This window comes from Elephas maximus, chromosome 26 (genome assembly GCF_024166365.1).
Source record: "Elephas maximus indicus isolate mEleMax1 chromosome 26, mEleMax1 primary haplotype, whole genome shotgun sequence".
In the NCBI taxonomy this organism is placed as follows: domain Eukaryota; kingdom Metazoa; phylum Chordata; class Mammalia; order Proboscidea; family Elephantidae; genus Elephas; species Elephas maximus.
This window is the reverse complement of record NC_064844.1, coordinates 26798161-26942339: the sequence shown is the minus strand read 5'-3', so window position 1 is coordinate 26942339 and position 144179 is coordinate 26798161. Positions and strand designations below refer to the sequence as shown.

The following is a 144179-nucleotide window of genomic DNA, read 5'->3' as shown; positions in this document are numbered from 1 at the left end:
TCTTTGTGGTTGAAAAATCAGGTTCTCCAGGAAAGAGGAGGTAACACATGAATGTTGTCTTAATCATCTAGTGCTGCTATAACAGAAATACCACAAGTGGATGGCTTTAACAAAGGGAAATTTATTTTCTGACAGTCCAGTAGACTAGAAGTCCAAATTCAGGTGTCAGCTCTAGGGAAAGGCTTTCTCTATTGGCTATGGAGGAAGGCCCTTGTCATCAATCTTCCCCTGGACTAGGAGCTTCTGCAGACAGGAACCCCAGGTCCAGAGGATGCACTCTGCTCCTGGCACTGCTTTCTTGGTGGTGTGGTCCCCAATTCTCTGCTTGCTTCCCTTTCCTTTCATATCCAGTAAGATAAGAGGTGGTACAGGCCACACCCCAGGGAAACTCCCTGTACATTGGATCAGGGATGTGACCAGAACAAGGCTGTTACATCTCACCTTAATCCTCTTTAACCACAGGCAGACATTATGATTTGTAACACATAGGAAAATCACAAAATGGAGGACAACCACACAAAACTGGAAATAATGGCCTAACCAAGTTGACACATATTTTTGGGAGACACAATTCAATCCTTAACATTCCACGCTTTGGCCCCCCAAAATTCATGTCCTTACTACATGTAAGACATATTCATCCCATTATATCATAGCAAAAGCCTTAGATCAACTCCAAGTCCAAAATCCAAAAATTCCTCTTCATCTGTGAAATCTAGAATACAAATTATCTGCTTCCAAAGGTACAGTGGCAGAACATGCACAAGCTAGACATTTCCATTACAAACGGGAGAAACTGCAGGGAAAGAAGGGTTAACAGGCACCAAGTAAGTCAGCAGAACACATTACATTAGCCCTCAAGGCTTGAAAATAATCCTCTGTTCTCTGAGACAATTTACACAGTAGCCCTGCCCTCCAGACTGTAGGTATTGACCACACTCTCCAGGTTCTGAATGGCGGCCCCTCAGCCCTGGGCTTCAGCTCTACCTTCCAGGCCCACTGGGATTGCAACTCTGCTACCTCAGCTTTAGGTATACCGTTATCCTAGTCCATCTGAGTAGCGACTCTACCCTTAGAAACACCAGAGGCCACGGCTCCACCCTTTGAAACCCCAGAGGTTGAGGCTATACCTTGTGAGACTTTCGCAGCTCGGCTTCCTCTGTTCCTTGTCTCTTTAGCTTCTGCTTTGTGGTTCTTTGGTTTCTCAGCCCCTCATGCTTCACACCCACATCTGCCCTGCTGGGCCAAGTGTTCCAAGCTCTGTAGCTCCACCGATAGGTGCCTGGAGGCACCCTACTCCACCAGTAAACTTCGGCTGAAAGGCACTTAGCTCTCTTGTTCAGTGGGTCAGGAAGCCTAGCTCCACCAGTAAGTGCTCAGAGGCACCCCACTCTACTAGGAAGCCTCCTGCTCACAGGCACTCATCTCTCTCACTCTGAGGGTCAGCTCCAGCGCTATCTGGCGTTGGTCTCCTGGTTCTGCTGCTACCGGTCCCCTGCAGCTGTTTCTCACCATCTGTGCCTTCTCTGGTGTTAACAATTCTCCTCGCTGCCTTCTGAGTCTTCTATCCATTCACAGTTTCAAAACTGCTTCCACACTTCAGGTAACTGTTAGAGCAGCACCCCACTCTTTCAGTACCAAATTCTGTCTTAGTCATCTAGTGCTGGTATAACAGAAATACCACAACTGGATGGCTTTAACAAAGAGAAATTTATTTTTTCACAGCCTAGTAGGCTAGAAGTCCAAATTCAGGGGGTCAGCTCCAAGGAAAGGCTTTCTACATTGGCTGTGGAGGAAGGTCCTTGTCCTCAATCATTCCCTTGACTAGGAGCTTCTCTACACAAGAACCCTGAGTCCAAAGGACACGCTCTGCTCTCAGCACTGCTTTCTGGGTGGTATGAGGTCACCAACTCTCTGCTTGCTTCCTTTTTTTTTTTAATCTCTTGTGAGATAAAAGGTGGTGCAGGCGACACCGCAGAGAAAATCCCTTTACATCGGATCAGGGACGTGACCTGAGCAAGGGTGTTACATCCCACCCTAATCCTCTTTAATCACAGGCAGAGATTATGATTTATAACAAGTAGGAAAATGACAAAATGGAGGACAACCACACAATACTGGCAGTCATGGCCTAACCAAGTTGACACATATTTTTGGGGGACACAATTCGATCCATAACAAATGTGCTCTTAGATTTTAAATGGAATTAACATTAAACTCTCTTGGGTTATGGAGTACTTCTTTTATTCTGGATTTCACTGTTACTGAATATTAATTAAAAACCTCTCTTTTGAAATATCGTAAACTGGTTAGAATATATTTAAAATGCCAATTGAGAACAACAAAGGTGCTACAGACCTGGGTTGAGAGGCACTATTAAAAATAATCATCAACCAGCACCTTCTGGGAGCAGAGGAAATGGCTCCAGCCCTGAGGAGCAACTGGAAGGAAAGGTTACAGATGGGACTTGGGAGTCTGAAGTCAGGGTCCAGTGCAGTTTCTGCCATTTAGTAGCTGAATGATACTTAAACTCACTAAGAATCCATTTCCTTACTAGTAAAACGAGGGAAAACAATAACCTCATGGGGTCGCTGTAAGAATTACTGGAAAATAAACGTGTGCAAACTGTTTTGCATAGCACCTGGGGCACAGGAAACACTACAGACGTAAAGGCATTGAAATTAGTCTGCCTTGCTATGCATCAAGATTCCGCCACTTAGCCAGCTGTGAGATGTGGGCAAATATCTTAGTTATGTAGTGCTGCTATAACAGAAATACCCAAGTAGATGGCTTTATCAAACAGAAACTTATTCTCTCAAGGTCTAGGAAAGTCCCAGTTCAGGCACCAGCTGTCAGCGATGGCTTTCTCTGTCAATTCTGGAGGAAGGTCCTTGTCATCGACCTTCCCCTGGTCTAGGAGCTTCTCAACACAGGGAACCAAGGTCCAAAGGACAGGCTCTGCTCCCAGCACTTCTTGGTGGTAGGAGGTCCCTCTCCTCTCTGATCAATTCTCTCTTTTATATCTCTAAAGAGAATGACTCAAGATACAAACTAATCCTATAGATTGAGTCCTGCCTCATTAACATAACTGCCTCTAATCCTACCTCATTAACATCATAGAGGTTAGGGTTTATAGCACATAGGATAATCACATCAGATCACAGAATGGTGGACAACCACACAATACCGGGAATCATGGCCTAGCCAAGTTGACACACATTTTGGGGGGACACAATTCAATCCATAACAGCAGGTTAACCTTTATGTACTTTCTTCCATTCATTTCTACATTTTTCTCCAGCTCTTCCCGGGCCCTCTATTGTGATCCCTGTCAAAGCAGTCAGTGGTGGTAACTGGGTACCACCTAGTTGTGCCAGACTCAGTATGGTGGAGGCTGTGGTAGTTGTGGTCCATTAGTCCTTTGGACTAATCTTCCCCTTGTGTCTTTGGTTTTCTTCATTCTCACTTGCTCCAGATGGGATGAGACCAGTGGAGTATCTTAGATGACTGCTCACAAGCTTTGAAGACCTGAGATGCTACTTACAAAAGTAGAATGTACATTTTCTTTATAAACTATGATATGCCAGTTGAACTTGATGTTCCCTGAGATCATGATCCCCACAGCTGAATCATATGGTATTTCTGTTTCTAGCTTTCTAAGGAAGCAGCATATCATTTTCCAAAATGGTTGGATCATTTCGCATTCCCACCAGCAGTGCATGAGAATTCTAATCTCCCCGCAGCCTCTCCATCATTCGTTATTTTCTGTATTTTTTTTTTTTTCATTCGTGCCATTACTGTCAGGGTGAGATGGTATCTCATTGTGGTTTTGATTTGCATTTCTCCAGTGGCTAGTAATGGCAAGCATTTCCTCATGTATCTGTTAGTTGTTTGAATGTCTTCTTTGACGAAGCGTCTGTTTATATCCTTTGCCCATTTTTTTAGTTGGCTTATTTGTCTTTTTGTTGTAGAGGTGTTGGATTTTCCTGTACATTTTAGAGATTAGAACTTTGTCAGATTTGTCATAGCCAAAGTTTTTATTCCCACCCCGTAGGTTCTCTTTTTATTCTTTCGGTGAAGTCTTTTGATGAGCATAAGTGTTTAATTTTTAGGAGATCCCAGTTATCTGCTTTATCTTCTGACGTTTCTGTATTGTTAGTTATGGTTTATATCCCGTTAATGGTGTGTATTAGGGCCTCTAGTGTTGACCCTGTTTTTTCTGCTATGATCTTTATTGTTTTTGGTTTTATATTTAGGTCTTTGATCCATTTCAAATTGGTATTTGTGTATGATGTGAGATATGGGTCCTGTTTCTTTTTTTTTGCAGATGGACATCCAGTTTTTCTAGCACCATTTGTTAAAAAGACTGTCTTTTCCCCATCTGATGGATTTTGGGTCTTTGTCGTAGATCAACTGACCATAGGTGGATGGATTTACATGCGGGTTCTCAATTCTGTTCCATTGGTCAATGTGTCTGTCATTGTACAGAGTACCAGGCTGTTTTGACTACGGTCAGGTAGTAAGGATCCTCCTACTTTATTCTTCTTGAATCCACCCACTTCAATAGTGCTTTTCATATCTGGGGCCTCTTCCCTTTCTATATAAAGATTAGTTTTCCATTTTGCTTAAGAACACTGTTGGTGTTTGGATCAGGATTGCACTGTATTTGTAGATTGCTTTGGGTAGAACTGACATTTTCACAATGTTAAGTCTACCCATCCATGAGCATAGTATGTTTTTCCATTTATGTACGTTTCTTTCAGTAGTGTTTTGTAGTTTTCTTTGTATAGGAATTTTACACCCCTGGCTAGATTTATTCCTAAGTATTTGTATTGTTTCCCTGGTTCCCTTTCCGTAGTTCTCTTTATTGTTGTATAGGAATCCAGTTGTTTTTTGTATGTTTATCTTGTATCTTGTGATTCTGCTGAGTCTTTCTATTAGTTACAGTTGTTTTCTTATGGACTCTTGTGGGTCTTCTACGTGTAGTATCACATCATCCACAAATAGGGACAGTTTAATTCTTCCTTACCAATTTGGTTGGCCTTTATTTCTTTTTCTTATTTCTCTAGCTAGGACTTCCACACAATGTTAAATTGGAGTGGTGATAAAGGGCATCCTCGTCTTGTTCCTGTTCTCGAGGGGAATGATTTCGGCCTCTCTTCATTAAGAATGATGTAGGCTTTGATAAAGAACAGAGGAATCTGTGAAACATTTCATAACATGGAGGAACCTGGAAGGCATCATGCTGAGTGAAATTAGTCAGTTGCAAAAGGACAAACATTGTATAAGACCACTATTATAAGAACTTGAGAAATAGTTTAAACTGAGAAGAAAACATTCTTTCGTGGTTACGAGAGGGGAGAGGGAGGAAGGGTGGGAGACAGGCATTCAGTAATTAGATAGTAGATAAGAACTACTTTAGGTGAAGGGAAAGACAGCACACTATACAGGGGAGGTCAGCACAATTGGACTAAACCAAAAGCAAAGAAGTTTCCTGCATAAACTGAATGCTTCAAAGGCCAGTGTAGCAGGGGCAGCGGTCTAGGGACCATGGTTTCAGGGGACATCTATGTCAATTAGCATAATAAAATCTATTAAGAAAACATTCTGCATCCCAGTTGGAAGAGTGGCGTCTGGGGTCTTAAATGCTAGCAAGCAGCCATCTAAGGTGCATCAGTTGGTCTCAACCCACCTGGATCAAAGGAGAATGAAGAACACCAAGGACACAAGGCGATTACGAGCCCAAGAGACAGAAAGGGCCACATGAACCAGAGACTACATCATCCTGAGTCCAGAAGAACTAGATGGTGCCCGGCCACAACCGATGACTGCCCTGACAGGGAACACAACAGAGAACCCCTGAGGGAGCAGGAGAGCAGTGGGATGCATCCCAAATTCTCATAAGACCAGACTTAATGGTCTGACTGAGACTGGTAGGACCCCAGTGGTCATGGCCCCCAGGCCTTCTGTTGGCCTAGGACAGGAACCATTCCCGAAGCCAACTCTTCAGTCATGGATTGGACTGGACAATGTGTTGGAGAGGAATGCTGGTGAGGAGTGAGCTTCTTGGATCAGGTGGACACTTGAGACTATGTTGGCATCTCCTGCCTGGAGGAGAGATGAGAGGGTGGAGTGGGTTAGAAGCTGGTGAAATGGACATGAAAAGAGAGAGTGGAGGGAGGGAGCGGGCTGTCTCATTAGGGAGAGAGTAATTGGGAGTGTGTATATGGATTTTTGTGTGAGAGACTGACTTGATTTGTAAACTTTCACTTAAAGCACAATAAAAATTATATATAAAAAAAGAATGATGTTGGCTGTTGGTTATGTATTAACTAAAAAAAAACACACACACAAAAAAACCCATTGCCGTCAAGTTGATTCCGACTATAGCAGCCGTATAGGACAGAGTAGAAATGCCCCATAAGGTTTCCAAGAAGCACGTGGTGGATTTGAACTGCTGATTTTTTGGTTAGCAGCTGTAGCTTTTAACCACTACACCGCCAGGGTTTCCTTGTTGGTTTCGTATAGACGTCCCATATTTTGTTGAAGAATTTCACTTCTATACCTATTTTATTGAGACTTTTTATCAGTAATGGGTGTTGGGCTTTGTCAAATGCCTTTTCTGTGTTGATTGAGATGATTATGTGATTCGCTTATTTATGTGGTGGATTATGTTGATTGATTTTCTAATGTTGAACCACCCTTGCATACCTGGCATGAATCCCACTTGGTCATGGTGTATTATTTTTTTGATGTTGAATTCTATTGGCTAGAATTTTGTTGAAAATTTTTGCATCTATATTCACGAGAGATATTTGTCTGTAATTTTCTTTTTTTGTGTGCTGACTTTTTCTGGTTTTGGCATGAAAGTAAGGAAGTATCCCTCCCATTTCTATGTTCTGAAATAGTTTGAGCAGTACTGATGTAAGCTCTTCTCTGAATGTTTGGTAGAATTCTCCAGTGAAGCCATCTGGCCAGGGCTTTTTTTTTTTTTTTTTTTAATTCCTTTTCAATTTCTTCTCATGTTATGGGTCTGTTCAGATTTTCAACTTCATTTTTTGTTAGTTTGGGTAGGTACTGTCTTTCTAGAAATTTGTTCATTTTCTCTATGTTTTCAAATTTGTTGGAGTATAGTTTTTCATAGTACTGTTAAGATCCTTTTTATTTGTTGGGTCTGTTGTAATGGCCCTCATTTCATTTCTTATTTGGGCTATTTGCTTCTTCTTCTGTTTTTCTTTTGTCTGTTTGTCCAATGGTTTGTCGATTTTGTTAATCCTTTCAAAGAACCAATTTTTGGTTTTGTTGATTCTGTTGTTTTTCTATTCTTTATTTTTTTAAAATTTCTGTTCTGATCTTTATTACTTCCTTTCTTCTAGTGGCTGCGGACTTCTTTTGCTGTTCTCTTTCTATTTGTTTGAGTTGTGTAGCTAATGTTATGATTTTGTCCCTTTTGTCTTTGTTAATGTATACATCTATTGCTGTAAAGTGACTTCTGAGCACTGCCTTTGCTGTGATCCAAAGGCTTTGGTACGATATGTTTTCATTCCCGTTTGATTCTAGGAATTTTTTGATTCCATCTTTGACAGCTTCTATTACCCAGTGGTTTTTAAGCAAGACATTACTAAGTTTCCATGTATTTTATTTTTTTCCTTGCTCTTCCTGTTAATAATTTCTACTTTTACGGTATTGTGATCAGAAAAGATGCTTCGTATTGTCTCAGTGTTCTGGAGTTTGTTGAGGGTTGCTTTGCAGCCAAAGATGTGGTACACTCTGGAAAACATTCCATGTAATTTGGAAAAGAATGTATACTTTGCTGCTGTTGTGTGTTCTGTGTATGTCTGGGAGCTCACATTGGTTGTTTGTGGCCTTTAGATTTTCTGTATCTCTGTTGAGTTTTTTTTCCTAGATGTTATAACCTTTATGGAGAGTGGCTGAAGTCTCCTACTGCTATTGTGGAACTATCAATTTCTCTTTTCAGAACTGTTAGAGTTTCTTTTATGTATTTTGGAACCCTGTCATTGGGTGTGTAGATATTTATTATGGTTATGTGTTCATAACGAATTGTCCCTTTAATCGTTGTATAATGCCCTTCTTTGTCTTTTACGGTGGATTTTGTTTTAAAGTCTATTTTATCTGAGATTAGTTTTGTCACTCCTGCTCTTTTTTGGTAGCTGTTTGCGTGATATATTTTTTTCCATTCTTTGATTTTTAATAAATTTATGTCTTTGTTTCTAAGGTGTGCTTCTTGTAGACAGCATATTGATGGGTCCTGTTTTTTTTTTAATACATTCTGTCACTGTCTCTTTATCAGTGCATTTAAGACATTTCCATTCAGTGTATTTATTGATAGGTGTGAGTTTTTTGCTGTCATTTTGTAGTGCTTTTTTTGTGGTGCTGTTGTTTTCTTTGTTCCTCTCACTTTCCTGTGCTGAATTCTTTTTGTTCCTGGATTTTTTTTTTTCTCTTCATTGGTTTTTGTAGATTTTTTGTTTCCTGAGACTTTATGTTTTTCTTCTTTATTTTGATGAGTAGGTTTGTTAACTTTCTTTGTGGTTACCTTGAAATTTATCCTATCTTCTTAAGTTTAAACCGGCCTTTTTCTACTTGATAGCTCCTTGACTTCCTCTCCATTTGGAAGTTCTATACCTATACCATTTATTCCCTCTTTTATTGTTCTGATGTTGTTGTCATTTACAGATTGATCCTTCTGGTTCCCTGTTGTAAATTTTTTAGTTTTGTTTTATCCTTGAGAGTTCATTATCTAGATTGGTCTCTGGCTGACGCTGCCTTATTTGCTAGGTTCAGGTTGCTGTCTGATGTTGTTGGTTCTCTAACTGAAGGACTCCTTTTAGCAATTCTTGCAAGTTTGGTTTTGTTTCACATATTCACTTAATTTCTGTTTGTCTGGAAATGTTCTAATTTCGCCATCATATTTGAGCAAGAGTTTTGCAGGATTTGTTATTCTTCATTGGCAGTTTTTTTCTTTCAAGATTTTATATATGTCATCCCATTGTCTTCTTTTTTTTTTTTAATAACTTTTATTAAGCTTCAAGTGAACGTTTACAAATCCAATCAGTCTGTCACATATAAGTTTACATACATCTCACTCCCTACTCCCACTTGCTCTCCCCCTCTTGACCCATTGCCTTCTTGCCTGCCTGGTTTATGTCGAGTAATCAGAGCTTAGTCTTATTGTTTCCCCTTTGCATGTAACTTTTTGTTTTTCTTGAGCTGGTCTCAGCATTCTTTCTTTGTCTTTGGTTTTAGCAAGTGTGATTATGATATGTGATTATGATATTTTTATTGTTCCATTTCATTTTTGACAACTTCTAATTTTTCTGGATTCATACTTCATACATTCCACATTCTTTTCATTAATGGATATTTGCAGCTGTTTCTTCTCATTTTGGTTGTGCCACTTCAGCAAATGAAGACTCCAAAAGCTTGACTTCATCCACATCATTAAGGTTGACTCTACTTTGAGGACACAGCTCTTCTCCAGTCATGTTTTGAGTGCCTTCCAACCAGAGGGGCTCATCTTCTGACACTAAATCAATGTTCCACTGCTATTCATAAGGTTTTCACTGGCCAATTTTTTTCAGAAGTAGACCGCCAAGTCCTTCTAGTCTGTCTTAGTCTGGAAGCTCCACTGAAACCTGTCCACCATGGTTGACCCTGCTGGTATGTGGAATACCAGTGACATAGCTTCCAACATCACAGCAACACACAAGCTGCCACAGCACGACAAACTGATAGACATTGGTGGTGAAGAAAGGGTAGGACGAGAAATATGGAGAAGATAAATGGGAAGAAAAAAGAACATTCTAGGTGGAAGCAACAATGCGAGCAAAGGCACACAGGTGTTAAAACATGGGGCATATATGGAGACAAAATAGTTCAGTCGATCTGAATAGACACTGTGTATTTTTTTCTCATAATTTCTTTTACTGAGATATAATTCACATACTATAAAATTCACTCTTTTAAAGTATGCAAGTTAGTGGTTTTTAGCACATTTACAAAGTTGTACAACACCACTGTATACTTTCAGAACATTTTCATCACCTCAGAAAGAAACCCTGTACTCATTAGCCATCTCTCCTCATAACTCCTTATCCCCAACCTTTGGCAACCACTAATCTACTTTCTGTCTATATGGATTTGCCTATTCTGGACATTTAATATTAATGGTATCATATAATATGTGGCCTTTTGTGCCTGGCTTCTTTTACTTAGCATAAAATCTCCTAGGTCATCCATATTGTAGCACATATCAGCGCTTCATTCTATTTTTATGAATGAATATTATTACATTGTGTGGATATACTACCTTTTTTTTATCCATTTGCCAACCGATGGACATTTGGGTTGTTCCCACTATTTGGCTATTATGAATACTGGCCCATAAGATACATGAAACATAACAATCTATATTGATAGTTGTGCTATTTTCAAACAATATATTTCAGTCAAATACTTGTGAAATGGTTTCTATTGCCAAGTGGTATTTTACATTCTCCTCTTGATTCTTAAAAAAGTTTATTTCTCCAAGACCAAGAAATGCCACTATGCTTTCCTTTATGTTTCATTTACTCACCACATATTAACTGCACACATATCGTGAGCCACGCATATGGGTGTATTGTGCTTATGACCATTCAGTATTCATCTCCATCCCCTCTCTGCAGCATTAGACCACCTTCTCTCCCTCATAGCTTCTTCCTCCCCTGCTTTTTCTTACTGCCCTTTCCTAGTTCTATGTCATTTTAATCTCCTTCATGGGATTCCCTTCTTATCTTCTCACAAATTTGGTTTACCCTATGGTTCCTTGGGGACCACAACAAGAATACCACATCCCTTCCTCTGGTGCCCATCCTGGGCCATCTCACCTACTGCCATAGTCTCCTAGATTGGGTGCCCCAGAGTGCAACCAGAGGTAAGGATGTAAATGCAAGTAGCTTATTTGGGAGATGACCCCAGAAGGCACCAGTAGGGAGTGAGGAAGTGAGACAGGGAAGCCAACAATAGGTGTATTAATAAGCAGGCTGCTAGTGTGAGCACCTGGACCTCAAACTCACTAGAGCGCACCTCAGAGTTGTCCCACCTGAGGGCAAGAGGAACCAAGGTAGTTTTATCCACTGGATTCTGCTAGTCATGAGGAAGGGCTGCTCCTGGGGGTGTTAACTCCCTGGCACTTCTACCCTGCCCCCCAGGCTGTCTGGCCTGCCCACCCAGTGGGCTCTGTTGGGAGTCTTCAAGCAAAGGTACTTGGAGTTGGAAGCCCTTGGGAAAGCATGCACATGAATGCTGAGTATGGAGGGGATTCTAGCAGGGCACCTGCTACCTTTCTGCCTATAGCTTCAACTGCATCTTACAAATCTGTATCTTGATCTGTTTATGTAACCACCTGAATGTCCCACAGAAAGATCACAAACTCAAGTGTCCCTAACTGAATTCACCTTTTCCTTGGAATCTGTTCTTCTTCAATTATTTCTAACCTTAGCGTTGTTGTTGTGTGCCACTGAGTCAATTCTGACTCACAGCAACCCTATGGAACAGAGTAGGGCTGCTTCATAGGGTTTCCTAGGCTGTAATCTTTATGGAAGCAGATTGCCAGGTCTTTTCTACCCATGGAGAAGCTGGTGGGTTAGAATTGTCGACCTTTCAATTAGCAGCCTAGTGCTTAATCACTGTGCAACCAGGGCTCCTTTATAGGGTATAGTTTAAAAAAAAAAAAAGAAAGAAAACCCATTGCTGTCGAGTCAATTCTGACTCATAGCAGCCCTATAGGACAGAGTAGAACTGCCCCATAAGGTTTCCAAGGAGCACCTGGTGGATTCAAACTGCCAACCTTTTGGTTAGTAGTCATCCAAGACAGACACTTCTTGGTTAGACTAACTCCTTTTCCCTTGTTCCCCAAATCTAGTTGGTGACCAAGTCCTACAGTTTCATCTCTATCATGTTTCCTGTTATATTCCCTTTCTTCTTTTCCACTACTGTCTTAGTTAAGCATTTTGTCAGCTCTTACCCAACCTACTGAGATAATGATCTAAGCAGTTTTCTTGCCTCAGATCTTCTCTAACATGCTCTCCAGTGTGCCGTAATAGAGATAGTTCTAAAATGCAGAATTGATCGTCTGATCCCCTGACCCTAAGATCTTGCAATGGCTAATCAATGCCTCCACTGTGAAAACATTTTAGTATGATGTGTAAGGTGCCCTCCTTATTGTGCCCTTCCTGCTACCCTCCACTTCCCGTACACCTAGCACTTCTGGAAGTTCCCATGTGTTTTTCTCATGTGATACCTGTCTCCCCCTTTTCCACTTGGTAAACACTTCCAAGACTCATTCAATTCAACCGTTTCCTCTGTGAGGCCTTTCCTGTCCACTTCAGGTCACAGGGGAATAATTATTCCTTTCTTTGTGCTCCAGATACGTTCCTTCCATAGCTCCAGTGGCACTTTCTTATGCAGCTATCTCTTACTAGACTGTAAACCTCTTGAGAGCAGGGACCACACCTAATTCAACCCTATATCCCTTGCAGAGTGCCTAGCACATTGTTAGTGTTCCACTGACATGGTTGGGTGTTAGAGATTTGGAAGTCATGGCATACGGTGGAAAATGAAACTTTGGGAAGGGATGAAATTGCTCTGTGGGAAGACCATTGGGAGGAACTACACTGAGTGAGGCCCTATCGTGCTAAAACCCATTAAAAACCCATTGCCGCCAAGTCAATTCCAACTCAAAGCGACCTTATATGACAGAGTAGAACTGCCCCATAGTGTTTTCTAGGCTGCAGTCTTTATGGAAGCAGACTGCTGTATCTTCCTTCAGAAGAGCAGCTGGTGGGGTTGAACCGCCAACCTTTTAATTAGCAGCCAAGTGCTTAACAACTGCATGACCAGGGCTCCTTCTACTGTGCTGAATGAGGCAGGATTCTAATCGAGTTTGACCCTAGAGCCTCTGCACTTCCCACTTCATCATGTGAGGACAGGAGAGGACCTATTCTACTGGCAATTAGAATTTAGTCATTTGTTGACTCTGGTGAGAGAGCTGTCAGGAGAATACAACTAATTGCCAGACTGCAATTAGTTGAGGAGGTAAATGGGAGGTGAGAAAAGGACATAGAGAGTACACTGAAGGTTCTCAGACCTTTAGATGGCAAGGACGAATATTTTACAAAAAATTGGAGACTGAGAATGGGCAACTTCTTGTCTTACAAACTTAAAAGAAGAAGGCAAGCTCCCCACCCCCCCGCCCTACACCTACAATCTACTATTTACATTAAGTTTAAGAAGAGAATAGAGGTATTGGTGGTTCAGTGGTGGAATTCTCATCTTCCATGCAGGAGACCCCTTTTGATTCCTGGCCAATGCATCTTTGCAGAGCCAACACATGCCTGTCAGTGGAGGCTTGTGGGTTGCTATGGTGCTGAACAGGCTTCAGCGGAGCTTTCTGACTAAGACGGACAAGGGAGAAGAGACTAATCTAATCCTGAAAATCAGCCAGTGAAAACCCTATGGATCACAATGTTCTGATCCACAATCATGGGAATGGCCCAGAACTGGGCAACTTTTCATCCTGTTGTGCATGGGGACCCCATGAGTCAGGGACAACTCAGTGGCAGCTAACAACAACAAAAATGAAGGTAGACTATAGGAATAAAGACCAAACTTTCTATTAACGAATATGTATTTTTCTTAATATTCTCATTTGCTGCAGATTGGATAAGAATTGTCATGGATGGACATTAATACTTAAACTTGTATTTGGGAGCTAATGGTATAGATTACATTAAAAAACAGAAGCTAAGAGAAAGAGACTAAGGACAGGGACAAGGAAGGGTCATTGCCTGCTTGTCCTTGTTATGTGCTGTTGTTGTTAGGTGTCATCCAGTTGGTTCCGACTTATGGTGACCCTATGTACAATAGAATGAAACATTACCCAGTCCTGCACCATCCTCACAGTCATGGCTATGTTTGAGCCCATTTTTGCAGCCACTATGTCATTCCGTCTCATTGAGGGTCTTCCTCTTATTCGCTGACCCTCTACCTTACCAAGCATGATGTCCTTCTCCAGGGACTGGTCCCTCCTGATAACGTGTCCAAAGTATGTGAGAAGAGATCCCTCAATCCTCGCTTCCAAGGAGCACTATGGCTCTACTTATTTCAAGACAAACTTATTCTTTCTTCTGGCAGTCCATGGTATATTATATAATCTTTGCCAACATCATAATTCAGCCAAACCAAATGTACTGCCATTGAGTCGATTCCAACTCATAATGACCCTATAGCGACCGCATAGGACAGAGTAGAACTGCCCCATAGAGTTTCCAAGGAACACCTGGTGGATTTGAACTGTCAATCCTTTGGTTAGCAGCCGTAGCACTTAGCCACTACACCACCAGGGTTTCCTCATAATTCAAAGACATCAATTATTTGGTCTTCCTTATTCATCGTCAGCTTTCCCATGCATATGAGGCAATTGAGAATACCATGGCTTGGGTCAGGCACACCTTAGTCCTCAAAATGACATCTTTGCTTTTTAACACTTTAAAGAGGTCTTTTGCAGCAGATTTGCCGAATGCAATATGCTGTTTGATTTCTTGACTGCCGCTACCATGGGCGTTGATTGTGGATCCAAGTAAAATGGAATCCTTGGCCACTTCATTATTTTCTCTGTTTATTACAATGTTGTTTATTGGTCCAGTTGTATTTTTGTTTTCTTTATGTTGAGGTGCAATCCATACTGAAGGTTGTAGTCTTTGATCTTTTTCAGTAAGTGCTTCAAATTCTCTTTGCTTTCAGTAAACAAGGCTGTGTCATCTCCATAATGTAGGTTGTTAATGAGCCTTCTACCAATCCAGATACTGCATTCTTCGTCATATAGTCCTGCTCCTCAGATTATTTGCTCAACATACAAATTGAATAAGTATGGTGAAAGAATACGACCCTGACACACACCTTTTCTGATTTTAAACCATGCAGTGTCCCTTGTTCTGTTCGAATGACTGCCTCTTGGTCTATGCACAGGTTCTGCGTGAGCACAGTTAAGTGTTCTGGAATTACCACTCTACGCAATCTTATCCATAATTTGTTATGATCCACACAGTCAAATGCCTTTGCATAGTCAATAAAACACAGGTAAACATCTTTCTGGTATTCTCTGCTTTCAGCCAGGATCCATCTGACATCAGCAATGATATCCCTTATTCTACATCCTCTTCTGAATTTGGCTTGAATTTCTGGCAGTTCCCTGTTTATGAACTGCTGCAATTATTTTTGAATTGTCTTCAGCAAAATTTTACTTGCATGTGATATTAATGATATTTTTCAATAATTTCTGCATTCTGTTGGATCACCTTTCTTTGGAATGGGCACTAATATGGATCTTTTCCAGTCGGTTGGCCAGGTAGCTGTCTTCCAAATTTCTGGGCATACATGAGTGAGCACCTCCAGCACTGCATCCATTTGTGAAAACATCTCAATTGGTAGTCCCTCAATTCCAGGTAGTCCATCAATTTGCCAATGCCTTCAGTGCAGCTTGGACTTCTTCCTTCAATACCATTGGTTCTTGACCATAGTTAGACCAGGGACAGGGACAAGGGAGGATCATTGCCTGCCTGTCCTTATTGGTTAGGATGTAATATTGTGTACTAGGAGGAGTCAAGTATCTCTTCACATTTCTGGCACACAATACTTATAATAAAATGTTTGTTTTTAGAATTCAATATTTTATTTAGAACTTACTGTGGAGACAGGTTCCTACACTTGTAAGGATTGTTATCAAAGCCTTTTATATCTGTAAACTTTGCACACATACACACATAATAAAATGATAGTATTACACAACTAGATGCATAATTTAATGAAGATAAGCATATGTAATATTAATACACAGAGATGTGTGTAATTAGACTACGTCTATCCACTACACCATGTTTCTTTCATGTTTTTCATCTCTGAAAAGCCTGAATAATAATTTTTACTGTATCCTAAATATCTAGCACAGTTCTGAAGGTCATAAGTTCCTGTTTGTGCTATTAGCTTGTTTTCTGATTGGTGCTAATTTTCTCTAAGAGAATGGAGAGCCGGTGACCGTTTCACCCTAGAGTGAAATGAAGATGCTCAGTTTTACGGAAACTCCCTTTTGCTTATGAAATTTCCTCGCTAAAATTACTACTTTGCTTCTTCCTAAAAATGTAGCTAAGGTTTGTAATACAGATTCTAACTCCAGTCAATTAGAAAGGTTTTCTTGGAGGACTAAATAAATGTATTTTGAAAGGGGATTAATCACCCTCCTTTGCTGTCAAAGAGATTTCTAAATTCAAACTTTAGGTTTTCCCCTAATAGGTATGTGAAATACTGAGTGAGAACCAAAAACGATAAAGCTTTGGCCTATAATGGAAGAGGATTAGCCTGACTAAAATCGTATGCTGAGTAGTTTAAGCTTCTGTTTCAGAGAAATTTACGTATATTCATAGCCTGGTGCTGATGATGAGTTCTGTTGAAATGCTTTTTCAAACATTAAAATTAAAGATGGTTTGGTTCCTCTAAATTATTATAGTCTCAAAAATGGAGAATATTAAAACCGTGGTGTTGAAAGGATTTTTTTTTTTTTAATTGCCACATCTGTACTGTCTTAGCATTACTATGACACTCAAAATACTTTGGTAATGTTTTGAGATATGTAAATAAAACAATATAAAGAGCCTAAATTTAAGCAAAAATAGAGATCTATATAGGGACACATGCGGTTTACAGGCAGGATTTGGGTTATGGCATTACATTGTACTTTCTATTATTAATAGCTATGTGTGGCAGCCAACTTTTTTTTTTTTTAATGACTGTTGTTATTTTCTGTGGATTTGTGTCCTTTTCACTTGTTTCTTGATGCTCTATTTTGGGATCCTGTGGATAGACATCTCAGAGCCTCTTTCAGTTGTGACTACTGGGCTTAACCTGAATCTTACAAACAAACCATTTGTTGTATGACTTGAAAATTACTCCTGGAATGATTGTTCTTTCATGAAAATCAGGAATGGTTTAATCAGCAATCACTTAATACTGCTCCAATATTACAAAATTGAGAGAGAGATCATTTTTACAGTTAAGTCTGATTATAGTCTGTGTAGTCTAATGAGTACAAAAAACTCACAATTTCATATCCTTAAAACTTGGATAGAAAATAAATACCTTGGAAAAATCCAAAAGTGAGACCAAACCAAAAGACAACTAAGCACTTCAGTTGTGACTTTAGATTATACTGAATTGACACAATGTTTTGAAATGAAAAAATTCATTTTCTTTTCCTTCTAATAGATATAGTATTAGACATCTGATGAAGAGAGAACAATCAACATGAAATGAATATTCTGCTTAAAACTTGGAAATAAAATAATTTCAAAGGTGCCTGGTTTTACTTTCCGTAAAGACTTACCTGGCTGGAGTCCCTGGGTGGTGCAAACAGTTAATGTGCTCTGCTGCTAATTGGAAGGTTGGAGGTTCAAGTCCACCCAAAGTCACCATGGAAGAAAGGCCTGGAGATCTACCTCCAAAAAATCAAAATAAAAGTAAAACTAAAAGAGGCATGCAGTTGAATCTGCTTGTATGGCCCTGGGCAAGTTACTTAATCTCTCTATGCCTCAGTTTTCTTATATTTAATGTTGGGGGATAATAATACAGTATCTCTCTCATAGAGCTATGAGCATTAAATAAACAAGTGTATGTAAAGTACTTAGAACTAGATAAGTGTTTGCTTAGATAATATCGGTTCTTACTATGCTACTGGAAAGTGAAAGATTTGACTTTTATAACTGGTGTTGCCATGAATTAGATTTGACCTGAATCACTCTGAACATCAGTTTCCTTAACTATAAAATGAAGGGTAGTGGACTAAATTAGGCGGAATCACTTTTTTTTTTTTAGGTAAAACTTAGTCACATGCACAGATCATAGGTGTATAATTCTATTAGTTCTGACAAATGTAATCACCTGGGTGACCGACACCCCAATCATATATAGATCATTTTCATCACCCTCAAAAATTCTTTCATGATTCCTATTATTCAAGAAACTGGTGCTTGGTCACCTAATTTGACCCTTCCAGTAGCTGCTGAAGTCAATTCTGACTCATGGCAGCCTCATCTGTCGCAGAGCAGAACTGCTGTCCATAGGGTTTCCACGGCTGTCATGTTTTGGAAGCAGATCACCAGGCCTTTTTCCAAGCCATCTTTGGGTGGATTTGAACCTCCAACCTTTCAGTTAGTAGCCTAGCACTTAACTGTTTGCTCCACCCAGGGACTTCTGATTTGATCCTGCAAGATGCAAAGAAAAAAAAAATTATTGTAGACAGAATTTTTAAAACAAAAATTCAAAACGTATGTACATAAAAATATACATATATACACTATAGGTATTCTTATCTCTTTGAGTGGATTGAAATTCCTTGTTAGAGAGTCATTCCTTTGGATCATGAGTCTTTTAAGGTTTTCAAAGCCCTTAGAGAAAGACTGATAAAAATCATGACAAAATTAGTAAAGAAGTGAAAGGAATTTTCTTTGGGACAAGGTTAGTGTTGGAGAAATGAGTCAGGGTATATGGGAATGCCCTCTTCCCCTGCTTTGAGAGGAGAATGGATGTAATTCTAAGGAATTGGGAAGTGAAAGTATCAGAAAACCCAAGGAGAGAAGCAGCCTTTTCTTCTGTTGCCACCTTGACCTGAGGAAAGTAGTCTGACCACTGATCTGGTGAAAGAAGTTGGGCAGATTTACAGGAAATCTGGATTCCTGAGACTATTTTTAGGGAAGAGCAAAAGTCTGACTCTGGACTGCTGAAACAAACAATTTAATTTTCACTTCACTATTGAAAGGAATGGTGGAGAGACTTGGAAAGGATGTAGTGTGGGCCTCTTTATGTTCTGTGCAGCTATTAAAGGAACAAAACCCAACAAAACCAAACCCATTGCCGATGAGTTGATTCCAACTCATAGTAACCGTATAGGACAGAGTAAAACTGCCCCACGTCGTTTCCGAAGAGCGCCTGGTAGATTTGAACTGCTGACCTTTTGGTTAACAGCCATAGCTCTTAACCAGCATGCCACCAGGGTTTCCAAAGGAACAAAGGGCAAGGTATTTTAGTTTCAGGCTTGTGGAGGGGCAAAAAGTAGGGGGAAAGCAGGGATTTAAAATCTAAATTGCTTAATTCATAATTTGTCCGAGGTTGGTCTGCTTTACCAATCTTTTTTACTGTTACCTTCGGGACCTTACAAAATAACCATTATATGATTACTGATGTTGCCGTTGAATCTGGTTATACGGTTTTTGCTAATGTACGTGTCAGTGTCTATTACAGTAGTTTCAGCCCTAACTGCATATTAGAATCACTTGGAGAGATTTAAAGAACGCCGGTGCCAAGGTCAGATCCCAGATTAATCATATCAGAATCTCTGGAGGTGGGATTCAGGTACCACCATTGTTTAGAAAATCTTTCTAGATGATTCTGATGTGTAGTTAAAGGTAGAACCACTGACTTAATGTATCATCTCTCTCAGGGAAAGAGTCTTTATTTTAGCATATTGTTGTTTTTAGATGCTGTTGAGTCAGTTCTGACTCATAGTAACCCTATGTACAACAGAATGAAACACTGCTCGGTCCTGCGCCGTCCTTACAATCATTATGTTTGAGCCCATTGTTGTAGCCACTGTGTCAATCCATCTTGTTGAGGGTCTTCCTCTTTTTTGCTGACCCTCTACTTTACCAAGCCTGATGTCCTTCTCCTGGGACTGGTCACTCTTGATAATATGTCCAAAGTACATGAGATGAAGTCTTGCCATCCTGGCTTCTAAGAAGCATTCTGGCTGTACTTCTTCCAGGACAGGTTTGTTCGTTTGTTCTTCTGGCAGTCCATGGTATATTCAATATTCTTTGCCAACACCATAATTCAAATGCATCAATTCTTCAGTTTTCCTTATTCATTGTCCAACTTTTGCATGCATATGAGGCTACTGAAAACAGCATCACTTGGGTCAGGCACACCTTAATCCTTTAAGTGGTATCTCTGCTTTTTAACACTTTAAAGAGGTCTTTTACAGCAGATTTGCCCAATGTCATGTGTTGTTTGGTTTCTTGACTGCTGCTTCCACAGGCGTCCACTGTGGATCCAAATAAAATGAAATCCTTGACAACTTCAGTCTATTATGATGTTGCTTATTGGTTCAGTTGTGTGGATTTTTGTTTTCTTTATGTTGAGGTGCAACCCATACTGAAGGCTATAGTCTTTGATCTCCATCAGTAAGTGCTTCAAGTCCTCTTTGCTTCCAACAAGCAAGGTTGTGTCGTCTGCATGTTGTAGGCTGTTAATGAGTCTTCCTCCAATCCTGGTGCCTCGTTCTTCTTCATATAGTCCAGCTTCCTGGATTATTTGCTCAGCATACAGATTGAATAGGTATGGTGAAAGGATACAATCCTGATACTCACCCTTCCTGACTTTAAACCATTTTAAACTGTTTCAGCATAGCAGTTCTGAAACGTTTGGTCTCAAGGCCCACTTATATTTATAACATTTATTCAGGACCATAAAGAGCTTTTTTTTTTTTTAATTTGGGTATGACTATTAGTATTTATTGTATTGAAAATTAAAATGGAGGACTTTAAAAATATTTAATTTTACATTTGTTTTAAAAAATAACAAAAACATTACATGTTAACTTAAATACACATTTTTTATGAAAAAGTTTTAACTATCTTTTTTGAACCAAAAAGAATTTAGTGTGAAGAGTGGCATTTTGTACATTAAAAAAATCTTTTTACGTCTTAATAGAAGACAACTGAATTCTCATATCTGCTTATGCATTTAATCTGTTGTGATATGTTATCTTGGTTGAAATATATGAAGAAAATTCAGCCACATACAGACATGTAGTTGAAAAAGGAAGAAATATTTTAATGACATTTTTAGATAATTATGAACATTCTTTTTTATTAAACCAAAACACAATGAATGATACTGTCTTAAAGGCTGCTTACAATGTGTAATCTGAAATCATATAAGTAAACTTTTTGACTCTATTACATTAAAATCCATTGGTGTCTCACATTTTGAATGGAGTTTTTCTCCATGAATGATTTTGTAATATTTTTCATTGTTATTTTGGAAATTATTGGCTCACTAATTTATACAGATATTCCAACTGTTGACATATTTCATTATATACTAGAAAAAGTCACATTTGTTAAAATCACCACTGATCTCATCAGAAAAGTTATTACATACTGGGGAACTGTCAAACTTATAGTAGCAGATACAAGCTTTCCAAACTTCCAATTTTTGTGAAAGCTCCAATTTTATCATTGGCAACAAATAATGTTGAAGAGATTAAAAACAAAACAAAACAAAACTCGTTGCTGTCAAGCTGATTCCTATTCATGGAGACCTGGCACAAATGGTTTGTGATCAGATGCTAACTGAAAGGTTGGTGGTTCAAACCACCCAGTGGCACTACAGAAGAAAGACCCGGCAAATCACTTCCATTAAGACCACAGCCAAGAAAACCCTGTGGAGCAGTTCTACTCTGTAACACATGGGATCACCAGGAGTTGAAGAGATAGGCCCATGTTACTCATTTTCAAACAAATGTTTTCCAGACACCCAAGTCTGAATAACCAGTTTATCAGTCAGGTGTTCTTTCCAATAAAAATGGAATTATATGAAAAGAGCAGAGAGTTCTCTGTACATCCCAAACACTTTCACAAATGCTTAATTCAAGGCAACAACTGTCCTAACAGTCTGCAGCAGAAGGGCTTTCTGGGTACTTCCCATTTTGTCATGCAGCATATTCAAAAGATACATCTCGATTTCTGCTTCAGTCAAAATGGAGTAACAAAGGCTGGATTTACGTACTCATCTTGAAACAAATATGGAACAATGTTTTTCAGATAGTGGAAAACAGGCATCACAGGAGAGTGACTTTTGAGTGAAGGGAAACAAATGAAATGAACCTGACGATTGCTCTAGCTTACTGCTTTGAGAGAGGTTCTAGGATGCAGTGCAGGTAGGGGGAATCCTGGCCGTCTTCCTGAGTTGAAAAGACAAAATTGAAAACATGAGGAGGCCATGGTGGCTAGAATTTATAGATCAGAGTATGGGAGAAAAGAGAGAGAGAGCGTAATGGACAGAGAGTTTGAAAGGTCAGCAAAAGTTTTTCCACAAGTCTACAGCTGAGTACTGATCAACACACAGATATGAGGAAACAACCTGAGGCTGAGGAGAGAACTACCAGAAAAGAGCAGGCATAACAAACCTTGGAGCAAATAGGGCCAGGAACATTTCATGTTTCCATCAGATACAATGGAAAAACCTCAAAAATATAAGGGGCAAAAGGTAGGATGCTCAGGAGATCATTGCCCTCATAGCGGGTCCAATAAACCCTAGATTATGGGATACCCTGCTCCAGCCCACCACAATGTAAAAGCAAGCTTCCAGATGATTAGACTGTTTTCAGTTCAACTGTGTCCGAGAACCAAGCTCAAAAACATTTAAAGGAATGCAAATATACAGCATCCAAAGAAGGTAAAATTCACAAATTATGGTATCTGATAAAAAATCACCAGTCATGCAAAGAAGCAGCAATATACAACCCACGATGATGAGAAAAATCAATCCACAGAAGTAGAAACGACACAGATAAAAAATATGCACGTGAGGACACTAATACAATTCTTAAAAAATATATTCTATAACTTCGAGAAGGAAGAAGAAAGGATGGATGTGTAAAGGAGGGATGTGGTATAAAGAAGACCAAAATCAAGCATCTGGGGATGGGAAAACAAACAAACAAAAACAAACAAACAACAATGTCCGAGTTAGAAAAAAATACACTGGAAGTAATTAACAGTAGTCACTGCAGAAGAAAGGAGTGAAATAGAGAGAAATAGAAAATACACAAAAAAATGGAAAAAGAAAGACAAAAAAAAAAAAAAAACAGAGCTCAGGCGAGCTGTGGGACAACTTCAAGCAGCCTAATACATGTGCAATTGGAGTCGCCAAAGGAGAAGCAGGGGGGATACAATGAATATTTACAGAAACAATGACTAAAAGTTTTCCAAACTGGATGAGGACTATAAACCCATTTGTCATGGATTGAATTGTGTTCCCCAAAAATATCGGTCAACTTGGTTAGGTCATGATTTCTAGTACAGTATGATTGTCTACCATTTTGTCATCTGATGTGATTTTCCTATTATGTTGCAATCCTATCACTATGATGTAATAATAAAATGGATTAGCGGCAGTTATATTGATCTAATCTACAAGAAAGCAGTGCCAGGAGCAAAGCATGTCCTTTGGACCTGAGGTTCCTGCTCTGAGATGCTCCTAGACCAAGGGAAGACTGATGCATCACAAAGACCTCCCTCCAGAGCCAACAGAAACAGAAATCCTTCCCCTGGAGCTGGCACCCTGAATTTGGACTTCTAGCCTACTGGACTGTGAGAGAATAAACTTCTCTTTGTTAAAGCAACCCACTTTTGATATTTCTGTTATAGCAGCACTAGATGACTAAGACACCACTGATGCAAGAAACTCAATGAACTCCAATCCCAAGAAACATAAAGAAGACATCAAGGCACATCATAATCAACTTGCTTAAAACCATTGAAAAAGAGAAAATCTTAAAAGCAGACTGAGGTTAAAAAATATAAAGACATATTACATGCAGAGAAACAAAGTTACAGACGGCAGCAAGTTTCTCCAAGGCAAGAAAGAAGACGCTGGAACAATATCTTTAAAGTCTTGGAAGAAATAAATCCAGTAACTTAGAATTCTATACTCAGTGAAACTACCTTTTAAAAAATGAAAGCAAAATAAAGACTTTTTCAGCGTACAAAACTGAAATTCATCACCACCGTACCTGCATTATAAGAAATGTTAAAGGGCATCCTTTGAGGAGAAGGAAAATGATACCAGAAAAACATACGGATGTACACAAAGAAAGAGTACCAGAAATGGTAAATATGTGGGTAAAAGGAAAAAAAAAAAGTTTTACTTAATGTAACAATCTCCTTGAAAGAAAATTGTTTAATACAAAGATAATCACAATGTTTTCTGGAATTTATAACATATGTATAAGTAAAATATGAAAAAGGAAATCAACATTCAATGTCCATGGAAGTAGCAGTCAAGAAATCAAATGAATTGCAATGGGCTAATCTGCTGCAAAATACCTCTTTAAAGTGTTAAAAGGCCAAGATGTCACTTTGAGAACTAAGGCACACCTGACCCAAGCCACAGTATTTTCAGTCGCCTCATATGCATTCGAAAGCTGGGCAATGAATAAGAAAGGTTGAAGAATAATTGATGGATTTGAATTTTGGTGTTGGCAAAGGATATTGAATATACCATGGACTGCCAGAAGAACAAACAAATCTGATTTAGAAGAAGTACAGCCAGAAAGCTTCTTAGAAGCGAAGACAGCGAGACTTTGTCTCACTTACTTTGGACATGATACCAGAAGGAACCAATCCCTGGAGAAGGACATCATGCTTGGTGAAGTAGAGAGTCAGCAAAAAAGAGGAGGACCCTCCCCAAGGTATATTGACACTGTGGCTGCAACAATAGGCTCAAACATAGCAATGATGGTGAGGATGGTGCAGGACTGGGCAATGTTTTGTTCTTTTGGTGTTGCTATGAGTCTGAACTAACTCGATAGCACCTAACAACATCAGGAAAATATATGACAATAATGGCACAAAAGCTAAGAGAGAGGAAATAAAAGTATACTATCGTAAGGTTCTTATACTATATGTTAAGTGATACAATACTTTTGAAGGTAGACAGTGGTAAGTGTTAAAGATTTATAATCAAATCCTAAAGCAACCACTCAAAAGCAAAACAAAACAGAGGTGTAGCTAGTATTACAGATTGAATTGTGTTCCCCAAAATATGTGTTGTAGATCTTAACCTCTATACCTGTGGTTATAATCCCATTTGGGAATGGGTTTTCTTTCTTATATTAATCAGACAGTATTAGTATAGAGTGTGTCTTGAGTCCATCTCTTTTAAGATACAAAACGAGCAGATTAAGCAAGGAAGCAAAGAAGCAGAGATGGAGGAAGATGAATGCCATGACACATAAAAATCACCAAGGAGTTGGTGAGTAGAAGAAGACACAAGGACTTTCTTCCAGAGCCAACAGAGAAAGAAAGCCTTCCTCTGGAGCCAGTGCCCTAAATTTGGACTTCTAGCCTCCTAAACTATGAGAAAATAAATTTCTGTTTGTTAAAGCCACCCACTTGTGGTATTTCTGTTATGGCAGCACTAAATTACTAAAATAACTAATAAGCCAACAGAGGAGATAAAATGGAATAAAAGATAATCACTTAACTCAAGATAAGACAGAAAAAGTTAAAAGTGAACAACAAACAGATGGAATAAATAGAAAATAAATAGAATGATATGCTTAAACTTGACCATATCAATAATCACATTAATACAAATAATTTAAACACTCCATTTAAAAGCTAGAGATTATCTGATTGGATAAAGAAAAAGCTACCTATAAAAAACTCATTTTATTTGTAAATATGTTACCAATTGCCAGTCTGACACAAAGGGTCCTTGTCTTTTCTTGAGTAAGAATACATGAGAAAGACAAACTTTATCTTCAGCAAGCTTTATTTTGCTTGAGTCAAGCAAAAGGAGTCAGTGGGGGACTAATCCTCTCCAAAAGACTGACTCAAAAAGGGAAGAAAGGCTAGGGCTTATACGGGTTTGGTGGAGACAATAGAGTAATGAATATTTAGTGCGCTTCTTTCAAGGGGTGGGTACTGCTCAGATTGGTGGTGCATGCTAATTAGGTTGGGCACGATCTGGAATCCAAGATGGAACCCACTGATATTCAAGATAGAGTTCTCTCGGCAGCTCTTGGCATCACTTATTATGGGATATAGCGCAAGTCCACTGATCTTCAGCACTATGTCGCCATCTTCAGAAGGCTAAGGAAGGTTCAACAGCAGTCACACTTTGTTCTTCTGCACATGCGGAGCCTGTAAAGGAGGAAGGGACTAGAAAAAGATTAAGAGGGAAATGGTAATCATGGGTTGTTTCAACCTTATCTTGTGTTGACAGGGTGTGGTTCCTGTTTACTTTTAGATGGTAATCTTTTAACAGCTCTTCTGTTCCACCAGCACAGTTAACTCTATCTGTCTCAAATAAGCAAATAGTTAAAAGTAAAAGGATGAAAAAAAGATATTTCATCTACCATTAATCAAAAGAAAGCTGGAGCAGTTACAGTAATATCAGAAAAAAGATTTCACAGCAAAAAATATTACCAAAAATAAAGAGGGTCATTTCATAAGGATAAAAAGATCAATTTATTGCGAGAATATTACAATCATAATCATCTGTGCACTTAATAAGAGAGCTTAGAAATACATGATATAAAAACTGATAGAATTGAAAGGACACATAGGCAAATCCACTATTATAGTCAGAGATTTCAGTATCACTCTCTCAGCAAGTAATAGAACAAGTAGAAAACCAGTAAGTATGTGAAGACTCGGGTAACCCTGTTAACGTATTTAACCTAATTGACATATATAGAACACGTTCTCTTATGGAGTAGTTCTACTCTGTCTTACAGGGTCACTGTGAGTCAGAATTGACTTGACAGCAATGTTTTTTTTTTTTTTTTTTAAATGTGTATTAAGAAATTGAATTTGTAGTTAAAGACTTCCTAGAGAAAACAAAATAACAAAGAAACAAAAAACCCAGCGCAGGCCCAGATGTCTTTACTGGTGAATTGTACCAAATATTTAAGGGAGAACTACTGCCAGCTACACAAATTCTTTCAGCAAATTGAAGAGGAGGGAACATCGCCCAACTCATTCTAAAAGGTCAGCATTTCCTTAATACCCAAACCAGAAAAAGACATTACAAAAAAGATAACTAAACAAACTAATATGTGCAAGTACATAAAACAAAAATTCTTAAAAGTTTTAGCAAATTGAAACCAACAATATATAAAAAGTGGAGTTGGTTTTCAATTCCAGAAATGCAAGATTGGTTTAACATTTGAAAAGAAAGCAATGTAATTCACTATATATTAACCAATTAAAAAAGAAAAACCACACAATTGTCTCAACAGATACTGAAAAACATGTGAGAAGATCTAACAGCCATTCCTGATGAAAACTCTGAGCAAACTAGGAGTAGAAGGGAATTTGTTCAACTTGAGCCCTGCTGGCGTAGCTGTTAAATCACTTGGCTACTAACCAAAAAGTTTGTAGTTCAAACACACCAGTTGCTGCATGGAAAAAAGATGTGGCAATCTGCTTAAAAAAAAAAAAAAAAAAAAATTAGAAACCCTATGGGGCCAGTTCTACTCTATCATACAGGGTCGCTATGAGTTGGAATTGACTCCCTGGCGGTGGCTTTAGTTTTGACTTGTTCCATTTGATAAAGGACATATACAAAAAACCTACACTTAACATCCATCATACTTAATGATGAAAAACAAGGCAAGGATGTTTCTGCTCGCCACTTTTATTGAACATTGTACTGTAAATACTATCCAGTGAAATAGCAAGAAAAAGAACTAAAAAGCATACATATTGGAAAAGAAGAAATAACCTACATTTATGTGCAGACAACCTTATCACCTATATAGAAAATCCTAAACACTCTACAAAAAAGCTACTAGATCCTGAATAAACTGAATACTTCGAAGCTCAGCGAAGCTTCAGGGGACACCTAAGTCAATTGGCAAAATAAAATCTATTAAGAAACATTCTGCATCCCACTTTGAAGTGTGGCGTCTGGGGTCTTAAACGCTAACAAGCAGCCATCTAAGATGCTTCTATGAGTCTCAACCCACCTGGATCAGAGGAGAATGAAGAACACTAAGGACACAAGGTAATTATGAGCCCAAGAGACAGAAAGGGCTACATGAACCAGACTACATCATCCTGAGAACAGAAGAACTAGATGGTGCCCGGCCACAACCGATGACTGCCCTGACAGGGAACACAACAGAGAACCCCTGAGGGAGCAGGAGAGCAGTGGGATGCAGACCGCAAATTCTCATAAAAAGACCAGACTTAATGGTCTGACTGAGACTAGAAGGACCCCAGCAGTCATGGTCCCCAAACCTTCCGTTGGCCAGGACAAGAACCATTCCCGAAGCCGACTTGTCAGACATGGATTGGACTGGACAATGGGTTGGAGAGGGATGCTGATGAGGAGTGAGCTACTTGTATCAGGTGGACACTTGAGACTATGTTGGCATCTCCTGTCTGGAGGGGAGATGGGAGGATAGAGGGGGTTAGAAGCTGGCAAAACGGTCACAGGGAGAGAGACTGGAGGGAGGGAGTGGGCTGTCTCATTGTGGGGAGAGTAATTGGGAGTATGTAGTAAGATATATATAAGTTTATATGTGAGAGACTGACTTGATTTGTAAACTTTCACTTAAAGCACAATAAAAACTATTAAAAAAAAAAAAAGAGGATTGGGGTGGGATTCTAACACCCTTACCAGGTCACGCCCCTGATCCAAGGTAAAGGGAGTTTCCCTGGGATGTGGCCTATACCACCTTTTTATCTCGCAAGAAATAAAAGGAAAGGGAAGCAGGCAGAGAGTTGGGAACCTCATACCACCAAGAAAACAGCACTGGGAGCAGAGCGTGTCCTTTGGACCCGAGGTTCCTGCACTGAGATGGTCCCAAACTAAGAAAAGACTGATGCATCACAAGGACCTTCCTCTAGAGCCAACACAGAGAGAAAGCATTCCCCTGCAGCTGACACCCTGGATTTGGACTTGAAGCCTACTAGACTATGAGAGAATAAAGTTCTTTTTGTTAAAAAAAAAATTATGAAAAAATAAACGCAAAATAAAATTTAAGATATAATGACAGTAACTCAAAACTTCCTGTTTTGAGTTATGATTAGAGAAAAAAAGCTACTAGAACTAGTAGGTGAATTTAGCAAGGTTACAAGATGAAAATTTATTACATAAAAATCAACTGTATTTTTATATACTAATAATTTACAATAAAAATTAAAATTTACAGTGGTATCAAAATTATGAAATATTTTGAGAAAATATGTACAATACCTCTACACCTGAAAAGCACAAAACATTCTGGGGAGAAATAAAAGGAAACTCAAAAAAATGGAGAGACATACCAAATATCATGTTCATGGAGTACTCAGTACTGTCACAGTGTCAGTTCTGTCCACTTGATCTATAGATTTAATGCAATCCCATTCAAAATTGCATTTTGCTTTTTTTCTTTTTGTGGGAATTGACAAGCTAATTCTAAACTGCATTAACAAATGCAAAGGAGCTAGACTAAATAAAACAACTTTTAAAAGGAGGAACAAATTTGGAGGATTCATGAATTTCAAAACTTATTATGAAGGTACATTAATCAAGACAGGTGGTACTGGCATCAAGATAGTCACATAGATCAATGCGACAGAACAAAGAATCCAGAAATAGATGCAGACATTTATATGATAAATTTATTTTTGACAATGGTTCCAAGGCAATTCAATGGAGAAAGAATAATCTTTTAAACAAATGGTGCTGAAATAATTGTATAGCCATAGCACCAAACATATGACCTTCAACTTTTGTCTCACACCATTATTTAAAAGTTAACTTGAAATAGATCATAGGTATACATGTAAGAGTAAAACTATAAATGTTCTGGATGAAAATAGGAAAAATATCTTTGTGATCTTTTGTTTTGCAAAGATTTCTTAAATATGACACAACTAGCAAGAACTATAAAAGAATTATAAAACTATAAAAGAAAAGAATAACAAAGTGGACTTCATAAAAATAGACCCTTTTACTCTTCAAAGACAGTTGCAAAAATAAAGTCAGGCCACAGATGAGGAGGAAGTATTTGAAAAACACATAAAATACATAAAGAATTCTTACAACTTAATAATGAGACTAACAACCCCACTGGAAAAAAATAGACCAAAAGATTTGAGTAGATACTTTGTCAAAAAAGACATACAGGTGCCAAATAAGCACACAAAAGATGCTCAACATCATTAACCATTAGAGAAAGGCAAATTAAAAGCACACTGAGATACCACTCACATCTATTCTAATGGTTAAAATTAAAGACTGACCATACAAAAAATCGGAAAAGATGTTTAGAAACTGAAACATTCACACGCTGCTTGTGGTAGTGTGAAATGGTTTAAGAATTTTGGAAGACAGTGTGGCAATTTCTTAAAAACTTGAACATAGAGATGGGACCAACATGGCACTATAGACAGAAGTGCCATACCATCCCTCCACAGCAAAAGACCTGAAAAACTAAGTATAACAGAGACAAATGTCAACCCTGGAACCCTAAGTGTCAAATGAAGAGATAAAACACCGAATGGAATAAGAAACTGACAGAGAAGTGACAGCGAGGAGAGATATGAGTGGAGGTCCCCTATCAGCTAATGTAGCACAGATTCTTGGACTCCTGTCAGAGATCGGCAGACAGGGAGTATGGGAAAGCAGCTTCACAGAGCTCCTGGCAGGAGACAGAGCATCTGGTAATGGGTGATACATGTTTGCCCACCCTCTACCTCTGCCAATTCCCAGCAGGCTGATCTGCTGATTCCCAGTGGGTTGAATGACCACGTCCCAGGAGGCACCAGCTCTGTGCTGCTTGGACTCTCCATGCCCACTCCAGCCGGTTCCTTCAGGGCCATTTCTTTGTTCCTGATGTTGCTTTTTTGGGCTTCTTTTGGTTTCTTCCCTGACTCTCACCTCCTCTGCCTCCTTTCTGTTGAACAGCTGGCTCCGTGTGCCATCTTTGCTTCTTGACAGGTTTGAAGTGCCGCTTGGCTGAGGAACTGCTTTCCTGGTCTGTAAAGCTGCACTGGTGGGATTCCTGGGGCCATTTATTTTATTTTTCTTCATTTCTTGGTTTCTCATCTCTCCACTGCAACAGCAGTCTCCCTCAGCACTATTTTTTTTTTTTTTTTTTGCTCCTGTTTCTCTCTTCTCTCTCTCTTCTTTCCCATACCCAACCTAGGACCACACATCACAACCTTCCCTCTCCTACTCCCTCCTGCCTATCTGCACCATGTTCTGTACATCTTACTCCCAAGCAGCCCAGGCATGGCCTACTGGGACCTGCCCAGCACTGATCCCTGGCCTACCTTGTCGGCCCCAGTACATGCCACAAAAACCATCCCAGCTCCTCCCCTCCTGCTGCACCTACCCTCCTGCACCATAGCTGAGAGTCTGGCCCTGCCCATTGGATTAGGAGGTGAAAAATATTGTGCCAACAGATGAGCAAACAACAAAGCAGTCACAGCCCACCTGTTCAGACATAATCAAATAAAACAAAAAACCAGAATGAAACAAACAAATCTATAATCAATAAATGAAGAAAATAACTACTGAATGTTCCAAAGGCAGTAGACAATTCCAAAAATAAAAAAACAGGACGGGATGGTTTCAGTAGTAGTCCAAAACAAAACACCAGATGGCTTTCCAGGAGAAGAAAAGGCATTGGAACTACCTGATAGGAAATTCAAATTTCTTATATTCAGAGTTATCCAAGAGTTGAAGCAAAAAGCAGACAAAAATGAGGAAAAAATAGACAAATTCGTGGAAAAGGCAGACAAATTGATGGAAAATACAGACAAAAAAATGGAATAATTCAGGAAAATAATACAGGAACAAAATGCCAAAAGAAACTCACAACTAGAAACCGTATAAAAACAACAATTAGAAACCCAAAAGATAAACAAGATTTCAGAATTGGACAGTGTCATAGAAGGGCTGAGGAGCAGGTTTGAAACAATGGAAGACAGGATCAGCAAAATTGAAAACAAACACTTAGATACAACTTCGTTTGAGGAAAAAGCAGAAAAAAGAATGAAGAAAAATGAAGAAACCCTCAGAATAACGTGGGATACAATCAAAAGCAAAAATTTATGAGTGATCGGAATTCCAAAACGGGGAGAAAATGGAAAATAAGATGGGATCACTGAAGAATTACTGACAGAAAGCTTTCCTGATACAAAGAAAGATGAAAAGCTGACCATCCAAGAAGCTCAATGAACCCCATATAGGCTAGACTCCAAAAGAAAATCACCAAAGAACTCCAAAAGAAAATCACCAAGACATATCATAATTGCACCTGCTAAAATAAAAAACAAAGAAAGAATCCTGAGAAGAGCTCAAGAAAAACAAAAAGTCACATACAGAAGGGAAACAATAAGACTAAACTCTGATTATTTGGCAGAAACCATGCAGGCAAAAAGGCAATGAGATGACAAATATAAAACCTTGAAAGAAAAAAAATTGGCAACCAAGAATAATATATCTTGCAAAACGCTTGTTCAAATATGACAGCGGAATTAGGGCTTTTCCAGATAAACCAAAATTAAGGGAGCATGTAAAAACCAAACCAAACTTCCAAGAATTATTAAAGGGAGTCCTTTGGTTTGAGAACAAACATCAGACCACAGCCTGAGTCTAGGACACAAGATTGTACCAGCCAGATACCAACGTAGGAAATGAACTCTCAAGGACTATCCAAAACCCAAAGAATTACAAGAGGAAACCAGAGACGTTAATGTGTAAATGAGAACAACGTCAGAACAATAAAAGAGGAAATAAATGGTGTAGGTATAGAACTCTCTAATGGAGAGTAAGGCAAGGTGATACCAAGTAATAATAGACTGATTCAAACCTAGGAAGATAAGGGTAAATTTCAAGGTTAGCACAAAGAAAGTCAGCAAGCCTACTCATCAAAATAAAGAAGAAAAAATAAAGTCTCAATAAAAACAAAAGAAATGAAAAGGAAATCCACAAACAAAAGGAACTCAGCACAGGACAGTAAGAGGAACAAAGAAAATGTTAGCACGACAAAAAAAAGCACTACAAAACAACAGCAATAAACTCACATCTATCAATAATTACACTGAATGTAAATGGCTTAAATGCACCAATAAACAGACGCAGAGTGACAGAATGGATTAAAAAAAAAAAGATCCATCAATATGCTGTCTACAAGAGACACATCTTAGAAACAAAGACGTAAGTTAATTAAAAATCAAAGGATGGAAAAAAATGTATCAAGCAAATAACTACCAAAAAAGAGGAGGAGTGGCAATACTAATCTCAGATAAGATAGACTTTAAAACAAAATCCACCATAAAAGACAAAGAAGGGCACTATGTAATGATTAAAGGGACAATACACCGTGAAGATAACCATAACAAACATCTACACACCCAATGAAAAGGCTCCAAAACACACGAAACAAACTTTAACAGCAATGAAAAGAGAAATGGATAGTTCCACAATAATAGTAGGAGACTTCTACACACTACTCTCTGTAAAGGACAGAGCATCTAGAACGAAACTAAACAAAACTCCAGAAGATCTAAAGGCCCCAATCAGCCAACTTGACCTAATAGGCATATATAGAACACTTCACTGAACAGCTGCAAATTACACATTCTTTTCCAATGCACATAGAACATTCTCCAGAATAGACCACATTTTAGGCAACAGAGCAACCCTCAACAAAATCCAAAACATTGAGATAATTCAAAGTATCTTGTCTGACCACAAGGCCATCAAAGTAGAAACCAACAACAGGAAAAGCAGAGGAAAAAAATCAGTTACATGGAAACTGAATAACACCCTGCTTAAAAACCACTGGGTAATAGAAGAAATCAGAGATGGAATTAAAAAATTCTTAGAATCAAATGAGAATGAAAAAACATCATACCAAAACCTTTGGGACACAGCAAAGGCAGTCCTCAGAGGTGAATTTATAGCAATAGACGTACACATCAAAAAAGAAGAAAAGGACAAAAGCAAAACATTAGCTACAGAACTTGAACAAAGAGAAAGAGAACAGTAAAAGAAGCCCACAGCCACCAGAAGAAAGGAAATAATAAAGATCAGAGCAGAAATAAATGAACTAGAGAATAGAAAAATGATAAAATCAAAAGTCAGGTCTTTGAAAGGATCAACAAAATTGACAAACTGCTGGCCAAACTGACAAAAGGAAAAACACAAGAGAATGCAAATAACCAAATAAGAAATGAAATGGGGGGCATTACAACAGACCCAACAGAAAAAAAAAAGGATCATAACAGTATAATGAAAAATTATATTCCAAAAAATCTGAAAACCTAGAGGAAATGGACAAATTTCTAGAACCTCACTACTTACCCAAACTAACACAAAATGAAGTTGAAAATCTGAACAGACCCATGACAAAAGAAGAGTTTGAAAAGGTAAAAAAAAACTCCCAACAAAAAAAAGCCCTGGCCCAGATGGCTTCACTGAGCAGTTCTACCAAACATTCAGAGAATAGCTTACTCCAGTACTACCCAAACTATTTCAGAACATAGAAAAGGAGGTGATACTTCTGAATTTGTTCTATGAAGCCAGCATAACCCTGATGCCAAAACCAGGCAAAGACAACCCACAAAAAAGAAAATTACAGGCCGATATCTCTCATGAATATAAATGCAAAAATTCTCAACAAAATTCTAGCCAAGAGAATTCAGCATTATATCAAAAAAATAATACATCTTGACCAAGTAGGATTCATACCAGGTATGTAAGGATGGTTCAACATTAGGAAATAAATCAATGTTGTCCACCACATAAATAAAAGGAAAGAAGAGAATCTCACGATCATCTCAGTCAATGCAAAAAAGGCATTTGACAAAGTCCAACACCAATGCCTGATAAAACCTTTCCATAAAATAGGTATAGAACAGAAACTTCTCAACATAATAAAGGGAATCTACGCAAAACCAACAGCCAACATCATTCTTAATGGAGAGAGGCTGAAATCATTCCCACTGAGAACAGGAACAAGGATGCCCTTTATCACCACTACTATTTAACATTGTGCTGGAAGTCCTGGCTAGGGCAGTAGGCAAGAAAAAGAAATAAAGGGCATCCAAACTGGTAATGAAGAAGTTAAACTGTCACTATTTGTGGATACTATACATAGAAAACCCAAAGACTCTAGGAGAAAACTACTGGAACTAATAGAAACATTCAGCAGAGAAGCAGAATACAAGATAAAATACAAAAATCAGTTGGATTCCTGTATGCCAATAAGGAGAACAATGAAAAGGAAATCACAAAAACAATACCATTTATAATAAATAGCCCCTAAAAAAATAAAATACTTAAGAATAAATCTAACCAGGATGTAAAAGGCCTATGCAAAGAAAACTACCAAACACTACTGCAAGAAACGAAAAGAGAGCTACATAAATGGAAAAACATATGCTCATGGATAGGTAGACTCAACATTGTGAAAATGACAATTCTACCCAAAGGGATTTACAAACACAATGCAATCCCGATCCAAATACCAACAATATCCTTTAAAGAAAAGGAAAAACTTATTAACTTTATATGGAAAGGGAAGAGGCCCTGGATAAATAAAGCACTACTGAAGAAGAAGAATAGAGTGGGAAGACTCGCATTACATGACCTCAGAACCTACTATAAAAAGCTATGCTATTCAAAACAGCCTGGTACTGGTACAATGACAGATACGTTGGCCAATGGAATAGAACTGAGAATCCAGACGCCAATCCATCCACCTATGGTCACCTGATCTTTGACAAGTGCCCAAAGTCCATCAAATGAGGAAAAGGCAGTCTTTTTAACAAATGGTGCTGGCAAAACTGGATGTCCATCTGCAAAAAAAATGAAACTGGACCCATACCTCACACCATATACAAAAACTAATTCAAAATGGATCAAAGACTTAAATATAAAGCCAAAACTATGGAGTTCGTGGAAGAAAAAAATAGGATCAGTGCTAGAGGTCCTAATACATGGCATTAATAGGATACAAACCACAGCCAACAACACACAAACTCCAGTAGATAAGCTAGATAACTGGGAGCTTCTAAAAATTAAATACTTATGCTCATTAAAGGACTTCACCAAAAGAGTAAAAAGAACCTACAGACCAGGAAAAAAATTTCGGCTATTACAAATCAGACAGAGGTCTAATCTCTAAAATCTACAAGAAAATCCAACACCTCTACAACAAAAAAATAAATAATCCAATTAAAAAATGGGCAAAGAAAATGAACAGACCCTTCACCAAAGAGGACATTCAAGCAGCCAATAGACACATGAGGAAATGCTTGAGACCACTAATCATTACCAAAAACCAAACCAAACCCACAGCCGTTGAGTCGATTCTGACTCATAGCAACCCTATAGAACAGAGTAGAACTGCCCCGTAGAGTTTCCAAGGAGCACCTGGTGGACTCGAACTGTTGACCTCTCGGTTAACAGCCGTAGCACTTAACCACTACGCCACTACACCAGGGTTTCCCACTCATCATTAGAAAAATGCAAATCAAAACCACAATGAGATATCACGTCACTCCGGCATTGCTGGCACGAATCAAAAAAAAAAGGAAATAACAAATGTTGGCGAGGCTGCAGGGAGATGGGAACTCTTATGCACTGCTGGTGGGAATGCAAAATGATACAACCATTTTGGAAAATGATATGTTGCTTCCTTAAAAAGCTAGAAATAGACCATATGATCCAGCAATCCCATTCCTAGGAATGTATCCTAGAGAAATAAGAGTCATCACACAAATAGACATATGCACAACCATGTTCATTACAGTATTGTTCACAATAGCAAAAAGATGGAAATAGCCTAGATGCCCATCAACAGATGAATAGATAAACAAACTGTGGAACATACCACAATGGAGTATTATGCAGTGATAAAGAACAATAGCGGATCTGTGAAGCAGCTCATAACAGGGATGAATCTGGAGGGCATTATGCTGAGTGAAATAAGTCAATCACAAAAGGACAAATATTTTATGAGACCACTACTGTAAAAATTCATGAAAAGGTTTACACACAAAAAGAAACAATCTTTGATGGTTACAAGGGAAGGGAGGGGTGGGGAGGGGAAAACACTAAATAGATAATATATATATATATTTTTTAAGTGGTAACTTTGGTGAAGGGTAAGACAGTACACAATACTGGTGAAGCCAGGCCAGCTTGTACAAGGCAAGGTCATGGAAACTCCACAGACACATCCAAAGTCCTTGAGGGACTGAACTGCTGGCCTGAGGGCTGTGGGGACCACGGTTTTGGGAACATCGGCATAACATAGTTTATAAAGAAAATGTTCTACATCCGACTTTGGTGAGTAGCATCTGGCATCTTAAAAGCCTGTGAGCAGCCATCTGGGTTACTCCACTGGTCTCACTCCTTCAGGAGCAAGGAAGAATGAAGAAAACTAAAGATACAAGAGAGAGATTAGTCCAAAGGACTAAGGGACCACATCTACCATTGCCCCCGCCAGACCGAGTGCAGTACAAGTAGATGGTGCCTGGCTACCACCACTGACTGCTCTGACAGGGATCACAACAGAGGGGCCCAGAGAGAGCTGGAGAAAAATGTAGAACAAAAGTCTAACTCAAAAAGAAAGAGCAGACTTGCCGGCCTGAAGACTGGAGAAACCCTGCGAGTATGGCCCCCAGACACCCTTTCAGCTCAGTAATGAAGTCACTCCTGAGGTTCACCCTTCAGCCAAAGAATAGACAGGCCCATAAAACAAAACGAGACTAAAGGGGCACACCAGCCCAGGGGTAAGGACAAAAAAGCAGGAGGGGACAGGAAAGCTGGTAATAGGGAATCCAAGGTTGAGAACAGAGATTGTTGGACATGCTGTGGGGTTGTTAACCAATGTCACAGAACAATATGTGTAGTGTTTAATGAGAAGCTAGTTTTCTATAAACCTTCATTTAGAGTACAATAAAAAAAAAAAACAACTGATTTGACCTTGTGGATATTCAGAACAATCTTGGGGATCCCCAGGGCTCCATGGACCACACTTTGAGAATTGCTGTTTTAACAGAACCTTCTGGTTATCTGCTGCATTAGTACAATTGTGTCATTTTAAAGGCAACACTGGATGCAAGAAAATCCTGCTGTGGCAGCTTGGTAGGGAAGATTCTTTTTGGCAATTAAAATCTACAATATAGATGAACATGGTAACCACTTCACTTGTGAGCAAAGCGTTATTACTACTCATACAGCTCATTTTTTTTTCATGATTTAAAAGAGGAATTGGACTGTTTAATTAAAACAAGTAAGTCACTGGCTGTCTTCTGTAGAAAGAATTTGAAGAAAGTAAAAGTGCGGTTAGGAGAAAAATTGCAGATTTAAGGAATTTCTGAATGTTTCCAGAGTGAAGAACCGGAGGAAAGAAGAAATGAGAGAAAGAAATGGGAAGAAGGATGTTTAGCACAGGAGGCACTAGAAAAGGTGTGAAGAAAGAAGTTGTTGTTAGTTGCCATGAGTTGGCTCTGACTCATGGCAATTTTGTGTATAACAGAATAAAATATTGTCTGGTCCTAAGTCATTTTCAAAGTACAGTCGATCTTAATGACGTGGATGGAGTCAAGCTTTTGGGACCTTCATTTGCTGATGTGGCACGACTCAAAGTGAGAAGAAACAGCAGCAAACATCCATTAACAATTGGAACGTGGAATGCATGAAGGAAATCTAGGAAAATTGGAAATTGTCAAAATGAAATGGAACATATAAAGATCAATGTCCTAGGCATTAGAGAGCTGAAATGGACTGGTATAGGCTATTTTGAATCAGACAGTCATATGGGGTACTATGCTGGCAATGACAACTTGAAGAGGAATGGCATTGCATTCATTGTTGAAAAGAACATTTCAAGATCTATCCTGAAGTAGAGCACTGTCAGTAATAGGATGATATCCATATACCAGTGTCTTAGTCATCTAGTGCTGCTATAACAGAAACATCACAAGTGGATGGCTTCAACAAAGAGAAGTTCATTCTCTCTTAGTGGAAGCAGAAGTTGAAGAGCCAAGGCACACAAGAAGCCGAGCTTCCTCAGTTTCAAAAGGTATGGCCATGACCTCTGCGGCTTCAAAGAGTGGAGCTGCAGCCTCTGGTGTCTCTAAGAGTGGAGTTGCCACTCAGATGGACTAGGAGAATGGTGCGCCGAAAGGCAGGGAGCAGAATTGCCGTCCCAGTGGGCCTGGAAGGCACAGATGAAGCCCAGAGCCAAGGGGCCTCCACTCAGGATCCGGAAAGTGTGGTTAATACCTACAGTCTGGAGGGCAGGGTTATTGTGTAAATTGTCTCAGAGAATAGGGATTATTTTCAAGCCTTGAGGGCTAATGTAATGTGTTCTGCTAACTAGGTGCCTATTATGCCTTCTTTCTCTCCAATTTCTTCCATTTGCCGTGGAAATATCTAACTTGTGCTTGTTCTGCCATTGTACTTTGGAAGCAGATAACTTGTATTCTGGATTTCACAGATGAAGAGGAATTTTTGGATTTTAGACTTGGACTTGATTTAAGACTTTTGTTGTGATATAATGGGTTGAATGTGTTTCACATGTGGCAAGGGCATGAATTTTGGGGGGCGAAAGGGTGGAATGTCATGGATTGAATTGTGTCTCCGAAAATATCTGTCAACTTGGCCAGGTCATGATTCCCTTGTATGATTGTCTACCATTTTATCTTCCGATGGGATTTCCCTATGTGTTGTAAATCCTATCACTATGATGTAATAAGACGGATTAGTGGCTGTTATACTGATGAGGTGTACAAGATTGGGTAGTATCTTAAGTCAATCTTTTTTGAGATATAAAAGAGAGAAGCAAGCAGAGACATGGGAGCCTCATACTATCAAGAAAGCAGTGCTGGAAGCAGAGCACATCCTTCGGACCTGAGGATCCTGTGCTGAGATGCTCCCAGACCAAGGGAAGACTGATGACAAGGACCTTACTCTAGAGCCGACAGGGAGAGAAAACCTTCCCTTGGTGCTGGTGCCTGAATTCAGACTTCTAGCCTACTGGACTGTGAGAGAGTAAACTTCTCTTTGTTAGAGCCATCCACTTGTGGTGTTTCTGTTACAGCAGCACCAGATGACTAAAACAACCAAAACGAAGACTAGTTAATATGACTGTTATTCAAATTCACATACCAACCACTAAGGCCAGAGATGAAGAAATTGAAGATTTTTTTTTTTTAAACCAACTTCTGCAGTCTGAAATGGATCAAACGTGAAATCAGGATGCGCTGATAATTACTAGCGATTGGAATTTGAAATTTGGAAAGAAAGAAGGATTGGTAGTTGGAAAATATGGCCTTGGTGATAGAAATGATGCTGGAGATCCCATGATAGAATTTTGCAAGACCAATGACTTCTTCATTACAAATACCTTTTTTCAACAACATAAACAGTAACAATACATGTGGACTTCGACAGATGGAATACACAGGAATCAAATCAACTACATCTGTGGAAAGAGTCAGAACAGGCCAGGGGCTGGCTGTGGAACAGATCTTCAATTGTTCATATGCAAGTTCAAGCTGTTAGAAAATTAGAACAAGTCCATGATAGCCAAAGTACGAGCTTGAGTATATTCCACCTGAATTTAGAGACCATCTGAAGAACAGATTTGACACATTGAACACTAGTGACCAAAGGCCAGATGAGCTGTGGAATGACATCAAGGACATCATACATGAAGAAAGCAAGAGGTCATTAAAAAGACAGAAAAGAAAGAAAAGACCAAAATGGATGTCAGAAGAGACTCTGAAACTTGCCCTTGAACGTCAAGTACCTAAAGCAAACGGAAGAAATGATGAAGTAAAAGAGCTGAACGGAAAATTAGAAAAGGTGGCTCAAGAAGACAAAGTATTACAGTGACATGCACAAAGACTTGGAGTTAGGAAACCAAAAGAGAAGAACACGCTCTGCATTTCTCAAGCTGAAAGAAATGAAGAAAATATTCAAGCCTCAAGTTGCAATATTGAAGGATTCTATGGGGAAAATATTAAATGATGCAGGAAACATCAAAAGAATATGGAAGGAATACACAGAGCCACTATGCCAAAAAGAATTGGCCTATGTTCAACCATTTCAGGAGGTAGCATATGATCGGGAACCGATGGCACTGAATGAAGGAAGAGGTCCAAGCTGCACTGAAGACACTGGCGAAAAACAAGCCTCCAGGAATAGACAGAGTACCAACTGAGATGTTTTGACAAACAGACACCGTGCTGGAAGGGCTTACTTGTCTATGCCAAGAGATTTGGAAGACAGGTACCTGGCCAACTGGAAGAGATCCATATAATGTCTATTCCGAAGAAAGTAATTGAACTGGATGTGGAAATTATCCAACTGTATCATTAACACCAAACGCAAGTAAAATTTTGCTGAAGATCATTCAAAAGTGGTTGCAGCAGTACCTTGACAGGCAACTGACAGAAATTCAAGCTAGATTCAGAAGAGGACGTGGGCCAGGGATATCATTGCTGATGTCAGATGGATCTTGGCTGAAAGCAGAGGACACCAGAAAGGTGTTTGTCTGTGTTTTATTGACTATGCAAAGGCATTTGACTGTGTGCATCATAACAAATTATGGATAGCATTGCAAAGAATGGGAATTCCAGAATGCTTAATTGTGCTCATGAGGAACCTGTACGTAGATCAAGAGGCAGTTGTTTGGACAGAACAATGGGATAATGTGTGGTTTCAAGTCAGGAAAGGTGTGTTTCAGGGTGGTATCCTTTCACCATACTTATTCAATCTGTATGCTGAGCAAATAATCCAAGAAGCTGGACTGTATGAAGAACAGGGCATCAGGATTGGAGGAAGACTCATTAACAACCTGTGCTATGCAGATGACACAATCTTGCTTGCTGAAAGTGAAGAGGGCTTGTAGCAGTTACTGATGAAGATCAAAGACTACAGCCTTCAGTATGGATTACACCTCAACATAAACAAAACAACAATCCTCACAACTGAACCAATAAGCAACATCATAATAAACAGAGAAAAGATCCAAGTCATCAATGATTTCTTTTTACTTGGATCCACAATCAACTCCCATGGAAGCAGCAGTCAAGAAATCAAATGACTTGAGCAAATAGACTGCAAAAGACCTCTTTAAATTATTAAGAAGCAAAGATGTCACTTCGAGGACTAAGGTGCCCCTGACCCAAGCCATGGTATTTTGAATTGCCTCATATGTATTTGAAAGCTGGACAATGAATTAGGAAGACCGAAGAAGAATTGATGCCTTTGAATTACGGTGTTGGGGAAGAAGATTGAATATATCATGGACTGCCAAAAGAATGAACAAACTTGTCTTGGAAGAAGTATAGCCAGGACACTCCTTAGAAGCAAGGATGGTGAGATTTTGTCACACATACTTTGGACATGTTATCAGGAGGGACCAGTCCCTAGAGAAGGACATCATGGTTGATAAAGTAGAGGGTCAGCGAAAAAGAGGAAGATCCTCAACGAGATGGACTGACACAGTGGCTGCAGCAATGGGCTCAAGCGTAGCAATAATTGTGAGGATGGCACAGGACCAGGCAGTGTTTCGTTCTGTTTACACAGGGTGGCTACTAGTGGGAACTGACTGTATGGCACCTAACAACACCAACATCATGTTCACAATTGTTGGTATATTTGAGCCCATTTTTGCAGTTACTGAGTTATCCATCTCATGGAGGGTTTCCCTTGTTTTCTCTGACCCTCTGCTTTACCAAACATGATGTCCCTTTCTAGGGACTGGTCCTTCCTGATGATGTGTCTAAAGTAAGGAGGATGACGCATCGTCGTCTTTGCTTCTAAGGAACAGTTTGGTTTACTTCCTAGAGAACTGATTTGTTTGTTCTTCCGGCAGTCCACCGTATCATCAATATTCTTTGCCAATGACATAATTCAACTCAATTCTTCTTTCATCTTCCTTTTTCATTGTCCAGCTTTCACATGAGTAAGAGGTGATTTAAAAGACCATGGCTTGGGTCAGGTGCATCTTAGTTGTCAAAGTGACATCTTTGCTTTTGAACACTTTAAAGAGGTCTTTTGCAGGTAAGGTAAGGATACCTAACAGAGAGTTGTATTAGATTTGTTGGGTTAAGCATGTGTAAAAAAAAATTATTAAAATCTGCCTTACTTCCTATGTAAAATGTTGTATATTTGTATGAGGTATACCATAAGATGCATTTGTCTTGGGTACAGAGATGCACTGCTCAGGGAAGGACTGCTTTAGCTGTCTCAGTGCTGTTTGCTGACAACCTCTAGCTGTTTGCTCCTTTACCTGCTGAGTCACTTACCCCAAGCAACCCTGTCAAGGTGAAGGACATGAAGCCTCATTTTGGCCCACCAACAGGGCAGCTCTGACAGGTTCTTTCAGCTCCAGGGCTCCCCATGGGGCTGGGTGCGTCTGTCTGGTCCCATGCTGCTCACCTTCTCCTTCTGCCCAGTTCTGTTCTGCCCTCTCCCTCCCACAGGTATTGATTCCAAGGGCATGCCCGGATAAACTTCCTGCGTGTTAACTCTGTCTCAGTCAGCTTCCTGAAGACCCCAAACTCAACAGCATCTTATTCACTTAAATATAACCAAAAACTGGAAAACCATAAAAAAAAAGTGTAAAAAATCAGCAAGTTAGGTGTTAACATTTTAACTCCAGCATTTCCTTACTTCTTGTTTTGAATTGCTTGTATGCAGTGTGATATTAATGCTATCTTTCACGTTTGGTTTTATATGGGTTTGCTATTTTTGTCTCCCATTTGTTATAGGGTTCACACTGTGGAAAGATACAAAGGTAACAGGGTAAGAAAAATAACTAAACTGTTTATTACCCAGACACTCAGGGAACCCCCTGTTTCAAAGTTGGCCCCAGCAACAAGAGAAGAGCTGTATCGGGAGATGTGTAGTGGTTTTGTGCTGAATATTATACAATTGGAGCCCTGGTGGCTCAGTGGTTGAGAGCTGGGCTGCTAACTAAAAGGTGGGCAGTTCGAATCCACCAGCCACACCTTGGAAACCCTATGGGGCAGTTCTACTCTGTCCAACAGGGTAGTTATGAGTTGGAATCGACTGGATGGCCATGGATTTGGTTTGGGTTATTATACAAATAGAAAGTTCTGAAGTTGTTCAATTATCAGAAGAACTGTCCACGAATGTTACAAAGAAGTTACTTTCGTTCAAGCCAAATTATCTCTCAAAACCTTCAGACATGAATAGACTTAGCAATTTTGAACATCAAGAAAGGAGACACTTCCATCCTGTTTTCTCTTGTAGCTCCAGAGGAGGGCAGAACAGTGTATTCCCAGGAGAGCTCTCTCTCTTTTAAAATACTCACACTTAAAGCTGAGTCTAGGAAGACAGAGTGGGCCTTCTGGCAGGCTCCATTGCTTTCAAACTTTTGCTCTCTGGCAAGTAGCTCTATTTCTGCATTCTTGTTGTGGTTGTTCCGGGAACTATATGTTGCTAACCAGATGACTCAAGGCAGGCCACTCCCTGATTCTCACTGTGGAATAAAAAGAGGATGATGAAGTAATTGTTGTGACAAGTTAGGCTAGAAATCTTCAGGCGAAATTAAGATGTTATTTTATTTTTGCTAGGATTGTCTGGATACAAGTGATCTTTTGAAGTTACAAAGTAAATAAAATCGTTTGGATCTTTTCCTTTCCGGGGGATGTGTTGCAGAAGATGACTTCCTAGAGAGCCACTGTGAATATTTTTAATTTCAGATAAGGAATTCAACCACACCTTTCAATTTGGGAGTCTGTTGGTCTGTACCCTAAAAGGTAACTATTGGTGAGGAAAAAAGGTGAAAGAGAAAAGGTAAAGATTCACTTGTCTTGGAAACAGCTTCCCATAGAGGAAATAGTTATCCTCGAGTGTTCCAGTTCAGGTTGTCTATACTGCGTCTCAGTTTTTTTATCTGTAAAATGGCATTAATACCTACTTCACGTGCTTGTGAAGATTAAATAAGGGAGCACGGGAAAAACACCTAGCACAGTGCCTGGCACTTAATATTCGGTGAATGCTGATTACCTACCCATCCCTGTGGAAAAACACTTCATAACCCCTTAGGGTCTGATGAACCGTCACTCCCCTTTCTATTCCCTGTTACAGCATTGGAATCATTAAAGGCTCTTCCATGTCTCATCTCTCCTTCCTTCCTGTCCCAGATAAGGAAAGTGGCTGTGTTTGCTTCACGGGATTCAGCAGCTGGTACCTCGCGGGAAGCCCAGCCCGGGCTTGCGAAGGTCTAGGGGAGGAGGGTTTCGGCCTGCGCCACGCAGCAGGAGGCGACCGGGATGCGATGGGGAGGCGGGCACTGTCGACTCAAGGGTGGAGAAGGGGGACGGCGAAGGACGCGCGTTCCCGGCTCGTGACCGCGGGCGGCCCCGGGAACCGGCGCCCAGGCAGCCCCGGAGAGATGGCAGGCGGCGGGGACCGAAGCGTTATGGATACCCTCCACCTGCTGCTGCTAGTGGCCGCCCTGCCTCTGGCGCCTGGGGGGGCCGCTCGGAGCGCCACGGCCTGGACGGAGGAAAAGGTGAGGGGCTGCTTCTGCGAGGTCGTAGCTGAGAGGCTCTTGCTGGGCGCGGAGACCGCGGGCCTGGCCGGGCGACCCCTCCCGGGCAGGGCGGGACCCCAGGCTCCCGCGCCCCATCCCACCCGGGGGAGTGGGGCTCTGCGCCCTCGCCGGGGTGCCTCGGTTTGCCTCGGGACTTCTTCGAGGACTCCAGGGGGGCTGGCTGATGTCACCGGCCTCCCCAGGGCTGCGGTCTGATGGAGGTACTGATCCGCCCAGTGCGGAGGTGAGGGCGCACCGCGCGCCGCCGCCCACCCGGGACCGGCGATGACAGCGGTCGCCGCCCTGGGGGTCGGCCTGTGCCACATCCAGGGATATCCTTGGGACGTTGACGTTTCCATGCTGTCCAGGACAGGCGTGGGTTATTGATTTAGGTTTTTTACTCGGAGCGAAGGACCTTAACTGGCGACCTGCTTTTCTTTAACACCAGTTTGAGAGAGAGAGGGAGAAAGAGATAGGAGAACGGAAAGAGAGAAGGGAGGGAGAGAGGGAGAGGAGAGAAATTCAATTTTCAAAGAAATATACCTAGCTTAAATGTTCATATAAGAAATTTAGGATGAAAGTGATTTGTAAGTTCCCTCTGTGTGAAGAAAACAGGTTCACAATTCTTTTCTTGTGTAACAGTTTTGAAATCGTGAAATTGCTAGAAGCCCATGTACGTGTTAAAGATACTGTAGTGAAATGGCAAGCTTTTAAAGAAACTAAGAAAAGCAGGAAAGTAAGGGATGTTAACGTCGATGGTGTTATCCAACAGATCTTTTAAGTGCTTACATTGTGCGGGTTGGTGTTTATTCAGACTTTTGGAATACACCTATGAACGCAAAGCCCCTTCACTCACACCTCTCCACCCAGCCCCTTGCATATGTATATGAATAGCTGCTTCAGTTCTGTGTCTTGTTTAATTAGTGTCACCATTCAGGGGCCACAACATGCCTTCCGCGCTTTTACACATGCAAGCCACTGGCCAGAGGGAACCTGGTGAGTGTGTGGGAAGGAAATTAACTCAAGGATAACTTCATTATAAGAAAAACAATTTCCTTTGGGGTTTCAGTAGGAGTAATACCCATGAAGAGGAGCGTAGAGTTACACACAGGTCCTCTCCTTCAGTTCGAAACTGAGATCAGTCTGAAACTGAGACGAAAACAAAACCCATTGCAGTTGAGTGGATTCCGACTCATGGTGACCCATGTGTTACAGGATAGAACTGCTCCATAGGGTTTTCTTGGCAGTGTTCTTTACTGAAGCAGATTGTCAGGCCTTTCTTCCGTGATACCCCTGTGTAGGTTCCAACAGTCAACCATTTTTTTTAGGTTGGTAGACGGGTTGCCCAATGGTTACACACTCGATGCTAACTGTAAGTTTGGTGATTTGAACTCACCTAGTGGCTTCACGAGAGAAAGACCTGGTGATCTGCTTCCATAAAGATTACTGCCAAGAAAACCCTATGGGACAGTTCTACTCTTTCACACGGAGCTCCTATGAGTCAGAATCGACTTGACAGCCCTCGACAACATCATGAGTTGGGGGCCAACTCGATGGCCAAAAACAACAATCAAGTGCAAACTGTGTCACCCAGGGACCTTTATCAGAATGTGGATTCACACCAGGTGTGTCTTTATGATACATATAAATGGATGGGAATGAATGAGATGGAAACTGAACGGTCTGCCCTAAAGTGATCATTTATAGGCAGTCGTGCGCAAGGTGATTTTACGAGTGGGAAGGGGTGCTGTGATTCTTACAGTATTTTAAACTAATCAGTTTAACTTTTTAGAAATGCCTTTTAAACCCTGAATTCTTTTTATATTTATTTTAAGAAGCTTTTAATCGCTGTGCTATTATCCTGAATGCTTCCGAGTAGTACGAGTAAGTGAAGCTAATGGCAGATTCAGCCATGACAACATTTCCGGTTTTCTAGCCCTCTCCCCTCTTATTCTGTAGGCTTTTATAAAGTCTTCCAGGCAGCCAGCTGTGGCTTGTGGTCTGGGAGATGAATCAGTCCACAGTAAAATACATGCCTTGCCTGCTCTATATGGCATTTGACTATTTTAATCATATGAGGTGTGTCTTTGGTACACTAGTCTGACCACTTAAAAAGTAAGGTGGTGAGGAAAGCATCGATTTTGAAATTTTGCTTCCTTTGTTTTGAAATAAAAGTATGTCTCTTTCAGTGGTATCTAATATATAAAAACAGGTCAACCCTAGTTTATAGTTGTGTTCTAAAGACTGACTTGGTTATTTATTTATTTTTTATACCCAAATAAAGTTTTAATTTATATTTATTCAGGGACTACAGGATCCTTCCACAATTTTTTTTTTATTTTATTGTGTTTTACTTGGAAGCTTTCAGTGCAAATTAGTTTCTCATTCAAAAATTTTTACACAAATTGTTTTGTGACATTGGTTGCAATCCCCTCAACGTGTCTGCACTCTCCCCTTTTCCATTTCTACCCTGGGTTCTCCGTCTCCATTCATTCAGTTTTCCAGTCCCTTCTTGTCTTCTCGTCTTGCTTTTGGTCTCGTACATTTCGTTGATCTAAGAAGTGTGCTCCTCATGTGTGTTATTGTTTATTTTATAGGCCTGTCTAATCTTTGACTGAAAGGTGGACTTCGGGAGTGGCTTCAGTTCTGAGTTAGTAGGGTGTGTGGGGCCCATCGTCTTGGGGGTTCCTCCAGTCTCTGTCAGGTCAGTGTCTGGCCTTTTTTTTTCCTTTTTCTTCTGCAAAAGACCTTTTTATTTTATTTTTTATTGTGCTTTAGGTGAAGGTTTACAGAGCAGATTAGTTTCTCATTAAACAATTAATACATATTATTTTGTAACATTGGTCGCCAACCCCACAACGTTTCAACACTCTCTCCCTCTCGAACTTGGGTTCACTGTTTTCATTTGTCCAGGTTTCCTGTCCCCTCCTGCCTTCTCATTCTTGCCCCTGGGCTGGCGTGCCCATTTCTTCTTGTGTACATGGCTGAGCTATTTGTATTATTGTTCATTTTCTAATCTTTGGCTGAAGGGTGAACCTCAAGAATGACTTCAGTACTGAATTAAAAGGGTGTCTGGGGGCCATACTCTAGGGTTTTCTCCAGCCTCTGCGAGACCAGCAAGTCTGGTCTTTTTTGTGAGTTTGAATTTTTTCTCCACATTTTTCTCCAGCTTTGCCTGGGACCCTCTGTTGTGATCCCTGTCAGAGCAGTCAGTGGTGGTAGTAGCCAGGCACTATCTAGTTGTGCTGGACTCAGTCTGGTGGAAGCTGTGGTAGTTGTCGTGCATTAGTCCTTTGGGCTAATCTTTCCCTTATGTCTTTGGTTTTCTTCATTCTCCCATGCTCCAGAGGAGGTGGGACTGGTAGACATATCTTAGATAGCCACTTGCAAGCTTTTAAGACCCCAGATGCTACTCACCAAAGTAGGATGTAGAACATTTTCCTTATAAACTATGTTGTGCCAATTGAGCTAGATGTCCCCTGAGACCATGGTCCCCAGCCCTCAGCCTGGTAACTTGGTCCCTAAGGGAGTTTGGATGTGTCTATGAAGCTTCTATGACTTTGCTTGATCAAGTTGTGCTGGCTTACCCAGTATTGTGTACTCTTACCCTTCATCAAATCACTGCTCATCTATTGTCTAGTTAGTGTTTCCCTCCACTCTTTCCCTCCCTTGTAACCGTCAAAGATTGTTTCTTTCTGTGTGTAAACCTTTTCATGACTTTTTATAATAGTGATGTCATACAGTATTTGTCCTTTTGTGATTGACCTATTTCAGTCAGCATAATGCCCTCCCAATTCATTCATGCTGTGACATGTTTTGAAGATTTGTCATTGTTCTTTATCATTGCATAATATTCCGTTGTGTGTATGTACCATAATTTGTTTATCAGTTTATCTGTTGATGGGCACTTAGGTTGTTTCCATCTTTTTGCTTATAGTGAATAATGCTGCAATAAGCATGGGTGTGCATATGTCTATTCGTGTGACAACTCTTATTTCTCTAGGATATATTCCTAGGAGTGGGATACCTGGATATGGTATTTCTATTTCTAGCTTTTTAGGAAGCACCATATCGTTTTCCAAAATGGTTGTACCATTTTGCATTCCCATCAGCAGCGCATAAGCGTTCCAAGCTCCCTCCAGCCCCTCCAACATTTGTTACATTCTGTTTTTTTGATTTGTGCCAGTAATACTGGGGTGAGATGGCATCTCATTGTAGTTTTGATTTACATTTTTGTAATGGCTAGTGATCGTGAGCATTTCCTCATGTGTCTGTTAGCTGCCTGAATGTCTTCTTTGGTGAAGTGTCTGTTCATATCATTTGCCCATTTTTTTTCTTTTTTTTAAATTGTACTTTAGATGAAGATTTACAGAACAAAATAGTTTCTCATTAAACAGTTAGTACACATATTGTTTTATGACATTGGTTAACAACCCCCATGTTGATACTCTCTCTTCTTGACCTTGAGTTCTCTGTTACCAGCTTTCCCATCCCCTCCTGCCTTCTAGTCCTTCCTCCTGGGCTGGTGTGCCCCTTTAGTCTCATTCTGTTTTATGGGCCTGTCTAATCTTTGGCTGAAGGGTGAACCTCAGGAGTGATTTCCTTACTGAGCTAAAAGAGTGTCTGGGAGCCATAATCTCGGGGTTTCTCCAGTCTCTGTCAGGCCAGTAAGTCTGGTCTTTCATTGTGAGTTAGAATTTTGTGCTACATTTTTCTCCAGCTCTTCCTGGGACCTTCTATTGTGATCCCTGTCAGGGCACTCAGTGGTGGTAGCCAAACACCATCTAGTTGTACTGGACTCAGTCTGGTGGAGGCTGTGGTAGTTGTGTTCCACTAGACCTTTGGACTAATCTTTCCCTTGTATCTTTGGTTTTCTTCATTCTCTCTTGCTCCCAAAGGGGTGAGACCAGTGGAGTATCTTAGGTGGCTGCTCACAGGCTTTTAAGACCCCAGATGTTACTCACCAAAGAAGAACATAGAACATTTTCTTCATAAACTATGTTATGCCAGTGAGCTGAATGTTCTGAGACCATGGTCCCCACAACCCTCAGCCCAGCAATTTGGTCCCTCAAAGAGTTTGGATGTGTCTATGGAGCATCCATGCCTTTGCCCATTTTTTAATTGGATTATTTGTTCTTTTGTTGTAGAGGTGTTGGATTTTCCTATAGATTTTAGAGATTAGAGCTTTGTCAGATTTGTCATAGCCAATTTTTTTTCCCCCGTTTGTAGGTTCACTTTTTACTCTTTTGGTGAAGTCTTTGATGAGCATAAGTGTTTAATTTTTGGAAGATCACAGTTATCTAGCTTATCTTCTGGCATTTGTATATTGGTAGTTACGGTTCGTATCATATTTATGCTGTATATTAGGGTGTCTAGTGGTGACCCTAGTTTTTCTTCCATGATCTTTATAGTTTTGGGTTTTATATTTAGGTCTTTGATCCATTTTGAATTAGAATTTATGTATGGTGTGAGATAGGGGTCCTGTTTCATTTTTTTACAGCTGGACATCCAGTTTTACTGGGGCCATTTGTTAAAAAAGACTGTGTTTCCTCATTTAAAGGACTTTGGGCCTTTGTCAAGGGCCAGGTGATCATAGGTGAATGGGTTTACATCTAGGTTCTCGATTCTGTTCCACTGGTCAATGTATCTGTCATTGTACCAGTATCAAGCTGTTTTGAATACTGTGGCTATATAGTAGGTTCTGAGGTCAGGTAGTGTGAGGCCTCCTACTATGTTCTTCTTCAATAATGCTTTACTTATCTGGGGCCTCTTTCCTTTCAGTATAAAGTTAGTTTTTCTGTCTCTTTAAATGCTGCTGGTGTTTGGATCACAGGATTCCATTATATTTGTAGATTGATTTGGGTAGAATTGACATTTTCACAATGTTGAATATACCTATCCATGAGCATGGTATGTTTTTCCATTTATGTAGGTCTTTTTTAGTTTCTTGCAGTAGTGTTTCGTAGTGTTCTTTTTATAGGTCTTCTATGTCTTTAGTTAGATTTATTCTTAAGTATTTTATTTTTTTAGGGGCTTTTGTAAATGGTATTGCTCTCCTTTTCATAATTCTTTTTATTGATGTTTAGGAATCTAACTCATTTTTGTGTGTTTATCTTGTACGCTGCTATTCTGCTGAATCTTTCTATTAGTTTCAGTAGTTTTCTTGTGGAGTCTTTTGAATTCTCTACGTACCTTTATTTCTTTTTCTTGCCTTGGCTGTTGGTTTTTTATAGATGCCCTTTATTGTGTTGAGGAATTATCCTTCCATACCTATGTTATTGAGAGTTTTTATCAGGAGTGGGTGTTGGACTTTACCGAATGCCTTTTCCTAGTCAATTGAGATGATTATGTGATTCTTTTATTTTGGTTTATTTATGTGGTAGATTACATTGATTGATTTTCTAATGTTGAACCATTCTTGCATGTTGTTGTTGTTGTTAGGTGCTGTTGAGTCGGTTCTGATTCATAACGAAACACACAACAGAACGAAACACTGCCCGGTCCTGCGCCATCCTTACAATCATTGTTATGCTTGAGCTCATTGTTGCAGCCACTGTGTCAATCCACCTCTTTGAGGGTCTTCCTCTTTTCCGCTGACTCTGTACTCTGCCAAGCATGATGTCCTTCTCCAGGGACTGATCCCTCCTAACAACATGTCCAAAGTGTGTAAGACGCAGTCTCACCATCCTTGCCTCTAAGGAGTATTCTGGCTGCACTTCTTCCAAGACAGATTTGTTCGTTCTTTTGGCATTCCACTGTATATTCAATATTCTTCACCAACACCACAATTCAAAGGCATCAACCCTTCTTCAGTCTTCCTTATTCATTGTCCAGCTTTCACATGCATATGATGTGATTGAAACTACCATGGCTTGGGTCAGGCACACTTTAGTCTTCAGGGTGACATCTTTGCTCTTCAACACTTTGAAGAGGTCCTTTGCAGCAGATTTGCCCAATGCAATGCGTCTTTTGATTTCTTGACTGCTACTTCCATGGCTGTTGATTGTGGATCCAAGTAAAATGAAATCCTTGACAACTTCAATCTTTTCTCCATTTATCATGATGTTGCTCATTGGTCCAGTTGTGAGGATTTTTGTTTTCTTTATGTTGAGGTGCAATCCATACTGAAGGCTGTGGTCTTTGATCTTCATTAGTAAGTGGTTCAAGCCTTCTTCACTTTCAGCAAGCAAGGTTGTGTCATCCACATAACGCAGGTTGTTAATGAATCTTCCTCTAATCCTGATGCCCTGTTCTTCTTCATATAGTCCAGCTTCTCGTATTATTTGTTCAGTATACAGATTAAATAGGTATGGTGAAAGGATACAACCCTGACGCACACCTTTCCTGACTTTAAACCAATCAGTATCCCCTTATTCTGTCTGAACAACTGCCTCTTGATCTGTGTAAAGGTTCCTCACGAGCACAATTAAGGGTTCTGGAATTCCCATTCTTCAGAGTGTTATCCATAGTTTGTTATGATCCACACTGTCGAATGCCTTTGCATAGTCAATAAAACACAGGTAAACATCCTTCTGGTATTCTCTGCTTTCAGCTAGGATCCATCTGACATCAGCAATGATATCCCTGGTTCCACGTCCTCTTCTGAAAACGGCCTGAATTTCTGGCAGTTCCCTGTCGATATACTGCTGTAGCCGTTTTTGAATGATCTTCAGCAAAATTTTGCTTATGTGTGATTTAATGATATTGTTCTATAATTTCCACATTCGGTTGGATCACCTTTGTTGGGAATAGGCATACATATGGATCTCTTCCAGTCAGTTGGCCAGGAAGCTGTCTTCCATATTTCTTGGCATAGATGAGTGAGCACCTCCAGCACTGCATCTGTTTGTCAAAGCATCTCAACTGATATTCCATCAATTCCTGGAGCCTTGTTTTTTGCCAATGCCTTCAGAGAAGCTTGGACTTCTTCCTTCAGTACCATAGGTTCCTGATCATATGCCACCTCTTGAAATGGTTGAATATCAGCTAATTCTTTTTGGTATGATGACTCTGTGTATTCCTTCCATCTTCTTTTGATGCTTCCTGCATCATTTAATTTTTCCTCCATAGAATCCTTCACTATTGCAACTCGAGGTTTGAATTTTTTCTTCAGTTCTTTCAGCTTGAGAAATGCCGAGCGTGTTCTTCCCTTTTGGTTTTCCATCTCCAGCTCTTTGCACATGTCATTATAATACTTTACTTTGTCTTCTTGAGCCGCCCTTTGAAATCTTCAGTTCAGTTCTTTTACTTCATCAATTCTTCCTTTTGCTTTAGCTACTCGACGCTCAAGAGCAAGTTTCAGAGTCTCCTCTGACATCCATCTTGGTCTTTTCTTTCTTTCCTGTCTTTTCAGTGACCTCTTGCTTTCTTCATGAATGATGTCCTTGATGTCATTCCACAACTCCTCTGGTCTTCGGTCACTAGTGTTCAATGCGTCAAATCTGTTCTTGAGGTGATCTCTAAATTTAGGTGGAATATACTCAAGGTCATATTTTGGCTGTCATGGACTTGCTCTGATTTTCTTCAGTTTCAGCTTGAACTTGCATATGAGCAATTGATGGTCTGTCCCACAGTCAGCCCCTGCCCTTGTTCTGACTGATGATATTGAGCTTTTCCATTACCTTTTTCCACAGATGTAGTCAATCTGATTTTGTGTGTTCCATCTGGTGAGGTCCATGTGTATAGTTGCCGTTTATGTTGGTGAAATAAGGTATTTGCAATGAAGAAGTAGTTGGTCTTGCAAAATTCTATCGTTGGACCTCCGGCATTGTTTCTGTCACCAAGGCCATATTTTCCAACTACTGATCCTTCTTCTTTGTTTCCAACTTTCGCATTTCAATTGCCAGTAATTATCAATGAATCTTGACTGCATGTTCGATCAGTTTCAGACTGCAGCAGCTGATAAAAATCTATTTCTTCATCTTTGGCCCTAGTGGTTTGTGCGTATATTTGAATAATAGTCGTATTAACTGGTCTTCCTTGTAGGCATATGGATATTATCCTATCACTGACAGCATTGTACTTCAGGATAGATCTTGAAATGTTCTTTTTGACGATGAATGCGACACCATTCCTCTTTGAGTTGTCATTCTCAGCATAGTAGACTATATGATTGTCCAATTCAAAATGGCCAGTACCAGTCCATTTCAGCTCACTAATGCCTAGGATACTGATGTTTATGCATTCAATTTCATTTTTGACGATTTCCAATTTTCCTAGATTCATACCTTGTACATTCCAGGTTCCGATTATTAATGGATGTTTGCAGCTGTTTCTCCTCATTTTGAGTCATGCCACATCAGCAAATGAAGGTCCTGAAAGCTTTACTCCATCCGTATCATTAAGGTCGACTCTACTTTGAGGAGGCAGCTCTTCCCCAGTCATCTTTTGAGTGTCTTCCAACCTGGGGGCCTCATCTTCCAGCACTATGTCAGACAATGTTCTGCTGCTATTCATAAGGTTTTCACTGGCTAAAGCTTTTTAGAAGTAGACTGCCGGGTCCTTCTTTCTAGTCTGTCTTAGTCTGGAAGGTCATCTGAAACCTGTCCTGCATGGGTGACCCTGCTGGTACCTGAGTACCGGTGGCATAGCTTTCAGCTTCCCAGCAACACACAATCCCCCACAGTACGACAAACTGACAGACAAGTGGGGGCATTCTTGCATACCTGGTATGAATCCCACTTGTTTGTGGTATATGAATTTTTTTTTAACATGATCCTGAATTTTATTGGTTAGAATTTTGTTGAGAATTTTTACATCTGTTTTTATTCATGAGAGATATTGGTCTGTAATTTTCTTTTTTTGTTGTGTCTTTGCCTGGTTTTGGTATCAGTGTTATGCTGGCTTCATAGAATGAATTTGGAAGTATCCCTTCCTTATCTATATTATGCAATAGTTTGCATGTAGTAGTGTGAGCTAGTCTCTGAATGTTTGGTAAATTCTCCAGTGAAGCCTTCTGGGCCAGGGCTTTTTTTTTTTTTTTTTTTTAGTTTTATAACATTCTTAATCTCTTCTCTTGTTATTTGTCTGTTCAGATTTTCTACTTCAGTTTGTGTTGGTTTAAGTAGATAGTGTGTTTCTAGAAACATGTCCATTTCTTCTAGGTTTTCAAATTTTTTGGAGTATTGTTTTTCGCAGTACTCTGTTACAATCCTTTTTATTACAGTTGGATCTGTTGTAATTCCCCCATTTCATTTCTTATTTGGGTTATTTGCTTCCTCTCCTGTTTTTCTTTTCCCAGTTTTGGCAAAGGCCTGTTGATTTTGTTGATCCTTTCAAAGAACCAACTTTTGGTTTTGTTGCTTCTTTTTTTTTTTTTTTAATTCTCTATTTCATTTATTTCTGCTCTGATCTTTATTATTTCCTTTCTTCTGGTTGCTGTGGGCTTTTTTTGCTGTTCTCTTTCTATTTTTCGAGTTGTGTAGCTAATGTTTTGATTTTGTCTGTTTCTTCTTTTTTGATGTGTGCATCTTTGCTTTATATTGACCTGTGAGTGCTGCCTTTGCTGTGTTCCAAAGCTTTTGGTATGATATGTTTTCATTCTCATTTGATTCTAAGAATTTTTTGATTCTGTCTTTGATTTCTTCTATTACCCAGTGGTTTTTAAGCAGTCTTTTTTTTTTTATTACTCAGTTTCCATCTATTTGATTTTTTTCCCTTGCTCTTCTTGTTACTGATTTCTACTTTTAAAGCGTTGTGATCAAAGAAGGTATTTTGTATTATCTCAAATTATGGGTTTTGTTGAGGATTGCTTTCGGGCCAAAAAAAAAAAAATTTTTTTTTTTTTTATGTGGTCTATTCTGGAGTACATTCCATGTGCATGGAAAGAATGCTCACTTTGCTGCTGTTGGGTGGAGTGTTCTATCTATGTCTATGAAGTCAAGTTAGTTGATTGTGGCCTTTAGATCTTATGTATCTTTGAGTTTCTTTCTAGATGTTCTGTCCTTTACGAAGAGTGGTGCATTGAAGTCTCATACTATTATTTTGGAATTGTCAGTTTCTCTCTTCAGTGCTTTTAGAGTTTCTTTTATGTATTTTGTAGCCCTGTCGTTGGGTGTGTAAATGTTTATTGTGGTTAAATCATAATAGTGGATTGTCCCTTTAATCATTATATTATATCCTTCCTTGTCATTTATGGTGGATATTGTCTTAATGCCTTTCTTATCTGAGGTTAGTATGCCATTTCTCTCTTTTTTGGTAGCTGTTAGCTTGATATTTTTTCCCATTATTTACGTCTTTGTTTCTAAGGTGTGTCTTCTGTAGACAGGATATTGATGGTTCATGTTTTTTTTTAATCCATTCTGTCTCTCTGTGTCTTTATGGGTGCATTTAAGTCGTTTACATTCAGTGTGATTATCTGTAGATAGGAGTTTATTGCTGTCATTTCGTAGTGCTTTTTTTTTTTTTTTTGTGGTACTGATGTTTTCTTTATTCCTGTTACTCTCCTGTGCTGAATTCCTTGTGTTTGTGAATTCTCTTTTTGTTTCTTTCGTTTTTGTAGATTTTGTATTTACTGAAACTTTGTGTTTTTCTTCTTTATTTTGATGAGTGGATTTGTTTCATTTTTTTGTGGTTACTTTGAAATGTAACCTTATCTTCGTAAGTTGGAACCAGTCTTTTATTATTTGATATCACCTTGATTTCCTCTACATTTCAAAATTCTATACCTACACTGATTAGTCCCTCTTTTATTGTTCTGACATTATTGTCATTTTGAGATTGACATCTCTAGTTCTCGGTTGTAAAACTTTAGTTTTGTTTTATACTTGAGAGTTCATTACCTAGATTGGTATGTGGTTGATGCTGTCCTGTGTCCTAGATTCAGGTTGTTTTCTAATGTTCTTGGTTCTCTAACTGAAGGAATCCCTTTAATAATTCTTGTAAGTTTGGTTTGGTTTTTACGTATTCCCTTAATTTCTGTTTATCTGGAAATATTCCAATTTCGCTATCATATTTGAGCAAGAGTTTTGCATGATACATTATTCTTGGTTGGCAATTTTTTTTCCCAAAGGTTTATATATGTCATCCCTTTGCTTTCTTGCCTGCATGGTTTCTGTTGAGTAATCAGAGCTTAGTCTTATTGTCTCCCCTTTGTATGTGACTTTTCATTTTTCTCAAGCCATTCTCAGGATTCTTTGTCTTTGGTTTGTGCAAGCGTGATTATGATATGTCTAGGCGATTTTGGTATGTCTTTCTTTTGAGGTCTATCTTATATGGGATTCATTGAGCTTCTTGGATGGTCAGCTTTTCATCTTTCATGGTATTAGGGAAGTTTTCTTCTTTTCTATGTAGCCATAGCTTATTCATTTTCACTGCTTTACAGTATTTCCTAATATTACATTCCAGGGTGCCATTAATTATTTAACCACTGTACTGCTAATATGTATTTAGGTATTTTCAGTTTTGTGCTACTAAGAACAGTGCGACTATGGACATCTTTGGACAGGTGCCAGAGCTTCTCTAGGTTAAATACCTAGGAACCTGTTGGTGAATATTATTACTTCATTGTGGTTGTTTTAATTTGTATTTATCAAGTTCCTATGTACTTGAAAAAAAAATTTTTTTTTCTTTGTATACGTTTACTGACCATTTGGATCTCTTCTTTTTAAAAATGATATTAGGGAAGTTGTCTTTTAACAAATCTTCAACGATCCTCTCTGTGTTTTCCATTTTGTCCCTCTGTTCTGGAACTCTGATCACCTGCAAATTTTGTTCTTGATTGTATCCCACATAGTTCTTAGATTTTCTTCATTGTTTTCTCTGATTTTTCCTCAAACAAAATGGTATCCAAAGATTTGTCTTCAATTTCGCTGATCCCACCTTCCATTGTTTCAGGTTTGCTCTTAAAACCTATTGCATTGTCCATTTCTAAAATCTTGTTTATCTTTTAGATTTCTAATTGCTGTTTTTGTATGATTTCTAATTGCTTATTTATTTTAACATTCTGTTCTTGTATTATTTTCCTGAATTCTCCCATTGGTTTGTCTGCGTTTTCCTTCATGATTTTCCTAATCTTTTGGAAATCCCTGAATATAAGACTTCTGAATTCCCTATCAGGTAGTCCCAGTGCCTTTTCTTCTACTGAAAGGTCATCTTGGTGTTTTATTTTGCTCACTTACTGCAGCCATCCTGTCCTTTTTTTTTTTTTTTAAAATAGGTTTTGGCATTATCTGCTGTCTCGGAGACATTCAGGAATTATTTTCTTTGTTCATAGATTGTAGGTTTGTTTGTTTCATCCTTTTTTGTTTTATTTGATTATGTCTGGGTGGGAAGGCTGGGTGTGCTTTGTTGCTTTCTTGTCCATGGGCACGATAGTTCTCACCACCTTGTCCAGGTGGGCAGGGCCAGTTGCTTAACTATAGTGCAGCAGGGCAGGTCCAGCAGGTGTGGAGGGGTGGGAATGGGTAGTTTGCAGCATGAATTGGGGCTGGCGGGCTGGGCCTGGGGGGTGCAGCAGAGGGCAGCATCTGAGGTTTTGGAGGTCCACTGGCTGTTTTCTTACCTATTGTCCATTACTCTGTCCCAGGGCCCACCTGGTTAATGTGGACAGGATCCTTTCCTTCAGGTCGACAGTGAAAGAAATCAAGCTCACTTTTAAATGGTTGCTTTATAGAGGCTTGAAAGAGTTCTTGAGAGATTTAAGAGAAAAAATGGGAACAAAATAAATAAACCCCCAGTATCTCTTTTTGCAAACAGATACGTGAGTGAAACATAGTTAACAAATAGCAGCATTAAATGCTTGCCAAATGAATGAAACTACGATCAGCAAACAGGTCTAAAGGTGCTCATGAATATAGAGACTTCGCATATGTTGCTCTTAAACCTCCTGGACTCAACCATTTCATTAACATACTTCAATAAAGAGCACTCTCCTCTCCTGGCCTCTCGGGGAGTAAAGATGCCTCTGTGAAATCACAGACAGAAATTTCCCCATCAGTGAAGGCTATGAGAAACAACCACGCCCAATGAATTACTTGAGCCCTTTGACTAATTAAAGTTCTGTATGGAAAAGCATTTGACTTTTCCAAACTAAACAGTATGCATTCAATTTTTATGGCTCCTTATTCTCAGAACTGAATACATATAAAAAATGTAAGTGGAGATAGGAGGAAGGAGAAAGAGGAGAAAACTGGAAAGAAAGTGTGGGCTGGGCATGAGGAAAGTAACTGAGGCACAGTATTGAGTCCCATGATAAATGCAAACCACACATTATTCTAGGTTTGTTTTAGATAAAAAACATGTAGACAATTTTCTATCAGTACAAGTGTCCACAGAGTTTCTGGCACAAACAGTTAAGCATTCCACTTGACTAGTAGCCAAAAGGCTGGTGGTTCAAACTAACCCAGAAGTGCCTCAGAAGTTAGGCCTTGAGATCTGCTTCCAAAAGGTCACAGCCTTGAAAATCCTATGGAACAGTTCTACTCTGCACACATTGGGTCCTGATGAGTTGCAATCCACTCAATGGCGACCAACAACAACACAGGTATCCTCAGAGGAATGTGGCTCTGGTACAGCCTCTGCCTTGTCTTTTCATCCAGGCAGAAAGGACAGAGTCTGCTTGGCGTGGGGTGGCAAGAATCTTGCAGCTGAAAAATGTGAACCAGATATCCTGAGCCATCTTTCCCTAGGCTACTTGCATGGTGCTGGGCCACAGCAGGTTTTAATGACATAATTTGTAGAGCTGGCCCAGCTTGCAGAGTGTTTTGAGGTCCCAAAATTAAAGTGAGATAATTCCAGAAGTGCAGCCACTTCAATTCCAGTTTCCACCCCCTATGAGTGTCTCTCAGACAGCACTCAAATGAACACCTCTGTCAACCTGTAAATTCAACTCAGCCAGCGTTTACTGAACTCCTTCTGTGTGTCAGATATCACCGACATTACAAATGCAGTTGTGGAAGAGTTAGGAGCTGGAGAAAATAGTTATGTCTTTAAAAAACAAAAGCAGCCCTCTACTTAAAGGCAGAGCAGAATGGGCTTGAACACAACAATTTAGGGTCAAATCCAACTCCCTCACTTACTAGCTGTGACTAAAAAAAGATTGTTTATCTGAGAAATGGTTGTCATAGTACTTACTACCAGATGACAGGGGCTCAAAAATGGTTCATTTTGTCCTTCTCACACTACCAACACCTGGCCTAGCACTAACCTCCTTGCCCCTACCGTGAGGCCTCCATTGCTGCTTCCATAACGATCTGGGGGGTGGGGATAAGAATTCTTCCAACCTTCTAACCATAGGGAGGGATACTCCGCAGACTTTTAAAATACTGGTCCAGAAGCAGAAGCATGTGCAGTGTTGGGAAAAGCACGAGCCATTTGCCAGAGTTGACCCTGGTAGAGATTCCGAGGTAAGGCCAACCCTTCTATAAGTGGTTACTCTTTTCAAAAAGTCTGTCCCTCACCCGCCATATGACTTGAATTTTTCTTTTTCACTTTTGCTGCCATGAAGAAAAATTCTATCAGTTAAAATACTTTGCGTCCCAGCTTTATAATAGAGAAAATTTGGACACAACCTAACTATCCAACAATAAAGGAATAGTCAAATAAATGATGGAATCATAATGATTTTGCAACCATCAAATGATGCTTTTAATTAATTTATTGGCTTAAGGAAATACTCATAATATTGTATTAAGTAAAACCACAGGACATAAAATTGTATATGCAGCATGGTTTCTCATATGTAATAAATGTTCATGTGTTTATTGAAAAGTAAACAATTATATGCAGTGATTAAGAATAATGATGAATCCGTGAAACATCTCACAACATGGATGAATTTGGAGGACACTGTGCTGAGAAAAAATAATTCACAAAAGGACAAGTATCGTATGAAGCTACTATTAGAAAAAGTCAAGAAAACGTTTACACCCAGAAAGAAACATTTTTGATGGTTTCCAGGGATGGAAGGGGGAGGGAGGGAAAATCACTAACTAGAGAGTAGACACGTATTAACTTTGGTGAACGTAAAGGCAGTACACAATATGGCGGAAGTCAGCACAACTTAAACAAGCCAAGGAAAGATACTGTGAGGTACACAAGAATAAAAGGCAATGAAGATAAATACTATAACATTCACAGTCCTGTAACACCAGTAATAACAAACAATAGTCTATGAGTGGATACATAGATAGAAATGTATGCTGAATAGGCGTGGGAGTACACTCACGTGCATATATAGATTTGGCTGTGGATATTTCTACATACGTATTTGTATGTGCTGGATGTATATTCACGTATATAATAGAGCACATAGGCCGCACAGTCATTGAAACTGCCTAGACATAACCAGACACCTCAAGGGACTGAGTTACTAGGCTTGAAGGCTAAGGACCATGGTCTCGGGGGACATCTAGGTCAATTTGCATAACGTAGTTCATAAAGAAAACATTCTACACCCTACTTTGGTGAGTAGCATCTGGGGTCTTAAAAGCTAGCGAGTGGCCATCGAAGATAGAACTATTGGTCTCTTTCTGTCTGGAGTAAAGGAGAATGAAGAAAACCAAAGACTCAAGGAAACAATTGGCCCAATTTATAGATGAGGAAATTGAAACCCAGAGAAGTTACAGAACTTAGCCATGATTACAGGATCAAATTGCAGAACCAGGATTTTACTCTACCATGAGCTTTCCTTTCCTCCTCTACTTTCTTCTCTAAGGTTCGTGAGTCCTAGCAGATGGTACAGAGAACAGTGCCCAGGTAGCACAGGAGCATGGGGCTGGTGGGCAGGGATAGAGGGTCAGAAGTGTTTATTTTGCCCTTTCTGGGCCATGGTGGACCCTAAATGGATTTTCAAAATAGGTAGTTTGGTTTTGGTATCTTGTTTTGTTTACACCATATTCTCCTTTTTCCCTGCTCTCTTTTGTGCTACTTAAAAGTTATCGATACTTTGGGGGTTGATCCATATTCTAAAATTACTTGTCCTCCTTCCTGCTCTTTTTCCCCCATCCCAGTCCTTTAGTACAATGCTGTCAACCAGCTGTTGGAAGGAATCTCATTAAATCAATTCTCCGTGAGGTGCAAGTGACTGGCCGTTTTCGATAAGGCTAAATCTGGTATATAACTAAGGCATATAGCAGGTAGGGAGCGTGCTCTGGATACCGCTTGAGGGGGGTTGCCAATGAGCAGTTTCAATTGGCCATCACAGTTTCTATAACCAGCTGTGATAGATCATTCAACAGTTTAACACTAATGGCCCTAGGCGATATTTTCTGTAGATAGGCCCCTGCATATATTTTTTAAAAAGGAAGTTATTAGCTCCAATAAATTAAAAAGTATGGCTTCTATTGAAGTCACCCAATTATAAAGTTAACATGTGCTTTTATTTTATTACAGGGTCACTATGAGTCGAAATCGACTCAACGGCAACAGGTTTGGTTTTTATTTTAGAAGACTTGGAAACTATAGAAAAGTATACTAAAAAGAAAACTAATGTCACCCATAATCCCACCATTCAGAAATAATTGCTTAAATTCTAGTAAAAAGACCAAGATTAATGGTCTGACTGAGACTGGAGGGACCCTGATGATCATGGTCCTCAGACTCGTTGATAGCCCAAGGTTGGAACCATTCCTGAAACCAACTCTGCAGACAGGGATTGGCCTGGACTATAAGATAGACAATGATGCTGGTGAGGAGTGAACTTCGTGGCTCAAGTAGACACATGAGACTATGTGGGCGACTCCTGTCTGGTGGCGAGATGGGGAGGGACGGGGTACAGGAGCTGGTTGAATGGACACGGGGGAATACAGGGTGGAAAGGAGGAGTGTGCTGTCTCATTAAGGGGAGAGCAGCTGAGAGTGCACAGCGAGGTGTGTATGGCTTTTTGTATGAGAGACTGACTTGATGTGTAAACTTTCACCTAAAGCACAATAAATAAATTAAAAAAAAAAGAAATAATTGTTAACATTTTGGTATTTTTATTTTTAGTTTTTTTCCTCTGTCTCTGTATACACACACGTATGCACATATACATCCATATGTGTACGTATTTACATTTATAGCTATAGAGTTGGGTAATAATTATACCAATCTCATAGATTTTTATGAGAATTAAATGAGCTAATTCATGTAAAGCACTTGGCACAGTGCCTGGCACATAGTAAAGTTTCAATAAGGCTAATTATTTATTTATGTATTTATTTTTATTGTACTTTAAGTGAAGGTTTACAGAGCAAATTAGTTTCTTATTCAATAATTTATGCACAAACTGTTCCATGACATTGGTTGCAATACCTGCAATGAGTCAGCACTCTCCCCATTACCACCCTGATTCCCCATTTTCATTCCTCTGATTTTCCTGTCCCTTCCTTTCTTCTCGTCTTTGCTTTTGGGCATATGTTGTCCTTTTGGTGTCATGTAGATGATTGTTCTAAGGAGCTCTTTCCTTGCATGCGTTACTGTTTATTTATAGACCTGTCAATTATTTGGCTGAAAGGTGATCTCTGGGAATGGCTTCACTCCAATTGGAAGGGTGTCTAAGAATTATAGTCTTGGGAGTAACTCCACTCACTCTCAGACCAGTAAATCGGGTCTTTTTTATAAATTTGAATTTTGTTCTAGATTTTTTTCCCACTCTAACTGGGACGTTCTATTGTGATCCTAGTCAGAGCAGTGAGTAGTGGTAGCTGGGCACCATCTAGTTCCTCTGGTCTCATGCTGGTGGAGCTGTGGTTCCTGTGGTCCATTAATCCTTTGGACTAATTGTTTCCTTGAGTCTTTGGTTTTCTTCACTCTTCTTTGCTCCTGACAGAAGGAGAGCAATAGTTGTATTTTAGATGGACACTCACAAGCTTTTAATACCTCAGACGCTACTCAGTGTGTGCAGAGTAGAACTTCTCCATAGGATTTTTCAAGGCTGTGACCTTTTGAAAGTGGATCTCCAGGCCTGCCTTCCCAGGTGCCACTGGGTGGGTTCGACCCACCAGCCTTTCAGCTAGTAGTCGAGTTGAATGCTTAATCTTTGTGCCACCCAGGTACTTTGTTGACATTTGTACTGATAGAAAATTGTCTATGTATCTTTTATCTAAAATAAACCTAGAATAACGTGTTGTTTGCATTTATCGTGGGACTCAATACTGTGTCTCAGTTACTTTCTTCATTGCTGGCCCACACTTTCTTTCCAGTTTTCTCCTTCCTCTTGTCTCCACGTAGATTTTTTTTTTTTTAAATATGTATTGAGTTCTGAGAGTAAGGTGCCATAAAAATCAAATGCATGCTCTTTAGGATGGAAAAGTCAAATGCTTTTCCATAAAAAAAAAAAACAGGACTTTAATTAGATGAAGGGCTCAAGTAATTCACTGGGTGTGGTTGTTTCTCACAACCTCCACTGACGGGGAAGCTTCTGTCTGTGATTTCACATGCGGGACCTTTACTCCCTGAGAGGCCAGGAGAGGACAGTGCTCTTTACTGAAGTATGTTAATGAAATGGTTGAGTCCAGGAGGTTTAGAAGCAACATGTGCCAAGCCTCTACATTCATGAGCATCTATAGGCCTGTTTGCTGAATGTAGTTTTATTCATTCAACAAGCATTTAATGCTGCTATTTGTTAACTATGTTTTATCCACATACGTGTTTGCAGCTAGAGATAAAAAAAAAAAAAAAGAGATACTGGGGGTTTATTTATTTTGATCCGATTTTTTTCTCTCAAATCTCTTAAGAACTCTTTCAAGCCTCTATATAAAAAGCACCCATTTAAAAGTGAACTTGATTTCCTTTCACTGTGAACACAAAGTGAAGGGCCCAGGCGGGCCCTGGGACAGAGTAATGGACAGTAAGTAGGAAAGGAGCCAGTGGTAGAGCAGCCTTCATCACAACAGTTCTTTATTGTCACAGTGACCATCCTGGGCTCACCCATCTCTAAGCCATCCCAAGCACTGAGTATCAAAAATAACAAAGCCCATAGACATTGAACCACAGCACTCCCTGTCTCTTTGCATGTAGCTGTGTATTCAGCTGGTTTGGTACTTACTGATGGCAAAAACGCCCATTTTACCTTAATCATTGTGTAAACACAGCCTTATGAAGATAGTTTAGAAAGGTCATTCATCTGTTGATTCCTTCTGTGATTAATTCACCTAGTTTTTACTCAGTGCTCAATATGAGCTGGGCGCTGTATGGTGCTGGGAAGAGAGTGGTAAGTAGGACAGGTTGTCCTGCCCTCACGGTGCTTACATTGTGTATGGAATACAGACATTAAACAAATACACACTTAATTACAATTGTGTACAATGAAGGAAAAGAACTCTGTGGTTGGGATTATATAAAAAAAAAAAAACAGTTGCCGTTGAGTTGACGGGGACTCCTGGGCACCCCACGTGGGTCAGAGTAGAACTGTGCTCCATAGCGTTTCCAGTGGCTGATTTTTTGGAAGTAGATCACGAGGACTCTCTTCTGAGGTGCTCCTGGGTGGACTTGAACCTCCAACCTTTTGGTTAACAATCGAGGACGTTAACATAGCCCAAAGAGTCAGGAAAGGTTTTCTGAGGAAGCGTCCTCCAAGCCGTTGCTTGAGGGTGAGCAAGAGGTAGCTAGGTGAAGATGAAAGGGAAACAAGACAGAGGGTGACACAGGTGCCAGGGGGCAAAGCCTCAGGCTTCGGGGTCTGGAAGGGTGCCAGGGTTGCTGAAGCGTGGTGAACCAGAACAAGCAGCACTACGTGTGGCTTCTTGTGAGGCCTTGGGAGAATCCCGACCGGCTGTTGTAGGCAGGGTTAGGTAATAATAACCATGTGCCTCTTTTGACATTTTTCCTGGACTTTTATCTTTTCTCTTCTCATATTTCTATTTTGTCTTTTGGCTTCAGCTTTCTTCTCAAAGTGCTATTTGATAGCTAGCATGAGGACTTAGATCCTAGATCCAAGTTTAAAAAGGGTTTAAAGGCTGCAGTGACACATTTATTCAGAAAATACATTTAAAAATTTATTACCAGTAAACAAACGCAATCCTTAAGATGTTCACACACAGCGTCAACATCCCAGTTAATTGAACTAAGAATGTGGTTAGTGCTTCTGTTCTGCGTTTTAGTTCCTTGCGCAGTGCCCGTGGTCTTAAAAGCTTGCAAGCGGTCATCCAAGGCACAACAATTGGCCTATATTTGCCTGAAGCAACAGACAAAGAAGGGTCAGGAATGAGGAGGAGATAGAATGTGCGGCTAATTGCCTCCATGAGTAATGGCCACCTTCGCCATGTGATCAGAACTTAATGGTGCCCAGGTACCATTACTGAATATTTTGATCAAGGATTCTATAGAGGAAACTTGATCAAAAAGGTGAAAATGCGGAACAAAATTTCAAATTCTTGTGGACTCCAGACTTTCTGGATTTATGGAGGCTGAACGAACCCTGAAACTATTGCCCTGAGATAATCTTTAAACCTTAAACCAAAAATATTCCCTGAAGTCTTCTTAAAACCAAACAATAAACAATAGCTCAGCTTAACTAGTGAAAAATGGCTGCCTTGAGCATTATGGTCTTTTAACAACTGTCTATGTGGGATGAAATTGACAACAGCAACTCAAAAGAATTGAAAAGGGGTGCTGAGTTTATGTTAATGGGGGAGGAACAACTCAGAAAAGGATGCCAAGAATGGTTGCATACCTCAAAGAATGTAATCAATGTCACTGAATTGTACATGTAGAAACTGTTGAATTCGTGTATATTTTCTTGTGTATATTCTCAACAACAGCAGCAAAATTAAAAAAAAAAAAATCAACTGGCAGTATTTGAATGGGGCAGTGAGGCAGAGTAGAACTAGTGCTAGATCAGGGCCCACTCTCCTATGACCTTGGGGAAAAGGAGTTGGTCTTTATAGACCTCAGTTTCCACTGAAACAAATCAAGGATATTGGATGTGATCCTCTCTCGTGGCCTTTGCAGCAATAAAAATCTGTACCCTGTTAGTATAAGCTAATGTGGTCCCTGAGTGGCACAAAAGGTTTGTACTGGACTACTAACTTAAAGATTGGCAGTTTGAACCTGCCCAGTGACTCTGAGGGAGAAAGAGCTGGTGACCTGCTTCCAGAAAAATTGCAGCTAAGATAACCCTATGGAGCAGTTCTACTCTGTAATACATGTGGTCACTGTCACCCTGCATTGGCATATGCTAAATGGCAATGGCCTTGTGTTTGATGGAGTCCCTGGGTGGTGCAAACAGTTAATGTCCTTGGCTGCTGACTGAGAGGCTAGAGGTTCAAGTCCACCCAGAGATGCCTTGGAAGAAAGGCTTGGTGATCTACTTCTGAAAAATCAGCCATTGAAAACCCTGGGGAGCACAGTTCTACTCTGACACACATGGGGTCACCGTGAGTCAGAATTGTCTAAATAGCAACAGTTTTTTTTTTTTTTAAAGTATTTGATAGAAGAGAATAGAACTAACACTTAGTGAGTGTTTACTGTGGCACTTTACATATATTAGCTCAATTAATTATAATTACCTCCATTTTACAGATGAGAAAATTGAGCCTTAATGAGCTTAATAACTTGGCCAGGGTTACAGCTGCTACGTGGGAGGTGCTGAGCTGAGAGGCATCTGAGTCTATCTGATCCCACAAACCATGTAATAATACTGGAGAGTAACAGAACCATCTCAAAATATATATAAAAAAAAATATAGATAAGCATAAATAATTATGCAATAAGTATACTCCAATTCCATAGTTTCTCACCAGTCACATAGAGTGAAAATACTCGCATGATTGCTTAAACGTATTCAGCTAACTGTGGTGCTGACAAATAGCCAAGTCTCCACCAATTTGTTTTGCATTTAGGAGAACTCAATATTCTTATATAACCCTTATCACTCACCTCAGGGAAGAAATCATCTGATCAACCACTCACCTTTGGGGAGGAGTAACATATTGCATCATTGAGTGTCTGATAAACCTGTAATGAATGAATGATTCATTATCATCACTAGTGTCTGAACAGAATACAGCATGTGTAAAGCAAAATCCAATAACCAAATTTGAATGTTATGTTTGTTTTGCCTTTTAAGCAGAGTTTGCTCTAATATATGTGTACTTAAGAGTGTGAGTATTAATAGAATATTAAAATGATTTTAACTTAAGACAAAAAATTTACTAGTTAGTGGATTGTAGTCATCAAACTTGGACTGCAAAGAACTGCAACAGTTGTCTAGATTAGTGCTGTCCGATGGAAATATATAATGAGAATCACATACGTAAGGTGTAGCACATGGTTTGCTAACCTAAAGGAGCCCTGGTGGTGCACTGGCTAATCGCTTTGCTGCTAATTGAAAGGTTGGTGGTTTGAACCCACCAGCTGCTCCACAGGAGAAAGATGTGGCAGCCTGCTTCCACAAAGGCTTACAGCCTTGGAAATCCTATGAGGCAGTTCTACTGTGTCCTACAGGGTTGCTGTGAGTCATAATCAACTCGATGGCAAGGAGTTTTCAGGTTTTTACTAACTGAAAAGTTGAGAGTTTGAACCTACCGAGCAGCATTGCAGACGAAAGACCTGGAGATCTGCTTCTGTTAAGATTATAGCCAAGAAAACCCTATGGGGAAGTTCTACTCTGTAACATGTGGGATTACCATGAGTTGGAATTGACTCGATAGCAACAGGTTTTCATTAAAAAGGTAAAAGCAATTAATTTCAATAATATATTTTATTTTACCCAGTATATCCAAAAATTATCATATCAACATGTATGTAATCACTATAAAAATTATATTTTATGGCTTTTTTTTTCCTACTGAGTCTTTAAATCCAGTGTATATATTGCACTGACAGCATATTTCAATTCAGAGTAGCCACATTTCAAGTGCTCGATAGCCACATGCGGCTTACCCTGTTGCCGTGGAGTCAATTTCAACTCATAGTGACTGTATAGGACAGAGTAGAACTGCTGCATAGGGTTTCCAAGGAAGGTCCGGTGGATTTGAACTGCCAACCTTTTAGTTAGCAGCCATAGCTCTTAAGCACTATACCAGCAGTGTTTCCCACATGTGACTGGCGGCTACCATATTTGACACTGCAGATCTAGATCAAAGAGTGTTTATGGCGGAGTGAAAAGTTAAGGGGCCTGCCCAAGGTCACACAACTTATACAGGTAGTCCCTGACTTACGACATATTCGAGTTACAGTGAACTACAATTACAACCCTCTGCATGGGGGTGAAGTTGATGCCTGGCTTCAAGGCATTTAAAGACAGAATCACACTGCTGCTTAGAGGAAATGCTGCTGGATTTAAATTAAAACCTTTTTTTGTTTATTGTTCTGAAAACCCCCGAGCATTCAAAAATATTGACAAAAATAAGCTGCTAGTGTACTACAGAAGTAACTTCAAGGCCTGAATGATGATTGTGTTATTCGAAGACTGGTTTTTAAATTGTTTCACCCCAGAAGTCCATGCCTTCTGCTTTGAAAAGAGCATGCTTTCAAGATTCTGCTTCTACTGAATAATGCCCAGGACATCCTCCTCGAGTAGATGATCTAGACCAAGATGTGAAAATGGTGTGATTCAGCCTGTGGAGCAAGGTGCACCCACCATCTTCAAGGCAGACTACCTACGGACTACGTTTACGCAGGCAATAGCTGCAACAGATGGAGATACAGTAACTTTACATGATTTCTGGAAGAATTATAATCTTCTTCAGAGTATCCAGAATATTGCATCTTCCTGGGTGGAAGTACCGGGAAAATGTATGCAGGGGATTTGGAAAAAATTGCTGAGTTGTGTGAACATGCTCCAAGCATTTGATCAGAGTAATATGATGAAAGAGACGAGTGGAAAGATCACCCATATGGCAAGAATGCTGAATTTAGAACTTGGTATTGTTGACGTGGATCAAGCAGAAGGGAAATTGACAGATCAAGACTTAATGGATTTTGAAGAAGGAAGAAATGCTGAAGAAGAAAGAAATAATCAGGAAGAAGAAGAAGAGAAATTGTTAGAACAAATTTCAGTGAAAGGATTAACTAAAGTTTTTTCTAAGCTAAATCAGGAGCTTCAGTTGCTTAAAAACATGGACCCAAATGCTGATGGCTTTGCTAAAGTGGATAGGCGGATTCAGGAAGCAGTGAGATGTTACCATGAAAGATATGAAGAAAAAAAGAAAAGGACCGCAGACAACTCTCACTAATTTTCTGACTGGAAACACTATCCGCATTCCCAGGGATAATACAGACTATTCAGAACCTTCCACAAGTGGAGTTGTTATGTCAACTGACAAAATGCCAATGTTGTCCAACTCTTCTTCACCATCGGAGTAAATTTTTATGATTTGTGTATTTTTTTAATGTATGCATTAAAATACATCTGTAAGTTTGTATGTAGTGTTTCCAATCTGCAAAGACAAATAAAGATCGAATTTATAACGATGCTGATGATAAAAGGCAATAATAATGAAAATAAAAGGCAAGGTCGTGGAAGCTCCATAGACACATCCAAACTCCTTGAGGGACTGAATTGCTGGGCTGAGGGCTGTGGGGACCATGGTCTTAGGGAACATCTCGCTCAATTGGCATAACATAGTTTATAATGAAAATGTTCTACATTCTACTTTGGTGAGTAGCATCTGGGGTCTTAAAAGCTTGTAAGCAGCCATCTAAGATACTCCACTGATCTCATTCCTTTGGGAGCAAGGGAGAATGAAGAAAACCAAAGACACAAGGGGAAGATTAGACCAAAGGCCACAACTACCACAGCCTCCACCAGAGTGAGTCTAGCACAACTAGATGGTGCCCAGCTACGACCACTGACTGCTCTGACAGGGGTCACAATAGAGGGTACTGGACAGAGCTGGAGGAAAATGTACAACAAAATTCTAACTGACACACACACACAAAAGACCAGACTTACTGGTCTGACAAAGACTGGAAAAACCCGGATAGTATGGCCCCCAGACACCCTTTTAGCTCAGCAATGAAGTCACTCCTGAGGTTCACCATTCAGCCAAAGATTAGACCAGCACATAAAACAAAAGGAGACTAAAGGGGCACATGCCCCAGGGGCAAGAACAAGAAGGCAGGAGGGGACAGGAAAGCTGGTAGTAGGGAACCCAAGGTTGAGAAGGACTGAGTATTGACACAAGTAGTAAAAGTTAGGTATTAATTCTCAGGAAACCCTGGTGGGGTAGTGGTTAAGTGCTATGGCTGCTAACCAAAAGGTCAGCAGTTCAAATCCACCAGGCACTCCTTGGAAACTCTATGGAGCAGTTTTACTCTGTCCTAAAGGGTTGCTATGAGTCGGAATCGACTCAACAGCAGTGGGTTTGGTTTTTTTTTTTTTTGGTTATTAATTCTCAGGTTTGTTGATTTTTAAGCCATTATGTTAATTTTGATTTTAAAATAGACGACCAGTTTCTTAATGTAAGGGGCTAATTTAAAGCTAAGTAGCTTAGTTCACTTCCTGTGACGTAAAAGTTATCCTTTAATTTTGAGGTTCAAAGCGAAGTTTTTGCAATTGCAAATGTCTCAGAATAAGCCTTAAACATATTATGAAATTATAGACTTAAACAATTTTATTTAATCCTCAGAATTATCACCAACCAGCCATTTTGAATTCATCTTCTCTCCGGCAAGTGGCAGAAGGCACCAATATTTCTGAAATGTGGCAAAATGACTTACGACCGCTGCTGATAGAGAGGTATCCAGGATCCCCAGGAAGCTATACTGCTCGCCAGGTAAGAACACAGCACACAAACCTAAAGGTTGTTAGATACTTTCTTTCATATGACAGGTAATGTTATGACCGAAGGAAGCTCTGAGTTGTCTGATATTCAGATGTGTTATCTAGTTTTATTATTCACCAAAAGGAACAGTCCAGAAACCCAAACAACTGAGAGAAAATGCCTGTTCTGAATTTAGTGATACATGGTGATCTAAATCAGTTTGTGTGAACCTGGGTCTGGGGAACAACATCAGATAGGGAACTAAGTTCTTAACTCCTGACCATTCAGTGACACTCCTCCAGGCTCCCAATCAAGTTTTCTTGAACCCCAAACATCCGACATCAACAGTCTTAGGCAGTCTTTGCTTGACAGTTCTGAGCCATGGTCACTGCTCTGATTATCAGAACTTCATTCCCCTTAAAACTGAAAACCAAAACTGTTGCTGTTGAATCAAGTTCAAACTCATAGTGACCCTATAAGATAGAGTAGAGAACTTCCCCATAGGGTTTCCAAGGCTATAATCTTCACGGAAGCAGACTGCCATGTCTTTCTCTCACAGAGCAGCTGGTGGATTTGAACCACTGACCTTTTGTTTAGCAGCTGAGCACTTTAACCACTGTGCTACCAGTGCTCCTTTCATTCCCTTTAGGGAAACTGTTCTCCCTGGAGGGAGAGTTATAGTCAGTGAGAAGCTGCTTTCTCTAGAGCAGTGCCTTGCAAACTTTTGACTCTGACCCACAATAAAAACATATTTTACATTTTATATACACAAGCTGTGTAGTTACAGTTAACTGACACAAAAGTTTCATGAAAAATATTCACCCTTATTATCCAAAATCCTATGGGACCGTTTATGCTGTCCTACAGAGTCGCTGTGAGTCAGAATTGACTCAATGACAGTGGGTTTGTTTGGGTTTATCTGCAATTCACTGTGATACTGTTAATTGTTTTACTAGTTTTTAAAAACTGCTGGTCATGACCCACTAAACTGATATCCAGACTCACTGATTGTACCACTGCAGTTTGAAAGATGCTGCTGGAAATGGTGGAATAAGTCATAAGCTGGGCCAAAAACCATTGCTTTTGAGTCCACTCCAACTCACAGCGATCCTGTAGGACAGAGTAGAACTGCCCCGTAGGGTTTCCAAAGAGTAGCTGGTGGATTCGAACTGCTCACCTTTTGGCTAGCAGCCTGAGCTCTTAACTACTGTGTCACCAGGTCTCCAAAGCTGGGCTAAGCCCTGAAAATTTCTTTGCCTAACTCCTTGGGCAAAAGAACTTGGCACCCACTGCTGTGCCGGAGCATCGCTCCTGCCCCTCCAATCTAGCCTAATAGTCAACCATTGTATCTGTTGCCCCATTAGCCTCTTATCCAGTTGTTATGGATTGAATTGTGTTCTCCCCAAATATGTATTGAACATGTATGCTGCTTTACCTGCAGAGGTGCAAACAGTTAAGGTCTGGACTACCAACAGAAAGGTTGGTGGTTTGGAAGAGGGGACAATCTGCTTCTGAAAGGTCACGGGCTTGAAAACCCTATGGAATGCAGTTCTACTCTGCAACACACTGGGGCTGTGATCCTGTGTGGATATAGGGTTTTTGTTATGTTAATGAAGCCCTACCAGAGTAGGGTGGGTCCTAAACCTAATCACTTCTGAGTTATTAAAAGAGCATAAATGACAACACACAGGGAGAAGACACAATGTGAAGACAGACACATACAGCACAGGCATCTACAAGCCCAGGAACTACAAGGGCCGCCAACTACTAGAAGGAGAAATGGAGTCTCTGTGTAATGCACACGGTTAATGTGCTTGGCTGCTAACTGAAAGATTGGAGGTTTGAGTCCATCCAGAGGTGCCTTGAAAGACATGGCTGGCGATATGCTTTTGAAAAATCAGCCATTAAAAACCCTATTCAGCACAGTTTTACTCTGACATACATGGGGTCACCATGAGTTGGAGCTGACTTGACAGCAACTAGTTGGTTGATTGGTTAGAAGCTGAAATAGACAAAGACAGACCACACACTAGGGCCACACCCTGAATTCAGACTACTAACCTCCTTAACTGTGAGAAAATAAATTTTGGTTCTTTACAGCCACTACTCGTGGTATTTTTATTAGGGCAGCAGAAACACATTCCTATCCCACACTCCTGATTCTCCTAAGGAATTAGATGGCGGAGACCCAAACAGCACCTTCAGGCCGAGTGAGGAATGACAGTAATGGAGGCTGGCTTTCACTCAGCACCTCTCCAGTCAGGCACTTTACCAAGCACTTTGCATAGGTCATCTCATTCGGTCTCCACAACAATCCCACCATGTGGATACTCTTACTCCCCGAATTTCCCAGATTAAAATGGACCTGAAGTTTAGGTATATGAATTATCTTGTCAAGGGTACACAGCTAGTAGTGATTTGGACCCAAATTAGCTTGACTTCTCCATCCTTCCTCTGGAGAGGTCTGGCTGAGCGGGGCAGCCCTGTGGTATGCACACACAACGTCTCCAGCTCTGCTTCTTCTCATGCCCAAGTTGGAGAGCAAGGTGCATGCTGTTTGCTCCAACAATATTCACTGGGCCTCATCTCCCAACCATTTTCTTGAAAGAAGCTGACTTAATGGGGCTTTCCGAAATCATCAGTTCCCTATTAGAAGAAATCTAGGTTTGTAATGCTCACTCAAACCAACCTTTTTCATTTCCTCATCCTGTTTGCTCAGAAGGTTGTCTGTACTCTAAAACAAAATCATTGTTAATTTTTTGAGAACTGTCCTCTAAGCTATGGAAGATAAAGGGCTTCTTTTTTTGAAGATGAGGCAGATGACACTGAGTCATTATAAAATATCACTATGAAATATCTATGCATACTTTGGGCCTGACGTTCCTCACCTGCCAGCTAATGTCATTTTGATCTTTATTTAGCTTCAATAAAATATATGGCATAAATAATACACCTAGGTGCCATCGTGATTTTAAAAAATTATGTATACATTTAAAAGTGTTACTGAATTCATAATAACATTTTCCACTATGATGTGGGGGTGGAGGCAAGCAAGAAATTACCTGACAGTATTTTGAGGTACCTTTTGGAAATGGCTGCTGCGTTGCGTATGCGTGGTCTGGCTGGCTGATGTAGCCGTCGTCCCAACAGGTACCTGTGTTGGAAACCTCATACCGTCCCTGTAAGACATTCACTTAGGAGATTCAATCTGGAAACTTTTTGGGAAGAAAATCATTGCTAATTTTTAGAGAGCTGTCCCCTAAGCTATGAAAGATAAGGTAGACGACACTGAGTTATTACCAGGGAACTACACGAATGGCCTTAATTTGACTAGAATTAATACCTAATCAAAATAGTAGAAAACATTTTCTCGTGAGGCCTTTTTGAGTGCTAGATCAGATGTTTTATAATTTATAGTCTTATGGTCTTCACTAGAGAAGACCCTAAAATCTAAAAAGGTGTGGACTTAGTATAAAATTGGTTAGTGAGTTAACTTCTGCAGTTATCAATAAAGATGTGCATGACTCCGAACTCTCTTTCAGAGAAAGATAATATTTTGGAGAAACAGTGCTTCATAGTCTGCCTTTTTATTGTCTCTGATCAATGAGTCCAAAGCTGCCTATTGAATTATCAGAGTATTTTTTGAGGAGATAATTTATTTGTAAAAGAAATAATTTTTTGGCCAGAAAAAAAAATTTGTTATAATAATACAGGTAACACAACACTTGCCAATTCAGCATTTGTCACTGTACAATCCAGTGACACCAGTTACATCAGTCATGTTGTACAACCATCACCAATATCTGTTGCCATATTTCCCGTTGCCATAAACAGAAAGTTAATGCTAGCTAAAGATTTCCCTCTTTCCCCTTCCTTCCTGCCCCTGGCAACTACTGTTAAACTCTGATCTGTATCTATTTGCCTATTTTAAGTGTTTCATATTAGTTAATTCATACTATATTTGTCCTTTTGTGATTGACTTATAAAATAAATAAATTGAGGGTATTAAATTTGGAACCGTTTCAGTGATTTCTATTTGAGATAGGAATAAAAAAATAAATTAAAAAACCAAGATGATGAAGTCTTACTGAGGGGCAAGCAAAAAACCCTTTGTATAAAAGCAGCGAGCTAGAAACTGCAGGGGTAAAAATGCGCAGTGCATCTGGCCTTCTTCAGTGCAAGGTGTATATGTCTTAGGGTGCACCCTCAGGCTAGCTTCTTGGGTGGAGGGCCCTCGGCAATGAGCCTTCAGCTTGGAGTGTTGTACACCAAGAAGAAAGAGGTGCCTAGGTTCTCAGTGGCCGGCTCAGCAGCCAGACAAGCAGTCTGTTCGCAGACCTAGCGCAAATACTGGAGAATCTGCTTCCTTCGCATAAACCCGTTCTATTAATGTCACTGTTTCGCAGCACCTGGAAATTAGAATTTAAGTTTAGGTAAATTAGACCCAGAAAAGTTCATTAATATTAATCTAAAGTCAGCACTCTGTCTCCTTTATGATGTGGGATGTCATTTAATAGCATTTTTCTTTCTTTCTCCCTTCCTTCCTTTCTTTCTCCTCGGCATCTCCATCTCTATATCTTTTTCTTTCTCTTTCTACTTATTCTTCATCAGTCTCTGTCTTTATCTGTCTCCATCTCTTTCTATTTCTTTCCTATTCCCATTAAAAAAACAAACATGCGTAGTAACCCAAAGTGTACAGTCTGTGTTTGAAAATGCATTTGGCGCCCCTGGGGCCCAGCCTTTTGTTGCGTGGACACCGGGAAGCCCAGCTGCTTTAGACTCTTGTGTCAGAAGGAAGCCAGAGCCAAGCACTCCCTCCTTAGGGGTATCCTAGTGATAAGAGCAGTAGTTTTTGGAGCCAACTCCAGAGAATTGTAGTGGGAACTTGCAGACTAAGTCTGAAAGCCAGAAATACAGCAACAAGGGATATTGGTGGCCTGATTAGATTATGTAGCCAATTTGATTGTTTATAAAGAAAGTAGTTGCTAAGATAAATTAAAAAAAGTTTACTTTAGGGAGAACTCCTTTTGGGGCATTTGCTGATTCTTTTGTGGATTTTTGTGTCAATGTAAACATCAGAAATTATGACCAAGACCTGTTTAGAATTTGAGAAATGAGTTTGTGTACGAGAGCCTGCCTGCAGTCGAGCGGCGCAAACAGATATATCTTTTAAATCCCACTTCACTCTGGGAGCTTGCAGGCTGCTATTGGTGTTGATGTCGTTTTATGGAGCAGTCTATCATCTGGATACCAGATGTTCTGGAGTGTATGCTTGCTTTTTTTTTTCTTCTTCCTTTTTTAAGATGACCTCTTTTTTTTTTGTCTGGGGATAACTCATTTTAATATTCTGTGAAAAATTGTATCTTAGATGCACAGTGATCTGTCTCTATTCAAACTGCTTATATTCTGTCTGTATCATATAATTTTATATATTCTCATTGAAAACAATTTATTAGTTCCAGTCAACCCGTATTTACTGATGGTCTGTTGTGAGCACAGCACTAAGAATTGTGGAGAATAACAAAATAAATGAGATATAAAGGTTGATTTCGAGAAGGTTCTAGACATTTCTTTTTAATATGATAGAAAAGACGACCTGTAAATCTGTAATAGAAAAGATAAGGTACTGTGCATTGTTGTTGTTAGGTGCCATCGAGTCGTTTCCGACTCACAGCAACCCCATGTACAACAGTCTTGTGCCACCCTCACAATTGTCTGAGCCCATTGTTGCAGCCACTGTGTCAGTCCATCTCGTTGAGGGTCTTCCTCTTTTTCGCTGACCCTCTACTTTGCCAAGCATGATGGCCTCCAGGGACTGGTCCCTCCTGGTGACGTGTGCAAAGTACGTAAAACGAAGTCTCGCCATCCCCACTTCTAAGGAGCATTCTGGCTGTACTTCTTCCAAGACAGATTTGTTCGTTCTCCTGGATGTTTCATGGTGTATTCAGTGTTGTTCCCCAGCACCATAATTCAAAGGCATCAATTCTTAGGTCTTGCTTATTCATTGTCCGGCTTTCGCATACATATGAGGCAATTGAAAATACCATGGCTGGGGTCAAGTGCACTTTAGTTTTCAAGGTGACATCTTTGCTTTTTAACATTTGAAAGAGGTCTTTTGCAGCAGATTTGATTTCTCGGCTGTTGCTTCCATGGGTGTTAATTGTGGATTCAAGTAAAACGAAATCCTTGACAACTTCAATATTTTCTCTGTACGATACTGTGTATACATGCATATTTAGGCCAAAGTCCACTTCCCTACAGAGAGCAGGGAATGAATAGCTGGGGAATTGTTTGTTTATTCCGGCTTTTGCAGGATTAGCTGCGGAATCGGTATCCACCCTGACTAAGCTCCCATCTCCCTGCAAGCTTCCTGCCACAGTTTTCCCAGGGCCTTTGCTACGTGTCCTGTCACATTAACGAGTGTCAGGCCACACGAAATGAGGCTAGGCTAGAAAATCCTGTATTTCCTTGGGGAAAAAAAATCCTGTTCTTTTCCAGTTACTATAAGTTTTTTTTTAATAAGTTATTCATTTATCATCTCAAGATTCATCCTCACTGGATTAATTGAGGAACAAATCACCACTTATTTTGATGGTTGGTTTCTTGTTCGACTTTTTTTTTTTTGACTTTTTAAAAAAATTTTTTAAGGCAACATACAAAGATGTATACAATAATTTAAAATAAAATAAATGGAATGTGGTGAGAAAAAAGAGGCAAAGGAAAAATAAAGATAGGAAGAGGCAAAATGGAACAATGAACTCGCCTCTGATTTGTCACACCACAAATTGTAGGTTCTCGAGGGACACACCTCCAGTCCCTGAGTGGTGCTTCTTTATCCCACCAGTCCCTGCATTGCCTATAAGGCCAGGGTGGCAGGATGAGGTGGGGAAATCTATTCCTTTTTAGTTTCGCCAACATTTACAGTTGGCCTGGACCAGCCTGGGGTGCAGAGGAAAACTCCTTGCTGTGGTCATTAGGGTTCAGAGTTAGTAGCTCACTGATACTTAGAGTGAGCAAGAACCTCAAATATCCCCCAACGATTTCCTTATTTTGCAGCTTTTTCTACATTATCTTTGACAGGTGAGGGTCAGTCTCTTTCGCTAGTGTTCATTACATTAGAAGTATTTGCTCTACATTTGGGACAAAAACTACCATTGGCCCTCCTGGTCTTTGAAGGGCTTAGTGGAAGCTGAGATCTGTAGGACCCGGATGTATCTCATTTCTCAAACATTCCTTCTTAGCCTCCTAGAAATGTTAAAAGTGGACCTTGATACATACTGAACTGGGTCTCTATCTCCTGATTTGTAGATATATCCACGATAAATTGTTAAATGAGAAAAGCAAAGGGCAGAGTACATTGCCGGCCAATGCACTTCATGTGCACCACTGTCTGTCGGTGGCGGGTTGCGTGTTGCTATGATGCTGAACAGGTTTCAGTGGAGCTTACAGACTAAGATGGACTAGGAAGAAAGGCCTGGCTATCTACTTCTGAAAATCAGCCAATGAAAACTCTATGGAGCATAACGGTTTTTTATTGTGCGTGGGTTTGCCATGAATTGGGATCTGACTCAATGGCAGCTTGTAACAACCAAAACCTGTTGCCATCGAGTTGATCCTGACTCATGGTGACCTTATGTGTTACAGAGTAGAACTGTTCCATAAGGTTTTCTTTGCTGTAATTTTTATGGGAGCAGATCGTCAGGCCTTTCTCCCATGATGCCACTGGGGTGGGTTTCAACTGCCAGCTTTGAGTAGTTGAGCGCACTGTGCCACCCAGGGATTTACAACGCACCATTCCTATAAAAACATACACTTCTCTGCCAACTGTGTGTTTGTGTGCTAGTATATGTTCATATAAGCAAGGAGAAGGGTACGGAAAGATACACATCAGATTGTTAACATTGGCAACCCAGGGGCTGACATGGATTGGTGGGGGGAAGGTTAGGTGAGAAAGAAGATTACTTTTCCTTTAAATATCTTTTTACTATAAGCATGCATTGCATTTTTGATTTGAAAGGTATCACATAAACTTAAAAACATACCTAACAAATGAAAATTGTCTGTCTAGATCTTAACTTTTTGTTTCATTTTGTTTTGTTTTTGGTCAGCACATCATGAAGCGAATTCAGAGACTTCAAGCTGACTGGGTCTTGGAAGTAGACACTTTCTTAAGCCAGACACCCTATGGGTACCGGTCGTTCTCAAATATCATCAGCACCCTCAATCCCACTGCTAAACGACACTTGGTCCTCGCCTGTCACTATGACTCCAAGTATTTTCCCCACTGGGACAACAACGTTTTTGTGGGAGCCACCGATTCAGCTGTGCCGTGCGCGATGATGCTGGAGCTTGCTCGAGCCTTAGACAAACGGCTCCTTTCCCTGAAGGTATCTGTTTTCCTCTTGTTGATTCCTGGGATAAGGTACCTTAGCAGTAACTCAAGGTGAATTCTAGAGTCCTTGGGGAAGTGGGAAGGCTGTTTAGAAATGGAGACTTCAGGTGCATTTTGTACTAATTTGTTACAAAATGCTGTGAGGCTGAATGAATATTAATTGGAAGATTGCATTATTTGAAATTTCAACCATGGGCAATAAACCAAAGATGCATGACAGTACACTCATTAAATGCAATCTGATATCTCAGTTTTGAATATTCATTATATTAAATGCACTCTCTGGGAAAAATGAAGAAGGTGAAAGGTTGGTACAAAAAAAAAAAAAAAAACAAACCCACTGCTGTCGAGTAGACTCTGACTCGTAGTGACCCTATAGGGCAGAGAAGAACCGTCCCATATGGTTTCCAAGGCTGTAATCTTTACGGAAGCAGACTTCACCATCAACCACCGCAGAGAGGCTGGTGTGTTTCAACCTCTGACCTTTTTGGTTAGCAGCCGAGTACTTTAACCACTGAACCACCAGGACTCCTTGGAAAGTTGGTACAGGCAAGTATATGAGCACTGTGTTTATTTCTTCTTGTTAATACAGCCATGAAACACATCTCGACCTTCTGATCAGAGAGTCGGTGGCTCTCGAGTGGGGGGGAGTGGGTTACAGCAAAGTGGTTCCTAAGTCAAGAGCAGGTAATTCAGACATATCAAGATGAAAAGCGTGAAGCAGAAATGCATTACTGTTATTATCTGCGAATCTCGGCTCAATTTTATGTAGCATAGCAGAGCTTTTGTTATGCTGTCAGCTCAAAATACTTCTGGGACTCTCAGATGTTATTTCAGGCTCCGTGTTCTTACAAGTATATTGGAAAAAAGTGCTAAACTAGATGAAGACGTTTTGTTCCGCTTTCACTCATAACCCAAGTAAACACAACAAAGCAAAAACAAAATACTGTTCACAGGCAATATTTTTTTCCTCAGAAGAGTCCAGCCTTTGATACAATGGTATGAAGAAGTAAAAGGTTTATCTTGTAATGGAAGTAATAGAGATATTTGGTTCTATTTTTGCTGGATATGGAGAACTTGAAGAAAGCCAGAATTGTTTATAACCTCTCAGTATCCTTTTCACTGTTTGGTTTTGTTTTGTTTTCTGAATCTTCTATAATGTCTTTGTCCTCTGCTCTGCCCCTTGCTTTTAACTAGCACTTTCCCCTAGCAATTGAATGGGGGAGTTCAGAAGCTGATATAAAAGTTTAATTTTACATATTTGTATTTCTGGTATCCACTGTCCGTCAGTTTGTTGTAATGTGGTGGCTTGCATGTTGCTGTGATGCTGGGAGCCATACCGCCGGTATTTCAAAAAGCAGCAGGGTCACCCACAGTAGACAGGTTTCAGCAGACCCACAGACTAAGACAAACTAGGATGAAGGACCTGGAGAGCTACTTCTGAAAATTAGCCAATGAAAACCCTATGGATCACAACAGAAAATCGTCCATTATCATGCTGGAAGATGAGCCCCTTAGGTTGAAAGACACTCAAAGTACAGAATGACTGCAACAATGTACTTGAGCATACCAATGTTTGTGAAGATGGCTTAGGGCTGGGCAATGTATTGTTCTGTTGTACATGGGGTTGCCACGAGTTGGAGCTTACTCATTGGTAACTAATAGCAATAACATTTCTAGTATAAGGACATGAAATGAAGCCTAACTTAAAGGCATAGTTTTGTATAGTGAGTAGGTTTTCTCTTGGAGAGCTCTTTTACCTTGTTCCATATAGGTGGAACTTTTGATGACCAGAAATAGAAAGGATTGAATGAGTTGTTGGGTGATGATTTCCATCAAAAAAACTCAAGTCATATACGTATTCTTGTAATTATTTTTCTTAATAGAGGTAAACAGTGATGTGGAGAATTAAAGAAAATATTGGTTTTGAATGCAAAATTTGAGAGTATCAGATTTATTTCTCTGGTTGGACTTTATATTAAAGAGTTATTTTAAGTTTATTCAGCTGTCATGGACTGGAGAGGTGATGATGTAAAGTGCTCTGGGAGAGGGTTGGGTATAGACTGAATTATTGTTCCAACTCTTTGCAGCCCCCTCCCCACTCCAGTAATAAGATTATAATTATATATTCATATCATTTGGCTTGTGGCTTTTCTGTGCCCTCCCACAATAGCCGGTAGTACTTCCATGTCCTTTGACTCTGGACTTAGTTATTTGACTTTATTTGGCCAATGGTATGTTAGTAGATGTGATTCAATCAGAGGCTGGAAATGTCCTTTTGCCTTTGGGCCTGCTTTCTTGTGCTTCTGCCATCACCCTGAGAAGACCATACTCTGGCTGGCCCTCCAGTCCCAGGAGGACAAGAGACATGGGGAGTAGAGCCAAGCTTGCTGACTATAGGATAAAGAAGAGCCCTAGCTGAACTCAGCCTGGTCAGTTGTCTCCCAGCTGGCCCACAGATCCAGGATGATACACGGGTGTTGGTTTCAGCCAGAGTTTGGGGTGGTGTATTACACCTTATTTTTACGGCACTAACAGGCACAGTCTTGGGTGGAGAAAGACTGCAGATATTTCACTGAATATGTGAACACTGGTAACCAGGATTGGAAGACCTTCCCAAATCAGGCCACACAGAGTCTCCTAGGTCCAAGTTATTTGGCTGAGTTACTGGAAATTGAAGGCCATGATTACTTTTCTGCCAATTCTGAAAAGCAGCAAAAACAGCAGGTTACCTCATGGGACTCAGTATCAGTGTCCACAACAGTTCAGTCCTACCTAAATGAACCGATGCCGAGAGAGCAGAGTGAGAGTAAATTATCACACCGAATATTGGAGTCACTGACTGTTGAAATTTCAATGAGGTACCCGTACTGTCAAGCAGTGGTATCACTAGAGGGGTAAGGGAGGTGTGGACTGCACTGGGTGACACTGCCAGAGAGGTTGACACCAAAATGACTGTCTATAAAATTTTTGTGCAATGTTTCAGCTGAAATTTATTATTATTTTTATAAAAATATCCCTATATTTAGTTATAAAAACAAAAACATTTTTGTAAGCCCAGCTTACGTGTATCAATATACCTACAAGACTAAAACTCTATGCTAATTTACTTTTTGAACTGTCAGAGCTGTCATTATTATCCAATTACAATGACCCTTTGAATCATCTGTATGGTTTCATCTTCATGCTCTACAAGCAAGTGCTGTTGTTTATATAGTGGCTGATTTTGTCAAATTTCTTGGTGATTTAGCTACAATATTGTAGTAATTAGTATTTGTAACCTATATCAATAACTTTTTTGAGTATGAAGTGGTAATTAAAGGAAAAGAAGGAGTGCTATACAGGAATTATAATCTAAGAGTAACATTAGTACAAAAACATTACTAAGGATTCTGTATGGTTTTGTACGGGAGGAGGTCCATGGAAGGTGGTGACACTATGAGTTAATGTACTGGGTGACACCAATCCTAGTGACACCACTGCTGTCAAGCCATCAAAAGGTGAAAATGACCTCTTTTTGCCTCTTTTCTGGTCATGAATGGAGTATCTCTGGTTCCAAGGAGTCTCATTCTGTCTACCTGTTCTGTGATTATGCTGTCTGATTTGGACCTAGTACTTGGAAACCAGTCAAGGCCCTTCAAACAACTGGAAGCTTAGAATGTCTCAATTGAAGTATGCACCTTGCTCCTTAAAAATAATTTTGTTAATGAGAAAATCTGTGTAATTGTTTAATGTTTATTAAGCTCTGAGTGTATATCTATTACACAGGCAAACACACCCTGTGCTTAATGCTGTCAGGAGTGTGGGAGATTCAAAGTATCATCAACTGTCCTTTTCCTGTGGTCTAATTAAGGGGCAACATTAAGGCAATTGGAAACTGTGGTGGTGTAGTGGTTAAGTGCTATGGCTGCAAACCAGAAGGTCGGCAGTTCGAATCCACCAGGCTCCTTGGAAACTCTGTAAGGCAGTTCTACTCTGTCCTATAGGGTCGCTATGAGTCAGAATCGAATCGATGGCAGTGAGAGTGGGATTAAGACAATTGAAATGATTAGCATACAAAAATAACTTTTAGTTTTTGGTTGATAGAGACATTTTTATCCTTGTTATGAAATCACTCTAAATAATCAAGAAAACTCTCATCTTTGATGATACTAGAAGACATGTGTTAACAGAAACCACAATATGAAGATAAAGATGGGTGGAAAAATGGCAAATGACATATGAGAGTAGAGAGAAGTCACACTCCCTGGAGAGGGGAATAAACGGAAGAGGTAAGGTGGTCCCCTGACAAACTCTTGGAAAGGCTTAGGGGTTGGAGATATCAGATGCTGTGAAAGGCAGAGGTGAGGCAGGGGGCTGGGGTTGGTGTCATGGATTGAATTGTGTCCCCCCCACCCAAAAAGTGTGTATGAATTTGGCTGGGCCATGATTCCCAGTATTGTGTGATTTTCCTATATGTTGTAAATCCTATCTCTGTGATGATAATGAGGCAGGATGGGTGGAAGTTGTGCTAGTAAGGCAAGACTCAGTCTATAAGATTAAATTGTATCTTGAGGCAACCTCTTGAGATATAAAAGAAGTGAGCAGAGAGACGGGGGACCTCAAACCACCAAGAAAGCAGTGCCGGGAACAGAGCCTGTCCTTTGGACCTGAGGTCCCTGTGCAGAGAAGCTCCTAGTTTGGGGGAAGATTGATGAGAAGGCCGACAGAGAGAGAAAGGCTTCGCCTAGAGCTGACGCCCAGAATTTGGACTGTTATCTTACTTTATTATGAAGAAAGAAATTTCTCTTTGTTAAAGCCATCCACTGTTGGTATTTCTGTTATAGCAGCACTAGATAACTAAGACAGTGGGGATTATTTTTAAATTTGTATTGGAGTTGACTCAACGACAATGGGTTTTTTGGTTTATAAAGAGCACTTATCTATATAGATCCCTAGTCCCTGGGTGGAGACCTGGTGGCATGGTGGTTAAGAGGTTGGCTGGTAATCAAAAGGTCAGCAGTTTGAATCCACCAGCTGCTCCATGGAAACCGTATGGGACAGTTCTAATCTGTCCTATAGGGTCACTGTGAGTGAGAATCGACTTGACAGCAATGGGTTAGCCCCTGGGTGGTGCAAATGGTTAACATGCTTGGATACTAACCAAAAAGGTTGGAGGTTGGAGTCTACCCAGATGTGCTATGGAAGAAAGGCTTGGCGATGTACTTCTGAAAATTCAGCCATTGCAAACCCTTTGGAGCGCAGTTCTACTCAGATACAAATGGGTTGCCATGAGCTGGAATCGACTGAGAGGCAACTGGTGTGATGTGACCTCCACATCAGGCAGGTACACTCCAATTATACTCCTGCAGATGAAAGAATATTTTCTGGAGAGACTGAACCAGTGAGGTTCTGGACTTGGGGACACCAAGTATACAGGAAGACAGTTATGAGGGGTGCCCCATGGAAATCAAGGAGATTAGAAGAGTGTAAGTGTTGAACAGTGAGAGCCCCTATCTTTTCTCTATGACACTAGAAAGCCAGTGACCAGCTTTACGTATTAAATAGGAAGCTGAGGACCTTTCTCTGGAGAACGTGAACCACCCCAGGGGGAAGACCCACAGACATTTGGGAGTCCTCAGTGAAAATGCTGACAGGGCACTTGAATTCCCTACAGTGAAATCAACCAGTTTGTGTCTCCAGTCAGCCTTTCAGCACATTATTCTTTCATATGAATGAACACAAAGATGACCAGACATTTAAGGACAGTCTCCGACAGGAAAGAAAGAATGCAAAACAAATAATACAAATTAAAGATGAAACTCGGGAAATGCAGTACAAGGAGCAGAAGAAAACTTTAAAGATACTGTTTTTAATATCATCTAACAGAAGAGGAGAAGTTTAGCCACACAAAAAAAGAAAATGAAAGTTACAGTAAAAGAATAATTACAGAATGATGAAGAGCCTTTGGAAATTAAAAATATAATTTAAAAAAAGTCAGTGAAATAGTTGGATACTGTGAAGTGATGACTCACCTGACAATGAGCCTTTTGGCCTTTGTTCTTGGTTCTTCTGAGCTGGACCAACACCTAAGGCTAATAAATGGAGACTGACTGACCATACCAAGAGGAACCACCTGGAGGCCTGATGCTGAATAAACCTCACAAGGCATGATGTTATCTATCATGGCCACCTGGTGAGGCCAATAAAATCCCTGAGCCCTAAGACTCAGAGGAACTTTCCAGTCTGTGCCCGTGTACAGGAGAGGGTACTGTGTCCCCTCTGGGACATAGGAACTCTGTGCTGAGACCCCTCTCAGACCTCACCCTACGCATCTCTCCATTTGTATCCTTTTTGGCTATAATAAAGCTGTAGTCATAAGTTTGTTATACTCTCTGTGAGATTCTGTGAGTTGTTCCAGTGAATTAACAAAACCACAGAAGCAGTGAGAGTCAGCAGGGGCTGGTGTCTGTTTGGCAGCCTGAAGGAAGGTGTCCTTCTAACTTCTGGGCTCTGACCCAGCTCTGGTGGCGGGTCATAGAGAGAAAATGCCACATGGATGGCTGGAGATGAGATTGCAGAAATGGGAAGGTGAGGACTGGATCCATCCCCACATCTTGGGGATTAGATTCATGCTGATCCTTACCACACACTTAGCAACGGGGGTGGGATTTGCCAACTTGTCCTCTTGTTTACTGCAGATACTAAAGTAGAAGAAGTATCTTTTGTAGAAAGAGGATTAAATGAAGGAAATGGTCGTTACTTTTGGAAGATCATCCCAGGAATTCCAACAGGTTGTGTAGAAAGTATTGGGAAGGAGAATGACATTGGACTTCTCAACAGAAACCTTGGGAGCTAGAAAACAAGGCAATTGTGCCTTAAGCATTTTATATGTAAATAATTTGCAACCTAGAACTCCGTCCTAGGGTAAAATCACCACAAAGTTACAAGCAAAAGTGGGAAACAGACAAGTGTGCTGCCAGAGCTATGTCTGTCCGAGTCCGATGAATATTACAGAATTATCAGTATGAATTGTCTTCCTTAATAATCATTGGTACAAGTTTCAGTAACAACAGTCAAGAGTATCTTCATTGGTCCAACAAATCTTACTATACTAACAGAAAAACAAAAAAGTGGAAAATGTGTGAGTCTTTTGTGCTCTAAGTATTTGTTTATGTGAAAGGTTTCCTAAAAGATGTTTTCTAAGATTGTCCTAGCTATTGTTTTTATACCTCAGGCCCCAGTTGTTGTGTCCTTGTGAGTACTTGTCGCCCCAGCTTGGTCACATTCTTTATACTCAAGGACAGGGAATAATGGTTCCAATTTTAACTCCTAAGTCAGTTTTCATACCTGGCCAAATTAGTATGAGACTAGAATGAAGACAAAATCAGACATGCAAAGCCTCAAAAAATTTTACTCTGATGCAGTATTTCTTTCTCAGAAGTTACTTAAAGATATGTCCCAACAAAATCAAAGATTCAGTCAAAGAAGAGGTAGTCATGGCATCCAGGTCACTGGGGATCCAACGCAGGAGAGGCTGAGGGAATCCCCAGGGTGATGTTGCAGGGCATCCTAGGATGACCTTGGATGGTTCTGGGAATCTGTCTTGGACTGGCGGGAGGAATCAGTCCAGGCTGCAGCAAGCAGAGGAGGGTTCCAAGATGGATGCATCCATAAAAAACAAACAAACAAAAAATACAACTACTGGTTTCATCCTGATTGGCACAAGGGAGAGTGGAGAAAACCAAAGATTCAAGGGAACAATTAGTCTAAAGGACTAATGGACCACACGAACCACACCTATGTGACCCAGAGACCAGAAGAGCTAGATAGTGCCCAGCTACCACTACTGACCACTCTGATAGGGATCACAAGAGTGGGTCCTGTGCATAGCGGGAGCAAAATATAGAACAAAAAATCAAATTCATAAAAGAAGACCAGACTTACAGGACTGATAGAAACTGGAGGGACCCCGAAGACTATGGCCCTAAGATACCCTTCTAACATGGAACCGAAGCCATTCCCAGAGACCACCTTTCAGCCTACAAAATAAACAACACCTGAGAGGAACATGCACCTTAGAACATTTAATTATATGAGAACAAAAGGGCAAAAGCTGCCCCAAAACAGAGAAGGCAGGAAGGGGTAGGAAAACCAGATAAAAGGTAAAAGGACACCCAGGAAGAAGGGAGAGTGCTGACACATTGAGAGGACTGTGACCAATGTCCTGGTACATTCTGTGTACAAATTGTTGAATGGAAAACTATTTTGCTCTGTAAATCTTTACCTAATGCACAATAAAATATTAAAAAAAAAAACCCAATGAACAAAAAAAATGCTATAGTTTTGGAAAGTTTGACCATATAGTAAATTGTGTTGACAGCATTGTGTTCAAAAAAATCTAAGCAAATGAAAAAGAGGCAATTATCCATTCCAGAAAGTAAAAAACAAAACAAAACAAAACAAAAAAACAAGAAAACAAATTTAATCACAGGGTACCTTGGTTCAGTAACAAACAATATTAACATTCACATAATATTGAAAATAGAGAATATACATTTTACAAAATATTGATATAATTAAATGGAAGGGGAAAGGGAAATCTGTGTAAGGGAAGTAAAATCCTCATCTGTCATAATAGGAAGTTAATAGATAAGGTCTAAAATTGATAACATTAAGAGATAATAATATATTATTTACAAATCATGGGGTGTCTTAGTCATCTAGTGCTGCTGTAACAGAAATACCACAAGTGGATGGCTTTAACAAAGAGAAATTTATTTCTTCACAGTAAAGTAGGCTAAAAGTCCAAATTCAAGGCGTCAGCTCTAGGGGAAGGCTTTTTCTCTCTGTCAGCCTCCTCATCCATCTTCCCCCAGACTAGGAGCTTCTCTGCACAGGGACCCCAAGTCCAAAGGACAGGCTGTGTTTCCGGCACTGCTTTCTTGGTGGTATGAGGTCCCCCTATCTCTGTTTGCTTCTTTTATATCTCAGGAGATCGCCTCAAGACACTTCCGATCCGTAGATTGAGTCCTGCCTCGCTAACACAACTGCCACCCATCCTCCCCCATTAATATCATAGAGGCAGGTTTTACAACATACAGGAAAAGCACACAATACCGGGAATCAAGGCCTGGCCAAATTGATGCACGCATTTTTGGGGGGACATAATTCAATCCATGATGGGGCGTAAATATAAATACCAGTGAAATAGCTGAAAGTTTAAAGCGGTTGCCTCTAGGGAGAAGGATAGAGTGGGGGATGGAGATAGAATAGAGGATATTACTATGTTTGTTATTATTATTAGCTTTTAACACTTTTAAACTGAGTGTGTGAATTGCCATCTTAAAAATAAAATAAATACAATGTAAATGCAGATTTAGTATAAGTGCTAAATGGTCTGATATAAACTAAAGGTACAAGCATCAGAGTCCCTGGGTGGTGCGAATGGTTAAGTGCTCAACCAATAACTGAAAGGTTGGCTGTTCAAACACACCCAGAGCCACCTTGGAAGAGAGACCTGGTGATTTGTTTTGAAAGGTCACAGCCTTGAAAACCCTATGGAGCAGTTCTACTCTACACATGTGGGGTCACCATGAGTCAGAATTAACTCAATGGCAGCTAACAACAACAATAATTTAAGCATCATAACAATCCTATGTGAGAAATATTATGGTTTACATTTTATAGATGGAGAAAATAAGAGGTTGTGTGACTTTTTGAGGTCATACAGCTAACAAATAGTATAGTTGGAATTGCGTCCAGGTTCCTCAACTCCAAGTCCAGTGCTGTGTTTACTAAACCCCAGTTATCTTCCAAGGTGATAGATTATATTTAAAAGCAACTAATAGGGTCTGTGAAATATAGTGAATATTCAAAAAATATTGTTTGGGCCTAGGCATTCAGATTAAAAAAAGAGATCAGCGGCTTCCTGGATGAAGTTGTACTTAGGGTGACAAACTATCCCAGCTTGCCGGGGACTGAGGAGTTTCCCAGATGTGGGACTTTCAGTGCAAACCCAGGGAAGTCCTGGATGACGAACAGGATGGTTGGTCATGCTAGTTGTACTTGAAATGGTCCTCAAAGGATGGGTAAGATTTATATAGTTGAAGGGAAAAAGGGAGGAACTATAGGTAAGAGCAATTATGTGGACCAAGGCAAGAGGGGCACGTACATTCTAATGGGGTCAGGAGAGATGCGTGGTGAGAACAGTGGGAAATTGGTTTGCAGAGACAGAATGAATTGGATGTTGTGTGTGTATGCGTGTGTGTAGGGGGAGAGACGGAGGGGGGAGGGGGAGAGAGTAAAAGAGAGGGAGAAAGGGAGAGGGAGATAGAAAGGGGGAGTGAGAGAGAGAGACAAGGATGACTCCAGTGTTTTTGGTCTGAGTAACCGTAAGGGTGGTACTGCCATCAGTTTAGTTGGAGAAGACTGTGGTAGACCACCTTTCAGGAGGAACATCAGGAGCTGAGTTTTGGGTATGTTATATTTGAGATGCCTATCAGACATCTGAGTGGAGATGTTGATTTGGCAATTGAATGTACAGCTCTGAAGATCAGGAGTAAGGTCAGGGCCGGTGATATATTTTTTGGCATTGTTGATACATAGTACTTCGACGGCATTGGGTTTGGGATAGCGCTTTAAGCCTCAAGAGTGACGAGATCATCAAGAGAACAAGTGTAGACAGAGAAGAGATGAGAACCAAGGTCCAAGCCCTGAGGATCTCTAGCATTAAGAGGTAAGGGAGATAAAGGGAACCATCAAAGCTGACTGAGGTAGGAGGCAACCAATGGAATGTGGTGTCCTAGGAGCCAGATGAAGAAAGTGTATCAAGAAGGAGGGAATGGCCAGCTATATCAAATGTTGCTGACAAGTCAAGAAATATGAAGGCTGATAATTGAACACTAGGCTTAGCAACGCAGTGGTGACCTTGACAAGGGCAGTTTCATTGGAGCTGTGCAGATGAAGCCTACCGGTGAAGAAGCAGGTTTAAGAAGAAGAATTGGATACGGTGCAAACTATCAACTATTTAAGGAAATTTAGCTATAAAGAGGATTAAAAAATGGGCCAATAGTTGGTGTGGGAAGTGGATTCAAAAAAATTTAAGATGAGAGAAATAACAAGAGGCCGATGGGAATTATCCAGCAGAAATAGAAAAATTGATGATGTATGTGGAAATGGTGGAAATGCAGGAGTGATAGCCTTGAGGAGATGACAGAGGATAGGATCTAGTGCCCAGAAGGAGAGATTGGCATCTGGTATGAGCACGACAGTCAGCACACTAGCAGACAGGGAGGCAGAGTAAGGGGTGCTGTTGCTGGTTGATGAGTAGTGTGGTGGTGGGAGTTTTAATGCTTGAATTGTTTTCAGTCCGTAAGAAAATACTTTGCAGCTGTCATCAACACTAAAGGCCAACTTGAGGTTTATGCTCATGAATTTTAACCGAGGTCAGTCAGTGTGGTTGTGTATTTTTCTCCAGCCAGGTTCAGCTGCTTGATTGCAGGCACAAACTGGGCAGAGAGTTGAATTTAAACAAGAATTTATTTTTGCCATGTGAGTTTAACTAAGACAGAGAGAGATAAAGGAGTTGGGGGTATTTGCAAAGGAGTGATTAGAACAATTGCTTTGGAATTTAAACTGAATAAGGAAAGAAGGGAGGACATCATGGGGGCAAGGGACTGTCAAAGGTGAGAGATTCAATGGATTAGGGATTCCACTGGGGTCAGGATACCAGAAAGACCAATCTGGAAAGTTGAGAGGTGTCCTCAGAGAGTGGACTGCATGAAATCAGTCAGAATCCTACTCACTCTTCTAAGTTCCACTCAAATACTGTCTCTTTCATAACACTATCCTTGGCATCTGTCATCTATTGAATTGTGTCCCCCCAAAATATCTGTTAACTTGGCTGGGTCATGATTCCCAGTATTGTATGATTGTCTACCATTTTGCCATCTGATGTGATTTCCCTGTGTGTTATAAATCCTATCGCTGTGATGTAATGAAATGGATTAGTGGCAGTTATATTGATGAGATCTACAAGATTAGATAGTGTCTTAAGCCAATCTCTTTTGAGATATAAAAGAGAGAAGCAAACAGAGAGACATGGAGACCTCATACCACCAAGAAAGCAGCACTGGAAGCAGAGCATTTCCTTTGGACTTGAGGTTCCTGCACTGAGATGCTCCCAGACCAAGGGAAGACTGATGACGGGGACCTTCCTCCAGAGCCTATGGTGGGAGAAGACCTTCCCCTGAATTTGAACTTCTGGCCTGCTGGACTGTGGGAGAATGAACTTCTCTTTGTTGAAGCCATCCACTTGTGGTATTTCGGTTGTAGCAGCACTAGAAGACTAAGACAGCATCCAAGGATTTGACCTCTCATCCCACCAATTCCTGCAGGACATTTGTGTTTTATTTGTGGCCACTGGCACATTTTATTTGCTCATGTATTTATCTTCGCTCTCCATTATCCCACTAAAGTGTAGGTTCCTTTAGGACAGGGGCTATAATTTATTATTCTTTGTGTTCCGGTGTCATTTCTAAGGCAGATCCTTGAATGTAGACTTTAAACAAACAAACAAAAAACTACAGGCTTAGATAAGATGAGATGCAAGAAAGATTGAAGATTGCAGTTGTTTCAGATTGGGTTTCCTGTGAAGGACACTCTGAGATGGAGTTTAGCATCAGGCCATTTATTAGCGAGTGGCCTTGGGATCAATACCTGTGGAAGAGAAGGAAAGGAAAAGGGATTGGGCACAATGAAGTAGAGCTTCGATGCAGGCTCAACAACAGCCTTAGCCAACCCTAGGGAGCTCTGGAGGTGCAATGGTTTTTTAGAGTGTACATGAGTCATTGGATGTAGGACGTTCCAAAAGGGTACAGCCTGAGACATTCGTGAATCCCACAGCCGAAGGCTTTCTTGTTTGGAAGGGCCAAAAAGTCCTTCTAAAGGGGAACTGGGTGGTATACCACAGCATCCACCATAGTTTTACCTAGTTTCAGAGTTCTCTGAGGAGTCAGAAAAAAATAGGAGACTTCTATTTTCAGAGGGAGTGGGAGAAGGTGCGATTTATGTGGGTAGAGATTGTGGGAGGTGTGATGATTTTTGACCGGAAGTGGCGAGAGAAAAATTTGGGCATATCTCACTTGCTTTGGTATCTTCCTTCATGATATATTTATATTTTTTGCACAGTTAGTGGGAAAGCACATAATTTTTTAATTATCACATGTTTGCTAACTTTTGATTATTCTTTTTTACCAGAACATTTCAGACTCCAAGCCAGATCTCTCACTTCAGTTAATTTTTTTTGATGGGGAAGAGGCTTTCTTTCACTGGTCTCCTCGGGATTCTCTGTATGGGTCTCGGCACTTAGCTTCAAAGATGGCATCGACGCTGCACCCACCTGGAGCAACCCGTACCAACCAGCTACAAGGCATGGTTAGTCTGGCTAGTTTCCATGGCAGTGCAGCTGCAGGCTCTGCCTCAAAGGGAGAGTCTTAAGCCAAGTAAGGACCTACAAATGCCACGGCGTCCTTGAAGCAGAGTGTTTATAATAGGACATTCCTTGGCAGTTGTTCGGTTTTTGAGGAAACCCAGAGCTAAAAAGAATGACTTGGGGTTAGAAGCTATGTATGACTGAGCTTAATTACAATATTAAAAAAAAAAACAACCAGATTAGGGCACATTGGATTCTGTTTAGTCCAAGAGGAGCATGTTCTCCCAGCACTGTTTAGAGGTGGAGAGAGTGCTGGGGCCCTGGGGAATGGAGTAGGTGTGGGACATAGTATGGATTGGAGGTGAAGAATGTCCTCGGTATCTGCAAAGAGTTAGAGTGACTCTAGTGTGTATATGACATTTTGATGTGTTGGTTTTGATGTGGAATTTTTTGTATGGGTGTGAGGACATTTTGATGCTGCGTCAAAACCCTGCTCTTATTAACAAATAATGGGTGAAATGGACTCATTGCAGTCTTGATTTTCATCTCTAGTCCTAGAACTATACTCCATCCCTGATCCCTCACCCCATCCCTGAATCCTTTCCCCATGCTGACCCTCCTCTCAGTTGACCTTCACTGTGTCCCTGAGCCCTCACCAACCCCACTTTGGAACCTCATGCCACCCTTGAGATTTTACTCTACCCTGTGCCCTCATTCATCTCTGACTTTTACCTCATTTGTGAAGTGATATCCTGCTCCTGACTCTTCCGCTCATCCCTGTCCTTGTACCATCACTTACCTTCACTGCATTCTTAGCTTGATTTAAGAGTCCAAATGGCCACATGAAATGGCCTGCTTTGACTCTAACACACCTCTCGTTGGCATTCTCTGTATCCCAGTAGTGCACTGACAGCTTATAATGAGTTAGGGGAATGTGGTCAGCACTTCATTCATTCATTTGTCTGCACGTGGTTAAAAAGGGCTCAGAGGAGAAGAGATCTGGTTAATGAATAGTAGAAACAAAGTTATTTATCAGTTTGAATATGGAAATGCACAGTGATTTTAAAACCCCCTTTTCCAGAACAAACTCTTAGCTTATTCAACTTTGTGAATATGCTACTATTTCAAACACTTTTTTTTTTAACAACAAACATATTTAAGCATCATGCATGAGTTCATAATAGTACGTCTATAGGATCATAGACTACAAATTCTTATCTATTATGTGTTAGACCTATGCTTGATTTTTACCTTACATTATCTCATTTACATAATTCAGAAGTTCTTAATCTAGAGGGTAGTTTTCAGGGGATCCTCAAGCCTGCTTGATGTTTTATGGAGAAACACACACACACACACACACACACGTATATATACATACATTTTTTTTCCTCCTGAGAAATTCCAAGAGCTGATTCCAAGAACAGTCAATGGCTCAAAGAATTTAAGGAACAATGTTCTGATTAGAGAGGCTTGTAAACAGAAGAGGCCTTTAGAGACTAGCTAGTTTGATCTTATTTGATAGACAAGGAAACTGAAGTCCAGAGACATGTGGTCATGTATATCCTCCATAGTCAAAGGATTTTTCTCTTTTGTTTTTATAAAGAATAAATAGTAACAATCCAAGTGCTCTCCTATAGGCTGTTGTCTAATTAGAATGGTATAGATTAGCCCAGCTTGGATTCCATCTGAAAATATAGTGTTCTTGTTTATCTATGAAATATTCATCTAAATATCTCCTTTCCAATTTCTTCTTAGTGGTGTCTTTTTGGGGTTACATGCATGAAGAACCTCCACTTTGTCATTTGTTCACATTGCATAAGCAAGATTTAAAATATTCTCCACAATGTTATTAAACGTTTCATTCATTTATACATCTTTCCCCTTGTTATTCTCAATTATTAAATGGAGTTAGTTTTGACTGTTTTTTTCCCCCATGATGAATATGAAAAGTGATAAGTAATTAACCAATATATTTTCTCTCTTAGGATTTACTGGTACTATTGGATTTAATTGGAGCTCCAAACCCAGTATTTCCCAATTTTTTTCCGAACTCTGCCAGATGGTTTAATAGACTTCAAGCAATTGGTAAGCAGTGCTAGTATTAAAGAGTAAAATGTGGTTTCTTCATACTAACAAACACTAAATTTTTAAAATTCAAAGCTTATGATTTAAATACGTAACCTACTTTATTGGCTTTTTTCTTTATTGACTAGTTTATCATTCCTATTCATCTCTTTTAGCATGCTCACTTTATTGTCCTGCATGGAACCACACTTTGAAATGGAAACATAGAACATTACGTTTCAAGTTTGCATATTCTTGGAAATGGTCTGAAAATATTTTTCCAGAGTCTTGTGTGAAGCCTGTGGAATGCATTTCTAGGAAAAAACTTGGCTAATGATGAACGTAATATCCTTATAACGATACTAAAAGATATTCTTTAATTTTCATTTATCTTCCATCTCTGTCTTTGTCATTCTCTATCTTCTGCCTTACCCAGACATTTTTGTCCTTTCAATCTGGTACCATCTCTGCCTACATTCCAAAGCTTTTTATTTTTCACTTGAGGGTGGGTGAGAGATCGGGATGTGAGAGGAAGCCAGATCCTTCAAAAGCCATTTAAGAGAAGGCTTAGTATCAAATAAATGGGAGTAGACTAGCCCAGACCAGGCCAGGCCATGCCAAGAAACAGATATCTATGGTTCAAGAGAGAGGCGTGGGGCTTGGAGAAGGGATAGGATAATAACTTTTCCCCTTCATACCTCCAACCCACTCCTTCAAAGAAAAAGCAGTTGGCAGCAGGAGGGGATGAAAATGAGATCTACCTTTATCATAGAATCCAGGCCAAAAGGCCTGCTTTTGAGGCCAAAACTTCATGCTGGGAATGCCTTACTAGCCACATGAATGTCTTGGAGTGTGATGGAATTATGTTACTTCTGGGCAGTGGGGAAAGCACTGCCATCTTAACTTCATGCTTTTGCCATGAGTTAAGAATCTACCAGCAACCAGATCGAGAATCTTTCTAGAGAAGCTTCTACTTCAACCTCAAATGCTTAACTTAGGAAATTTTAATCCATAATTTGAAATAATTGCTAATATGGCATTATTTGTATGAACTTCTTGTGCCTCTTCCTTGTGGCATGTTTCCCTTCCTTTGATAATAGCCTCAAGCAATTGGGTTTGGACTTTATTCAAGGATCTTGTGCACTTTCCCTATTTCCTCTACCAGAATGAACTGGTATCAGTAACTTACGCTTTAATCAATTTCAATCCATTGGGCTGCCCTTCTAGTGGTGTATTTATACTTTGAACCATATCTCTAATTGTATAAGGAAAAGTTGTATCCTGTGGTAAAGGAGTTACAGCTATTAACCAGATGGGAATATTGTTTTTGTGGGGCTTTCTCAATACTCCTAAAATCACTTTATATATATTTGCTAATTAGCCGGTCTAGTTCTACTCTTAAAATTTATCAATTAAAAAGCCCAAATATCCTAGGAAGTTTTTAATTAAGTTGTTCTTGGTAGCTCTTGTCATCTTGTAACAAATAAACCAGTTACCAGTTGCCATCGAGTTGACTCCGATATGTGTCATCTTAGGGCTTTTAGTGGCTGGTTTTTCGGAAGTAGATTGCCAGGCTTTTTTTCCAAAGTGCTTCTCGGTAGACTCAAACTTCTAACCTTGCAGTTAGCAGCCAAATGCGCTAACCGTTTGCACCACCCAGGGACTCTTTGTAATACATAACATGGGTTATATGTTACAAAATGGCAACAGTGGTGGAATATAGGCCAGTGGTTCTCAAACTGAGTGGATCAGAATTGTTATATCATAGATTGCTGAGCCCTACCTTCAAGAGTTTCTAATTCAGTAGGTCTGAAATGGGGCCGGATAATTTGCATTTCTAACAAGTTCTTAGGTGATCCTGATGATGCTGGTCTTGGGATCCCACCTTGAGAACCACTGATGCAGGTCAAACTAGGTATCCCTTTCCTATGGAGTGGCCATTCGGAATACTTCACACCCATTTTGTTGAGTATTCCTCTTTTAAGCATAACACTTTTTGAGGCATTCTTCTTGTATCATCGCTGACCTATAAAAAAAAAAAATTCGTGTTTTTCCCCATTTTCTTCTTTTTTCATTCTCCATTATTTTATTGAGTTTCTATCTCTAAGGAGGTTCTCACCTGTAAGGATAGAGCCTTGTATGACTCTTCTCTCCTTGAAACTACTCCAAAATTTACACAACCAAGGTCAGCCCAGGTGTTGCCATGGGTGTGGCTGTGCTCACTGCTGCACAATGCTTTTAAATGATGGCTACATATGCTGAGAAGATCTCAAACTCCTTACATAAAGATGCATCCTGAGTCTTGATTAGATATTCATCTGCCGTTCACTTGTCACCTGCAGAACGTGAATTCCATGAACTGGGTTTGCTCAAGGATCACTCTTGGGAGAGGCAGTATTTCCCAAGTAATGGTTACAGAGGCGGAATTCAGGATGACCACATTCCATTTTTAAGAAAAGGTAATGTGTGGTGTGTGTACATGTACACATGTGTACATGTGTGCACATTTTTTACGTGTTATATTTATTGTAGTTATGTGCATTTTGAAACTCCAAGACTATGACACTAATATCACTTACCCACTTTTTTAAGAGTAGACCAAGATATGGACACCTGAAACTATTGCTCTGAGATAATCTTTAAACCTTAAACCTCAAACCAAAACTCCCAGAAGTCTGCTTTGAACCAAACAACAGGTTAGCCTAATTAATAAAGTATGTTTGCCTTGAGTGTTATGCCTTTCAACGATTTATCTATGTGGGATCAAATTGACAACAGCAACTCAAAAGATTAGATGAGAAGCTTAGGGAGCAGCTACTTTACGTTAATGATGGTGGAATGTTTTGGAAAAGGATAGCAGGAATGGTTGCGCAACTTGAAGATGTAAACAATGCCACTGAATTGTACATGCAGAATTTGTTGAATGGTGTATCCTTTGGTGTACACATTTTCACAAAAAATTTTAGAAGAGGAAAAAAGAGTAGACTAAGATCAATACTATCAGTCTTGACTTATTCCTACACCCTATTTAGCTTCTGGTGCCATCAGGTAGCTCTCTTCAGTAGTGAAACTCCCCAGGTCTCTAATTTCAATTTAAAATTTAGAAGTGAAATAAACATAAATAATATTGAGTGCATTTTGAATCACTAAGATAATGCTTTTTTAAAGATTAGCTACACTGAATTTATAATGATCCAGACCGATCTAAAGATATTTAAAAGTTCCAAAAGCAGACAAGAAAATTAATTTTAATGAGTACCTGTCTTTATAAAAGAAGCACGAGTCTCCTACTATAATACAAGCTTTCAACAATATGGGTTTTCTGATTGCACACCTGTACACAAGAAGTCAGATATTTAAGCCAAATTGAATGTGAGGGAAGAAGTATATATTCTCCTTCGCTTGATCTTTATTGTCTCCAGGTGAGATTAAGATGTAATATTTTATGCTTTAACCTCCCCTTACCAGACCTTTCCCTTCAAGTTATCAAATGAGATGACAGAGTCCTTCATTGTTCATTGATATGAAGGAACATTGAACCTGGAAGTAAATGCAGTCTTCCTCTTCTCACTGAATGGTCTACACTTATCCAGTTGCTCAGCTCAGACACCTGAGAGTTGTCCTTAATTCTGAAATTAAGGACACACCTCTACCTCACACAATTCAGTTTCATGTCTTCAAGGTGGTGTTTAAGTATGATACTGATATGTAGCACTGGGCCTTACCAATAATTCCCACTGCCCCTATTTTGCAACAGTCTAGAAGTGTGAGGAATCATTAAATTTAATAAATTTATTAGTTAAATCATCCACTATGTAATCCTGTGACTTTTATTATCTCATGTAAGACATTCCAAATCCTTGAGTATACCTTTACATTTTTTTGCTACATCTAGAGTATTTATGAAAGCTCACATCCCACTGATATCCTGCCTTCCTTTTCATAGAGTTAGATTGTATTCTAACACTTTGTGTTACTCTGGTGTTTTCTGGTCAATAAGGAAGCAATATCCTTGGTGTTGAGATGATGTGAATCTAAATCAATCCAAGGATTCTTATAATAGCCTCCCGGTGGCCCTCCAGCTTTCACTCCTGTTGCCCTATTCTCTGCATAGGTGCTAGAGCTAACTTTTAAACATGTTAATAAGGTTGTGTTACTTCTTTTCTTTAAAGCTTAAGTGGCTTGCCATTATATAGAATAAGATCCAAAGTCTTTCCATGACTGACAAAGTGCTCCATTTTCTGACTATGCTCTCGCTCTTCAATTTCACTTCCTACATCTCTCTCCAACAGTTGATCTGATCCAATCATACTGGCCTCCTTGCTTGGCCTTTCTCAAGCAGGACAAGCACAATCCTATCTCAGGACTTTTGTACTTGCTCCTACCGCTGCCTAGATTACTCATTCTCAGATGTTTGCATGGCTTACTTCTCATTTAGTTCATATTTTTGTTCAAATGTTAGATTCTCAAAGAGGCCTTCCCTAACTTTAAGTACCGCTCTCTCAATCTTACTGTCTGCTGCCTCATTCTGTATTCGCTTGTCTTGTTTTCTTCTTCTTAGTAAGCACTTATCACTTCCTAGAATTATGTTTTATATTTGTTTATTTGGTGCTTTCTTCACTGGAATGTAAGCTGCATATAGGAAGGACTTCCCCTTTTCCCTTAGGAAACCTCAACTCCCAGAACAGGACCTGGTACATAAGTGCTTTATGATTATTTATTGAGTTAACCAATACTTTTTTTTAATGAATAAATGTCTTTGGAGTACAAGGGTAAGATTCAAAGAAGTACACGAAACATGATGAGTTGTTATTTGTCTTTATATGGTACAGAGCTCATACTCAGACATCTCCTTGAAGAATGATACTTACTAGTTTACTTGTTGGAAATACACATGCATTACAAGTCAGTTCTTCCTTATTAGGTGTTCCAGTTCTGCATCTGATAGCATCTCCTTTCCCTGAAGTCTGGCACACCATGGAGGACAATGAAGAACATTTGGATGAGCCAACCATTGACAATCTAAACAAAATTCTGCAAGTCTTTGTGTTGGAATATCTTCATCTGTAATACTCTGATTTAGTGTATGGTAATTGCTTCTAGCATTGTATTAAAAAATCAGGTACCGTTTAAAATAATCTGGTTCCAGACAAATCCTGTGTGGAAAATTCTGTCCTATACACTCAATCTTTAGATGTCTTTGACTATGTGATCAATAAATCCTAGAATTGTATTGTGTCATAAATGGCTCATTAATTTTCATCTGGAGATAAAGAAAGGGAACATGCAAGGAAAACGAAATAAATATCCTTTAAATCTTCAATAGATAAGATATTTTGAGGCTAAATCAGATTCCTATTGTCTTAGGTTGGGTTCTCTAGAGAAGCAAAGCTAGTAAAGTGTATAAATATATATATAGAGAGAGAGGGAAGGAGGGGGGAGAGAGAGAGTGAGAGAGAGAAAGTGAGTGAGTAGGAGAGAGAGAGAGAGAGATTTATATCAAGGAAATGGCTCACGTGGTTATAGAGGCTCGAATGTCCCAAGTCTGTTGGTCGGGATAGAGGTTTCTCCTGATTCATGTAGCTGCAGGTCAGAGAGTAGGGCTCTTGCTCACAGGCTGCAAAGATCAATGAAACACAGGTAAGCTGCTAGCTCAAGTCCCAGGAGCTGGAGGTCAGACAAATGGGAGCCAGCTGCAGGATCCAGCAGGAGCAAAAAGCCCCCAAGCCTTGCCAGAATGTCTGCTTATATTCAATGGAGGCCACATGCCCAAGGAAGCTCCCTGTCAACTGATTGGCTACTCACAGCAGTTCCCATCATGGGGGTGATCACACATCGAGTCTCAACAGGGAAGTGATCACAACTTTATATGACTGTCAAAACACTGAGAATTATGGCCCAGCCAAGTTGGCACACAATCTTAACCATGACACCTACATTCAGTATCACGGTCTTCTAAGCAGTAATTAAATATGATGATGACTTGCTATGTGTAGCCCTAGTTTTATGATTATGTATATTTGGGAATCTATTGCATACAATGAGCTTTTCCATCATCTCCTTCCGCAGATGTAGTCAATTTGATTTCTGTGTGTTCCATCTGGCGAGGTCCATGTGTATGGTCACTGTTTATGTTGGTGAAAGAAGGTATTTGCAATGAAGAAGTCGTTGGTCTTGCAAAATTCTATCATTTGATCTCCAGCATTGTTTCTATCACCAAGGCCATATTTTCCAACTACTGATCCTTCTTTGTTTCCAACTTTCACGTTCCAATAGCCAATAATTATCAATGCATCTTGATTGCATGTCTGATCAATTTCAAACTGCAGCAGCTGATAAAAATCTTCTATTTCTTCATCTTTGGCCCTAGTGGTTGGTGCGTATATTTGAATAATGGTCGTATTAACTGGTCTTCCTTGTAGCCATATGGATATTATCCTAACACTGACAGCGTTATACTTCAGGATAGATCTTGAAATGTTCTTTTTGACGATGAATGCAACACCGTTCCTCTTCGAGTTGTCATTCCCAGCATAGTAGACTATATGATTGTCCAATTCAGAATGGCCAATACCAGTCCATTTCAGCTCACTGATGCCTAGGATATCGATGTTTATGCGTTCCATTTCGTTTTGGATGATTTCCAATTTTCCTAGATTCGTACCTCGTACATTCCAGGTTCTGATTATTAATGGATGTTTGCAGCTATTTCTTCTTATTTTGAGTAGTGCCATATCAGCAAATGAAGGTCCCAAAAGCTTTACTCCATCCATGTCATTAAGGTCGACTCTACTTTGAGGAGGCAGCTCCTCCCCAGTCATCTTTTGAATGCCTTCCAACCTGGGGGCCTCATCTTCCAGCACTATATCAGACAGTGTTCTGCTGCTATTCATAAGGTTTTCACTGACTAATACTTTTCAGAAGTAGACTGCCAGGTCTTTCTTCCTAGTCTGGACCTTGCCAGACAGAATGTACAGAAATCAAACTGACTACATCTGTGGAAAGAGGCAATGGAAAAGCTCAATATCATTAGTCAGAACAAGGCCAGGGGCCGACTGTGGAACAGACCATCAATTGCTCATATGCAAGTTCAAGCTGAAACTGCAGAAAATCAGAGCAAGTCCACGAGAGCCAAAATATGACCTTGAGCATATCCCACCTGAATTTAGAGACCAGCTGAAGAGCAGATTTGACACATTGAACACTAGTGACCAAAGACCAGATGAGTTGTGGAATGACACCAAGGACATCATACAGGAAAAAAGCAAGAGGTCATTGAAAAGAAAAGAAAGAAAGAAAAGACCAAGATGGATGTCAGAGGAGACTCTGAAACTTGCCCTTGAACGTCGAGCAGCTAAAGCAAAAGGAAGAATTGATGAAGTAAAAGAACTCAACAGAAGATTTCAAAGCGCATCGCGAGAAGACAAAGTAAAGTACTATAATGACAAGTGCAAAAAGCTGGAGATGGAAAACCAAAAGGGAAGAACACACTCAGCGTTTCTCAAGCTGAAAGAACTGAAGAAAAAATTCAAGTCTCGAGTTGCAATGATGAAGGATTCCATGGGGAAAATATTAAAAGATGCAGGAAGCATCAAAAGAAGATGGAAGGAATACACAGAGTCATTATACCAAAAAGAATTAGTCGATGTGCAACCATTTCAAGATTGGCATATGATCAGGAACCGATGGTACCGAAGGAAGAAGTCCAAACTGCTCTGAAGGCATTGGCGAAAAACAAGGCTCCAGGAATTGATGGAATATCAATTGAGATGTTTCAACAAAGAGATGCAGTGCTGGAGGTGCTCACTCATCTATGCCAAGAAATATGGAAGACAGCTTCCTGGCCAACTGACTGGAAGAGATCCATACTTATGCCTATTCCCAAGAAAGGTGATCCAACCAAATGTGGAAATTATAGAACAAAATCATTAATATCACACACAAGCAAAATTTTGCTGAAGATCATTCAAAAGTGGCTGCAGCAGTATATCGACAGGAAACTCCCAGAAATTCAGACCGTTTTCAGAAGAGGATGTGGAACCAGGGATATCATTGCTGATGTCAGATGGATCCTGGCTGAAAGCAGAGAATACCAGAAGGATGTTTACCTGTGTTTTATTGACTATGCAAAGGCATTCAACTGTGTGGATCATAACAAACTATGGATAACATTGTAAAGAATGGGAATTCCAGAACACTTAATTGTGCTCATGAGGAACCTTTACATAGAGGTGGTTGTTCGGACAGAACAAGGGGATACTGATTGGTTTAAAGTCAGGAAAGGTGTGCCTCAGGGTTGTATTCTTTCACCATACCTATTCAATCTGTATGCTGAGCAAATATTATGAAAAGCTGGACTACATGAAGAAGAATGGGGCATCAGGATTGGAGGAAGACTCATTAACAGCCTGCTTTATGCTGATGACACAACCTTGCTTGCTGAAAGTGAAGAGGATTTGAAGCACTTACTAATGAAGATCAAAGACCACAGCCTTCAGTTTGGACTGCAGCTCAACGAAAGAAAACAAAAATCCTCACAACTGGACCAATGAGCAACATCACGATAAGCGGAGAAAAGATTGAAGTTGTCAAGGATTTCATTTTACTTGTATCCACAATCAACAACCATGGAAGTAGCAGTCAAGAAATCAAAAGACGCATTGCATTGGGTAAATCTGCTGCAAAGGACCTCTTTAAAGTGTTGAAGAGCAAAGATGTCACCCTGAAGACTAAGGTGTGCCTGACCCAAGCCATGGTATTTTCAATCACATCATATGCATGTGAAAGCTGGACTATGAATAAGGAAGGCCAAAGAAGAGTTGACGCCTTTGAATTGTGGTGTTGGCCAAGAGTATTGAATATACCGTGGACTGCCAAAAGAACGAACAAATCTGTCTTAGAAATACAACTGGAATACTCCTTAGAAGCAAGGATGGCGAGACTGCATCTTACATACTTCGGACATGTTGTCAGGAGGGATCAGACCCTGGAGAAGGACATCATGCTTGGCAGAGTACAGGGTCAGTGGAAAAGAGGAAGACCCTCAACGAGGTGGATTGACACAGTGGCTGCAACAATGAGCTCAAGCATAACAATGATTGTAAGGATGGCGCAGGACAGGGCAGTGTTTCCTTCTGTTGTGCATAGTGTTGCTATGAGTCGGAACTGACTCGACAGCACCTAACAACAACAACAACATTGCATATAATACAAAGCAGAGACATAGTTTGAAGACCCTCAAATTTCTTTGAGAAATCTTTGTAGGACTTATTTCATGGAAATTTAAATCAGAATTAAATACTATCTGGTGAATTTCTTTTTTACGTATAAATGAAGAATTACATAATTTAAAGGTTAGCCAAAATTTTATAGAGTTTTACAAATTTAGCATTTTTATTGTAAACAACAAAACAATTGTAAAAAAGAACAAAAATATAATCCTGTCATGTTAACAGAATCACCACCAACTCTTTGGTTTTCCCTCACATTTCGTTCAATGTAGTTTTTTTTTTTTTTAATATAGGTGTAATCAAATTAGGCCTACAAATTTTTTTTGGGGGGGCTATATTTTTTCTGAGGTCCCTGGGTGGCACAAATGGTTGGTGTTTTGAACTTATCCAGTGGTGTCTGGAAAGGAAGGCCTGGCAATCTGCTTATGTAAAGGCTAAACCAGAAAACCAAACCTGTTGTCATCAAGTTGATTCTGACTCATAGTGACTCTATAGGACAGAATAGAACTGCCCCATATGGTTTCCAAGGAGCACCTGGTGGATTTGAGCTGCCGATCTTTTGGTTAGCAGCCATAGCTCTTAATAACTATTCTATCGGGGTTTCCATGTAATGAGTACAACCAAGAAAACTCTATGGAGCAGGTCTACCCTGTCAGAACTGATTCAATGGCAACATGTATGGTATATTTTCTTTCTGTTAAATTATATCATTATCAGACATTTATTTGCTGTTTTGGTCTTGGTTGAGATGAAGACAGTTAAGTGTGGCCTCCACAGTTAACTGCACAGTAGTTACAATAATTTCTGTGTAGTTGAATTATATAATATTCAAGTTCTACTAATTACAGCATATTTTTTTCAAGAGATTCATGGAAGCAAATTTGTTTGGACTGGAAACACTAGCCACTTATAGGTTTTGTCTTTTGCTACAGGAAACAATTATCTAGAAAGACGAACTTCATGGGTTAAACAATTAGGAAATTGATTAATTCTGCCATATAGGTAAATTTGGTTGGGGCTGCTGTTCAGTGTGTGCTCCCTGTTCAGGGCAGACGTTTAGAAAATTCTCCCATAATTATTATGCTGGAGCCAGGTAGGGAGCAAGACAGACAAGTTGAGTGGGGAAGCAATGGTAGCTTTAGTTTCATACCAATGGAAGTCATCAAGAAAAAGTAATTTACTTACAAAGGCGGAGCCAAGATGGCAGAATAGACAGACGCTTCTGGTGAGCCTTCTTTACAACAAAGACCTGAAAAAAACAAGTGAAACAAGTATATTTGTGACAAGCTGGGAGCCTGAGCATCAAAGGCAAGCTTAGACAATGAACTGAGGGGCAGGGTGAGGAAGAGACTGTTCAGAAGTGGACAGGAGTTACCGGACCTGAATCGCGAGGAGCCCTCAGGCACCATTCCCAGAGCAGCAGTGGTGGTGGCAGTGGTGGGCTGGTACTAGTGTTCAGCTGCAGTTTCCTCAGGGAGAAGCAGCCAGCCACACAACCTACTCACACCTCCGGAACCTGAGGAGAATGGTGCTCCTGGCAAAAGCTAAGTACTTGTGTTTATTTTACTGCCCCCCAGCCCACTCCCAAGCCGGCTTCAGCAGCTGAATCCCTGGGCCTGAGATAGACCCTGGTGAGCACCTAGAGCCATCCTCCTGGCCTTGGGGAAGGAAAAAACTTGCAACTGGGGGGAAAAGATAATTTGCTAGCTCCATTTACCGGGGGAGCTCAGGACAGAAGCAGCTCCTGTCCAGGCATAAACCATCCATGAACCTTGAGCACCTTTCCCTTCTGCATGGACGTGTGGGCCTATTTCAGGGGAATAGGCCCTTGCTGGCAAATTCCAACCATTTCAGCTGTGTGGTGGAGAGGTGGGTGTTTGACGTTTGACATTGCTTTGCCTATTAAACAAGGTCCTCACCTACCCACATCAGGGACCCAAGGACTGGTAGCTCCACTCAGGTCACCCAGCCACCCACGACAGGGGTCCAAAGATAACTGGTACCTCCCAGTCCTTACAACCAAAAACTTTGGGTGCCCATGGTCCCTCTGCAGAACCCACCCACCAGCACGCTCTAGGGAACACAGATGTGTTTTCCTCAGAGATACTTGGGGGTCAGTTCTCAGGCCCCTGCCTTGTTCAGAGCATGACCCCCCTGCAGCAATCAGATACCGGTATATACCCCAATCACTCCTGCCCCTCTAAGACTATAGCACAGAGTGTGTACCACACACTTGATATCAGCTACCTGGAAACCTGAGCTGAATTCATACAAGAAAACTGAATGGACTCCTAGACTGATATACCTGATAACAGCTCTAGCCAGATGGGGACAGGACACCAGAGCTCCAAAGGTGAAAATAATCAAGCAAGCTCACTCAAGCAACCCATAGGGGTATACCAAAACAAAACAAAGCAAGCAGCTATGACACAGTAAGCAAGCATAAACTAATACAATAACTTATAGATGGCTCAGAAACAACAGTCACTAACAAGTCACATAAAGAAACAGACCATGATCACCTCAACATGCTCTCAAAACAAAGAATCCAGGGATCTTCTAGAGGAAAGTGCATTCCTAGAATTACCAGGTGCAGAATACAAAAGTTTAATATACAGAACCCTTCAAGACATTGGGAAGGAAATGAGACAATACGCAGAACAAGTCAAGGAACACACAGATAAAGCAACTGAAGAAATCAGAAAGATTATTCAGGAACATAATGAAAAGTTTAATAACCTGGAAAAATCCATAGGCAGACAGCAATCAGAAATTCAGAAGATTAACAATAAAATCACAGAATTAGACAACTCAATAGAAAGTCAGAGGAGCAGAATTGAGCAAGTAGAAGCTAGAATTTCTGAACTTGAAGATAAATCACTTGACACTAATATACTTGAAGAAAAATCAGATAAAAGAATTAAAAAAAAGAAGAAACCTTAAGAATCATGTGAGACCCTATCAAGAGAAATAACCTATGAGTGATTGTGCCACAACAGGGAGGGATAACAGAAAATACAGAGAATATTGTTGAAGATTTGTTGGCAGAAAACCTCCCTGATATTGTGAAAGACGAGAAGATATCTATCCAAGTTGCTCATTGAACTCCACATAAGGTAGATCTTAAAAGAAAGTCACCAAGACATATTATAATCAAACTTGCCAAAACCAAAGATAAAGAGAGAATTATAAGAGCAGAGAGAGATAAATGAAAAGTCGCCTACAAAGGAGAGCCAATAAGAATAAGCTCGGACTACTTGGCAGAAACCATGCAGGCAAGAAGGCAATGGTATGACACATTTAAAAAATTGAAGGAAAAAAATTGCCAGCCAAGAATCATATATCCATCAAAACTGTCTCTTAAATATGAAGGTGAAATTAAGACATTTCCAGACAAACACAAGTTGATGGAATTTGTAAAAACTAAACCAAAACTACAAGAAATACTAAAGGGAGTTTTTTTTTTTTTTTTTTTGGTTAGAAAATCAATAATATCAGGTATCGACCCAAGACTAGAACACTGGGCAGAGCAATCAGAAGTCAACCCAGACAGGGAAATCCAAAAAAACAAAGCAAGATTATAAAAAAAAGCACAAAACAGGGTAACAGCGATGTTATTATATAAAAGAAGACAACATTAAAATAATAAAGAGGGGCTAAGAAATGTAATCCTACACCTTCCATATGGAGAGGAAGATATGGTGATACAAAGAAATAAAAGTTAGTTTTAAATTTAGAAAAATAGGGGTAAATAATGAGGTAACCACAAAGGAGACAAACTATCCTACTCATCAAAATAAAATACAAGGGAAAAATACAGACTCAGCAGAAACAAAATCAACAACAACAAATGTGAGGAAAGGACAATATATGAAGCTAATCTATTCAGCACATAAAATCAAGCGGGAAAAAGAAACTGTCGACAACACACAAAAAAAGACATCAAAATGAGAGCACTAAATTCATACCTGTCCATAATTACCCTGAATGTAAATGGATTAAATGCACCAATAAAGAGACAGAGAGTGGCAGAATGGATTAAAAAACAAGATCTGTCTCTATGCTGCCTACAAGAGACACACCTTAGACTTAGAGACACAAACAAACTAAAACTCAAAGGATGGAAAAAAATATATCAAGCAAACAACAATCAAAAAAGAGCAGGAGTGGCAATATTAATTTCTGACAAAAGAGGCTTTAAAGTTAAATCCATCAGAAAGGATAAGGAAGGACATTATATAACGATTAAATGGACAATACACCAAGAAGATATAACCATATTAAATATTTATGCACCCAATGACAGGGCTGCAAGATACATAAAACAAACTGTATCGGCATTGAAAAGTGAGATAGACAGCTCCACAATGATAGTAGGAGACTTCAACGCACCACTTTCGGTGACGGACAGGACATCCAGAAAGAAGCTCAATAAAGACACAGAAGATCTAAATGCCACAATCAACCAACTTGACCTAGTAGACATATATAGAACAGTCCACCCAACAGCAACCAAGTATACTTGCTTTTCTGGTGCACATGGAACATTCTCTAGAATAGACCACATATTAGCTCATAAAGCAAGTCTTAGCAGAATCCAAAACATTGAAATATTACAAAGGATCTTCTCTGACCATAAGGCCATAAAGGTGGAAATCAATAACAGGAAAAGTGGGGAAAAGAAATCAGACACTTGGAAACTGATCAACACCCTGCTCAAAAAAGACTGGATTAGAGAAGACATTAAGGATGGAATAAAGAAATTCAGAGAATCCAATGAGAATGAAAACACTTCCTATCAGAACCTTTGGGACACAGCAAAAGCAGTGCTCAGAGGCCAATTTATATCAATAAATGCACACATACAAAAAGAAGAAAGGGCCAAAATCAAAGAATTATCCCTACAACTTGAACAAATAGAAAGAGAACAACAAAAGAAACCCACAGGCACCAGAAGAAAACAAATAAAAAAAATTAGAGCTGAACTAAATGAAATAGAAAACAGGAAAACAATTGAAAGAATTAACAGGACCAAAACCTGTTTTTTTGAAAAACTCAACAAAATTGATAAACTACTGGCCAAACTGACAAAAGAAAAACAGGAGAGGAAGCAAATAACCCGAATAAGAAATGAGATGGATGATATTACAACAGACCCAACTGAAATTAAAAGGATCATATCAGATTACTATGAAAAACTATACTCAAATTTGAAAACCTAGAAGAAATGGGTGAATTCCTAGAAACACACTACCTACCTAAACTAACACAAACAGAGATAGAACAACTAAATAGACCCATAACAAAAGACGATATTGAAAAGATAATAAAAAAACTCCCAACAAAAAAAAGCCCTGGACCAGACAGCTTCACTGCAGAGTTCTACCAAACTTTCAGAGAAGAGTTAACACCACTACTACTAAAGGTATTTCAGAGCCTAGAAAAGGATGGAATACTACCAAACTCGTTCTAAGAAGCCCCCATATCCCTGATAGCAAAACCAGGTAAAGACACCACAAGAAAAGAAAATTATAGACCTATATCCCTCATGAACGTAGATTCAAAAATCCTGAACAAAATTCTACCCAATAGAATTCAACAACATATCAAAAAAATAATTCACCATGACCAAGTGGGATTCATATCAGGTATGCAGGGATGGTTCAACATTAGAAAAACAATTAATGTAATCCACCACATAAATATAACAAAAGACAAGAATCACATGATTTTATCAATTGATGCAGAAAAGGCATTTGACAAAGTTCAACAGTTGTTCATGATAAAAACTCTCAGCAAAATAGGAATAGAAGGAAAATTCCTCAACATAATAAAGGGCATTTATACAAAGCCCACAGCCAACATTACCCTAAATGGAGAAAGCCTGAAAGCATTCCCATTGAGATCGGATGCCCTTTATCACTACTCTTATTCAACATTGGGCTGTAAGTCCTAGCCAGAACAATTAGGCTATATAAAGAAATAAAGGGCATCCAGATTGGCAAGAAATAAGTAAAAGTATCTCTATTTGCAGATGACATGGTCTTATACACAGAAAACCCTAAGGAATCCTCAAGAAAACTACTGAAACTAATAGAAGAGATTCAGCAGAGTATTGGAATACAAGATAAACATACAAAAATCAGTTGGATTCCTCTACACCAACAAAAAGAACATTGAAGAAGAAATCACCAAATCAATGCCATTTACAGTAGCCCCCAAGAAGATAAAATACTTACATAAGTGGAAAGAACATACCTTGCTCGTGGATAGGGAGACTTAACATTATAAAAATGTCTGTTCTACCAAAAGTGATCTACACATTTAATGCAATTCTGATCCAAATCCCAACGACATTCTTTAATGAGATGGAGAAATAAATCACCAACTTTATATGGAAGGGAAAGAGGCCCTGGATAAAGAAGGCATTACTGAAAAAGAAGAACAAAGTGGGAGCCTTACTTTACCTGATTTTAGAACGTATTATACTGCCACAGTAGTCAAAACAGCCTGGTACTTGTACCACAACAGATGCATGGACCAATGGAACAGAATTGAGAATCCAGACATAAATCCATCCACATACGAGCATTTGATATTTGACAAAGGCCCCAAAAGAGTTAAATGGGGAAAAGACATTCTTTTTAACAAATGGTGCTGGCATAACTGGATATCCATCTGCAAAAAAATGAAACAAGACCCATACTTCACTCCATGCACAAACACTAACTCAAAATGGATCAAAGACCTAAATATAAAATCTAAAACGATAAAGATCATGGAAGAAAAAAATAGGGACAATGCTAGGAGCCCTAATACATGGCATAAACAGTATACAAAACATTATAAAGAAAGTACAAGAAAAACTAGATAACTGGGAGCTCCTAAAAATCAAACACCGATGATCATCCAAAGACTTCACCAAAAGAGTAAAAAGACTACCTACAGACTGGGAAAAAGTTTTTAGCTATGACATTTCTGATCAGTGCCTGATCTCTAAAATCTACATGATACTGCAAAAACTCAATTACAAAAAGACAAATAACCCAATTAAAAAATGGGCAAAAGATATGAATAGACACTTCACTAAAGAAGACATTCAGGTAGCTAACAGATATATGAGGAAATGCTCACGATCATTAGCCATTAGAGAAATGCAGATCAAAACTACAATGAGATTTCATCTCACTCCAACAAGGCTGGCATTAATCCAAAAAACACAAAATAGTAAATGTTGGAGAGGCTGTGGAGAGATTGGAACATTTATACACTACTGGTGGGAATGTAAAATGGTACACCCACTTTGGAAATCGATTTGGCTCTTCCTTAAAAAGCTAGAAATAGAACTACCATATGATCCAGCAATCCTACTCCTTGGAATATATCCTAGAGAAATAAGAGCCTTTACACGAACGGATATATGCACCCCCATGTTTATTGCAGCCCTGTTTACAATAGCAAAAAGATGGGAACAACCAAGGTGCCCATCAATGGATGAATGGATAAATAAATTATGGTATATTCACACAACGGAATACCATGTATCAATAAAGAACAGTGAGGAATCCGTGAAACTTTTCATAACATGGAGGAACCTGGAAGACATCATGCTGAGTGAAATTAGTCAGTTGCAAAAGGAAAAATATTATGTAAGATAAGACCGCTATTATAAGAGCCTGAGAAGTAGTTTAAACTGAAAAGAAATCATTCTTTTGTGGTTAGGAGAGTGGGGAGGGAGGGTGAGAGAGGGGCATTCAGTAATTAGATAATAGATAAGAACTACTTTAGGTGAAGGGAAAGACAGTACACATAACAGGGGAGGTCAGCACAATTGGACTAAACCAAAAGCAAAGAAGTTTCCTGCATAAACTGAATGCTTCAAAGGCCAGCGTAGCAGGGGCGGGGTCTGGGGACCATGGTTTTAGGGGACATCTAAGTCAATTGGCATAATAAAATCTATTAAGAAAACATTCTGCATCCCACTTGGAAGAGTGGCATCTGGGGTCTTAAATGCTAGGAAGCAGCCATCTAAGATGCATCAGTTGGTCTCAACCCACCTGGATCAAAGGAGAATGAAGAACACCAAGGACACAAGGTGATTACGAGCCCAAGAGACAGAGGGCCACATGAACCAGAGACTACATCATCCTGAGACCAGAAAAACTACATGGTGGCTGGTTACAACCGATGACTACCCTGACAGGAACACAACAGAGAACCCCTGAGGGAGCAGGAGAGCAGTGGGATGCAGACCCCAAATTCTCATAAGACCAGACTTAATGGTCTGACTGAGACTGAAAGGACCCCGGTGGTCACAGCCCCCAGACCTGCTGTTGGCCCAGGACAGGAACCATTCCTGAAGCCAACTCTTCAGACGTGGATTGGACTGGAGAATAGGTTGGAGAGGGATGCTGGTGAGGAGTGAGCTTCTTGGATCAGGCGGATACTTGAGACTATGTTGGCATCTCCTGCCTGGAGGAGAGATGAGAGGGTGGAGGGGGCTAGAAGCTGGCGAAATGGATAGGAAAAGAGAGAGTAGAGGGAGAGAGCGGGCTGTCTCATTAGGGAGAGAGTAGCTGGGAGTGTGTAAAAAAAAAAAAATTTTTTTTTTTTTTAGGAAGGTGTATATGGGTTTTTGTGTGAGAGACTGACTTGATTTGTAAACTTTCACTTAAAAAAGCACAATAAAAATTATGTAAAAAAGTAACTTACTTGCTACACACACTTTTCAGTTTAAATATATATATATACCAAAAAGCCCAAACCCGTTGCTATCTAGTTGATTCTGACTCATAGTGATCCTGTAGGGCAGAGTAGAACTGCCCCACAGTGTTTCTAAGGAGTGCCTGTTGAATTCAAACTGCAGACCTTTTGGATAGCAGCTGTAGCTCTTAACCACTATGCCACCAGGGTTTCCATGTATGTATATCCTTTCTTACCTGAAAAGGAAATGCTGGTGGCACAAGGGTTAAGCTCTTGGGTGCTAACAAAAAGGTTGGCAGTTCAAACCCATCTAGTCTCCCTGCAGGAGAAAAACCTAGTGATCTGTTCTCGTAAAGATTTTCTGCCTAGAAAAATTCTATGGGGTAGTTACACTCTGTCACATAGGTTTGCTGTGGATCAAAATGACACACAACAAAAACAACAGAAAACACATATATGATCTTATCTATATTATTATATAAAAAGTATGTAGCCACAATTATATATAATATATATAACATTATTAACCATATTTTATGATGCTCAAAGTGGTTAAAATCATGCTAATAAGTGGCAGAGGCAGGATTTGAACTAGGCGGTCTGATGCTGAAGCCCATGCTTGAACCACCATACGACCCTGCCTTTTTACACGGAGAGAATGTTGAAGCATATTCTTAATGCCAAATACAAGGTGGTGTTGTATCTTGAAGATTTATAAGTCATTCATTAAATCTGGGAGAGCATACTTAAATCATTTTTGCCATAGTTCACCTGACAGCATTAGACTTAAGATAGATCTAGTTTGCATGCAGAATTATTTCTCTGCCATAGCAAAGGCTATTTCTGCATTAGTGTGAGCATAACAGTTCAACACGAGTGGCTCCAGGGCTAAAGAACCTAAGCCATAAAGCAGGATTAAAGGAAGCTGAGTTTTCCTGATTAATTTTTCGAAAAGAAGAAACATTTGAAAGGGGTTGAGGGATAGCACTTTTTTTTTTTTTAACACCAGAAGAAAAATGGTTGAGCTGGTGATATTAAAACAGAATCGTAAGTTTTAACAAAGATCCTAAACATTAGTTGACAGTAGTACGTATATAAGACTAAATAATAAATTGCTTTTGAAGCTGATTGAAATTAATAGATTGACTATAATCTCTTGAGTTGGCTTTAGTTGAATTATTTTTAGAGGAGGAGGCTAGAGGATATGTTGAAATAGGATAAAAGGAGAAGTAAAAATAAATGCAGCTTAAGTCAGTGAAGGTTTCCTTCCTCCTAAACGACACACCCTAATGTTCTATTCAGTAAGCATGTGTGCTAATGTGGGAAAAAGCAATCATGAGACATTTTAAAGTATTAAAGGGAGACATTTTAAGGTATTAACCTTGATATTAATCACACAAATATATATAATTCATGCCAGTCAGGAATATTACTTTTTAAAAATTATAGCTGCAAAGGCAATGTTCCAGAAACATTATATTGCATTTGGAATTTTTCTATGTGCATTTTGGAGCATTTTATGGCCCCTAAGAGAACAACTTGTATGTTTTGTCTATTACTGTCAACCTTGCAATACATAGGGCTATTTTTTTTACAAGAGAAGAGTTCAAAGAAAAATATTCACAAAAGAGTATTCATAACCCTGACATCTAAAAAATCATGAGCGTGTTATTATAGCTTGAGGGTTGAGGCTGGAAGAGAAAAGACATATCCTTCAAAACAGAGAAATGTTTTAAATGGTGAAATGGTTGTCATGTGAACAAAGCAGCCCATGTTTCCAGCACCATCCACAAATCCTTAAACAGTTTATGTTAAACTCCTATCTTCTGTCCAAGAGGTACATTCTTGGTGCTGCAGCAAAATCATGTGAGAAGAGAGCCTTCACTCAGTCAACTTGGACCCTCTGGAGGTGATTGCTTAGCATGATGGAGGGATGGGCAAGACACAAGACACTTGTGCTTTGCTGGCGCACAGATGGCCACATGAGGTGAGGTCACAGCATATTCTACCGTATATCAAACCCCAGTTACTTTGCAAGACATAAATCTGAGCAAAAAAGGTGTAGGGATACAAGAAATAAAGGTAGATGAGGGAGACATAGCAGCAAAAGTCATTTGAAACAATGCTAATTTATGGATTTAACTGTGTCCCCTAGAAATGTGTGTCAACTTGGCTAGGCCATGATTCCCAGTGGTGGTTGTCCACCATTTTGTGATCTGATGTGATTATCCTATGGGTTGTAAATTCTAACTGCTATGATGTTAATGAGGCAGGATTAGAGGCAGTTACGTTAGTGAGGCAGGACTCAATGTGCAGGATTATGTTGTATTTTGAGTCACTCTTTTTTGAGATATAAAGGAGAGAATTGAGCAGAGAGGAGAGGACCTTCTACCACCAAGAAAGAAGAGAAGCTCCTAGACTCAGGGGAAGATCGATGACAAGGACCTTCCCCCAGAACTGACAGAGAGAAAGCCTTCTCTTGGAGCTGACAATGCCCTGAATTCAGACATACAGCGTCCTAAACTATCAGAGAATAAATTTGTTTGTTAAAGCCATCCACTTTTGGTATTTCTTTTATATCAGCAGTAGATAACTAAGACGCTAACATAGAGAGCTGGTGGAACTTACATTTTCTATTCATGATGGCATGGCCCTACGCTTTCATAGCCAGCCTTTCCACCAACTTTTCGTTTCAAAGACTAATGTATGAAAGACTGAGGTTTCACTCTCAGTTTCAGGACCACTACCTACGCAGCCTGAAGTCTCAAAGTCGTTTTGAAGTGGTTTGAGTTAACAGCCTCCCCTTACTTCCCCTTTCTGTCTCACTTCTCTGGTTCCTATGGTACATTATCGTTACTTCCAGCCCTCAAATAGCTAAATAACTGCTTTGTTGCAAAGGGCAGATTTTACTGTGTAAATTCACCACTATGTTTTATGGAAGGACGGATGTAGAGAGGACAGATTGTTAACTAGTTGAGCCAGTAGTGTGGTATCGGAAACCCCTCAAGTCCTCCTAAATGTGAAAACTGGCCTCAGGCTCCTGGTGATACATTCAGCAGCAATGATTTATGGCACTTTTGAAGAGGTGGGTTGAAAGGATTATCTTTGTTGTGGCTGTGTCCGACAGTCTGAATTTGGTTGGCATGCTCACGCAATGTGATGTCATCTTGTTGTGCTCATATTTCAGAGGCAACGCGTGGAACAGAGCCTACTCTCTTGACATAGCCTAATGTGCCAGTGGAGAGTTTAAACCATTTGCTTAAGAATTATATGGAGAGCTCAAAGTTGCCAAGAAAGGGAAAACAACACGGCTTCAAGCAAAACAAAATAAACAAAACAAAAATTACAAAGGTAACAAAAAAGTAGACCTAAAAACTGACAAATTGATGAACAACCCTGAAAACTTTATTCTCTTGGACTTACATAGCATGATATGGTACAGTAGGTCCTTGGCACTCATTGGCTTGGTATTTGTGGTTTTGGCTAACAAAGAATGACATGTAGTAAATTATATGAGCAAATAGATTGGCGTGGGGAAGTGAATAAGCATAGTTGGCTTCCAGCCAGCAATTTGACTTGTTCTCTAGTCAGGCTTGCAGCAACACTTGGGAAGTATTAAAACCTACTTTTTCGGGAAAAAATAAAAAAAAAATTACCCCTGCCCAAAGCCAACTGCTCTTGCTGGAGGTACAATTAAAGGGATCTAGAAAAACAACGGCTAGAGAGAACTTTCCACCATGTGTCTGTCAGTGTGTCATGTATTGTGGTGGCTTGCATGTTGCTGTGATACTAGAAGCTTTGCCACCAGTATTTCAAGTACCAGCAAGGTCACCCTTGGTGGACAGTTTTCAGCAGAGCTTCCAGACTAAGACGGCCTAGGAGGAAGGCCCCTGCAGTCTACTTCTGAAAAAATTGGTCAGTGAAAATCTTATGAATAGCAGCAGAACATTGTATGATATAGCGCCAGAAGATGAGCCCCTCAGGTTGAAAGTCACTCAGAATATGACAGAAAAAGGTACCTCCTCAAAGTAGACTCAACCTTAATGACATGGATGGAGTCAAGTTGTCAGGATTTTTATCTGCTGATGTGGCAGGACTCAAAATAAGAAGAAACAGATACATACATCCATTAATAATTGGAACATGTACTGTATGAAGTATGAATCTAGGAAAATTGAAAGTAGTCAAAAATGAAATGGGACACATAAACATCGATCTCCTAGGCATTAGTGAGCTGAAATGGACTGGTATTGGCCATTCGGAATCAATCATGTGGACTACTATGCTGGAAATGACAAATTGAAGGGGCATGGTGTTATGTTCAGCAACAAAAATAATATTTCAAGATCTATCCTGAAGCACAAGGCTGTCAGTGATAGGATAATATCCATAGGCCTACAAGGAAGACCAGTGAATAAGATTATTATTCAAATTTATGCACCAATCACTAATGCCAAAGATGAAGAAATTGAAGATTTTTACCGACTTCTGCAGTCTGAAATGGATCAAACATGCAATCAAGATGCATTGATAATTACTGGCGATTGGAATGTGAAAGTTAGAAACAAAGAAGGATCAGTAGTTGGAAAATATGGTCTTGGTGATAGAAACGATGTTAGAAATCACATGATAGAATTTTGCAAGACCAATGACTTCTTCACTGCAAATATCTTTTTTTTCAACAACATGAATGGTGACTATACATATGGACCTCTCCAGGTGGTATAAACAGGAATCAAATCAACTACATCTGTGAAAACAGACAACGGAAAACTCAGTATTATCAGTCAGAACAAGGCCAGGGACCGATTGTGGCAGAGATCATTAACTGATCATATGAAAGTTGAAGTTGAAGAAAGCCAAACTATGACCTTCAATATCCACCTGAATGTAGAGACCATCTCAAGAATAAATTTGGAGCATCGAACACTAATGACCGAAGACGAGATGAGTTGTGGAATGACATCAAGGACATCATACATAAAGAAAAGAAAAACTGAAAAACCAAACCCATTGCTGTTGAGTAGATTCTGACTCACAGAGACCCTATAGGACAGAGCAGAACATCCAATAGGGATTCCAAGGAGCTCCTGGTGGATTCGAACTGCCAACCTTTTGGTTAGCAGCTGTAGCTCTTAACCATTATGCCACCAGGGTTTCCTGAAGAAAACAAGAGGTCATTAAAAAGACAGGAAAGAAAGAAAAGACCAAAACTGACGTCAGAAGAGACTTGGAAACTTGTATTTGAATGCAGAGTAGCTAAAGTGAAAGGAAGAGATGATGAAAGAGCTGAACAGATTTCAAAGGGCAGCTCAAGAAGACAAAGTAAAGTATTGAAATGTGCAAAGACCTGGAGTTAGAAAACTAGAAGTAAAGAACACCCTCGGTGCTTCTCAAGCTGAAAGAACTAAAGAAAAAATTGAAGTCTCTAGTTGTAATATTGAAGGATTCTACTGGGAAAATGTTAAATGACTCAGGAAGCATAAAAAGAAGCTGGAAGGAATACACAGAATCACTGAAAAGAACTGGTCGACATTCAACCATTTCAGGAGGTAGCGTGTGATCAAGGACCAATGGTACTGAAGACAAAGGTCCAAGCTGCACTGAAAACATTGACAAAAAACAAGGCTTCAGGAATTGACAGAATGCCAACTGAGATGTTTCAACAAATGGATGCAGCGCTGGAAATGCTTACTTCTCTTTGCCAAGAAATTTGGAAGAGAGCTACCTGGCCAACCAACTGGAAAAGATTCATATTTGTACCCATTCCAAAGAAAGGTGATCCAGCAGAAAGCAGAAATTATCGAAAAATATTATTAATATCACACACAAGGAAAATTTCGCTGAAGATCATTCAAAAGTGGTTGCAGTGGTACATTGACAGGGAACTGCCGAAATTCAAGCAGAATTCAGAAGAGGATGTGGAACAAAGGATATCATTCCAGACGTCTGATGGATCATGGCTGAAAGCAGAGACTACCAGAGAGTTGTTTACCTGTGTTTTATTGACTACGCAAAGGCATTCCACTGTGTTCCTAATGAGCCAATGGTGGATTTGAACTGCTGACCTTTTGGTTAGCAGCCATAGCTTTTAACAACTGCTCTACCAGGGCTCTTTTGACTGTGTTAATCATAACAAATTACAGATAACATTGCAAAGAGTGGGAATTCCAGAACACTTAATTGTGTCCCTGAGGAACCTGTACATAGATCAAGAAGCAGTCATTTGAAAAGAACAAGGGGATATTACATGGTTTAAAGTCAGGAAAGATATGCATCAGGATTGTATTCTTTCACCATTCTTATTCAGTCTGTATGCTGAGCAAATAAACTGAGATGCTGGACTATATGAGGAGGATGGGGGCTTCATGATTGGAGGAAGACTCATTAACAACCTGAGATACGCAGATGACACAACCTTGCTTGCTGAAAGTGAAGAGGACTTGAAACACTTACTCATGAATATCAAAGATCACATCCCTCAGTATGGATTACACCTTAACATAAAGAAAACGAAAATCCTCACAACTGAACCGATAAGCAACTTTATGATAAAGGGAGAAAAGATTGAAGTTGTTAAGGATTTAAACTTACTTGGATCCACAATCAACACCCATGGAAGCAGCAATCAAGAAATCAAAAGATACATTGTATTGGGCAAATCTGATGCAAAAGACCTCTTTAAAGTATTAAAAGGCAAAGATGTCACCTTGAAGCCTAAGGTACTCGTGATCCAAGCCATGATGTTATCAACCTCCTCATATCCATGTGAAAACTGGACCGGACAATGTTTCCTTCTGTTGTACGTAGGCTCACTGTGAGTCAGAACCGACTTGAGGGCATGTAACAACAATACAGAGAGCTTTATAAGAGATTTTAATCCTTTATGGATAGAATGATTAAGAGTATGAAAGGCCGCTTTAAACATCCAGTTTTTTTTTTTTTTAACTATCTTTTTTGGGGTAAATTATACACTATAATATATTAAAAAGGTTTAGTATATTTTCCCTTGGGAGTGTTAAAGATTCATTTTAGGTTAAGATAGAGTTATGTCAAGTCAGGTAATTTATCACAGTGACCCTTTGATAACCAAAATCAAACCAAACCCACTGCTGTTGAGTTGATTCCCACTCATAGTGAACCTATAGAACAGAGTAGAACTGCTGCATACAGTTTCCAAGAAGTGCCTGGTGGATTTGAACTGCCAACCTTTTGGTTAGCAGCTGAACTCTTAACCACTATACCACTAGTGTTTCCAACCCCTTGATAGGTTTACTTAATAGCCATATATTAATGTCCCCATTTTAAAAACAAGTGAACACAGAGATTAAATTATTCTCAGTTGATGCTGACTTGACTCTAGGGAACTTGATTTCTGGTACACAACATGGTTACTTTCTGCTTGGTTTAAGGAGCCTTCGAGATTTTGCAGCTTACACACTGTTCTCATCCACCTAGAAGGTATTGTGTGTGTGTGTGTGTGTGTGGTGGGTGTTTGGTTGTTATAATGATGGAGGGGTACTCCTGGTATTTAGTGGGTGAGGGAAAATGCAAATGTTCGGACAGTTTGCACAATAAAGAATTGTCCCAAATGCCAATAGTGTTCCTTCTGTGAAACACTGGTTTTCAACATATTCGTTTTAAAAGTTCAGATATTAAGACCCAGAGAAGATGGATTATTAAGATTCTTTTGGTTGCAAGTGACAGAAAACCTAATTCAAATTTACTTAAGCAAAAAAGGAATTGTATTAGTTCATGTCTGTGGCTTCAGGCACAATTAAATACAGAGTTTGTCTTTTTTTTAATCCCTCTGCTCTACTCTTCCATGGGTTGGCTCTGAACTTGGGAAGTTCTTCCCCTCTGGGGGCAAGATGGATTCTAGTAGCTCCAGACTCATATCCCCTGTCATGGATTGAATTGTGTCTCTCAAAAAGATATGTTGAAGTTCTAATTCCTACACCAGTGAATGTGACCTTGTTTAGAAATAGGGTTTTTCTTTGAAGATGCTATCAGTTAACAAAGTCATACGAGAATAGGGTCAGTTCTAATTCCCCCTCCCTTTCAAAATAATATTTTATTGAGTTTTTGGTGAAAGTTTACACAGCACCTAATCCCTTTGCATTGGTATCTTATGAAAGGGGAGTACAGACATGGAGACAGAGTCACATAGGCAGAAGACAGATGCCCAATGAAGATGCATCTAAAAGCCAAGGAATGCTAAGAAACTCCTGGGGCTACCAGAAGCTGGAGGAGACAAAGAAAGATCTTCCCCTAGAGCTGATAGAGCTTGGCCCTGCTGATGCCCTGAATTTGGACTTCTAGCCTCCAAAACTGTAAGCATTCCTGTTCCTCAAAGCCACCCAGTTTGTGGTAGTTTATTATAGCTGCTCTAGAAGACTAATACATCCCCCAACTCCAATTTTCTTGAAAAGAAAATACCTGACCCCTGTCCAACAGTCCCACAAAGTCCTAGGCCTGATGCCATTGGCCCAAGTGGGAGTCTAAGTCCGTTTCTAATTCAGTCTCTTGTCTGGGAGACAGACTGATTGATGCACTGATGAACTTTCATCTGTGACTGGTGCCTGCCCTTTTAGCTGGGAGAAGGCTTAACTCTAACCAAATCACAGGAATGAAGGTGGGGCAGAGGTGGTTCTCCAAAGGAAAGTCTAGGGAAATGATGCTGTGCAGACAAAAGCTACACATGCCCACATTAGTGGGCAAGTGTCTTAAGTGACTTGTGAACAATCTGAAGGCATTGTACCATGCTGCCTTTCTCTTACATACGATGTGACATTATAATGCCCTCTTAGAATGGAGATGTATATGATCCTCCATCAAAGTATTTGGTTTACATAATAGAGGGCCAAGTTCTTGCAAGAGGAGCACGGGGCTTATGAGGATAGACTCTGCCTCTGGCTTCAAAAATCCAGAAGTTTCCTAAATCCAGCTGCTCATGCTTTGTTTCCTTGCAGTTAGATCCTAGTGCCTAAAATGAGTTTGCCAAAGGGAAACAAAATACTCCACCTGTTGTTGTTGTTGCCGTTAGGTGCCATTGCCTCAGTTCCGACTCATAGTGACCCTATGTACAACAGAATGAAACACTGCCTGGTCCAGGGCCATCCTCACAATCTTTGTTATGCTTGAGCCCATTGTTGCAGCTACTGTGTCAGTCCATCTTGTTGAGGGCCTTCCTCTTTTTCACTGGGCCCCTACTTCACCAAGCATGATGTCCTTCTCTAGGGACTGATCCCTCCTGATAACATGTCCAAAGTCTAGCCATCCTTTCCTCTAAGGAGTATTCTGATTGTACTTCTTCCAAGACAGAATTGTTCGTTCTTCTGGGAGTCCATGATATATTCAATATTCTTTGCCAACACCATATAATTCAAAGACATCAATTCTTTGGTCTTTCTTTTTCATCGTCCAGCTTTCGCATGCATATGAGGTGATTGAAAACACCATGGCTTGGGTCAGGTGCACCTTAGTCTTCAAGGTGACATCTTTGCTTTTTAACACCTTAAAGAGGTCTTTTGCATCCGATTTTCCCAATGCAATGTGTCTTTTGATTTCTTGACTGCTGCTTCCATGGCTGTTGATTGTGGATCCAAGTAAAATGAAATCCTTCACAATGTTAATCTTTTCTTCATTTATCGTGATGTTGCTTACAGGTCCAGTTGTGAAGATTTTTGTTTTCTTTATGTTCAGGTGTAATTCATACTGAAGGCTGTGATCCTTGATCTTCACGAGTAAGTGCTTCAAGTCCTCTTCCCTTTTAGCAAGCAAGGTTGTGTCATCTGCATAACGCAGGTTGTTAATGAATCTCCCTCCAATCCTGATGCCCCTTTCTCCTTCATATAGTCTAGGTTCTCGGGTTATTTGCTCAGCATACAGATTCGGTAGGTATGGTGAAAGGATGCAACCCTGACACAGACCTTTCCTGACTTCAAACCATGCAGTATCCCCTTGTTCTGTTCAAATGACTGCCTCTTGGTCTATGTACAGATTCCTCACGAGCACAATTAAGTGTTATGGAATTCGCATTCTTCGAAATGTTATCGAGAATTTGTTATGATGCACACAGTTGAATGCCTTCCTCCTTCAGTACCATCGGCTCCTGATCATAGGCTACTTCCTAAAATGGTTGAAAGTCAACCAATTCTTTTTGGTATAGTGACTGTGTAACCCTTCCATCTTTTTTTTAAGGCTTCCTTCGTCATTTAACGTTTTTCCAGTAGAATTCTTCAATATTGCAACTTGAGGCTTGAATTCTTTCTTCAGGTCTTATATGAAAAATAATGAGAGTGTTCTTCCCTTTTGGTTTTATACCTCCAGGTCTTTGCGCATGTCATTATAATACTTTGTCTTCTCCAGCTGCCCTTTGAAATCATCTATTCAGCCTTTTTACTCCTTGATTTCTTCCTTTTGCTTTAGATACTCAACGTTCAAGAGCAAGTTTCAGAGTGCCTTCTGATATCCATTTAGGTCTTTTCTTTCTTTACTCTCTTTTTAATAATCTTTTGCTTTCTTCATGTTTGATGTCCTTGATGTCATTCCACAACTCATCTGGTCTTTGGTCATTAGTGTTCAACTTGTCAGATCTATCCCTGAGATGGTCTCTAAATTCAGGTGGGAAATACTTAAAGTTGTACTTTGGCTCTCATGGACTTGTTCTAATTTTCTTCAGTTTTGGCTTGAACTTGCCTATGGGCATAGTCTGTTCCACAGTCAGCCCCTGGCCTTTTTCTGACTGATGATATTGAGCTTTTTCATCATCTCTTTCCACAGATGTAGTTGATTTGATTCCTGTGTATTCCATCTGGAGAGGTCCATGTGTACAGTCACTGTTTATGTTGATGAAAAAAGGCATTTGCAGTGAAGAAGTCATTGGTCTTGCAAAATTCTATCATGTGATCTCTGACATCATTTCTATCACCAAGGCCATATTTTCCAACTTCCAATCCTTCTTCTTTGTCCCCAACTTTTACATTCCAATCACCAGTAATTATCAATGCATTCTGATTGTATGTTTGATACATTTCAGACTGTAGAAATTGGCAAAAATCTTCCATTTCTTCATCTTTGGCCTTAGTGGTTGGTGTGTAAATTTGAAAAATAGCCGTATTAACTGGTCTTCCTTGAAGGTCTGTGGATATTAGCCTATGACTGACAGCTGATAGATGACTGATAGCTCTTGAAATGTTCCTTTTGATGAAGAATGCAAAGCCAGCACTCTTCAATTTGTCATTTGCGGCATAGTAGACCACATGATTGTATGATTCAAATACCTGTCCATTCCGATACTAGTCCATTTCAGCTTACTAACGCCTGGGATATCAATGTTTATGCATTCCATTTGATTTCTGAGGATTTCTAATTTTCCTAGGTTCATATTTTGTACTTTGTACATTCCACATTCTGATTATTATTGGATATTTGCAGTAGTTTATTCTCATTTGAGTCATGGCACACCAGCAAATGAAGGTCCTGACTGCTTGACTCCATCCACATCATTAAGGTTGACTCTACTTTGAAGAGGCAGCTCTTCCCCAGTCATATTTTGAGTACCTTCCAACCTGAGGAGCTCATCTTCTGGCATTTTATCAGGCAATGTTCCGCTGCTATTCATAAGGTTTTCACTGGCTAATTCTTTTCAGATGTAGACTGCTGGGCCCTTCTTCCTAGTCTGTCTTAGTCTGGAAGCTCAGCTGAAACCTGTCCAAAATGAGTGACCCTGCTGGTATTTGAATACTGGTGACATAGCTTCCAGTATCACAGCAACCTGTAAACCTCCACAGTACAACAAACTGACAAATGCTTGGGGGATGCTTCACCTAAGCTCATATCTTCTCAGGATCATTGTGTTTCTTCCCCTGACCTATAGGCAAGCTGATAGACCTTAGAAAGTTTCATTCAAGTGAAGGACATCTTTATATATCTAAAGTCCTTAACATTTCATTGGCAAAACACAGAGAGACTACAGTGCGTGAGAAACCAAGAAAAATTTAGGATACTTAGAAATTCACCAGAAAAGGTAAACTTCCCTGCTACAGCTATCCTTACTCCCTAGGAAGTCTCATTCAGCCCCACGGCTCTAAAATTAAGTGCAGACAACTTCCAAATTTGTGTCTTCAGTCCCAAACTCTCCTCTAAATCCAGACAACTCTACTAGGATGTCTCAAATCACCTGAAATTTAGGCATGCAAAATTTAGCTCATGGTTTCATGCATTCTTGAAATCTTCACTTCTCAGTCCCATCTCACCTCCTACCCCTTTCTCCCTTAGTCACTTCACACTGGCCACACTGCCCTCCTGACTTTTCACAAACAAGCCGAGTACATTCTTGACTCAAACCCTTTATACTTGTCATTGCTTCTGCCTGGCATGATTTTCCCCCAGTTCTTTGCATGGTTTGTGCCTAAATTTCCTCTGGGTCTTTGCTCAAACAATACCTTATTGGAGAGGCTTTCCCTGACCCCCTTTATGCTGTTTATTGGGCCTTGGCAGTTTGCCTTGCTTCCCACCTGGAGGGTTCTTAGCAACAGGTTACTCTGTAAAGGCACCACCATCACCTTGTTGTCCTCTAATACCAACAAGGCCTTATCTTCCTTCAGGGAAGAGAGTTGGGCTCAGGTGTGTCTTCCATAGCACAGACTTTGGTGAGAGCTGCAGCAGGCTATGGCTCTAACCTGGCTGAACTCATGGTCTCTCAGACTTCTCCAGACACTGCCCAGAGGGGACTGATGACACATTAATGCCCTGTGAAGTGGACTTTAACAACAAGAGGTAGGAGATGGGAAGAGGCCAAAGATAAATTGTTCACCCTTCCTCTCCCTAATGGACTGTTTTGAGATGTTATGATTCCATATGATGTCTCTGGAGGATACGGAGAGAGGGAAACCAGTTGTATTTGTTGCAAAGCTGGCCACCTCAGCCCTTGTATTTGTTTCCCTCCTTCCCTAACTCACTTGCTATTTTCTTTCACTTTTGCTTCCCTGAAATGGTGCCCTCTTCCATATAGCATTAGCCATGACTGTTGGCTTTAGGCTCTGTTTTCTGGGGAACCCAATCACCTTAGCCAATTCTCTTTCTCTTTCCTTTTTAAATAGTACATATCACCATCTGGCTTTTTGTTGTGGTTTTTGTTACCTGTCTTTCCCCTCTAACGAGAGCCCCATGAGAAAAACAGGGAGTTTGTTTCATTTACTGCTTTATCTCTGGTGACTGGCCTAGTATTTGGTACATAGTAGATGCTTAATAAATACTTGTTGAATTTATTTCACAATTGGGGGAACTTACCTGTCCTAATTCTGGAATTAAGCCAGATGAGCCACTTCTAAGTCATGTAGCCAATAAAAATGAGTCTCTGGTCCCTATGAGTTGGAATTAACTTGACAGTAACAAGTTTTTAATGGGTCTCTTTGTCGCAATGGTCTTGACATCTCTTGGTTTTAATCTGCCCTTGGTCTGCTGCACCATCTCTCATCTGGAATAACACAACAGCATCCTAATCAGACGCCCTGCAGCCACTCCTGCCCTCCTACAATCTGGACTCCATGGAGTAGCCAGAGAAATAACTTAAACACACAAATCAGGTCACATCACTCTGATTTAAAACCCTCTGTCTTACTAATCTAGTGGTTCTATAACAGAAATACCACAGGTGATTGGCTTCAACAAACAGAAATTTGTTCTCTCAAAATTTAGCAGACTAGAAGTCTGAATTCAGGGTGTCAACTGTAGGAGAATGCTTTTTCTCTGTCAGCTTTGGGGGAAGGTCCTTGTCATCAATCTTCTCCTGGGTCTAGGAGCTTCTCAGTGAACAGACCCCAGGTGCAAAGGTTGTGCTCCACTCCTGGCTCTTCTTGCTTGGTGGTAAGAAGGTCCCTCTCCTCTCTGCTTGACTTCCTCTTTTATGTCTCGAAAAGGATTGACTCAAGATACAACCTAATCCTGTAGATTGAGTCCTGCCTCATTAACATAACTGCCTCTAGTCCTGCCTCATTAACACCATAGAGGTTAGGATATACAACACATAGGATAATCAAATCAGATCACAAAATGGTGGACAACCATACAATACTGGGAATCATGGCTTAGCCAAGGTGACACACATTTTTGAGGGACACAATTCAATCCATAAAACCCTCTGTTGGATTTTCATTGCACTGAGAATTAAATTTAAACTCCTTACTATGGGCTACAAGTGCCTACATGATCAAGTTCCTGCTCACCCTCCAACTCCATATGATACCGCCCTCCCCTCCCTCTCTTGGCTGCAGCTCCCTGGTGTCCTTTCTGTTTCTTGAATGAGCTCACTCTTTTCTGCTATAGGAAGGGCTTTGGACATTCCTTTTCGCCTCATAGAATGTTCCTTTACTCCTAATTCACGCTTTCTCAGCTCAAATGTTCACTTCTTCACAAAAGCCTTCCCTTAATCCCTCTTCCTCATCTAAAACACGTTCTTCCCTGCCTATTTCTATCTCAGTGTCTTGATCATTTTCCTCATTATACTTATCACAACTTTTCATTGTTAACACACATATATGTTGATTTACTTTTTGGGGATCTGTCTCCATTATTAAATTGTAAGTTCCATGAGGGCAAGGACTATGTCTGTTTTGTTCATCATTGTATACTGAATGCCTTGCAGAGATGGCAGTATGTGACAGGGGTTTAGTAAATACTTAATATATAAACAAATACTCAAGTATTGGTTCATCTTCCACTCCTTTGGTTTCAGCACTTTGCTTAAATATCCTTTTTCCAGAGAGGCCTTGTTCTCTGCCTCTTAGCTCTACTGACTGCCGTGAGCATCTACCTCAGCCCAGCTCCAGCCCTCAGGACCCCTGCTTATTCTGGGCCTGCTCATCCCCATCGCAGGGAAGATTGGTCAAACTGAGACACAGAGAGCTTAAGTATCTAGTTCAAGTTTATACAATAATGGAGATTTGGGACTAGAAGTCAGGTTTTTGGACTCTCAATCCAATGCCTTTTCACTATTTCCTGCTCATTTTGTATCTCCTTTTCAAATCAAGTGGCCTACTTTGGGGTTTCAGATGAGCACTGCAAGGGTTATGGAGCACATGGCTATTTGAAATAAAAAAGGAACTTAGACTTCAGGCACTGGTGAGACAGACAAAATGTGAAGGATCAGGCAGCTACTGAGGATCAAATTACCCACAGAGCTGAAATTAGGAACCTAAGGGGGCAAACACAGCAATCGGTCAAAGCTCAGAAGCCGGAAGCCAGACACTGGGTTGTGAGCCATCTGTGTCTGGCCTCCTTTTCCAGCACCTGCCTTAGGGAGGCTCTGGGTTCTTGGCTGGGGATCTAGCCTTCTGTTTCCAGCAGATTCTGAGAGTGTTGCCCTCACAGAGGTGGCTGACTTAGAAACAGAAGAGTAACAAGATCCAGTGGCTCCAAATCCATAGGTCTGCCTCTTATTGTCTCTCCCCTCCCATCTTCAAAAGGAGGTCCTTTTAAGAAAGCCTAGGAAAAAGGAATGAAAAATATGGGAAATTAAATCCAAAGTCTAAGAAAGAATCACAAACCAACACAGTATTGAGTATTTGTATTTTTCATTATTCTGAGTGAAATATAGGCTTGAGTGTGTAGCAAAGAATGAGAAGGAGTTGGCTGAGGAGAGAAAAGGAAGGAGGGGGTGTTGAAGCTCCTTTAGGCTTAGGGTGAGAAACCTGCTTTCAGACCCTCAGAAGAGTCACCCTTGATCGCCTTTCGTCTTCTTTGAAGCAGAAAGACCTTTGGGTTTAGGCTGCTTCCTCTGTGGTAGCAAAGAAGGCTCAAGAAAATTTGCATAGGCAGCTCTATAGCATCTACCAAAGAGTTTCTGACTCATCTCTGTGATGTCTCCCACATCTGTCAGTGGGGGAAACTCCAGTGGAGTTATGTTTCCTGCTTCTTTGTCTAGACCATTTTCCTCTGGGGAGGTGGGGTGAGGTAGAGGGGGCTTTCTCCAACCTCACAGTTCCATGTCCTGTCTGTTCTTTCCATTTCTCTGGGTCAGTTTGAGGTGTGGGTGATGAATAGTAGGGTTTATTAAAAATATTTTTTAATCAAGGGATTAAACTCTGATAACGGTGGAATTTCAAATATGAATCAGTGTATAAGCCAGCTGGTAGAGCTGAAGCTTTGATGATATTTCCATGTTCTCAGAACCTCAGAATTTAATTCCTAGATATTGTTTCTTCCTTGGGGCAATGTCAGTATGTGGCCCACAAGGAAATGAGATAATCTCTTATCAGAGGCTCCAGGCTATGCATCTCAAGTCGTAGGATGCTCTGGGTTCAGAGTATCATCTCCCCATGCTGCTGTGCTCCACAAGCCTCGGGACACCCCAAGAGTTTGGTCCAGGCAGCTTGCTTAAGTTACACTCTGCGATAGTTCCCCTTTTCACTCAAAGTAAACATCAACATCCTTATGGTGGCCTGTGAGACCCTCCCTGATCTATCCCCTACCACCTCTCTGAACATATCTCTGACCAGTCTCCCTTAGGTCACTCTTCTCTGACTGTCCTTGCTGTTTTTTGAACACACCAGGCCTGCTCCTGCCTCAGGACTTTTTCACATTTGCCTGGAATACTTCCCTCCCAGATATCTTCATGGTTAATGTTTTGGTCATCTAGTGCTGTTATAACAAATACCACAAGTGGATGGTTTAACAAGGACAGGTTTATTCCTCACAGTAAAGTAGACTAACAGTCCATATTCAAGGCGTCATCTCCAAAGGAAGGCTTTCTCTTTCTGTCAGCCTTCTCGTCAATCTTCCTCCAGACTAGGAGCTTCTCCACACAGGGACTCTCGGTCCAAAGGATGTGCTCTGCTCCTGACACTGCTTTCTTGGTGGTATGAGGTCCCCCTGTCTCTCTGCTCACTTCTCTCTTTTATATCTGAAGAGATTGCCTCAACACACAATCCAATCTTGTAGACTGAGTCCTGCCTCACTAATACAACTGCCACACATCCTCCCTCATTTACATCATAGAGGCGGGATTTACAGCACACAGGAAAATCACACAATACTGGGAATCGTGGCCCAGCCAAATCGATACACATATTTTTTGGGGGACATAATTCAATCCATGACATTCCACTCTTTGACCCCCCCAAAATCACATCCTTGCAACATCCAAAACATATGCATCCCATCATATCATAGCAAAAGTCTTAACTCAAAGTCCAAAATCCAAAAATTCTTCTTCATCTATGAAATCTAGAATACAAGTTATTTGTTTCCAAAAGTACAATGACAGAACAGGCACAAGCCAGACATTTCCATTACAAATGGGAGGAACTGGAGGAAAAGAAGGGATAACAGGTGCCAAGCAAGTCAATAGAACACATTACATTAACCTTCAAGGCTTTGAAAATAATTCTCTGTTCTTTGAGACAGTTTACACAATGGCCTGCCCTCCAGACTGTAGGTATTAGCCACTCTCTCCGGATCCTGAGTAGAGGGCCCTTGGCTCTGGGGCTTCAGCTCTGCCTTCCAGGCCAACTGGGATGGCAACTCTGCCTTCCAGGCCCACTGGGATGGCAACTCTGCTCCCTCAGCTTTAGGCGCACAATTCTCCTAGTCCATCTGAGCCATGAGTCCACCCTTAGAAACACCAGAGGCCATAGCTCCACCCTTTGAAATCCCAGAGGTTGAGGTCACACCTTTTGAGACTGAGGCAGCTCTGCTTCCTGTGTTCCTTGGCCTTTTGGCCCTCAAGCCTCATTCACCTACCCACCCTGCTGGGGCAAGTGTTCCAAGCTCTGTAGCTCCACCAGTAAGTGCCTGCAAGCACCCAACTCTGCCAGGAAGCCTCCTGCGCACAGGCGCTAGCTGTCTCACTCCAAGGGTTGGCTCCAGTGCTGTCTGGCACTGGTCTTCTGGTTCTGGTGCTACCGATTCACTACCGCTGCCTCCACTGGTCTTCTGCTGCTGTTTTTTGCCATCTGTGCTTTCTCCGGAGTTAACAGTTCTCCTCACTTCCTTCTGAGTCTTCTATCCATTCACAGTTTCAAAACCACTTCCACATTTTAGGTATCTGTTAGAGCAGCACCCCACTCTCTCAGTGCCAGATTATGTCTTGGTCATCTGGTGCTACTATAACAGAAATCAAAGAGAAGTTTATTTCCTCACAGTAAAGTAGACAACTCATTAGACATGGAATGGACTGGACAATGGGTTGGAGAGAGATGCTGATGAGGAGTGAGCTACTTATATCAGGTGGACACTTGAGACTGTGTTGGCATCTCCTGTCTGGAGGGGAGATGGGAGGGTAGAGAGGGTTAGAAACTGGCAAAACGGTCACGAAAGGAGAGACTGGAGGGAGGGAGCAGGCTGACTCATTGGGGGGAGAGTAAATGGGGGTATGTAATAAGGTGTATACAAGTTTATCTGTGAGAGACTGACTTGATTTGTAAACTTTCACTTAAAGCACAGTAAAAATTATTAAAAAAAAAAAAAAAGTGTAGTCCAGAATGGTCAATTTAGTTGTCTTCTGGCATCTTTTGCATGGTTATGGTCATTGGTAATAAGCCAACTGGATTATATAAAAAAGCAGTTATCCTAGTAGCTAGACCCCTATGTATACGCATGGGGTCTAGATTACTACCTCTTTACTCCCTGTCATGGACTGAATTGTTTTCTCCCAAAATACGTGTTGTAAATTCTAACCTCTATGGGACTTTATGGCAACAGGGTTTTTTTTTTTTTATGCCTGTGGTTATAATTCCATTTGGGAGTGGGTTGTTTTGTTAGGTTAATGAGGCAGGATTGGTGTAGGGTGTATCTTGAGTCAGTTTCTTTTGGACTATAAAACAGATTAATTGCAAGCTAGCAAAGAGAGATGTGGGAAGAGAGATGCCAAGCCACATGAAAATCATCCAGGCACAGAGCTCAGAAGAGACAAGGACTTTCCTCCAGAACTGACTCAGAGAGAAAGCCTTCCCCTAGAGCCACACCCTGCATTTGGACTTCCAACCTCCTAAACTGTGAGAAAAAAAACTTGTGTTTGTTAAAGCCGTCCAATTGTAGTACTTCTGTTACAGCAGTACTAGATAACAAAAACACTCCCCTTGGTCATTGGGAAGCTACACCATATTCATGATACAAAAGAACCTAATACCAAAAAGTGGATAGTTGATTATGTTCTTTCTCTTTCAAACAGATTTAAAAAATGGAAGGAAAAGTGAAAAGTTTCAGGGGGAAATTTTATATTCATAGAATTGGAGCTGGAGTGAGAAGTAGAGCTAGAGTGAGCTAAAAGGGGAAATTTTTCATGGTGAATTCTATGCCCATACATACTTGATGTGTAAACTGACTTTTTAACTGTTTGTGATCATTGCATATAATACAGCTGCTTCTATCACTGTCCTATTGGCCCAAATAGTGTCATCTGACTATTTCAGGTTACAACCCAGAAGGACGCCCAAACCCAGCTTCATATTTCTCCCTCTATTCTCAGGCCATTTGACTTCAGTTTTTGTATCTCTGTCCCTCGCTGGCTTCTCCTTCAACTTGGTGCTTCTGACAATGGCTTTACCTTATGGGTATGTGACTGTAATTATTAGTAGCATCTCTTTTTATTCTCACAAGTCCTATCTTAGATGATAAATTTTGGGGGCATCCTACCTCTAGGCTCAGTTTGGTTGGTGACCTTGGACCCCTTCAGCTCTTGGCCTGTCTGTACCCTACCCTGGGCCCCATCCTATTGGCTGGGGTGGTGGTGAAAACTTGACTGTGTGGGTAGAAACTTACTTTCACCAAAAGGTCAAAGGTTCACCCAGTTCAGAATATGTCATTTGACCGTCGAATAACAGGGTGGATTCAAAAGTTCCTGGTTACCAGCAATATGAAAATGGTGCTAAATGACCACTGAAACCCTGGTCCACTCCTTGGGGTTTGCATTTGAGTGATATCAGGCAAACACATTTGCTGGGTTGGCAGATTGTGCAGGGGGTGTTAGTGCCCTGTGAAATGAAGTTTGTGGTATTTCTTGTTGGTTGTGTGGGCAAGTCATGGCCCTTTTCCGAGTCTTGGTGTCCTTATCTGCAAACTACATGGATTCAACCTAATAGTCTATTGGATCTTGTTGATTTGTGACCTCAAGAAGATATGTTGAAGTCCTAATGTCCTGTACCTGTGAATGTGAACTTATTTGGATATAGGGTTGTTGCAACAATAATTAGTTAAGTTTGCATGAGATCATTTTGGAGTAGGTTGGGCCCTAATTCAACAAGACTGATGGCTTTATAAAAGGAGGACAAGAGACACAGATGGAAGACAGTCATGTGAAGACTGAGGCAGAGACTGGGGTTATGCTGCCACAAGCCAAGGGATACCTGTGGCTAAAGAAACTGAAAGAGGTAAGGAAGGGTCTTTGCCTAGAGCCTCCAGAGGGAGCATGTCTGTGCCTACACCTTGAATTCAGACTTCTAGTCTCCAGAACTGTGACAGAATAAATTTCTGCTGTTTTAAGCCACACAGTTTGTGGCAATGTATTATGGCAACCTTAGGAAACAAATATAGGTCTCTTTGAGCTCTAAGGTTCTATGCAGTAGTATGAAATAGTGTGTAAGAGCCTGGCCTTTGGAGATAGAACTGAGTTCAAACCCTGGCTCTGAATGTCAAAGACATTGGGTTTTGAGCAGGCTGTAAATTCAGTTTTCTCATGTGAAAAATGGGACTATACTCACCCCTAGGCATTTTATGATGATTAAATAAGTTAATATGTGAAAAAACACCTTGTGAAGTACCTATCCCCTTGTAAGCTCTCAATAAGCCACATTGGCAACTATGGCCTTGCATATAATTTGCTTTCAGAGCACATTATCTCACAGAAGCTCACAATGTGGGAGGTCACCTGGGTGGCTATTGTCATCTTTATTTTAACAGTGAGAAGAATGAGGCTCAGAGAGAAGCCGGGTGATTTCCGTTTGGTCACAGAACTGGTGTGTGATAGAGCCAGGGCCTTGTCCGATCCTGTGAGAGAAGTAAGAGGTGCATGAGACATTCATTGAAAAGACAGTTGTTTGACCCTCTTATCCCATGGGAACAGAGCTTTGAATCATATTTGTTTACACAAGAAAATCCTCTAGGGATTATTATGCAAAAGAAGGCCATTTGTAAGAGTCTGATGATAAGGTGACAGAACTTCCCCCCACAAAAAAACAAAAAATAAAACAACAACAACAAAAAAAAAACCCTTTCTGCTTCTTAGACAATGAAACCGCCTTGTGGAACTGCCCTGTAGGATTTCTAAGGAGCACCAGGTGGATTTGAACTGCCGACATTTTGATTAGCATCTGTAGCTCTTAACCACTACAGCACCAGGGTTTCTATTATAACCACAGGCAGAACCAAAAACCCCTTGCTATCGAGTTGATTCGGATTCATAGCGACTGTATAGGACAGAGTAGAACTGCCCCGAAGGGTTTCCAAGGAGCGACTGGGATTCAAGCTGCAGCTGAACTCTTAACCACTACACCATCAGGGTTAGGATTTACAACACATATTTTTAGGGGACACAATTCAATCCTTAACAGCCCTACTCTCAGAGATGACCACTATTAACATTTTTCTACATTTCATTCCAGATTTCTTTCTATAAGAATATGCATGCATGAATTTTTACATAATTTTTATAACCCGATTTTGTACTTAACATTATAATATGAGCATTTCTCTATGTTATTGAAATGATTTGATACAAAGCTTTTAATTGCTGCTTGATAGTCCATTGTACAGATACACTGAAATTTACTGAACTCATTTCTCATGGTTGGGCATTAAGCCTTTCTAATTTTTCACTTTCACAAATAATATCTGATTAAAAAAATTGCATGTAAGTAAGCCTTTGTCCACATCTCTGATTATTTCCTTGGAGATAACATTTCATAAAAAAAAAAATTGGCCGCTAAGCAGCAGAAATGCCTTTTGCATGCCTCATGCTACCAGTAGGTGTCACCTTTGCCTCATGGTAGGTGTCACCTTTGCCTCATGGTTTCTACTGTTAACTATTTTTCTCAGGATTGTTTTTTTTTTTTTTGCAAGCTAGGGATAGAATAAATTTGTGAGTCAATGGAGTTGAGCTCCATATATTAAAGTGTCTCACAAGGAACGCAAATTGGAGGTGCCTGAGGGTTGCAGTCTGGTTATTTTGCTTTCTCTGTCAGGTTTGATTCCATCCAACTCAGCAGCATGTTTGCTGCTGACCTGATTCCGAGAAAAAGCCTTCAATCTGGACTGCTGACCAAACTGCATCCTTTCAGACTCTCTAGGACACACACGCACATTTTCTCCTTACAACATGTAACTCAAAATTCACAACGGTTTTGACAGGTGTTAACATCAACACCATTTTCTAGATAAGGAAACTGAGACGGTCAGATACTCACTTGTCTGAGACGTCACAACTTGTCAATGGCCAAAGGAGGCATTCAAACCTGGGTGTGTTTATCTCTGAAGCCTGTGATTTTAACAACTTTCTTATGCTTGTTAAAAGTACAGAATCTGAGGCCCTGCCCCTGGACTGAGCATGGGGCCTGGGACTTTGCTTTTAAACAAGCTTATTGAGAGATTGGTATGTGTCCTAACGGTAGACATCTATTTCATCTGTTCTGTGATCAAGTGAGTAACTAGAAATCATGACTGGAGAGGCTAGATCGACCTAGGAGGCCTAAATCTTGGAGTCACTTGTCCAGGCCTCTCTTTACGTCAGCAACAAAGTCGTTGAAATACTCTAAGGTCAGCTTTGCAGAAAGCGTATGATATGTTTTGAAACTGAGGCATGGTTGTCATTGTCTGTGAAACCAGGCTCCTTTCTTTGGTTCAAAATCGCTGTAAAACTCTTTTATTCCTTAGCAAAGCAGTAGTGTAGCTTAGAGACTGGCCTATGCTTTGATGTCAGACAGATCTGGGTTTGAATTCTCACTCTGCTACTCACTATCTGTGTGATCCTTGCTGGTATTCAAGTTCTAGGCCTTGGTATCTTCCGCTGAAAAGTATATATAATTACACCCACTTCACAGGGTTGAGGTGAATATTAAACTAGATTGTAACAGTACAGGTGTGATATCTGGCACCTGGTTCATAATTGGTGCTTAGGAAACGACAAAAAAGAAAAAAAGAAAGAGAAAAATAACCAAGTGATTAAATAGCAGGGAAAGAAAAAATGTTAACTTGAAGCTAGATAACTTTTTTCTCACTTTTTAAAAACAGTTTTATTGAGGTATATTTACATACCATAAATTTTACTCATTGCAAGGGGACAGTTTGATGGTAGTAAACTTACTGAACTGTGCAGACCATAGCTAGTGCAAATGGTTAAAACCTCAACTGTTAGCCAAAAGATTGGCAGTTTGAACCCACCCAAAGATGCCTCAGAAGACAGGCCTGGTGATCTGCTTTCAAAAGGTTACAGGCTTGAAAACCTTTTGGAGTAGTTCTACTCTGCATGCACGGGATTGCCATGAGTTAGAAATCGACTAGATGGAGACTATCAACAACTGAATTGTACAACCATAGCCACAGTCCAGTTTTAGAACGCTCTATTACCCCAAAGGGGTCCCTCGTGCCTGTTTGAAGTCAATCATCATTTAACCCCTCTCCCCCAGCCTGATCTGCTTTGTGTCTCTATAGGTTTTCCATTTACAGACATTTTATATAAATAGGCTCACATGATATATTGTCTTTAATGTCTGGTTTGTGTGCTTTGCATGATGTTTTTGAGGTTCAATCATGTTGTAGCATGTATCAGTACTTCATTCCTTGTTACTCCATCCATCAGTTGATGGATACTTGGATTGATTTCAGTGTTTTACTATTACGAATAATGTTGCTATGAACATTCACGTACAAGTCTTTGTGTAGACATGTTTTCATTTCTCTTGGGTTGATACCTAGGAGTGGAATTGCTGAGCCACGTTGTTTTTTAAGTTTATGTTTAAAAAAGCCATAGTCAGAGCCCTGCATTGGAACCATAAGGTTAGGAGAGAGAGTTGCACTCTTAGTCTTACTGAGGGCTGAGGGCTCCTTGTGTGGTTGGTTCCTTCCTTCTGGGACACCTTTGCCCACGTGGCTATGGCAACAGAGATAGGACCCAAAGCAGTTTTACCTAAAGGCGTCCTGCATTATATTGTCTGCTTTTCACTTTCTGTTGCTAAGAGACCATTGTACTGCCTGCTTTAAATTTTGTGTTCTTTATAAATGTGCTTTATATAGTTCAAAAAAAGGGGGGAAGGGGAGAAGTTTTCTTTAAAAGCAGTTTTCCTTTGCAAAAAAAGATGATCTGCAAAATTTTCTGGTCCTCAAATGAGGTTAGGAAAGGCGAAGAAGGTTGTGATTTTCTGGGATCACCTACACGTAGGTGAAGTAATCCTCTTGACCAACAGATTCATATTTGCATTTGCTAGAAGGGGCAGAGTTCAGTGGGAGGAGGAACAGAGACAGAATGTAAAAGAGGTGTCTTAGTTACCTAGGGCTGTCATAACAGAAACACTACAAGTCGGTGGTTTTAAAGAACAGAAATTTATGTCCTCACCATTCTGGAGGCTGAAAGTTCAAATTAGGGTCTCAGCCATGTTGATTCCCTCTGTGGCCTCTCCCCTAGTTTCTGGTGTCTGCCGAGATAATTGGCATTCCTCTGCTTGTAGACAGGTCCTCACACAGCGTCTGTCTTCCCCCGTATGTCTCTGTGTCTATTCTGGTCTTTTTATAACTCAGAAACGATTAGGTTTAGGATCCACCCTGTACTGGTATGACTGCATTAACATGACAAAAGAAGAACGGTATTTCCAAACAGGATCACATTCATGGGTACAAGGGGCCAGGATTCTAACATATGTTTTGGAGTGGCACAATTCAATTCATAATAAGAGGGCTGAGTGTTACAAGGGGTGGAAATTTTCAGGGACATTCAAAAGTTTTTGCTTACTTACCCATTAGACAATTTCGAAAAGCTATATATTCCCCTGTGCCGTTTAAAATTGGCAACTAAAGTGTCTCATTAGAAGTTTGAATAGTTAAAAGGTCACATTGTCTAGCATATTGCAGATATTGACATTTAAAAGACATGATTACATCACCCTTTTAAATGCATTAAGTGGAATCTAAACAGTGTTTTGGTAGCCACCATAATCCATTTGAAAACAATCTCTTTGAAAATTGGAAATTTTATATCATTTCCTTTTAATCTTCAATTTAAAACACTACTCCACTTCTCCCACCAAATTTTTTCCCACAGTAATATATTTTTATGATTGAAAGTCTTTTTTGATCATTCCTATACTTTTTTATATTTTCTATAATAAAAATGTATATGTAAATTGAAATTTTAATTTTCTAAACTATCCATTGACCATAATTACCTACATGTTAAAAAAAAAATCTCTTCAGGCTTGAATTATCATCACATTTTATCAGTACACAAATGAGAAAAACTAGCTAACACTTTTATAGAATTTGATAAAATTTAGATAAAAATAATTATGAAATGTCAATGATTAGTAAATTATTAAATAGTAAATATTATCAGAAATGTATCGCTTGATGAGATGAGGCTGCTTTTTAAAATTAGTTCAAGTATTTATGTATGAATACTACTTGTTAGAATAAAACAGAGTTCACCAGTCTGTTCTTTTTTTTTTTTTTTTAAATACGAGTCCAAGTGCTGAGAAACTTTGTAAAGGTAAGTAGAAGGGACTAGGTCAAATTTTGTTATACCAATGTTTCTCAATTTTTTTGAGCTTTACCCAAGGTATAGGCTATTGTATGAAATTTATAAAAACATTACTCTGAATTTTTTATCTTGATTAGGTTCTTTCAACTTTTTTTAATAACAAGTTTATCGAGATAACATACTGTAAATTTACACTTTAAATTCCCAAGCAGTTGGACCATTTTGTATTCCCACCAGTAACGTATGAGAGTTCCAATTTCTCTACATCCTTACCAATACTTGTAATGATCTGTCTTTTTGGTTATAGCTATCCTTGTTATTGTCAGTTGCCATTAAGTCAATTCCGACTCACAGAGACTCCATGTGACAGAGGAGAACCGCCCCAAAGGATTTTCTAAGCAGATCACTAGGTCTTTCTCCTGTGGAGCCCCTAGGTGGGTTTGGACTGCCAACATTTTGGTTAGCAGCTGAGTACTTAACTCTCATGCCACTAGGGCTTCTTATAGCTGCCCTAATGGGTGTGAAATGGTACCTTGTGGTTTTGATTTCTATTTTGCTAATGACTAATGATGTTCTTCTTTTTTTTTTAATGATGTTACACATTTTCATGTGCTTATTGGACATTTGTATTTTTCTTTTTTTTTTTGCCCCTTTTTAAATGGGCTTATTTGTCTTTTTAATATAGAGTTGAAAGAGTTCTTTATATATTCTGGGTATAAGTCCCTTATCTGGTATATGATTTGTAAAATATTTCCCCACATTCCATGAGTTGTATTTTCACTTTCTCGATATTGTTCTTTGAAGCACAAACATTTTTATTTTGATGAAGCAAATTTATCTATTTTTTTCTTTTGTTGTTTGTGCATTTGGTGTCATATCCAAGAATCCATCGTCTAATGAAGTCATGAAGATTTACTTCTATGTTTTCTTCTAAGAGTTTTATAGTTTTAGCTCTTACACTTAGGCCTATGATCCATTTTGAGTTAATTTTTATATATGATGTGATGTAGGAATCCAACTTCATTCTTTTGCATGTGGATACCCAGTTGTCCACCATTATTTGTTGAAAAGGCTATTCTTTTCCCATTGATTGTTTTGGCACCCTTGCTGAAAATCAATAGGCCATGACATAAGGGTTTATTTGGGATGCTCAATTGTATTTCATTGATTGATATGTTTCTCTTTATGCCAGTAATGCACAATCTTGGGATACTGTATATTATGGATTGAATTATGTCCCCTCATAATATGTGTTAACTTGGCTCGGCCATGATTCCCAGTATTGTGTGGTTGTCTACCATTTTGTGATCTGATGTGATTATTCTACATGTGGTAAATCTTAACGTCTATGATATTAATGAGGCAGAATTACAGGCAGTTATATTAATGAGGCAGCATTCAATCTACAGGGTTAGGTTGTAGCTTGAGTCAATCTCTTTTGAGATATAAAATAAAGACTCAAGTGGAGAGGAGAGAAACCTCATACCACCAAGAAAGAAGCGCTGGGAGCACAGTGTGTTCTTTGGACTCAGGGTTCCTGTCTGAGAAGCTCCTAGACCAGGGAAAATTGATGAAAAAGACCTTTCCCCTGAGCTAACAGTGAAAGAAAGTCTTCCCCAGGAGCTGGAGCCCTGAATTCGGACTTCCAGACTCCTAAACTGTGAGAGAATAAATTTCTGTTTGTTGAAACCATCCACTTGTGGTATTTCTGTTATAGCAGCACTAGATAACTAAGACAGAAATTTGGTACCAGGAGAGTGGGGTGTTGCTCTAACAGATACCTACAATGTAGAAGTGGTTTTAGAATTGACTAATGGGTAGAGACTGGAAGAGTTTTAAAGTACCTAATAGTAAAAGCCTAGAGTGCCTTGAAAAGACTGTTGGTGGAATTATGGATATCAAAGACAATTCTGGTGAAGGTCAGAAGGAAGTTAGGAGAGCTGTAACGCTAGAGATGGCACAGATGGCAAGAAGCAGCACCAAAGAAATGGCAGCAGCAGAACCAGGAGACCGGCACGAGACAGTGAGGGAGCTGACCCACAGAGCAGGAGACCTGAGTGCCTTTGCACAGGAAGCTTCCTGGTGGAGTATGGTGCCTTTAGGCACTTATTGGTAGAGCTAAAGAGGTTTGGAACACTTACCAGAGCAGATAGATGCCGGTCTGGTCCAAGGGCCCTATGGGCCAAGAGGCTGGGGAACCAGGAAGCAGAAAATGAAGAGAGAAGGAACACAGGAAGCAGAGCTGTCTCAGTCTCAACGGGTAGGCCCATGACCTCTGTATAAGGAAAACAGAAGAATTGATGCTTTCGAATTATGGTGTTCACGGAGAATATTGACTATACCATGGACTACCAGAATAATGAACAAGTCTATCTCGGAAGAAGTACAGCCAGAGTTCTCCTTGGAAGCAGTAATGGCAAGGCTTTGTCTCATGTATTTTGGACATGTTATCAGGAGGGACCAGTCCCTGGAGAAGGATATCATGCTTGGTAAGTTAGAGGGTCACCAAAAAAAGAGGAAGACTCTTAACGAGATGGATTGACACAGTGGCTGCAATAATGGGCTCAAACATAGCTTCGATTGTGAGGATGGCACGGGAACCGGCACTGTTTCCTTTTGCTGTACATGGGGTGGCTATGAGTTGGAACTGACTTGACGGCACCTGACAAGAACAACAACTTAGGTCATCAACCAGTTTTATATCTAACCTATCAATCTTATTGTTATATTGTTTTCTCAAATACCGGTTACTCACATGCTCTATGAGCCAACTTCACCATCTTACAAGTTCCTGTTTCAAAACATGTTCATACTATATTTAATGAGTCATGTTTTTCAATTTTTTGAAAGTTATTCTTTGACATTTTGAAGTCAGAGAACATAAGCTGAATCTTTGGCATTTATTGAGGTTTATTTTAAATAGTATATGGTCAGTTTTCAATAATGCTTAGAAAGAATGTATATTCTCCAATTGTTGGAGGCAGGGTTTTGTATATTGTTTATGTCCAGCTTGCTTACTGTGTATTTCAATTTTTCTCTTATTCTACTGCTTTTTTTTGTCTGCTTGTTTTATTTATTACTGTGAGATGTATGTTAAAATTCTCCATTATACTGTGGATTGATTAACTTCTCTTTGCAGTTTTATCAATTTTTTACTACATATCTTTCCATCCTTTTACTTTCAATATTTTTCTGCTCTCACAATTTAGGTATACCTTTAGTAAAGAGAATATAAGGAGATTTTGTTGTACAACCACTCTGATTATCTTAGTCTTTTAATTGTGGTATTTAGCCCATTTGTAGTAGTACTGATAACTTCTCTGTTTGGATTTATTTCTACCATCTAATTTTATATCTTCTATTTTTCAACTAGTCATTCCATCCCCCACCCACTTCTTCATTATAGATTAACTTTCTTCATTTCATCCCCTCTCTTCCCTATGCTAGTTAGGAAATTATATACTCTACTTCAAAAAAAAAAAAATTTTTTTTTATTTCTAGTATTTTATTGGTTCCAAGTGAACATTTAATATGCACATTTTTACTTATATGCTATTTTTTTGTTCAGTATTTTTAGTTCTACTTAGTTTTTTAACCTAACAAATTAGACATTATTTTTTAGTCTGTTTTTTTTTTTTTAGATTTTCTTGCTTTTCTTCTGAAATTGTTTTCCTTCTTCCTAACATACATCCTTTAGAAATTCCTTTAGTCTTGTTGGGAAAAAAAAAAAATCCTTTTTATTAGTCTAAAAATGCTTTTAGGTAGCTTTAAATATGTCTGTCATTCCTTTGTTAGTAATGTGTGCATTTTTTAAGATCTTCTCCTTGTCTTTGGTTTTCTGTAGCTTCACCATAGTATGTCTAAATGTGAATTTCTTTTTTATTTATCTTGTTTAATACTCTTTGATCACTTTGATTCTAAGGATTTGTGTTTTTCTTCAATTTTGAAAAGTTTTTAGCCAATATATATTTTTTCTAATTTTGTATTTCCTCCACCTGCCCTTCTTCTCTTCTTTTAAATCTCTGGTTAGACATTTATCAAACCCTTGCTAGTCAAAGTGTAGTCTGTGAAGTCGTTGCAACATTGGCTTCACCTGGAAGCTTAACAGAAATGCAGAATCTTAGGTCCCACTCCAAACTGCTGAATAGGAATCTGCATTTTAACAAAACCCCAAAACCAAACCCTGTGCTGTCAAGTTGATTCTGACTCATAGCAACCCTATAGGACTTAGTAGAACTGCCCCATAGAGTTTCCAAGGAGCACCTGGAGGATTTGAACTGCCAACCCTTTGGTTAGCAGCCGTAGCACTTAACCACTACGCCACCAGGGTTTCCGCATTTTAACAAGACCGCCAGAAAATTCACATGTACATTAAAGTTTGAGAAGCACTGATTGAAACCCTTTTTATGCTATCCTCCATATCTCTTAACTTTTCACGTTTTGTGTGTTTTTGTCTCTCTGTGCTCCATTATGGGTAAATTCTTCTGATAGATCTTTAGTTTATGTTTAATCTGATGTGCTTATATTTAAACTTACATGGGTTTCTAATTTGGATTATTATATTTTTAATTTCAAAATTTACTATTTTTTCTTCTAAAAAATAACACACACAAAAACAATAGCAAG

The 144179-nt window shown here is 39.9% G+C and overlaps 1 protein-coding gene across 1 annotated transcript; it reads left to right on the top strand.

The window, feature by feature from the left end:
- Window positions 1–45134: 45134 nt before the first annotated feature.
- On the top strand, window positions 45135–101169 carry QPCT (glutaminyl-peptide cyclotransferase). Its single transcript, XM_049870468.1, has 7 exons — window positions 45135–45415; window positions 71929–72075; window positions 80172–80450; window positions 93695–93871; window positions 95858–95957; window positions 98279–98395; window positions 100861–101169. Exons 1-7 carry the CDS (start codon window positions 45179–45181, stop codon window positions 101004–101006), a joined length of 1203 nt encoding a protein of 400 aa, XP_049726425.1. The 5' UTR covers window positions 45135–45178; the 3' UTR covers window positions 101007–101169.
- The last annotated feature ends 43010 nt before the right edge of the window (window positions 101170–144179 follow it).

Bases quoted from the DNA above. Each gene is read 5' to 3' on its own strand.
- QPCT (XM_049870468.1), top strand. From the start codon at position 45,179: ATGGGGAGGCGGGCACTGTCGACTCAAGGGTGGAGAAGGGGGACGGCG. The intron at 45,416-71,928 runs GTGAGGGGCTGC...TTTAATCCTCAG, and splicing joins CGGCCTGGACGGAGGAAAAG to AATTATCACCAACCAGCCAT. The intron at 98,396-100,860 runs GTAATGTGTGGT...CTTCCTTATTAG, and splicing joins CATTCCATTTTTAAGAAAAG to GTGTTCCAGTTCTGCATCTG.